This window comes from Cryptomeria japonica, chromosome 9 (assembly GCF_030272615.1).
Source record: "Cryptomeria japonica chromosome 9, Sugi_1.0, whole genome shotgun sequence".
In the NCBI taxonomy this organism is placed as follows: domain Eukaryota; kingdom Viridiplantae; phylum Streptophyta; class Pinopsida; order Cupressales; family Cupressaceae; genus Cryptomeria; species Cryptomeria japonica.
This window is the reverse complement of record NC_081413.1, coordinates 567,071,541-567,179,040: the sequence shown is the minus strand read 5'-3', so window position 1 is coordinate 567,179,040 and position 107,500 is coordinate 567,071,541. Positions and strand designations below refer to the sequence as shown.

At 37.4% G+C, this 107,500-nt stretch overlaps 2 protein-coding genes and 1 long non-coding RNA gene across 3 annotated transcripts; all 3 read left to right on the top strand.

Moving 5' to 3' along the window:
- Positions 1-6,186: 6,186 nt before the first annotated feature.
- Positions 6,187-88,414, top strand: LOC131051276 (uncharacterized). The gene is made up of 12 exons (XM_057985712.2): positions 6,187-6,652; positions 15,724-15,852; positions 29,318-29,410; positions 30,900-30,979; positions 43,904-44,017; positions 45,665-45,738; positions 45,849-45,925; positions 46,611-46,694; positions 46,888-46,980; positions 79,547-79,654; positions 79,741-79,815; positions 87,813-88,414. Exons 1-12 carry the CDS (start codon positions 6,374-6,376, stop codon positions 88,311-88,313), a joined length of 1,707 nt encoding a protein of 568 aa, XP_057841695.2. The 5' UTR covers positions 6,187-6,373; the 3' UTR covers positions 88,314-88,414.
- LOC131858068 (uncharacterized) lies at positions 39,879-41,064 on the top strand. The gene is made up of 2 exons (XM_059210992.1): positions 39,879-40,351; positions 40,451-41,064. The coding sequence occupies exons 1-2, from the start codon at positions 39,997-39,999 to the stop codon at positions 41,047-41,049; spliced, it is 954 nt and encodes a 317-aa protein (XP_059066975.1). The 5' UTR covers positions 39,879-39,996; the 3' UTR covers positions 41,050-41,064.
- Positions 88,415-103,610: 15,196 nt separating the features above from the next.
- Positions 103,611-104,146, top strand: LOC131858084 (uncharacterized). The gene is made up of 3 exons (XR_009358884.1): positions 103,611-103,681; positions 103,774-103,887; positions 104,003-104,146. It is a non-coding gene; the product is annotated as an uncharacterized LOC131858084 (long non-coding RNA).
- Positions 104,147-107,500: the final 3,354 nt, after the last annotated feature.

Sequence of the window (107,500 nt, the reverse complement as noted above, 5' to 3'; positions counted from 1 at the left end):
GGAGAAATTTTGTGGGTAGAGGCTCATTTGAATCATGTTAATGAAAGCTTTTAGCTGTCCAAAAGTTTTGCTCTCTCCTAGTGTGGATGGTTTACACTTTTTTTTGGAGGATTTGATCAAGTTGGAGGCAAGAATTCAATTTACTCTCCTGTTTTTTTAATTTAATCTCTTCTAGTTTATTGCAAATGGTATACTGAATGAATTTAAGCATTATTTTAATTTAAATATTTCTATTTGGGTGATTAAACAATTTGTATGATTTCGATTTTGAAACATGATTTCAAGAAATATTATGCTGCCCAAATTGTCTTGGATGTGTGAAAATGATAGTTTATTGTGGACTTGAGATGTTGTTCACATTAGTTTTGATGGGTATTCATTATAATTTGGATTCTTGTATTTTGAAAATTTGAACTTTTAAGGCCCATCAATGGTGGATGACCTATTGGATTGGTTTTTGCTCCAAAATGTGATTTATTGAAAAATGAATTTTGAGTGTTTTGAAATGTTATTATGTTGTGGAATGGTAGATTTATATATGTAAATTTTAATATGGGATTATTTGAGATCCGTTCTCTTGGTGTTTTGGCCATTTGGGCAATTGTTGGTATTTGAATATTTTAGGCTCATCTTATGAAAGTGTTTGGCTTGCAAATTGGTCTCTTGTCATTTACTTTAATGTTTTGGATTTAATTAAGTATAGGGTAGGTAATAGGGTCAATGATGGGAGTGGTGTCCAATGGAGGCTAGGGCACAAAGAGGGCGTCAGGAAAACTCATTGGGCATTTTAGTGATAAAGTGAAAACTAATGACACATTAATAAAATGAAACAAGATAAAGTGGATCGCTATCTCATTTCTTGAGTGCTCCTATAGGATAAGGATGAGTTGGAAAGGCTTGTTCATCTATGGGGCATTGATCTAACATGATTGGGTCTACACGTTTGTATGAGAGTACTACTCGACTCCATCTGAGGCATAGCATTGAGATACATGATGAAACTCCCTACTCTTGTTCTCTATGTACCTAGCCTCGTAAATATGAGTAGCACCCAAAATATGATATGTCTTCCATGTTGATAGTGCTTCTTTATGGGATAATGTGATTGCCCTATATGTTGTCTATTTGGCCTTACTATCTCTTTGGTGATTGGGTGATGAGATTGGGTATTACTTGATGATTTGAGGTGTTCCTTCTTGTTGAGTGCATCCTTATTTTGCACATGAGATTGATTGCTTTGAGATAATGGCTCTACCTTCTTTTATCTTGATGTGGAATTATGATCTTTATTTGGTTAATATGTTCATGTTGAGTGTATGCTCCACGTTTGCTCTTGTGTGACTATCTCCATGAGAATGGTGGGGTGGACCTAAGGGTACCGCATGGTTGGGTAGCATTTCCAAACATTGTTGGGGACCGAGGGACTTGGATCAAATTGACAAGTTAGAGAGTTCTTCCTCCTTCCTCAACACTTGTTCCTTTTTTGCTCTTTTATTCATTGCAAGTTGTAATTATTATAAATTGCATCAAGTATTGTAATGATGGATGAATTGTAAATTGAACATTCCAAGCGGAGAGTGATGTTGTTATAACCTATTGATATGGATTAGTTTAATCTTACATGTTTTGGTGTTGGGATCGAACATGATCTATGACCTTATATGTTTTTACTTATTGATGAATGGTGATGGTTATCATCTAGGAACACTTGCATTGGTGCTTAAAATGAACATGGATGTGTTTTTTTTAGTCTCATAGGTTGATTTATTCATCGCTCGTTGTTATCATGAGTCCTTGAGTGGTTTAGTGTGATTTAGACCGTTTTAAATCCATTCTAGGCTCAACTGGGACTACCTGTGGAGTGTCCCAATATGTATCAACCTTTTTATGGGTGCTCCAAACATCCTTGAGTATTATGATTTTTTTTTTGAGAAGTTATGGGTCCAATGAGTATATTTTAAGTTCACTCGATTCCTAACTACTCTCGTAGGTGTCACTCGGTGACACCGTTCTTGTCTCATTTTCTCACTTATATGCCCAAATATCTCAATTTGAGGATTGTATGGGTATTTTGACTCCACTAAGGGGTTTTGGGTGTCCAAGACATCAAACTATCCAACTGAGAAGCTTTTTGGTTTGGAGAAATGTGCATCTTAGAGGATGATAGTGCGAGTTCACAAGTTCGAAGGGTGTCATCACGTCCCAGGTATGCCAACTCATCCTAGGGACACTTGCATGGGTCAAGGACACTATCACACCATTCTAGTTTCCTCAAAATATGGTAGTATCATCTTAGGACACTTGTTCAAATTCCCCAAAATTATCCTTCGACACTTGTGTAGGTTTCTGAAAATTGACCTATGTCGTTTAGTCTAGAGAGGATGCATTGAAAAGGTAGTGATGTTAGGGAACCCTTATAGGTAGGTTGGGTAGTTTTTTTTGTGTTTATATGGTGTCAAATGCATTCATTTGCGACTAGGGTTTTGTCGAAGCTCATCTATGACACATAGGACCTAGTAGTTCACCCTATTTGTCGATTCAAGTCTTATCACTTTAGGGGTGGTCTTGTGTGGTCCTAATCACCTCTTGTACATTTTCCTAAGGTTAGGGAAACCTATCCTCTTGTTCATTTGGAGTTCAGGTGTTCAATCTTCCGCATGTGCATTTTCTATTATTGACAATTTGATCTTATTGTGAGGTTTGAGATTTATAATTGTATATGTTATGCATGACGACACTTTATCACTTCAAAAAAATACTTCCATGCATTTTATATATTTTTCTCTTATCTTCTAGGGTTCTTTGGTGGGACATTACACGTTATATGAATGGTTTAAACTTCTGTGTGGATTGCTTATTTTTTGTGGCAGTGTATTGATGGTGTCTTCATGGTGCCTTGATATTTTTATCACATGTAAGGTGATTTTTCATTTTCTTGGTGTATCTTATCCATTTTTTATTTCCTATCAATTATTTGACATGTCTTGCTTTAAAGTGGTTGAACCTTATTTAAATAAAGTTTGAAATATATACCTACCTCATCATGCACTATCCACTCTCACCTATCTCAACCTTATATTGTGAAATCATGGGTTAGTTTCAAATTCATAGCCCATATAATTGTCTTTTTTAGTGGTTGGTGGTCTCTTTACCGTTTAATAGTTTGTCTCTACTCCCTCAATAAGCATTGACATGCTACAAGAAGATATTGATTATATTTTTATCTTGAGATTTGTGTGTGGTTATGTTAGGTTCAATCGTTTATAATTTATCCTTCTTCAATATGGAGATGATTTCAATGTCACCTTTAGTGGTGGGTGAACCTAAAGTGCTTTCTTGTACGGTTTTAAGGTTCCTCTTATTGTTAGGGATCCTTATGTCATATTTATGGGATTATAGCCTAATATCTTTGTTGGTCTGATGTTGTATTGTCCTACACAATCTTATAGGATTATTTATGTTGATTTTCATATTCAATGTGTGATTTTACATGAAAATTTTGAATTTTCCCTCCAAAATCCATACCATCAAATGCTATATATTCATAGTTAAAGAAAGAGAAATTGTTGGATGTTGGTTAGCATGATTATATAATAGATCAAAGAAGAGAATGTTATAGATTTTTCCTTTTATTTTGTATGACATCGAGCATACTATTGAATATAAAAATTTGGTCTTTGTCATATGATTATTTCATTTCTGAAGTGCAATATTTGATCACTTGAATGTATCAATCAATCTTTTTTATATTTTTTATAGTTTGATAGTTAGACATCTTAATCACATTAGTTGATTTGAGTATTTTCTTTGAGTAGTTTCATTACATGGATGGTTAAAAAACACTTGCATATTTTTTTGAAGGGTGTCCTTTCAAAGTTATATAAGAGGTGTGTGAGTTTATTCATGAATAATTAATATACATTCATGTGATAAGTAAAGTAGAGTAAGTCGATCTAGTACATTATATTTGATTTCACTACCCTATTACTATAAAGTTTTTGCAAGCCTAATAAAGATCATCCATAATGAAATTTATATTGTTGTTACCAACACATCCATGTGTGACGTGAGTTGATGTAATGATTGATATTAAGGGGCTAATAAGAATATATCATAGTCCCCACAAGGTTGTCACATTTTCTCGTAGAGGTTTTATATGCCTAGTCCAAGGTAAACCAACATATTGGTGCTTAGCAAAAATCCAATAGGAGTTTCATGTGTTTTGGATATATGATTCTCTCAAGGTTAATTTCACCATTGCTTATTCCTAGTTTTTGCAAGAGACACCTTAGTAAATACACCTTCAATATAAAAAAACCTAAGGAATTATCCATCCTTATCAATTGGTCCTTTCATACCACTATTTGACAATGAGTCTTTCCCTTCACCGTTGTTGACACACCCTAGTCTTAGGTTTTAGTGCAAGTCTCTAGGATAAGTGGAGTCACATGTCTAGTTACCATCCTATCACATATGAAATAGAACATAGTGTTAGTATGGTTGAAAAATTAGGTTGGGGGATACATTTTCTAATAATAATATATATTTAAAATTTGCCCTATTTTTATGAGAAAAAAAGGGAACAAGTATTGTCTACTATCTATTTCAAATCTTAGTTAAATTATAAGAACTTTTTAAATTGATACAAGAACACATTTGGTTAGATTATAGTTAGAAGACATGCAAATTATTTTTATGATATAAACAAGATCCTTTATGTTTTTTCCATTTGTTTAAGGATTATTATTTGTGGCATATGTTTTTTTTGCTAGATTTATCTTGGTCTACTACTTTATTTTTAATGAATAGTGTGTTAATAGCTTATATACCACACAAAAGAGGAGTGTTTGCATCCATCCATTTTTAAGACCACTTTCACACATTCTCATATATTCAACTATATATCTTTGATATCTAAGGGAAAGGACCCAGTAGTTCTGCACCCTAACTTTGCGCTTCTCAAAATCCTATGTGGAAATTTCAAATCACTCCGATTTTTTTACAACAACTTACTTATAACTAAGGTTTCAGGGCCACATCATCAAATATGATGCCACATCAGCATGCTTTTTGCCAAGGTGTCCAAAACAACCCAAAAAAAAAGTGAGACCAATAGGTGTGCAAAAGGGCCTCAATACTTGTGCAACTGATGTGGCATCACAAGATTGGTTACCTTTCACAACAAATGGTATATTTCATTCAATTATTGGTAATTATCATACAACTATTGGTGCAATGTTATACAAAGGTTGGACATTAAATCAACAAGTATTGGGGTATTAAATCAACAACTTCTATCACAAGAATTGGAACGGGCTCAACTACTGGGTCCTTTCCCCTACACAAGTTTCCACACATTCAACTCTTTTATTAGTCCATAGTTTTACATATCCATTCCCAATCTTGAGACACTACTTTTCTCATCTTAGGTCTTTGTTTTGCCATGTAGGGTTGATCCCACACGACACATATTTGATTTGGATTTTAAAATTTTCAAATGCAAATTATTGACTTATACACTTTCCTCATAACTATTGGAGATGATTTGATACATGTTTGTGTGACAATTTATTATGGCTTGGTATTCAATTACATTCATTATTTAAAATCACCGAAAAATCATATACATTGAAGATAAAAACCAATCTAAGAAAACCTCATCTAGAGTAGTAAAAAGAACATAATTTGCATCAGAGTCATCTAGAATACTTGCATGCTTGATTATTGTCTACCAACATTCATCAAAGGTCATAAATATAGTAAAACAAGAGGTTGATTAAAGAGAATGTGAAGCCTTGCAATTCAACATTTTTCTTGAGGTATTTCTAGATACCATCATTATTTAAAATAGAAATAGATAACAGATATTAGAGTGAGCTAGATAGTATGATTATAGATTTTGCTAGACAAATTTGTGTGACACAAAATTGAACCAAAGTTATAAAACTAATTTGAACAAAATTCCAGATCTACTTAAGATTTTAAATAATGAACACATCAAAAACTTCTATTTTTTCCATACATATAGTTAAATTTCACATATTATTAAATTTACTTGTCATCATAAACAATAAAAATAAAATAAAAAATACAGCCTTCCTTCACATTTAAACTTCTAAATTTTTATTTATTATTCTGAAATTCTAGTTGGGAAATTAAATAACCTAAATAGCACCATATGCAAAAACCTACATTCTCCTTTGCAAAAGAGGTTTAAGGCCTGGGAAAGAACAGAATTTGTTCGAATCGCTCTCCTAGACTAAGTGTTTTGGAAACTCACACCTGCTCTGGAGTAATTCCTTTCGAGCTGTGAACTAGCATACTCGAAACCTTCTCTCGTAAACGCTCCAAAAGAGTGGAAGATAGGAGAAACATGGCAGATTCAGGAATAGGGGAAACACTGGTATGGAGCGGGGAGGAGGGCGTGGAGGAGGAGGAAACAGAGGATGAGGAGGATGAGGATGAGGTGGTGAATGCATTGGAGTGGGCAGAATTGCGAGAGGCAAGAGGGAACAACGGAGGCTCCTACACTGCTACGGCCAGGCGCCCCAATGCCCACGGAGGCATACATGGTAATGTTGCTACTTCATTGCAGCCGCGTACCAATCAGCAGCAGAAGCTCTTTACTCATATCCATGCCGGACCTCTTGAGGTAACTTTGATTTTGGGTTTTTTCGCTGTCCTTTTTTCTTTGTTCTAAACTCAATGAATAGCCATCTTACATAACAGTTAAATTCAACATATATCAATCAATATTGGTTCTCGTTGATTAGCCTCTGTTAGGATTCGTTGTAATTTATGCTGAAAAGTAAACTTTTTTAATACTTTTACTGGACGGTGTATTCAAATATGCGGGAGGATGATATTTATATATGATGATAATTATGTAAGAGCTATGAAGAATCTTGTCATCCAGGTCAGGAGTCTTGTTATAGGAGTTAGAAAGCATTTTTAGTGTTATAGGTAGTTACAAACTTACAAAGATAATGGAGTTACAAGATGTTCAATCACACATAAAATTTTGCTCTATAAGGTTTGTCCCATCTTATAGCTTCTATACATACCAACTTTGGATATCCCTTGGGTTTGACTATTTACCTTATAAAAAAAGTACTGTGTTACATTTGCCAAATCATCTTCAGAACGGTAACGATTTACTTAAGTGTTTTCCTATATACTTAAATATTGTTTTGGACCTTGATTTTAAAAGAGTAACTTTATCGAATTTTTAGCTTTTGGTCTTCAAAAGAAAATAGAGCAAAAAAACCCATCAGATTTCTGTTTCAGAATTTCAATCTTACTTTTTTCTGGTTTATTGTTAGTTTTCAGAATTGGTCCATAACAATTTCTCGAAGTTCAGCCTGCACCTGCATTTTGCTGCTATTCATCTCAGTGCTGACATCCCAGCCATTGATATTATGTTAAGCCATATCCCACTTAGGGTGAATCTCCAAGCACACCCTTTAAGGTAGCTTATTTAGCATTTGTCGCAAATATTAAAGAAATTGATGTACCAAACATAGACACTACAGATTCAGGGGATCTCAAGACATTTTATTTTCCATAGTAGAAACTAAGAAGAATACCGGTCTACAAGGAAAACCGTTGTCTGTGGGAGAATTTCCCTAGTTAAGTTCAGCTGCCTATACCCTGTTGTGTTTCCTATGCGTCAATAACTTTTATGTCAACAAAACATTCTTGAATCGAATGTTATATTAAGAAACTATTTATGCACCCAATAATTACGTAATCCCTATCTTTGTGTTGACGAAACATTACAATATTATTATTTGTAACATCCCTTTCATTCAATTGTTATATATGATCGTGACTTGCTCTATTAATACGGATAAATTGGAAGAGGATACTGTAGTTTTCAGTATGGTATGCATGGCTTCACTGCACCCTCTAAAGACCTCACAATTGTGCACTTTAATAGATGAGGTCTTTCTTATAGCTATAATCAGGTGCATACAATCACTTATCTCTTCCGAGTCATCCTTTGTTTCCTCTGTTTTTGCTTACCACTTCAAAGTATATTGACTTGCTCAATTAATACTGAAACATTGTAAGAGGATACTGTAGTTTTGGGGATGGTATGTATGGCTTCGCTTCACCCTCTAAAAACCACATCATTGTGCTCTTGAATAGACGAGGCCTTTCTGATGGCTATCATCAGATGCATCGGTTATCACTTCTATGTCCTCCTTTGTTTCCTCTGTTTTTGCTTTCGAATATTGAAAATGCGTAAAATAATATATGTCAAATGTCTTGGACTGTACACCATTCAAGTTGTAAAAGAAATATTATACCACAAAGTTCTTGTATAAGCACCTATGGTAAACTTTTTTTTTACTTGCTAGTGTCAATTTATTTCATCTAGTATCATTACAAGCTTTTGTTAGTATTTTATCAGGCTTACCTGCACCAATGAGTATTAAAAAACACCATCTCTCAAATAGACCTCAAAAAGTTCGATACAATTTTTGAAGCTTAGGAAAATACTTATCTAAAGTAATGACATTAGATACTTACACCCAAAGTTCAACAGGCATGAAAAACAAGAGCATTCCCATATTCAAAGGTCAATGAGAATAGAATTCTTATCTATCAGATTGCCATTTTGGCTATCAGAAGCAGTGTTTAGTGACTGCATGTCAGAACAACAGACAATTAATATTTTTTTTCTATTTTGACATGTAAGGACCTTATTCTTGTCTTTGTTATTGTTTTTAAGGAGGAAAAAATAGAGGGTCCAGAGCTATGTGATTTTCCAAGCGATGGTAGGCTAACTGTGTTAAACTTTTACTATAATTGAATCGATAATGGTGATATCGACAGTTTTAAAATGTCTTAAAATATTTTACAGGGAAATTAATTTAGAATCAGCATTATGAATTAGCTTCTCTGCCCTAACCTCTTCTCTCATTGGAGCTAGTAGGGCCATAGTTTCTTCATGTTATTTTTAGTACTTTCAAATTAGATAACACTTAGAAAATTAGAATTGTTGATAACTAGGTTTAATTAGATTTATTGTTTTCAGATTTAAGCATAGAAACAGAAAATGAATGCATAAAGACAAGACAAAGATACCCTGGGAAAACCTCCTAGGAGGAAAAACCCAGCCTGAAAAGATCCACAGATCTGATTATGGTTTTGAATTCAACTGATAATTACACACTTATCTGGAGTATAGATGTTGCAGTCACAAGGGAGATGACATAGAGGCCTTCACAATTAGTTTGCTAATGGAGGTCATGAATTGCAGTTCTTCTAATCTGACTTGCTGTATGTAACAATGGTAGCAGCAACCCTTCTATGGAGTTCTTTATCTCTTGAAGATGATCTGCTGCCTTGCTTAAGTTCGCTGTCTTCTGTTACTGATCTGCACACCTCTTAGTATAGTTCGCTGTAAATTAATTGACTTGAATATCAATTTCGCTTCCTTAGTATATTTCGCACCTTGTTGCAAAAGACTAATTTGAATTGATGTTGTGTGAAGTGCATGCTTTATTTATAGGAGTAGCAATACTTCTTAATCATGTCGGCCTTCTTGCAATTAAACATATTAATTCATTTAATTCCTTTTAACCGAAATGGATAGGGTCGGCCCTATCAAGGAGGCGGGTGAGTTTGGATGTGGCGTGAAGACTTTTAGGTGGAGCCGAGAGGTATAGGGCCTGGCCCTATATATAGGAGAAGGAGCTGGCCCCCTTTGGCGGATTCCAATGTTGCCCAAGGCAATAGGAATCCGCCAGGCCCTAATTATAACCAACACTCCCTCTTAATTAGGGTAGAGAATCATAACCATAATCTTTCGTCTTGCACACAAGCATAGACTGGATCCACCTTGCATTGCCCGTAGAGAGTGGAGAGGATCTTTTTATACCATCTTACATTGCCTGCAGAGGATGGTTGACCATCTTACATTGCCCACAGAGGATGGTTTAACAATAACACTTCTCCCTGAGAAGTTTACAATACCACCTTGCATTGCCCGTAGAGGGTGTTTAACATTTACATTACCATCTTACATTGCCTGCAGAGGATGATTAATAATTATACTTCTCCCTGAGAAGTTTACAATACCACCTTACATTCCCCGTAGAGGGTGGTTAACATTTACAATACCATCTTACATTGCCCGCAGAGGATGGTTAATAATTATACTTCTCCCTGAGAAGTTTACAATACTACCTTACATTGCCCGCAGAGGGTGGTTTTATACAATACAAAGTATCACTGAAATTGAGACTCCTTCTCAATTGGAGTTTCATTTTCCACAATACCAAGTCTATCCCTGAAGTACACAAACTTCACTTTGGATAGAGGCTTGGTAAGAATATCTGCAACCTGCTCATCAGTGCTGACATACTTCAGCTGAATAGCACCTCTTTGCACCATATCCCGAATAAAATGATAATGGGTTTCCACATGTTTTGACCTGTCATGAAACATTGGATTGATAAGACATTTTAATACAACTCTGGTTATCACAGTGAATAACTGTAGGATCCCATGGCTGACCAAACAGCCCAGCAAGAAGCTTACGAAGCCACACTGCTTCTCTGGAAGCTACACTTGCTGCAATATACTCAGCTTCAGCAGTACTCAATGCCATTGAGGATTGTTTTCTGCAAGCCCAAGAGATCACTGCAGAACCCAAGCTAAAACAAATACTGGAGGTGCTTTTCCTGTCTTTGACGCTTCCAGCCCAGTCTGCATCAGAATAACCTTCCAAGGTTATTGGAGTGTTAAGTGGATACTTCAGCCCAAAACCAACTGTGCCTCGCAAGTATCTTAGGATATGCTTGGCTGCAACAAGGTGAACATGCTTGGGCAAGCTCATGAACTGGCTGAGAGCATTCACAGCAAAACATATGTCTGGTCTAGTGTTAACTAGATACATCAGTGATCCAATCAACTGTCGGTACTTGGATGGATCTGCAAATTTAGAGTTAGCTGCAGAAACACTTAACTTCTTTAAGTTAGATTCCATAGGAGTAGACATTGGTTTACAATCCATCATTCTAAATCTTTTCAAAATGTCAATAGTATACTTTCCTTGACTTAGAAAAATTTCGTTAGATCTTTGCCATACTTCTAGACCTAAGAAATAATGCATTAGACCTAAATCTTTCATTTCAAATTCTGAAGCTAGTTCTTTCTTGCATCTAATAATAAGTTCATCTTTACTAGTAAGACCAGTAAGAAATAAGTCATCCACATAAAGAACTAGAATTAGCATTTCATCATTGGCTACTTTAAAGTAAATGTTAGAGTCAACATCATTTTTACAAAAGCCTAGACTTAGCAAATATTTATCAATTCTTTCATACCAAGCACGAGGAGCTTGTTTAAGACCATACAGAGCTTTCTTTAACCTGCACACATGGGTTAATCTATCCTGAATCTCATATCCCTCAGGTTGCTCAATATAGACTTCTTCCTCAATGACACCATTGAGGAAGGCAGTCTTAACATCCATCTGATGTAGTTTCCAACCCTTAGCAGCAGCAATAGCAATTATCGTTCTAATGGAAGTATATCTAGCAACAGGAGCAAATGTTTCTTCATAGTCTATGCCTTCCTTTTGGGAAAAACCACGCACTACAAATCTAGCCTTATATTTTTCAATACTACCATCGACATTATGTTTACTTTTAAATAACCATTTAGAGGAAAGAACAGATTTACCTTTGGGTCTGGGCACAATGTCCCATACATCGTTCTTGATGATTGATTGATATTCTTCATCCATAGCAAGCTTCCAAGCATGATGACTTAAGGCTTCTTCGACATTGCAAGGTTCAGTTTCAATGAGATTACACATTAAAGAAATGTAGTTGGAAAATACCTGAGGTCTCTTAGTTTCACGAAAGGTGCCACTTGGAGCAGCAAATCTTTCAGCTTCTTGAATGGTGTTTCTTACCCAAAGTGGCCTCTTTTTGGTAACGACAATGTCACTAGGAATATCAGTGGGATTCATGGGTTCTGGAGGATCATCATGATCATCTTGAGGCGAAGGTTCAACTTGCTCCCTCTGAATCTCAGGGTTAGTATCAACATTTATATTTTGATTATCATTAGATTCATCAATAACACAAGAACCTTTCTATTTCTTAAAAGCAATTTCTTCTTCAAATGTAAAATCCCTACTTACCTCAACATACCTTTGACTTGGGATGTAAATCCTGAATGCCTTGGAGGATTCACTGTATTCGACTAGCATGCCTTTCTTTCCGGAGGGTTCCAACTTTGATCGCTTTTCCTTGGGCACATGAACATAGACGGGACTTCCAAAGATTCTGAGGTGACTAATGTTTGGTTTGGATCCCATGAAGGCTTCTTCCGGGGTCATGTTCTTTAGAGCACGATGAGGACATCTATTCTGGATATACACTGCTGTTCTAGAAGCCTCAGCCCATAGAAAGGTCTGCAAGTCTTGATTGTGGATCATAGCCTTTGTAGCCTCTACAATGGTCCTATTCTTCCTTTCAGCAACACCATTTTGTTGAGGATTGTATGGAACACAAAACTCTCTCTTAATTCCTGACTCAACACAAAAATCATAAAAGCTACCAGAGGTGTACTCACCTCCATTGTCAGATCTTAAACATTTAATTATTTTACCAGAGGAGTTTTCAGTTAATGCTTTAAACTCCTTAAATTTACTTAAGACTTCATCAGATTCTTTAGATTTCAAGAAGTAGATCCAAGTTTTCCTAGAGAAATCATCTATGAAGATTACATAATAAAGAAATCCACTAGGAGATGCTATAGACATAGGACCACATAAATTAGAGTGAACAAGTTCTAGTTTGTCTTTAGCTCTATTTTCACTTTTATGAAATGGACTTTTAACATTCTTGCCAATAGCACAACCTTTACAAGTGTTATCATGAACTTGACTGAGTTTAGGCATACCTTTGACTAACCTTTCAAGGGAAGGAAGATCTTGATAATGTAGATGTCCAAGTCTTCTATGCCATAACTCACAGGATTCCGGAGCCTCATTAATGAGGGCTTGAATAGGATTAGTAGAGAGCTTATAAAGACTATTATATCTATGATCAGTTATACGAGCAGATTTAAAACTAGCTTTCTTAGACTAAGCAAGAACTTTTCCCTCAGAAAATGCAATTTGATAACCTTTATCTTTTAGAGCAGAAATGGAAATTAGGTTTCTTTTAATTCCAGAAACAAACAATATATCACTGAGATGCAAGGAAATACCAGAATCTAAATTTAGAGAAGTAGAGCCAGAACCTCTTACTGAATAACGAGCGTCATCACCAATTACCACGTGAAGGCTGGTATCCTTTTCTACTAGGCCTGAAAGGTGATCACAGTAACCTGTGATGTGTCTGGAGGCACCAGTCAATCAACCATGTATTGCTATCTGAGGGAACACTGCTAGATAGAGCGGAGATGAATAAGAAGTCATCATTTTGTTCTGAGACTTCATTTAGGTTTGCTTCACTTTTATTAGGGTTATTTTGACATTCCTTAGCATAGTGACCGAATTTGTCACATTTAAAACATCACACACGCGAAGTATCTCTTGGTTTCTTCCAAGGGCGTTGGGAACTAAATGGTCTGAATTCCCTATTTCTTTTATGATAAGGTTGCTTCCAATTTCCCCCTTTCTTGCATTGAGCTGCAAGCATGTAATGATCATCTACATGGGGGCTCTTGGTTTGTCCTCTTGTGTTGAGGCAAGACTCTTCTTGGATGCAATCATTCTTAAGGTGATCAAGGTTAGGTAACTCAGACCTACCACTTATGGTTTGGATAAATGACTCCCATGAGTGAGGTAGACCATTAAGGGCAATCATGACAAGGTCTTTGTCTTCCATGTTATGGCCAATTAAACCTAGCTGATTCTTTAGTTCTGAAATTCTCATAAAGTAGGAAATAATATAATCTTCTTTAGCCATTTTGATATTAAGTAGTTGTTGTCTTAAAGTAATTGCCCTACTGAGATTGTTAACTTCATATGTACCTTGTAGATGACTGAACATTTCCCTTGCAGTGGTAAATGAGGCAATAGAGGTGACAAGGTGGTCTTTGACTGAATCAATGAGAATCTTCTTGGCCTTGACAGCATCCTTTTTAAATTGTTTTAACTCAGCTGCATCCGTAGGCTCTGTTAGCTCTTTCGCTTCTATGAATTGGAGAAGATCTTCTTCCTCAAGAGCCAACTTGATTCGAACTTTCCATGCAGTAAAATTTAGATTCCCATCAAGCCTATCTTCAACTTTCAGCCCCATTGACCTGACCTGCAAATGCGACAACAATCTGGAAATAAAGGAGTACTGAATTCTAAATCTGAAGTTTGATCTAACCTAAAGCTTTGATACCATGTTATTTTTAGTACTTTCAGATTAGATAACGCTTAGAAAATTAGAATTGTTGATAACTAGGTTTAATTAGATTTATTGTTTTCAGATTTAAGCATAGAAACAGAAAATGAATGCATAAAGACAAGACAAAGATACCTTGGGAAAAACTCCTAGGAGGAAAAACCCAGCTTGAAAAGATCCACAGATCTGATTATGGTTTTGAATTCAACTGATAATTACACACTTATCTGGAGTATAGATGTTGCAGTCACAAGGGAGATGACATAGAGGCCTTCACAATTAGTTTGCTAATGGAGGTCATGAATTGCAGTTCTTCTAATTTGACTTGCTGTATGTAACAATGGTAGCAGCAACCCTTCTATGGAGTTCTTTATCTCTTGAAGATGATCTGCTGCCTTGCTTAAGTTTGCTGTCTTCTGTTACTGATCTGCACACCTCTTAGTATAGTTCGCTGTAAATTAATTGACTTGAATATCAATTTCGCTTCCTTAGTATATTTTGCACCTTGTTGCAAAAGACTGAATTGAATTGATGTTGTGGGAAGTGCATGCTTTATTTATAGGAGTAGCAATACTTCTTAATCATGTCGGCCTTCTTGCAGTTAAACATATTAATTCATTTAATTCCTTTTAACCAAAATGGATAGGGTCGGCCCTATCAAGGAGGCGTGGTGAGTTTGGATGTGGTGTGAAGACTTTTAGGTGGAGCCGAGAGGTATAGGGCCTGGCCCTATATATAGGAGAAGGAGCTGGCCCCCTTTGGCGGATTCCAATGTTGCCCAAGACAATAGGAATCTGCGAGGCCCTAATTATAACCAACACTTCATGTATCCTTTGCGTTTCAGTTCTTGAATTGCTTCCAAAAGTTTCACAGGAAAATTCAATATGTTCATACTATTAAAATGAGGATAATTTATAAGAAAATTTCCAATTTCAAAATTCTTGCGTTGGTTTAACAAATTCTTTTAAAGATATCTTTCAATTCATGATATATATTAGATCACAGATGTTGGAAATTTGGATAGACCATTAAATACATAGTTTGTATATAGCATCATTTTGATATTGCATTCATGGTGATATTTTGAGTTCATACGATTGCTAACATCATTATTTGTTTGAACTTTGAAATATTCATCATCTTGATAGACCATTAAATACATAGTTTGTATATAGCATCATTTTGATATGAGCATTCTAGGTGATGGCTTCTCTTTGTAGATGTACTTAATAAGGGTACATAGTGATATATTCTGATGAATTGAGGTAATCCTTTTTGCTTCTATTTTCTACACTTGATAACTGTTCTCGGTCTTGTTTTTCTTGTCACTTAAAAATATCATTATGTTGAGCTGTAGGAATGGGAAGGCAGGACAAGTTATGGTATGTCAAACTCTGTTACAAAGGAAATTCGTGAAAGTGTTCTCAAGCTTTCAGTGGGTCGTGTTCGAAACAATGAGAGAGCAGATAGGGCTACTGTTGAACAGGTTAGCATACTATTATTTAATGTAAAATCGTCTATTTAAAATTGATGAGATTATTTATATTGCTGCATTGGTGTAAATGTTGATTCAGCTTAGAGCATTTCTTTATTTTTATCAATGAGTTACTACTGTTAATTTTTTTGGTCCATCATTTTATTTATTTTTGGACTGCAAGTTACATAGACCATATATTTATTCTACTTCTCCTTTATCTAAATCTTTTCTGCGACTTACACATATCTCACATGAGTAGTCATATAATTGAACTCCCATTGATAAGGTTACATTAGTATAATGAAATTGCCATAACAAATAGTGATTTTACAATCTAGGTCATTTATTGTCAGGTTTTCAAACTAATTAGAGTGACTACTGGATAGGTTCCTCGTGTTTGTAGTTCAGGGATAGATTCCTCATCTGGGCTGATATTTGTTTGTCCCCAAAACTCAAATTGATAGAGTCAACTAGAACATGATTGTATGAACTAGTCCTGAACTGGGGCCTCAAATCTCCGATCTAGATAGAGAAGCAGACTTAATGATTTTGTTGAAAAGGCACTTTTTATAAAGGGATTTTCTAGATATGCCTTTGAAATATTTCCACTATAATAAAAAAGGGAGGGATACACATTTTAAAATAGTGATTGATTCACTAACTCTTGGATCAGTCCTTCATTCCCTCATCGATCGGAAAGTTTTCAGACAAACATTCAGATATAGTTGGGTGGTAGCATGAAAATGAAGTTTTGTTGGAGGGTCAATAAATACATAAGGGATAATCTAAAGTGTGATGCTTCAACATATTTTGGTTGCTCTTGAAAAGTTATGCAATTTCAAAACAAAAAGTTGCCTCATTTTGAGTCCGTATGCACGAATTATGATCTCCAGAAATTGCAGGACCATGTATCAGTGACAGGTTCTGCTGTGGCTGAATTCATCTTATAGGTTCAGCTTGTGTCGAATTTGTATCTGATGGAACTCATCTTTGATGGAACAGGTTCAAACACTGTCAAACTCGTGTCATACAAGACAAAATAATAAAGCCGAAGAGTCATTGGAGAGGTTAAATGACTTTTGCTGTCTCTTCACATGGGAGACGTTACTTTACCGCTTGGTCAATTCATCTATCCTTCCTGTCCTATAAATACATCCATTGGGGTATGTTTTGGAGGATATGTGTATATAAGTGGAGATAAAGATATTTTTGGAGGATGAGACACCTTAGATTTGCTCAAAGTTCTTTGCCATGGATTCCCAGGATAGCTAGGTTATGTTTAGTCAACATCTTACTAGGTGAGAGCAATAGGATGACAAGGTGGTGTACTAGAGCCCCTCATGAAGGGAGCAAGCTTGTACAACTGATTTTGCTAGTGGGTTCTTGTTGGACTTTTCTTCTCACATTGAGCTTCTCTAGGCTAGATCACTTGTATTGATCCTCTCCAATTTGATATTTGTTTCACTTGTTTGTGCCATTTTCTTTCAAGTTTTCTAACAATGCATAGTACAAATAGATGAAAAGAAGCTGTATTGAAGGACAATAAATTAGAATCCTTTAACAAACATAGTTCTTATTTCTCTTAATACCTATTTGCCTGAACTAACCCCACATTAGCATACTCTTATTGGCACTAAGGTTTTGTGGATTGTTTAGGCATTCACATATGTTGGGTGACAAGCTTTGGAGTATGACTAGCGATCAACACTTGTGGCTCATATTCGGGATGCTGCAATCTGTATTTGTGGCAGGGGCATGACATCTTTGACCTCATCTCAGAGACCCATTGGTGTGGGCTGATAAATTGTTGGATTTAAGCATATACTAAAATAGTAGAAGAGACATGATTTTGAGACAGTTTTAGTGATTTAGGAATGGTATATTTATGCATGCCTTCATATAAGGCATGTAACTGATTGGTGGATATACTTATTTACCTTTCACCTAACTACTAATGTCCTTTCTAAACAGTGTCATTCCTAGTCCATTTACCTCATTTCTGGTAAACTAAATAACTATTTTAATTCTAATATCTTCCGTAGTACGAAATGGACCTTAAATATTCTAGCAATGCAAAGGTTTAATTAATTGTTTGGTCTCCAAAGTATATCTTGGTTGATGTGAATTGGACAGTTCATGCAAATGTTGCACTTATTGCAGAAGTCATGCGAAATTATCAATCATATTGGCCTTTTCTCAAGCCCATCATTTGTTACAGCAGGGCATCTTCTATCATTGTAAAATTTTAAATGTTATCTTGGAATAACATCTTTGTGTTGATTTGTCCTCCATCTTTCAGGTTGCAAGAAAGGACAATTACGGCAAGACAAATGACAACATGCTAGAAGACCAAACATTCTATAACCTAGACTTGTTGGGTGTTTGATTTGTCAGGGTAGATAATCTCAATGTAGTCATCTTCATGAAGCTGCTTGTCAAGGCTAAGCGTGTTGGAGATATTGGTAGCTGTCATTAGGTGGGCAGCGAGTAAATTGCTGCCTGTGGAGATATGTTGTCAAGTACTTAGTGAATGTCACTTTCATTGGGCCCTCAATTATGCTTTTATGTGAGATATGATAGGGTAAATGAAACTCCCTTATTGAGCAGAGTTACCAGTGTTGTGGCATACCTTCACACTACAGGTTGGCAGTGTAGGTTATAAAACCTTCTCCCTATTTCATCTTAGGAATAGATTTATAAGTTAGAGTTTATGCCTCTACGTATATCCATTCTTACATATTTATCTTATTTTATCTTTGACACAGAATATATTCTGTTTGCGTGACCCAAAAGGCACTCTTCATATGATTGTGTTGTATTTTTTTTTTATTGAAATAGGGTTGGTGGGTTCCTCTCCCATTTCATTTTACTGAAAGAGAAAATTGTATCTAGGTGCTAGGTTCAAAATCAGTTCAACTAGTATGTGACACTATCAACCCAAGTACAAAATGGGCCATTTAGAAATGAGTTTGAATTCAATTAACTGGTACATTAGTATATAAAAGTCCTTGAGATGGATAGCACATCTAACAAGAGAGGACCAGAACATTGTTGCAAAAAATCAAATATATTTAGAACTAAAGATGATGACAGTTCACAAAGAAGCTACAAACATACTATATGATCAGCATTTGATAAAGAAGAAAAGTGAAGTAGGCATGGTCTAGATGTGGATTATGTTTTCCTGCAGAAGCCTTTGCTTGTAAAAGAACCACTCTTTTGACAATCCAACATGATTTGTTTGGGACAGAGTGTTGCCACCAACAAGAATCACTTGAGACGCACAACAAATCTAACCAGAGAGGATGAGAACATTGTTGCAAAAATCAAATATAGTTAGAACTAAAAGTGATGATAGTTCATGAAGAAGCTACAAACATACTATATGATTAACATTTGATAAAGAAGAAAATTGAAGCAGGCATGTTCTAGATGTGGATCATGTTTTCCTGCAGAAACCTTTGCTTGTAAAAGAACCAGTCTTTTGACAAATCAACATGTTTTGTTTGGGATTGGGTGTTGCCACCAACAACAAGCACATGAGTACATCCACAATTAGGTCTGCCAAGTTTTCAAAGCTCCAAATTGAGGATTATTATCTCTCTTGAAATACACATCTAAGTTTCTTGAGCTGAGAGCTAGCTACATTGTGTAGGAGGAAGCTTTGCTAAGAGTTTCATATTAGCGTTTAAGTTCAACAAGGAAAACTTTGTGATAATTATACATATACTTATAGTACTTGAAAAACTAGTTGTGAAAAGAAGTATAACAGTATAAGAATTACATTTCAAATGAACTATAGGAAATTAGTAAAATTATAAAATAGCAAAATTTGAAATATTAAATCTAAATACAAAGATTTCTTGAATGCTAATTGCTAAATAAAATTTGACAAATGAAATTATCAAACTAGAGATTTCTATTATTAAAATATCAATATCTAATATCACAAAGTCTATAATGATGATTACATGATACATCATTACAATGAGTAGCAAATAGCAATAGCATTACAAAAGACAAAATGGTAAAATGCTCAAATCGCTCAAAATAAAAAAAAAGGATTTCAATTGCTTTTTGAGTCTGACGTGTTCGAACAGGAGACTTCTGCAACCCTCCTTGCCCCTCAAGAGACATCTGGGAGTTTCCCAAGGAGACTTGGAGATGTCGGATGGGAGATTCCTACAAGTCTCCTTGCTCCTCAAGAGACGCTTGGGAGTCTCCCAAGGAGACTTGGAGATGTCTCCCATCTCCCAAGGAAACTTGGAGACGTTTCCCGGTCTCCATCAGAGCTCTGGTGGTGGGACGGCGGGAGATGTCGCATCCTCGTCCCCTCTTCTCGGAAACGTTCCCGTCTTCGAGACGTGGCCCAAAAGGGGGGGAAACGGGTCCCCGTGGAAAAGTGATTTTTGGAGGTCAAGGAAAGCTTAAGACACTTGTCCTCACAGGCTTGCTCCTTGCGAATTAGGGCTTTAAAGATCACATGCTCATCCTTCTTCATAACGATAATCTCTTTTGAAAGAAGATCTCAAAGGAAGATTTAACGTACAATGCAACCCAACACCTTACTTTTGATGGTTGATGAAAAGCCTAAAGTTGTCTTGCAAATTTTGGGGGGTTGATGATTTCTCATACTCCCCTATTTTTGAGGATGGATAGAGTGCAAGGGAACAACATCAAATATATTGAATGTTAGTTCAACTCTTTAGTTGTGACTATTAGAATATTTAATTATATTTTAGTCACCTATATTTAGTTCCTTGTTTAATGGTCATTTAACTTTTTAGTTAATTAGCTTTTAAGCTTTATTTAGCATTTAGCTTTTTCTTTATAGTTAATTAGCTTTTAAGCTCTATTTAGCATTTAGCTTTTTAGTAGTTCACTTTAAACGACTTGTTCTTAATTTAGAACGTCGTCCTTGTAATCTCTTTATATACGCTTGTATATTGTTGAATAGATTATCCGATTATTGAATCATTCATTTAATTTTTTTTTCATGGTATTAGAGCGGGTCGATGGGATTCTTTAAAGTTTGGCGAATTTTTCAATAAAAATTCATGGCCTTCTTTCTGGAATATTTTCCAGATTTTTTTTATTGTTTTTTTATAAAAAAACGATTTTGCTTTTTTGAAGGCTTTTTGAGGGTTTCGAGTTTGTGGGCGAATTCCTTTGTGCTAGGCAGTATTTCATGTTTTTTTTAGGGTTTTGGAGATTTTCGAGCCTGCAACTTGGAGGTTTTTTTTTGAAGATTGAAAATTTTCCCAGGGTTTCTGCAATTTTCGACTAGGGTTTTGACTCTTCAGTTCAAGTCAAAATTTATTTTTGGTTGCAGATTCTTGGTGGGTTTTTCGAGACCTCAACTGGGTCGTCATCAGATTTTTCTGGGTGCATCGTTTTCCGTGCTTCAATTTTTGAGCCTTTGGATCTGCATTTTGTTTGTAGATTCTTGGTGGGTTTTTCGAGAGCTTTTCTAGGTTGGTCTCAGATTTTTTTGGGTGCCTCGTTTTCGGCACCTCGAATTTTGTGCTAGCAAATTTGCATTGGAATTTAAAAACAGTTCGCAATTTCTGCTATTTCTGTGGATGTTGGGATTTTTGCTGTTTTTTGGGCACCGTTTATGCTATTTTAAGTTTGTAGAAATTTTTTAATTTTTGGGTTTCTTCCAGACCTCGAAATTCGTGCCAGAATTATCCTCCAGGGTTTCAGATTTTTTGTGCAGCTGCTTCTATTTTGATTTTTTAATCAAATTCTTTTGTCTCATGCTTTCACTAGGTTGACCTCGTTCAACCTCCATTTTTGTGATGGCATCTTTGACCAACATCATGTTGGAACAGAGTTAAAAGTTCAACAATTGCCACAACACCTGAAAACAGTGCATGTTCACGATATCTAAATATCGTTGTCTTGATCAGATTGATTTTGGCTAGACCTCGTCCTACAGGTCCTAGGGTTTTCACATTTTTTTTTCCTCAAAAATTGTTCGAAGGGTTTAGAATTTTTTCCTTAAAAATTATTATCTGTCATCTGCAAAGTTTGCATGGGTTTTCTGATTTTTTGCCACAAAAAAATCATGGGAGGGTTTTGCTTGATTTTTCCTAAAAAATCAGGGAGTGTTATTTTACCCCATGATGTCTGCTATTTTGCCGCGTGAGGTTTGCTGTTTTACCACGTGATGTCTGGTATTTTACCACGTGATGTTGTTTGGTGTTTTCCCGCATGATGTTTGATGTTTTACCGCGTGATGTTTGGTGTCTTAACATGTGATGTTTTGGGTCTTGCCATGCGAAGTTTCAAGGTTTTGTTCGTTTTTTTCCTCAAAAATCGATTTAGGGGTTTTTACCATTTTTTCCACAAAAATGATGATTTGTATCTTCAGTTTTGGAGGGTTTGCCGATTTTCCTCAAAATCATGGTTTCAGGTTTCAGTTTGGTTACCCAACATCAGGTTGGATGGATTCTGGTATTCTTGGTCATTAACACTTTTCAGATCAGGGAGGGTCTCCACTGTAGCAGAGTGTAATTTTCATTTGTGATCAAAAGATCTGCAGTGTCTTCTATAGGGTAGTTAGTAGATAGAATGACCATTAAGGGAGGGTATTAGAATATTTAATTATATTTTAGTCACCTATATTTAGTTCCTTGTTTAATGGTCATTTAGCTTTTTAGTTAATTAGCTTTTAAGCTTTATTTAGCATTTAGCTTTTTCTTTATAGTTAATTAGCTTTTAAGCTCTATTTAGCGTTTAGCTTTTTAGTAGTTCACTTTAAACGACTTGTTCTTAATTTAATACGTCGTCCTTGTAATCTCTTTATATACGTTTGTATATTGTTGAATAGATTATCCGATTTATTCTTAATTTAGAATGTCGTCCTTTTAATCTCTTTATATACGCTTGTATATTGTCGAATAGATTGTCCGATTATTGAATCATTCATTCAATTTATTTTTCAGTGACCACATGTTGCAAGGAGCCACGACAAGAGAACATTGCTAAACAAGAGAACATTGCTAAACAATATTTGCTAAGAGATGAGAGCAAAAGAGAGAAGACAAAGCGATAGATTGAATAGAACATACACAAGAAAATAATAATGTATTTTAAGCCCATAGCCCATGCGTGTGAAACACTTTGTTAGTGAGAGGATTGGCAATGTCATAATTGATAATCTTAGAGGGATGGCAATTAATTTCATGAGATCCAAAGTCTTTTAAAATGTTTTCTTGAAGGATTAGAAAGAAAGTTGGAATGTAGTTGGAGGTGCAGCCCAAACAAAGATTGTTGTGATTGACTTAAGACATCTACAACAATAAATATTAATCTTGGTGATTTTAGAAAATCACTCTTGTAATGTCTTGACGTAAATATGTAGCAGCTATTGATTAAAATCCTCAGCAAATATTTAATATTTGGGATGAATGAATACTTGGCTTAAATATTTTAATTAACTTACCGAACCAAGAAATTTTTACTTCACATTTACACGATTACATTAAACCCTAATATTGCACATTAGGTCCACAAATAGAGATAATCTGCAGATTTTAACATTTACCCAAATCTAACAAGCCCAAGTTACAAACACTATTTGCATTCCCTGATATCCTAGATTCAAATCAAGTTACAAATATAAAATAGATTGTAGAGTCTTTCTTGCATTCAACAACTTGTATCATATTACAAAAAATTGCTACATTAGCCGGACATATTGTGTATATGAGTATGACACATACATCAACAACCACTTGCAAAATGGTTGAGTTCAATTCAGTTGATAGCCGCCATCATGAAAGCTCCAATACGATCTTTGTGTGAGATCATCCTTCAGCCAAAAGGGTTTCATCCTTTCACGCGTCCGAGCAAGGGTTTTTTATCATGTCCCCGTTAATAAGGGAAATCTCAGCCATATAAATAAGGTCACAGCCATAAACTCAGGTGAGCACGGCCGACCAAGAAAGAAGACAATAAAATAAAAATAAAATAATTGCATTTCAATAAAGGAGGCTGACCTGGATTAATTTAGTTAAGGAGCCGAGCTAGGGTTTTTAACTTTTTATAAGTCAAAAGCAACAATACAAAAGAAAGGGCGATATATAATTAAGGCTGGCCATGATAAGGAGAGTTAAAAATAAATTTATATAATAAGGCCGACTTTGGTGAAGGATCACCTCCCTTGAAAGAGGTATATATAGAAGATGAGGAGTTGAAAATGGAGGAAGAAAAGGGGAATAAAATATTCTAGGGTCTAGTAGCAGATATAAGCAGAGATAAATCCTAAAAGCAGTAAGCAATGAGAAGCAGCAATAATATATTAAAAGCAGTGATCATCCTAAATAGGTGACAGCGAATTAAATAATGCAACAATCAGTTACTACACAGCGATAGTATATAGGCATTGAACCATGAAGGAAGGCAGTCAAATCCAACTGGTGATCAGTGCTCATAAAGAGCAGATTAGTCCAGAAGATATCAAGCATCAAGGAATCACTTCAAAAAGGAACATCGATCCTCATAAGAAAGAAAACAATATCCAGTGATCCAATAAATAGATCGAACCATTCAGCATCCAAGGAGGGAATCAGCATCAAGTCAGATCTGTCTAAATTGTATCAGAAGACTGGAAGTATATAACCTGCAATAATCTTATGTTCTACAATTATAGTAGTATGAAGTAGTGGAATCAATAATTGTTATGTGATAATGTGAAATACCCCAGCAAGCAATCATGTGGAGAAGAGGAGGAAACGCAAGAAAGGGGAGCAGATACGAGATCACCATCTAAGCAGATCACCCCATGATGGATGTCCAATGTGCTTGCCACTTGGGGCCAAGAGGGTAAGTGTCCACTCTTGGGCTTAGATAGGAGGACTTCCGGGCACCCTATTGCAATTTCCTTCCCAACCTCTATGATGGTTGATTGCTGGAGGAATCACAAGTCATAAGAGGATGAATAAGGAAACATGAATAGGGAGGGCAGATACAAGCACCCCACTAGGTAGGCCACCCCATGCTGGATGTCCAATGTGCCTGCCACTTGGGGCCAAGAGGGTGAGTGTCATCTCTTGGGCTTAGTGTGAGGATTGCTTCAAGCCAACCTATCATGCTCCCTCATTCAAACCCTATTGTGATTGAATACTAAAATGAATATAGATGTGGTAACATTGATAGGGAGGTCAGAGACAAGCATCCCACTAGGTAGACCACTCCATTATGGATGTCCAATGTGCCTGCCACTTGGGGCAAGGGGGATGATATATCCGCTCTTGGGCTTATTGTGAGGAGTGCTTTGGGTCAACCTATTGTGCTCCCACATTCAAACCTATTGTGATAAATATAGATGTGACATGACTTATCTAATGAATTATGATGACTATTGTGATAAATATAGATGTGACATAACTTATCTAATGAATTATGATGATTATACATATTGGTACTCATATGTGTGATTACTAACTCTAATAGAATTAACTGGTTTTATGAATTATATATACGTATACAATATTGTTTGATATGATTGCAAGACCTAAATCAGGAGTTATCTTGTTAAAAGGCATTTTAATTGGTAAAGCTATAGCTCTATCTATCTTACAATTCTTATTTTAATGGAATTTGTAATTCTAGGGCAAATTTAGGGCAATTTTAAAAAGGGGACATTACATTTTTGTCACTGAATCTGGGCTTTCAAACACATGCTTAGAATGATGTTTCCAATTAGGGTTTATGTTTATTTTTCAATATTCCTTTCAATGAAGATTCTGATCCTAAATATCCTTAGAAAGAATGTCAAGACTTGAATTCATTGTTTTCTCTTGGATCACACAAGAAATCACACTCATGTGTGTAGGGTTGTACTTGAAAGACATGGAGTTGCCTTTTGTATGTGCAAATATCCTCTATAATAATGTTAAGAGGTTTCATTGGGTTCAAAACCCTAACCACAGCATGAATGGCGGCAAGAGCCATTGTCTCTATTTCACAGCTGGAGGTATAGGTAGATTCATGCCATAAATATTATATAATGTTTTTGGGTGGAAGGGATCACCTTTCCAGAAATTACAGCATCAAAATTGTGATTTAATGGCACTTTGTGATGTGTTGAGAGGTAGGTGAGATGAACAATGAGGAAATGCAAATGTAGTTTGGGATTGACAAGGAACTTGTACTAATAAGGTAGACAAGAGGGGAAGTCTGAACAGGTAGTTTTGAAATGAGGATAAAATGTTTGTGATTAGGGATGACTCATGCCTGGTAATGGTACCACATTTAAGGTATGCTTGAGCATTGAAGATCAGAGATGCATGGGAAGTACTCAAGTAAATGGATGAGCTAAAGTTTGATGCTAATGATATGGATGTAGTTATTGACAGTGTTCAGAAGTTGGACATGATAAGAAATAGGTGCGTGGGTAAGGGTAAGTCTGCAAGTTCATTTTCAACAAAATAACTTAGTAAACATTTTGAGTTGAGAGTCGGAAGATAGGGATGACATGGGAAGGGTACTTGGAGATAGGAACTTCAACACTCTAATGGTGAATGAAAGAAAGACACAATGAGATAGACAGGTTCAAAAGTCTAGTGCTAAAGGGGCTTAGGGAAAACTGTGTTGGATTATTTGTCATTGATGTCAAAGGCTGAATTGAGTTTGTTTGTGAACTTTGGTTGAGCTCCCTCTGTGTCTGGTTGGTTGAGCTCCCTGTGTGCTTGGTTGCTTGCTGGAGCTACTTGGTTGCTTGTGTACTTGAGCTATGTGTATGCCTGCTTCAGCAGCTTGCTTGTGTGCTTATTTGTCTCATGTCAGCAGCCTTGTCAGCTCATTCGCCATATCATCACTTGAATTCTTAAAAGGAGGTTAACGTCGAATTCAACTTTTGGTGTTCTATTTTAAATTTTATTCCCTCACTCTATTTTGAGTATGACGGCTTCAGGCATTATGTGTTATTTTTGTCTCCTTGGCATATTGTGGGCATTTATTGTGCAGAGGTTGGTTCTTTTTAAAAATTTGAGGCTTGTTTTGGGGCATTAATGAGCCGTTGATAAATTTGAAGAAGTCGTGGATACTGGATGTTTTTGTTGTGAGGTGGAATTTCGTTTTTTGTAGAGTTCGTGGTGTTATAAAAATCTTTTCCGATACAGTTAAAAAATATATGTACGAACTCAGAAATTTTATTTGTATGGCTGGACATGTTTTTTAGTTGAGCTGTTTTCCGTCAGAAATCTGGAAGCACTGGATGTTTTGTTTCTTCCATATGTGTGAGTGGGAGATAAATTCGAAAATGGGAGAGAGTCTCTGTCAGAGCATGGTTGATTAGAACCTTATCGAAAAATGATGGTATGATTTGTCTTCGAAAAAGCACGATGGAGTAGTGCGTTTTTTCCGGACGATTTGAATCATTGTATCGGTTTTTTAAAATTAGGCAGAGCTTACCTGAAGATATTTGGGATGCTGATATTTGATTGGTGAGATAGGTTTTTTTTCAGGAAGAGGCGATATATAAAAAATGAAAACGTTTTTCTTTGTGTAGGATGGTTCGAACAAAAGAAAGTATGTCTGAACGATTTTATTGGCAAGTTTAAAAATCTCTGTCGGAAAATTTTTGAGGTTACGTTTTTAATGGCGGAAAAAATGAACTTAAAGTGTGATAAGCTTTTTGTATTATGCGGGTCGTGCTTTTTGTAGCAGTGGGTTTTCTTTTGGGATTCAATTTGGTGTTTGGCCGTTTTTAAAATATAAAGATCGTGTTCCTAAAGCAGTGAGTGAGGTGTATAAAGAAGAAATGTTATTTTAGTAAGGAGTGTTTTCTTTTGTATTTGTCCATGTTGGTGTAAATAATTATTCATCATGGATATTATTACACTTAAGTTTACTTAGGAAATGCATTTCATAGTAGTTTGGGTATGAGACACTGATACGATGATCATCATACATGTTTTCCCATGGCATGACTGTCCAGTCTACCCCTGAGGGCTACTCTCTCTTCCTTTAAAACAGAACTCTTTAATCCTTTAATTGACAGCTAACACCCTTTTTCACTATGCAAAGCACTTTTCTGTTCAAAACACCTAGAAGCATATAAATATTGCTGAAGTTTTCAAATAGGCTTTCTTTTGTTTTATTATTACACTTCATATCACCTAGACCAAACTTTGAGAATATTACTCTACTCATTTATGTGCCTCATATTGGGTCACCAGGGCAATATCATTCATCACATACAATTTTCTTTTAGCAGAGTTCAATATGACCATGGTTAAGATAAGTACAGTAATAAAGCACTTTAATGAATTAGCCCTGCCTTCTTTTATCTAACTTTAAGCCTCATTCACCAGAGTAGCAGGTAATTTGGTGGTTGTAAAAGTGTCATCACTTTTTCTGAATGTTTAAAAGAATTGGATTTTTTTCGTATCATTATAATACTACAACTTAAAACAAAATCACTTTTCTCGTGGTGCATGAATTTTCTCAGATGATATGAATATGAAACATAGAGTTTGAAGCTGCTGGACAGCAAGGTTAAAAATGGTCATGGTTTGATGTGGAGGTTAAGAGTTTGGTATTGGTAAATGAAGACTGTGTCAAGTTAAGTGTTGAGTTTAAAAATAGAAGTATACAGCTTATTGAATTTATTACCAACAATGGTACTTTTGAAATTCTTTTATTGACATAAGATGAGAGATTGTTTTAGTATGAATGATATTGGATATGCAGATTGACAGTAAGCTGCACCACATCGAATCTCTATAAATTTTAGAGGGAAGTATAATATGGCCTGGCAGGTTAAGCTCATTAAAACATTGTTTGTAGTAACTAAAGACATTAAATGGCAACAGAGTATTAGAAGTGGGTGTTCTGTGGAGTAACCAAAGGGATCATCAATTGAGTTTTACTTTTTGACAAATAATTGAAGAACTTGGGGATCTCTATTTGAGCGTCCTCTTAGGTCAATAGGAAGTTCAATTCCTAGCAGTTGATATGTTTTGAGGGATTTTTTTTAATTTAGTAAACTAATAAAATGTGTAATTACTATGAGGGCATTCTAGCAAAGGGACTGTTAAGCTATATCTTTAAACTCTGAGTGAGTGAAAGGGCTATTTGGTTGTATTTAATGGACAAGTGGTTAACGATCAATCATATGTATCCAGTGAAGTGTCGAATATATGTAATTCATGATGAATGTGATAGGACTGTTGGAGACAAATTTGAGAGGAATACAAATTTAGAACTAGGCATTTTCTTCTCTATGTAAACTTGGTATGTGAAGATTATATGTTTATATGCTTAGGCTTAGACAAGATACGTTACTAGAAATTGTTTGCTTCTACCCATTCCAAGGCATCTTGTTGAATTGTTTTCATGCATGCTTTTGCTATTGGTGGTTGCTGCTGCTTGTAAAAACTGATAGCTCACATATTGTTATGACCTGTTCTATGTTGGTGAAAAGGTGGAATTTGTTGATTGGTACTGAAATATTTTGCAGGTGCTGGATCCCAGGACACGTATGGTTCTGTTCAAAATGCTTAATCGGGGTGTTTTTCAAGATATAAATGGCTGCATTTCTACGGGTAAAGAGGTATGCTTCTAAACTTGAGTTTCTTGACCTGGACTAATCTATTAATAAAATGTAATTTCAGAAAAAACAATGTGATTATTTTTCGTCATTAGAAAAAGAGACCTATTTATTTGGCATTTTCTATTAAAAAGATATACCTAATCATTTGAAAAGTGAATCTAAACATCTGTGCAAAGTTTAAATAATCTCAAAAGAGTTTCCATACAGTTGACTCATTTTGACAATTTTTTTTTGTGAATTTTTGTATATTAGAATATTTAATTATATTTTAGTCACCTATATTTAGTTCCTTGTTTAATGGTCATTTAGCTTTTTAGTTAATTAGCTTTTAAGCTTTATTTAGCATTTAGCTTTTTCTTTTTAGTTAATTAGCTTTTAAGCTTAATTTAGCTTTCACTCTTAATTTAGCATTTACCTCTTTATTCTTTTACTTTAACGTTATGTTCTAATTATAGAACATCGTCTTGTAACCTCTATATATACGTGTGTATATCGTTCAATGTAATTATCTGATTATTGAATCATTCATTCAATTTATTTTTCAACTATGTGCAACATTTTTGTGGCTTTATGTATTCAAACAAAGATCTTGTTAAAATATAATACGAGAATCTCCTGAAAAATTGTTGGAGCTTATAATAATTTTTATTTCTCTTCGGGTTTTTAGAAGATCACATCAAAATTCAACATACCCAAAAATTTTTGTTTCCACCATTAGTAGAAGATATATAACATTTCAGAATCACAAGAATTTTGTTACGGTCTGAGTACACAGGCTTGTGTAGCTTCCCAATTGCCGAACAGTGTACAGTATACTGTACCCGGATCCATGAATTAGCTAAAAATAACCAAAATAATAAGGCACCAGCCAAGACTTCAAAATTATTTCTTTACACAATAAGTGTTTGAGAAACAACTTTTAAGAGCTTAATTGAAATTCTGAAGAACTCTTTTTACAAACTTTGATTTGATTTAACACTGTATGAATTCCTGGACTTCCTTTCAAGGACTAGGATTGATTATATTTCAAAAGGGCTTGGGAGACAACATGACTAGAGAAGTTTAATCATTTATTTGACTTTGATACAAGTTTTTGTCTTTCACATTACCTTTCTTCTACATTTTATGCTTGCATCTGATGTTCTTCATTTTTATACGTTGATTGCCTTGCTTTACTTCAAACTTTAACCCTCTGCTTTATAATACCTGGTATTTTTCATTGTTTTCTCACCAACTCCTATTCTCTTTTTTTATTACTAGTAGAGGAGAGGTTGTATCTGACCAATGTTCAAGTTGCCTGTGCGGCACCCTGAAAATATTCACAGAAGAAGCTTCCTGGGTTTGGATTCTTAGCTAGAGGTCACACCCAATCTACATATCATCCAGAATGATTCCTTTATAAAATATTATGAAAAAGTAATATCTATTTTTTATGTTAATTGCAATATTTTACAACGTAATACTGTGAAGTTTCCATTGTTTGTTACAGGCAAATGTGTACCATGCAACAAAAGACGATGGAGAGGAGCTGGCTATCAAGGTTTACAAAACTTCTATTCTTGTTTTTAAGTAAGTGTCTCTATTATCAACGGCTTAAAGAGTTAACTGATGGGATCTCCCCTTTTTGTATTTTGATTACTTAATTAATTAATTAATTTTTTCTATTTCCTGAATTTTGACGACCAAAATAAACTGGAGCAGCAGATTGAAATGGAATAGAAATAGGTGGAAATGCTTGATCAAACCCTCAAATACTGAAATCTATTTCAGATGATGAATCTGAATCAAATTTTAACAATTATAATTGCTGGTGTGTCTGGTATAATCTCTAGGTTGCAATATAATCTCAGATCTGAATTGTTTCAATGGTCAAGAACACCAATATAAATTCAATTTCACCAACCCAGCTTGTGAGTATTGAGAATTGCAAGTGGCTACAGTATATATAACAATTTGGAATCTCCTCACATCATGGTATCCATATTTGAGGTCTTCAACATATTGATAATCGATGTTATTATTTATGTGATAGCAACTGAGGTGACAACCCTCTATTTCCTATAGTGCATGATCTGGAAAATTACATTTTATTTTATGAGCTACTAAGAATCACAGCTGATATGCTTGGAATCCAAGGCAGCACAATTGCTACAGCAGCTGCCAACCTGTGATCTAGGTAGAAAATGAAGCAGCCACACTCCAATATTTGCTGATATTCTTGCAATTTGGATGCAATATGATACAATCAATCCCCTATATGCTCATATCCCTGCGACCTGGGCAGATTATGTTGCAACCAGCATGATATGGATGCTGTAGGCAGTATACAAGCTCTCAGCTTATCCTTCAGCAGCTGGGATCAACCTTGACACATTAAATGATGACTGAGATAATGAATGAAGTTGCTTGTTTGACTGGTAAGATGCCCTAAATGTCTGAATTTTACTTCCTCAATGTGGCAACAGGTAACTCAGATCCAGTACCAAAAAACTGAAACTCAATATATAAATCTTCAAATATGCTTTGGTGATGAAATGATGATATTTTCTTGCAAATCCAATTCACTCATCATTGGAATCTTGCCTGAAACCTCCAAAAAACAGCAACAGTGTAGCAGCATTGCAGCAAACTGAAAATATATTCGAAACTTGAATAAATTGGCACAATTATGATCGTTGGATGGAATAACCCAAGATTGAAACAAGGGGTTTTGTCCTTGATCCCAAGATTTGAAATCCAAGAGAGTTTTCAACTTCTAGATTACAAACAAATGAAGGGTTTTTGTCCTTGGATGCCTCATATTGAACAAAATGCTCAAATTGATAACTTAAATGATGATCAAATGAAGATAGGCACCTCCTTGATATACTTTTTCGAATTGGACCCTTGGGTCCTAAATTTCCCTCCAAGTAGGAGTATTTTAAAGATTTTTATTTTGCTCTAGTGTTCACAAACACCTTTTGTTTTAATTATAATAATATTATTAAGTTGCATTTAAAATTAGAAATTATTGGCACAACTTAAATAATATTATTAAGTATTTTAATCCAAAAAATGGGACATGATGACTGACTACATTCTGCATTCTTGCGATACGATCCTCTTATAGCTCACTGATTAGTTTGAGTTCCGAACTTTCACTTTCTTAATTTGTACATAATTTGTTGCATGCTTTTTTGTTCCCGATTCACTTCTTTTTATTTGTGTGCTCTTATGGCTGTTCTAACTACTATCTTTTGGATTTTCATTTTATTTCTGTCCTTAAACTTATACTGTCAATATCCCACTATATCTGGGGCCTTCTTCAATTTTGACACAAGTGAAATGCATCCTGATTTCTATACTAGCAAAGTTGAAGCACTCAATAGTAAATAATAGTTACAGGGAAGTGCATTCTGTTTTGTTTCAGATTGGAATTATTCCTGCATGTATCAGGATTCCATAATTCAACTTGGGAAATTATTACTGAGTTGGTTAGCTCACTGGATTGGCCAAAAGATGAAATGCAATAATTTGACATCTGGAGCATTACAAGTTGTATAGTTGTTGAGGCTTTAGGATTTCCAAGGGATATCCTTCTGCATTTTATGCATATGCTGAATTCTATATTAGTGAAGCTTAAGCATGTGCCATTAAATATTAAATAATAATACAAGTAACCTACATTCTCTTCATTTTTTTTCCAGTTTGAATAGTTACTGCATTTAGAGGGAAATAAGCACAGGGACATGGTATCAGGGTTCCACTATTTCACCTTCAGCACCCTAGCCTCTGGCTGAAGTTGGTAATTGGTTTTAGCTTTGCCAAAAGATGAGATGCAAACATTATACATCTTGTGCATTACAAGGTGGTATGGCAATTAGGGCTTATGATTGCTATCACATAAATAATAACATCTCGTCAGGCTTCCATGCCAAAAAATGAGTTGTGACAAATTGACATCTCATGCATTGGGAGTGGTATGGCAGATTAGGTATATCATTGCTAAGGAGTCTCACAGTAATACCATTTTAAAACTATTTTTACCACCCTTATTGTCTGTCTGTGCACATTCTGATATTTGCATTCTGCCTCGATTATTCTTGTAGTGTTGCATATTCTTAATTGTGTAATTTAAATGACACTCCAGATGCATTTGCAAAGATGTTCATTCCATTTAAGAAAAAGAAAATATATTGGTATTTGATATTCTTGATGATCTAAATTTCAATGGAGTGATGGCAGATTTAGCTTAACTTAAAGAAATTAATCAACTGTATGATGGTTTCAATTGTTGCTATAACATTTAATTCACCCATCTATATTATTATGAAATTAGAGTTCACCAGTCCGAGTTTGATGGATCTCTTATTAATAAGTGGTGGCAGAATCTAAATAGTTGATTGGAGTGAATTCTAGTGGCGGGCAGGTTAACATTGTTGCATTATTCAGAAGAGAGATTGGAGGTTGTGGGGAAGGGGGATGAAAACAAATACGTCTTAAATACCATAGCTAGCGTGTTGTTCTTGTATCCTCCTTGCTTATGCAGCTTCAGGGCTGTACCATATTAATCCAAAGAGACAGGGAAGATTGTTCTTGCATTGTTGGTGTACAGATCGCTAAATATTGATCCTCAAATTGACTCTTTGCCTTACAGGATTAGGTTCCAAAGGAGGGAGTGAAGATGTGTGGACTGAATGCTGAATGGAGGCTTACCCTGGACACAAAAATGAGTTCGTCGATTCCAAATTAGAGTGAAAACTGTAATGGTAGAGCTTGTGGATATTAATGCATGTCTAAAAACATCTCAGAGAGGGCCTTTTGGCATCCAATGCCACCGGTAAAATTAGAGCACTTTCTTTGAGATGATGGCAAGGCAGAGGGTGCTCTAGCTATTTTTGATTTTCAAATTTTAGTTTTCTACCTCTCTGTATTCATTTGAAAGCGACTGAATTAATACATGCCAAGTGGCAGTAGTAAATGCAACAAATATCTAAACAAGATCTGGGCCTGCCTTATAGTTTATCTTTGCTTCTGCTTGAAAATGGGTGAGATGACTGAAGCCTGGTGTTGTCATGAGGATTTTATTATCTGCAATCAATCAGGCAAGAATACTTGCAAACTGCTAGTTCTGAATTGACAGGGTGCACCAAGGTACCATAGAGTCGATGAACTGTGTGGGTAATGGTTATATTGAAATTCTATCTATTTCTATAGTCAGTAGCCTGGACACTGCTCTGTGCTGATCATATTTGTATTACAATCAGTTCGTTTTGTGCTGAGAGAGTTTTAATTTTGCTGATCACATATTTGTTTACTCCATTATTCTGGGATATACTTGTCTGTGAGCAGAGTTTTGCAAGTGCATGCATCTGATAAACAGATTGACAATTTAAAGGACTGATTGAGAGGAGGTGAAGGCTGCACACTGAACTGTTTGCAATCCTCTAATATGTGTATTGAAAGGTGATTTTTGAATCTATCTATCAGGAGATGGCCTATTGATTTGCATGAGCCGCTTGAAGAGCTGCATGTAGTGGACAAAATATATGGCTTATGGCTGTCATTGATGGAGGAATGCCAAAATACAATTTCCTAGTATTGTTTTGATTGATTTGATCTATTAGGAAGATGTAGGTGAAATAAGTTAAACCGTTGGTTGATGAAGGGGAGTTGTGGTGAATGGTGCAAAGGGGAAAAAAGAGTAGTATGGGTTAGTAAGAACTTACAAGAAAATAATTTTTTTTTTTCTACCAATTGATGAAGATACATGTTGCTCATGTCACAAACAATCTAGTCAAACACATAATAGATGGGAAGGGAAAGACAAATAAGAAGTTTGAACTGGAAACCATACATGTAAAAGTTAAAATGCATCCTTATTTGTATTGAAGTGAAGGCAAGCATATTTCAGTTGGTAGTGGTACAACAATGTATACAAAATGTAGATGGTACGCAATCATGAATTGAGAATGATGTAGAGAGGTGAGAACATAGAGGTGGGATAATGAAAATGCAAGTGGGTGGGTTCCCACATTACCATGAATAGTGGGCTTCATTCAGGGGCTACAATTTGATCTATGTTATCGGGTTTGACATCAACATACTAGATGCAGGTCCAGGTTTGGTCTCGGTTTGCTGTGGGTTCCAGTTAGCAGTCAAACAAAATGGTCGCTCCTCTTACACCACTTTGGTTATTTTGTGATTGTGTATACACAGGTTCTGCTGCTATTATTAATTATTATACGCATTTTGCAAGAAGCAAGGGTTTATTAATTTTAAAGTATTTGGCAAGCATGACTCGGACTTGGGACTCAGTGAAAAAACTTGGTGAAGACAGAGTGAAAAATGTTGTTTGTAACTAGGGTTATGTATGGGTTCGGATTGCCTTAAGGCAACATCCGAACCCCCTTTAGGACCGGGCCCTATCCTAGGGTAACGTGACCCTATCATATGCACAACCCAATACCCACGCTATGCTAAATACACGCCATCTAATTTATTGGCGCCAAAAACCCAAGGAGGCCGACTTGCATTCAAGGAGTAAAAGATGTGTATAAATAAGTGACATTTTGCAAGTCAATATACATTCATCCATTTTTCTACAAGCAAATGAGAAAACAGCTCTGCTAATAAGGTGCGAATTAATAAGGAAGAAGGCGAATTCATTCAGACTTGTGCAAATTTGTGCAAGATGACATAGGTGGTGTTGTACAACTTGAAGGACATAGAAAGAGCAGATCTGCTACACAAATAGATCAGATCTGACAGAGAAGCTAAGTATTGTAATTGTGCATTTAAGAGGAGAATATATAATCTGACCTGTGGGTCTTTCATGCTGGGTTTTTCCTCCTTGGATGTTTTCCCAAGGTATGCTTGTTTGTCTACTGTTTTATTTCTGATTTATGTTGGCTTATTAAATACTGCAAATCTGATTACAAGCTAGGGCATATTTAATTTATGTTGACCTAATAAAATACTGCAAATCTGATTACAACCTGGGGCATAATCAATTATATAAATCTGATTAACATACCTAGGGTTTAAAATTACAAAAAATCCAATAAATTTTGAGATTTTAAGGATTTAAAACTTGTTTTGTGCATCCTTTATTAAATAAACCTTAAAGACACAATAACATTATCAAATAGAAGCTAATTTGATCACATACACAAGTATACATTGATCACATAAGTATAAACACAAATTGTAGCTTAAGGAAATAGCACGCTTAGATATATAAATATTGTCAAATGTATACAAACTCATGGAATATAGAATCCATGACTTTCAAAAGTTCCAATCAAATATCAAAACGTTTAACTAGAAGTCTATGGCTTAGAGGAGCTGGCATCCTTCCTATAGAGGCGTCTAAGGTAGGTCTTGGATGATGTAGCAACTATAATATTTTTTTAATTATGAATATGCAGAGATTTGCAACAAGGGATATGTATTATGTAGAATTTTATGATCATGATTCATCATTTTGCTTGCTTAGACTTATAGTTTGATGGGTGTTTGGGGGCAACACCAAAACGAGAGCGAGAGAGAGAGAGAGAGAGAGAGAGAGAGAGAGAGAGAGGTCTTATCTTGGGGGAGAGAGGAGAGAGTGAAATAGAGAGAGGGGATAGAGGAAGAGTGATAGGGAGAAAGATAGGTCTAGAGTTCAGGGCAGATAAAGTGAGTGAGCTAGAGAGAGAGAGAGAGAATGCTGATAGGATCCTGTTGATTACTGAATCTTGACTAAGTCTGAAAATTTATAAGATCTTCTAAAACCTAGAATTTGCATTATAACTCCTAGAGATCTGAAACCACTCTCAAACATCTTGTCAATATATACATGAAATATAACTTAAATTTAAGAAATATATATATATTTAGATGAAGAGAATGAGACTGACTTGTAGACAAAGATGGGGAATTAAATGTTATATTTCATGCAGAGAAACGAAAATCGCCTAAACTCGCCTGGACTCTGCGAGTCCGAGTGCGAGTCACCCTCGCCGAGTCCTGGGGACTCGGACTCGGACTCGGCCGAGTCCAGGCGCCAGACTCGTCGAGTTTGGCGAGTTTGGCGAGTTTGGCCGAGTCCCGTGCCTGGGACTCAGCCGGCGGCGATGTGAAAGATAAGTTAAAAAAAAAACAATTTTAAATGGTTTTTTTGACTCTTTTTTTTTGTGTTATTTTTGTTTTATACCTAAAAGTGACTTTCATTTCATTCATTTGCAAAAATAGGAGGAGTAAAGTGAGATAAAAAGAATAACAAGGGTGCATTGAAGAAAAACCAGCAAGGAAGATTTCTTCAATTTCTTCAATTTTCTTCAAGAGTTCTAAGAGGTAAGTTGGTAACATTGTTTTTTTGAGATTTTTTTGTTTCTTATATGCAAAAATTCATTTTTCTATTCTTTTTTTTTTGAAAGTTTTACATTTTATTCCAAAATCTTTTCTATGTTACTATGTAGGCCCAGGGTTTGTAATTTTATTTTTTTAAAGTAGGGTTTGACAAACCCTACAATTTAAAAAAAATAAAATTGCAAACCCTAGTTACCCTACTTTAGCTTTTTTGAAAAAAATGTTCAATGAGAATGAAATTATGAATGCACAACATAGAATGAATGTCTTAATTTATTTTTGCATTTGTAATGTTTTATTGCAGCAACCTTCACATTCTTATTTGCCTCAAGTTTCACAAAACAATCATACAATGTCCTCTTCTAGACCTCCCATTAGAAAGGACCCTGCTTGGAAATATCATGAGGATTTTCCAGGGCAAAGAAAAGGGCAAACAAAGTGTATATTTTGCAAAACAATATTCCATGGAGGCATATATAGATTGAAATACCATATTGCTGGTGTGCGTGGGCATGATGCCGACCCATGCACAAAAGCAGTCACTGAGGCCGTACGTGATTGCTATGTAATGGTTGAAGAAATTGAAAGGAAAAGGAAAGAAAAAGAGGATCTCACAGTCATTGGGAGACATGCACCTTTAGGAACAGGGACACAATTAGGTTGTGTTGGAGGGCCTTCTTCCTTACCTTCATATCGTCCCACTCATTTTGCTACTACTCATGCTTCCGGTTCTGCTTCTATAAGTGCCAGTGCTAGTGCCAGTGCCTCTGCCCCGTCTCATGTTCCTAGCACTGGCAGTGGTAGTGGGAATGTTAGCATTGGACTTAGGATTCGTAAATCTAGGTTGGATACCTTTTTTGCACCTCGCACTACTCCTGGGTCCCAACAGTCACTTGAGAGCATGGGTTGGAACAAGGAGGTCCATGATGCTGCTAAAATGGCAGTTGGCAGATTTTGGATCTATGGCAGTATTCCATTCTTCACAGCCAGGTAAATGTTTTATGTTTGATTGTTTTAATTTTTATAATTTGATTGTTCATATTAATTTTTGTTGTATATAGTTCATTATACATAGTACATACTTATCTCATTAAAATTATTTGTGACAGGTCACCTTATTGGCAAGAAATGGTTGATGCCCTTACCATTTGTGGGGCGGGGTTCAAAGCCCCTTCTGAGTTTGATTTGAGCGGACCCATTTTGACTGAATTGGTGAATGATGTGAAGAAAGAATTGGGTGATCAACGCCAAATATGGAGCACTAAAGGTTGCACCATCATGACTGATGGTTGGACAGACAGGAGAAATAGAACTCTCCTTAATTTTCTTGTTTCTTCCGCAGGTGATTGATTAATTTTAGTTTCATTTAGGCATTAATTTTTTATTTTTCATTTAATGATTTATTGAATGATCATTGATCTTGCTTTATTTTTTTATTTCAGGGGGCACCGTTTTCATCAAGTCTATTGATGCCTCCGCCCATTGCAAGAATGCCACCTACCTATGTGAGCAGATAGAGGAGGTGATTAATGAGGTGGGTGAAGAGAACGTGGTACAGGTGGTGACTGACAATGCACCAAATTATGTTGCTGCAGGTAAACTTTTGATTACAAACTAATTTTGTTTGCAAATTAATTTCTATTTTGTAACCTCATTAATTACAATGCAACAAATTATGTTGTTGCAGGCAGACTATTGATGGAGAGGCACCCATCTATAGTTTGGACTCCATGTGCCGCCCATTGCATTGACCTCATGTTAGAGGATATTGGAAAACTTCCATGGGTCAAGACATGTGTAGAAAAGGCAAGAAATGTGTGCAAATTTGTATATAATCATTCATGGGTGTTGGCTCTTATGAGACAATACACAGAGCATAAGGAGTTAGCTCGTCCAGGAATCACAAGATTTGCCACAAACTTCATCACATTGCAGTCCATGCTTCGTTGTAAGATGGCCTTGAGACGTATGATTGTTGGTGAGGAGTGGTCTTCCTCATCCTATGCTGCCACCCCAGCAGGAAAAGATATGGCAGACTGCATTTTTGATGAGCGAGGCTTTTGGAGCCCTTGTGATGAGATAGTGAAAGTAATTTTTTTATAAATTCTACAATTTTTATTTAACTTTTTGTTTTATAACTTATTCATCATATTCTCTTATTTGCTCATGTTTTAAATTACACAATATTTTCAATTTTACAGTTTGTTAAGCCCTTGGTGGTTTTGTTGCGAGTTGCGGATGGAGAAAAGCCCGCAATGGGCTACATATATGAGGGCATGGATAGGGCGAAAGAGGGCATCAAATCTATCTATGCAGGAGATGAGAGCAAGTATGGTCCCATTTGGCAGATCATTGATAAGAGATGGCATCATCAGCTTCATAGGCCCATCCATGCAGCAGCCTATTATTTGAATCCGGCATTCCATTTTAGCCCTACTTTCAGGGCTGATGCGGAGGTCCTTGATGGGCTATACTCAGTCATGGAGAAGATGGCACCTGTTGGTTGTACTCAGACAGATCTTATGCGAGAGCTACAGTTGTTCTCAAATGCACAAGGGGAGACCTTTTCTCGTCCTATCGCCAAAGAAAGTAGGACAACTATGATGCCAGGTAAAAATAAATTGTAAGGCTTAATTTTAGTTTTATTGTATATTGTTAAATGAGTTTATGAGAGACTGATTTTATTTATTTTTCTCATTTCAAACTCAGATAATTGGTGGAACTTTTTTGGCCCAACGACACCAAATCTTCAGAAGTTGGCCATTCGCATCTTGAGCCAACCATGCAGTGCATTTGGTTGTGGGCGCAATTGGAGTATGTTTGAGCACATACACTCCAAGAGGCGCAATAGATTATCCGTGGAGAAGATGAATGATCTTATCTTTGTTCACTATAACCTCCGCCTGAGAATGAGAAAGAATGCATTAGCTTACATCTCTCCTATCATTCTAGATGAGGTTGATCCTGAGGCAGAGTGGGCCATTGAGACAGATCCTGTGGCTGTCTTTAGTGATGATGACACTGATTGGATCGACCAGGTAGATATAGAGGCTGAGGCTGTAGCCATGGCAGAGGAGGAGCAGAGAGCACGAGCAGAGAGAGGAGATTCAGAGGCAGATGGTGATAGTGACAGAGATGGTGACAGTGACACAGATGTTCCTGATGTTGGTGAGCATGGCGTGGTGTCACGAGGAGCGGCTATGGCTGCCCAATCATCTATGACCTACCTTAGACGCCTTCGTAGGGGGGCGGGGCCTTCATCGGAGCCGACGTCGGGGCCGGAGGGTGCAGACTCCTCTGTGCCATAGGCTTGTAGATGTATTTACCTTTGTTATTTGTATAGAACATTTGATGATGATCATATGATGACATGGATTTTTTATTCCATGAGTTTTGTAATATTGTATACATTTGACAATATTTATATATCTATGTTTGTTATTTCCTTCAGCTACAATTTGCGTTTATGCTTATGTGATAGATCATAGATGTATACTTGTGTATGTATTATGTAATGAAATGAGCCAAGTTTGATGATGTTATTGTGTCTTATTCAATAAAGGGTGCATGAAACAAGTTTTAAATCTTAAAAAATCTCTAAATTTTTTGAGTTTTTCACTTTCCCGAGTCCAGCCGAGTCTGGAGCCGAGTCTGACGCCGAGTTCTGAGTCCGAGTCCGATTTGGCCTTGCCGAGTCCGAGCCGAGTCCGAGTTTCGTTTCTTTGATTTCATGTATATTTTGGGGGCATGTCATAAACCCAAAAAGCATTGAAATTTTGAGACTTAATTTTTTTTTTTTTTTTTTGAGTTTGGCTGAGTCCAAGTGATGGGACTTGCTCAGGCTCAGTGAGTTTAGCGAGTTCGTCAGACTTAGCTGAGTCCGAGTTTGAGTCTGAGCCCCTAGGACTCGCTAGGCTTGACTCAATTCGTGACTCATCAAGTATATATATATGAATTTTACATGTTTTTTGGACCAACAAACCCAAACCCCAAATATAAATTTAGCCAAACTGGTGAAGCAGATCCCCAAACCCAGACCTGAACTGGCAACTTAGAATTTGACAATAATCCCATCTCCCAGTTATAATTTTATGATTATTATCTATTAAACATTGCCCTTCAAATGTTAGGATGGCTGAGGATAAAAGCAGGAAAAAGCAGAGACTAAATATCAATAACCCATGATAGTTAGATAATTATAGACCTTTTGCCCAATTTTTGCTTTGTGCCTGACACTATCCTCTGAATGATTGCTTCTCCAATGTTCATCTTATTGCATTGGTGTTGCAGCCTCAGGGAACATCCTGCAGCCACCCCCAGAATGTGTCTGTTGTGGTTGTGGTTTCGAGGGAGGTTGTGGGGCAGTGATGAAGTGTAAAAACCCATCAGCAAAGGCTGTTTCTCTGTGCAAGCTGGTTGTGGTCCTGAATAACATGAAGTGGGTCCTTCCTTTTGCATTTTCTGAAACACAGATTCAGGACCATGAATGGCTATTGCTAGGTGATAAGCCTGAAATACTAGAACAAAATGTATCAAACAGCAGTTTTAATGTTCAAAAACTAGCTAAAAAGAGTGATTTATAAATGTTTATTAAATTCGAACAGTAGGTCAAAATCATTCAGTGAGAGGTTATCAAGTTCAGCAAATTGAATAGAAGCTCACTGATTTACAAGAATATTCTTGGCCAGCTTAGCAGATTTGCATTTGTTTAGAAATTATTTGTTTTGTTCACAAACTTGAAAACCATATTTTGGAAGGAGAAGAACCCTTATGAGTTTGTTACTTTCAGGCATTTTCTGAGAACATTTTTATGATCAAATGTTAGTTTTTTTATGCAATTTAGTGAGGGATTTTGTTATTTGTAGTGATTTTCTAAAAGATGGAAATAGCTAGTTAGGGTTTTTAGACAGTGAGAAGTTAGATGAGAGAAACAAGGAAATGCATCCTGGTCCAGATGACTTTTTGGGTTGCTCTAATGGTGTAGATGCTGGACTTATTTCAAGTGCTTGAGTTGTAGAGATGGATATCACGAACTTGATATGTTTTGTATCAGTTGATGTTCTTGTGGTGATTCTCTTAATTAACATTTTGTGTTCTGGTTGGGCGTTATATCCCTCCAGTATTGAGGTTTTTAGAAAGGGAGGCAGTGCATATAGTGGGAACTAGAGTATAATATGATACTATTTTTGATATCAATATTAAATTTCAAGTTAATGAATTTTATAGAATTTCTTGACTATGTTAGGTATCATGTCTAGCCCTTAAAAGAAAAATGCTTTTACTTGCCTAGGGAGAGTGTTTATCCTGGTAACATTTAGATTCATACATTGCATAGTAATACTCCTTTTGATTTGCAATAATGAGTGGCAAATTAAATGTTTTGGAATCTTTAAGTCAGGAGTGTATACAAGCAAGTCGATTTCCTTTGCATGTGGCAGACCAGATTAAAGTAGAAGGGAAAATAAAAACTTAATGGTTTGCATGTAAGCTTCTATGGAGGGATTTGACCAGTCATATTATAAAGGCAGGATATACTGTTTAGAATAGTGCCCATCCTTTATGTGACAGGTCATTATCAGATTAATCAAGTTGTGAATGCAGTTCAAGATTGACAGGCCTGAGGGTCGATTGCGTTCTATTTAATCAGTTATCACCCTAGTACCTCTATGAAAATCCAGAGATACTCATTTGGGATATGATACATTGTTACCTTTGCAGGGATTGCACAAGATTTGCAAACTACTAGATTCACTAGAAATTAGCCATGGATTTTTATGCATTAAAAATTTAAAATACATGTAACAAAAAGATGGTTATCATTGCAAGACATGATTGTAGTTTGAATGGGTGATTGACTTGGCCAAGATAATCGACAATTTGTGCAGTCTCATTGACTAAATTCTGTTAACCTGTATTTCTTCGATCACTGCTCTTACATATGCTTAATTTAATATGTTATCCATTGGAACCTCACTCATTTCCTAACTGCGCATGGATCTAGTAATGTCTCAGATGTTGAAGAGAGATCTACCAACATTACTGTTTGTGCTTTGTGAAGTTATGAATTATGCTGAAACTGTAGAAATGAAGTCATTGTAATGTTGTAAGTTCTTGATTACAAGCATGTTGTAATTATTGCTGAGTTCTGTTTTGGTATTTTAGGGACAGAGAAAGATATGTTCAAGGAGACTTTCGTTTCAGGCATGGGTATTGCAAGCATAATCCAAGGAAAATGGTGAAGACATGGGCAGAAAAAGAAATGAGGAATCTATCAAGGTATTGTAATTTTGTATTCAACAAATGTACTTGTATGGGCTTTCTATTGTTGATTTTACGATTATCTGTACACCTATATAAAGGAAACATTCATATCCTATTCTATATCCAATTGATCTCTTCTATTTTCTTAGATCAAAAGATTTTGGGATAATTGGCTGTTTTGTATGATCTTATTGCCATAGGGCACGATTTTTGTTTCCTGCTTACTAGCTTATTATACATTCCATTTTGTTTCTTATGTCAACTTGTAAAGGTAATAGTGCATACTTAAGTGAAAAACATGTATTCTAAGTGCTGTATAGAATAAAAGGGAAATAGTCAGAGGTGCATAGTACATAAACATAAGACGGCATTGTACTTGAAAAATTAGTACCATATTAACTCACCTGAGGTTGAATGGTGGGAGTTAGGGTGAATGATTGAAATGTGGTTCTGCTTAAGGGCTGTCAGTTGCATACAATGGCTGCCCATTTTATGGAAATTTTGTTATAGTATATTATCAAGTGGCATTTGTCATGAGGATTTTAAAAGGCTTGTATTTGGTAATAGTGCTGAAAACAATTTCATATAATTGTTGAGTTACACATGTGCCACTTGGTAACTCCCAATATGCTTTTCATACTTAAGGAAAATCTTCAATTCGAAGTCTGAATTCATGTATAAAATGTTTATTTAACAAAGGCATAACATCATAGAATATGCACGATTTTGTACATAAAAAATGTGTCAAAAAATTCCAAGTTGGTTAAAATTCCCAGAAACAAACTAACTTTTTCTTATATGCTTGTTAGCTATATAATTATTAAGTTGCACAGGGAACAGATATGCAAAATTTGTGTTATAAAAAAGTTCATAAAAATGGTTTACTTTGGCATGAAAAGTTTCAAAATTCCTTCCAATAGTTGTCCTACACAACGTTCAAACTTCAAGAAGATTAATCAGGGTCATCAACCCCTTTGTTTTACTTGAATGAAGTAACTACTTATTTACAGTCAGCAAACAATGTGTTGTGTTTATCCTCTCTCCAAGATGTCTTTATATCAAATTTGTCTATGTTCCTATGGGATTCGAGTGTTCCGAGTGCCTTATTTTCATGTGTTTTGCCTATGGTTTGGCATGCTCATAAGTTCCATCTAGCATTCTCATGTATTGGTTGAGATTTTAGATTTATAAGCAATAGCTGATCTCCATATCAATATTTGATTAGAGCCTCTTGTTAAAACAAGCTTTTGGTAATTGCATTGGCCCTAGCTTGTTAAGCTCTAAAAATCACTTGCCACACAGGTTTTATAACTTATCAATTCATGCACCTGCATTCTAACCTTTAATAGTTGTGGAGGCATATTGATCTAATCATGGATTGAGGCCTTTTGAATCCTCTATAATTGAGAGGAAACAAAATGCTGGAGTAAAGGTTTTTATGCTTTTATTTCTTATGGACACCATTGTTTTCAAATATTGTATTGTTACCTGTGAAAGGTAAGTTGTATGCTCTATGTTCTTTTTAAGACTTGATGCCAGGTACTCGAGTATCGGCCTCTTTACAATGAGCAGTCTTGTTTCATATCATGTATTGTTTTTTGCGTACACTAATAATATTGATGCGTATAATCTCATAGTAATATTCATATCATATGTAAACAGGATAAAGGCAGCTGGGATCCGGTGCCCAACACCTATCCTCCTACGACTTCATATTCTTGTCATGGAGTTCATAGGTTTTTCCTTTTTCCTTTTTCCTTATGTGATGTTCTATTTAAATAAGCTTACTATTCCTTAATTTAATATAAAAAGCTACCTATTTTGATTATGGGTTTACACTATGCAGGACAAAATGGTTGGGCTGCGCCTCGTCTCAAAGATGCTGCTTTGTCAGAAGACACGCTGCGTGAAGGTTATGTGGAGGTAGAAATTTGCTTATGTTGTTTACAAGTTTAATGTGTTTTTTCATAATTCTTTGGTGAACTATTTGACCTGATAGGAGGTAATGTTTATGGATAATAATGCATTTAAATGAAACCTAACAGTTTGATGGGGTTATTTAATTTCTTTTACTGATATCCTTGTGTATATTGATTAGTATTGAGCTTTGAAATATCACTTTAAATACCTTATTTCAAAATACTTTTTCACAAATCTATGAACCTCCCCATGCAATCCTCAGTTATGGCCTATTTTGTTATTGATATATTATGTGAGCTAAAACGCTATTTGAGGATGCTATTACTTGTTATTTTTGTCTAGGATATTATTCAACAGATATGTTTTGGATCTTATTGCATTTCTAACTGCAGCTAAACTGATTGATGACATTTAAATCATCCAAATCATCCAGCTAGGATAAAAGGAGACAGATCAGCTGAAAATAATATTTTAACATTTAATAATGGCATCAAGTTTTCACAGTCCATGAGATTATGAGACACACTTTTAGAAAATTTTCAATTATTAAAATGATCTTTTAGGTCTTCCTGCTTTATCAGGTTGTCATTGTTATGTAATTTATTCAAATGTTTGCAAGGTAGGCTTTTATATACTGTGGTTGATGCTATTTTGTTTTGATTTTACTTTTTAAAATCTTGTGTGACAGATCATTATCATGATGCGTACCTTGTATCAGAAATGCAAGCTTGTGCATGGAGATCTAAGTGAATACAATGTTCTTTATCATGAGGTATACAATACCATGTTTCTTCATTAGATTCAAAATGCAAACGTTAACTTTATTATGTAAATTGCTTTTCTTGTTTAGTTCAAAAGCTAGTAAATGCTAACAAATCATTCAACTTTATTCCAATAGTTTTGAAGAGGTGCTTATCTTGGCAGTGTATACTAATTTCAGTGTCAATCTTACCTTTGTGCATCAGGGCCATCTTTACTGTATTGATGTTTCGCAGTCTGTAGATCTTGATCATCCACGGGCCTTAGATTTCTTACGAGAGGATTGCCTTCATATCTCGGTAGGTTTGGAGTGATTCATTTAAAAATTAATCTATTGCTTTAAGGTTTGGGTATGTTTTTTGGAAAAGTAAAAGGAACTCTTTTTTTAATGATGCAAAAGAGTTCCAAACCTCCCATGCTTAAAGGACCTCTGTTTCATGTCTCCCTTGTTAACACTTAATATTTCTTAAAATAATTTGACATGACAAATGTGGAAACCTTATGGCAGGCAAATAAGAACACCTAGAGGTAACAGAATCTAAGCAGGAAATAAATATAAGATTTGTCCAAGGGCATAAGTTGATGACAAGAATATCAAGTAGGAGCACAACTTATCTGAGCTTGATGTCATGTCTTCACTTCCTGAATAACTGTGCCCCTAGTATCATTTTAACAATTTCTTAAATTATCTTTTGATGCACAAGAGGTATCGATTAGAATCTTGAATCACCATGTGAGCTCTGAAATTATATTGTTGTCAGGTTTTATAATTACATATTGTAAATACTAAAGAGGGTTTGTTTATACTAGGAATCAAAGGTGAATGCCTGAGCATATAACTTGTCAGTGATCTTGGTAGCATGTAGATAGATGCATTGTGTGTTGAAAAAGAAAATGCCTGGAGTAATGTAATGCTTTGCAAGCTGTCAAAAGAGTTGTTTCTAGGGTACCCTGTGACTCATGAGTTCTCAACTTGAAAAATGTCTTGCTCAGCAAAAATATGTCAAAGAATGTACATCACTTAAGATTGGCCATTGCTCATGCCAAAGGACAGAAGATATTAGTTGTTATGGAATATATAAGTGCTGTCAAAATTCTGATGTGAGAGCACATTTTAAAAGTAGCCCAAAAAGTATGTATTGTACTCTTTTTAACTTCTGTATAACATTTACAAATGATGTGGACATTCAGCTCAACCAACATTGCACCTAGAGCTGTCCATGTCTAAAATCTCAAATAGACTTATTATTCCACCATAATTTTTTTTTGTCGGATTTTTTGAGTCCAATTTTGGAAACGATTATGTTGGATTTCAGATTGTAGCCTGCCTCTTGAATGCTAACTGTAGGTAGGAGAAGAGAGTGCAATATGAACATGATAAAAAGGGTTACCATTACCATGCATCCTTGACCAGCATGTGCACTGTTTCTACATAACGCTTTCAGCATATAATCAATTTTTCTTTTAAGAGCTACACCATCTATGAAAGAAAATAGAGCAGTGTTAGTAAAGGCTCCAAATCTGAAGTGTGATGTAAATTGTAAAATAATACAAGGTACTTGAACAGGGATTCTTGAACCCTTGTGTTGCAGCTAGATGCAAATATTTATATAAGATTTTACCAGAGTGAAGATCATAAAATTTAGATATATCATTAATGGAATTTCATGTTCATGTCGTAGATGGTAAATTCCTGAACTTTTTTATCCTTTTGTTTTCTTAATATGAAGAGTGTACATGCACTTAGCTAAGCCGACATCCTAAAAGGTGGCATCCCCTTCCCTCCCTGGAAGAATGAATATTGGTACTAGCCCTTGCATACCCTGTAAATTATAGAAAGAGGGTAGTTGATGTCAATTTGAGAAACTAGTTCTTGTTGACGAGTCTACATAAGATTTTGAACCCTGGAATATCTTTGCTGTATTAATTTAGCTACAGTGATCATAACTGCCAGATTAGTTATCCTTTTAAATCAATACAACAACCTAAGAAGAAATATAAAGAACACAAGAAATGCAAAACAAAAAATGGCATGCGAGTCGGGACTGATTTAAAGGTTTTTACTAGGAAATTTATTTCATACTCTGTAATGTCCCCATTTTAGCAGACTTGGATTTTGTGAGATTAGCCTATTATCCTGACCCTCGTAGGCTAATGTGTTGGATAGAGGGTCCTCTGAGGGTTGTATCATCTCAAGTGTTCAGAGTGCTTCAGTTTGGTCTTCATTTGGCATCATTCGGACATCATTTGCTCTACTTACTATTTTTGGTAAGTTTTGGGATGTTAGAGATGGACCCCTGCTATTTTTAGTAAAGGGGGTATGATCATATGCAGTATCCTCATGTTAGCTCCTAGTTCAGACAACATTCGAATATACAGAGTGTTCATGGAGATATTAATGTTTAATTGGTTCAATTAAACATTAATTATTTGGAGATTATATTATTAAGTTATAAAATGACTTTATATTATAAAGCACTTAAATGAGGGTCTATTTATCATGAGAAGGGGACCAAGTTTATTAATAATTTATGAGCACATAACCCAAGGTTTAATTACGTTATTGATGCCAATGAAATATTATTAACATTTTAATCTTAATTAAGATCTTTTTGAAGAAGTTCAAACTTGTGAGGGAAATATATATATCGTCTTGAAGAACTTGAACCTCATTATGTGATTGATTAGCATTTTGACATTGTTTATTCCTTGGGATTGGTGATCTGCTACAAGGGTTTCTGCAACTTGAGGAACGGAAACTCTTCAAGGTGATCAGCATTTGAGGTGTTGAAATAAACACTGAAATCTTTTAATTGGATGGCTCATGTCTGAGTCATCATTGGTGCATAATTGGTGAGAGCTTCATGAATTTGTGTGCCATTCAAGGGCAATTACAGTCATTTATTATCTGCAGACCTGGATGTGTGAATTTGCAGCTATTGACAACAGATTCAAGTTTTATAATCTGCTGCTACAGTGCCTGTGTCTACAGTGGCGTGAACAGTAAACGCTACAGTATATTGCATCTTAGTTGAGTCTACTCAAGGGTTCTTCAAGGGTTTTAATTGCTGCTCACTTCCAGATTAGTTGCTGCTGTCATGACATTGAAATCTGGGCAGAATTTATGACTGTTGGAGGCTACATTTATTGCTGTTAGTACCACTCATTGACACGTGGGAATTACACGTATGTATGACAAATGTTTGTGTTAATGACAATCTGCTGTAAGTGCATGTTGGTCTCTTAGAATGCATGCCAAATGTTTGTAGAAATGTCTAACAGCTGTAGATGCATATTTCATATGATTTCAGTCACACATTGTCATTGAAAGGTTAGTAGTAGGTGTTACATTGCATTCTCATTTAGTTTCAGACTTTGATATATGTCCTTTTGAGTTCAATGAATGCATATTATCATCTCATAAATCAGAATATCAAAAAGAAACCACAATCAGCAAATACAAAAGTTTCATGACAAGTGTTTGACAATATTCCTTGAGCATTTAAATCAGAAATTTTCAATCATAGTTGGCAAGGGATACTTCATACTCTGTTATAAGACTTGGACTCAACTTGGATTTGTTTGTCTGATTTTTGTCTTCGACTTGGACTCAGACTCAGCAAATTGGAAAATAAAAAACCGTGGAATATAAGGATTTAAAGCTCTTATTTGTTTCTTTCCAGTTTGTGTCTGAAACGTGAGCAAACCGTTATTAGCATAATTTGTCTTCTGCACTCAGCTTTGTAATACTATGGCTGACCCAATCTACAATATTTATTCACAACATACACTTATGCAGAGTAGATAGTAGGTTCAATACCAAATGGTAAATGTGAGCAAACCAAAGTAGGAAAAACAGTTAAAATAGGGGACACACAATTTGTACTTGTATACAGTCAAAATAGGGCATGAAATTTGCAGTGGTATAGTCACAATAGGGCACAGGAGAAAGGGCATGTGAAAAACAGTTGTGTTCGGCACATCTGCATTTTAAGGACTCATTTCCAGCTGTGGGCAGAAGGAATGTCATTTTGCAGCCAATGTTTTAGGGTTTTCTGTAGTCGTGATTAGAAGACCAGTCATTGCTGTGTTCAGGTCTCTGGGATTTGGCCATGCTTGCTTGCCTTGAGACTCCATGGGTTTGGGAAAGTTAAAGTGAGCTCTGTAGGCTGTAACTATGACCACTACATGTCCAATAAAATAAAAAACACAAGAAGTTCAATAAGAATTTTATAAACATAAATTTCAATATTGTGCCATAATTTTGGATCAGTAGTCTAGTTATGATTTCACATAAACAGATATAAAATTCAATACTGTATTAAATAAAAAAATGATCATCATACCTGTTTCATCCATTAAAATTCAAGTTCAGCATCTCTAATTGGTGATAGAGGTCCCAAAATAGCACAAAAATGAAAATGTCTGTTAGGTGGCAATTAGGCTAATACTTATAGTTTTGCTAAGTTATGTTTTTGTGTAATAAGACAGCCATTGGTTTCCATAGGGGTTAGTCGGCAGTTGTGATGGTTGGCATCTCCGCCAACCGCTGGGTGTCTTATATAGTGCAATGTAAGGGAACCATGGCGTTGTTGTTGTTGTTGATGTACTAGTTTGGGATGCAATAAAGGAAATATCTTTCTGCCATATTGTTGTGACTGTTAATGCTAATTTATGTTCTGAATATAATTGAAGTTGCTGGTTATATGTTCTTTGTATTCTGTTTATTTCGTGAACTTGAACAACTCACAGTAGGTGGGTAAACATTTTGGCACCGTTGCCGATTCGAATTCCGGAGATCAATATGGCGACACGCGGTAGGCACTAATGGGCCAACCATTCGATCAATAGTTGTTCGTTACTGATAGTGATACACGCGAAGAAGCGTCTTAGGCGGAAGTGCGAGAGAATCGATTGACAGAGGACTTGGTAGACCTGTGGGAGGTTTCTGTCATGCAGTACATGCAAAGGGAGGCTTGGGAGAGAGCCATTCTTGAAGGCACGGTATGTGGTGAACTCACGGTCAACACACCTATCTTTGATCTTCTCGGGAGCCTTCCGAGGTTGTTGGCACAAAATTTAATTGAACTTCAGGACCGATGGGAAGAAACCAACTGTGAACGTTGTCGGCAACAAATCCTGCAGTAGTACGAAGAACAGAGCCGCAGGGAAGATGAAGAGAGGGATAAGAGCAGACATCGTACCCTTGACAATTAATGGCCCTACGTCCCAATAACGACCTACGGTGTACTGGTACCAACAGAGAGATAGGCGAGGGTCAATACGGAGATCCCTACGTATCAGAGAACAAAACGAATGGAGACGTCGGTTGAGGGAGATTGATGAAGGTTCGGAGAGTTCGGAAAGGCAGAGCAAGAGTTGGAGCCGTAGTCGGGAGAGGCAAAAACCGCGTACGTGGAACTAGTTGGTAGAGCTACCACTGCCGGATATAGCGGAGGAAGAGCTCGTCGACCAGGCTGCTCACTCAACATCGAGTGAAGAAACCGGAACTCAATTTGAGAGCAATCCATCAAAGCAATCCGACCGTGACGAAGAGGTTGCACGAGACCTGCAGGGTGAGGTCGTCGAACTCTTTGAAAGTAATTTGTATAGAATTGGGAGTTTGTCTCTCGGGAAACAATCAAGAATAGGAAGGCCAGAGCCAAAAACCCTAGGAAGGAGGGAGTATAGGAGTGAGGGTGACCAAGGCACGGAGGACGCGAGTGGATGCATAGAAAGCTCGTGGATGGAGTAGAAAGTCCAATCCGGTTGAACGCATATGATACCTTCCAGGCGACACATAAAACCCTCTAGGCAGAGCAGAGTACCTTCCATGCGAAAATAATGGCACACAATCGGAATACCCTAGAGAGATAGAAGCTTCCAAGATTCATGGAAGACGGGTCAGAGGGCCTTGGACGACACTGCAAGACATGCATAACCATCTAGAAGGCGAACGGCCAAGAGGACCAAGATTACTGGTTGAAGGTGTTTTTGGCCACCCTTCGAGGGATTGCAATTGATAGGTATACGGACCTTGATGCCTAGCATAAAACATCATGGAACAATTTGAAGAAGGCCTTCCGGGAGGAATTCAAACTCTGGCGTGACGACAATGAAATTGTGGTTGAGATTTACAATACCAAATAGGGAAAAAGTGAAAGTGTTCGGGCTTATAACCAAAGGTTGAAGGAACCATTTAACAAAATGGAAAACCAGCCAGCGGATGGTGTGAAGAAAAGATGGTTTGTCGAGGGGTTGGTACCGTCCCTTATGTGGAAGATGAAGGTGGTCCCTCCGTTGTCATATGATGAGGCTCATAACAAAGCAATGGACATTGAAAGCGAGAGTAAAACATCGAAGGGGAAATGAAGGGCAAGTGATGAGGACAATACGGATGGAAGTAGCGATGACGAGTCCAAAACTGTACAATCTCTCCGGAAGGACATGCTACAGATGATGAAGGAGTTGAAGGCTGACAAGGAGAATTGCAAAGAGGGTAAAGAGCTTTGGTGTACCGAGTGCAAGGCAGAAGGTCACACTAAGGGAACATGACCACAAAAATCCTTTTGCGACATCTGTCAAGTATTGGGGCATTCCTTGGAATGCCCGTACAATCTAAAAACGCGGAGCACACAAGTGCTCCTAACCCAACTGGAGAAAATCACCCCACTAGCCACACCACCCAAACCAGCAAACTTTGATGCTTCACCAGGGGGATATTGCAACAATTGGAGAGGAAATAATTGGTCCAATACCAACACACCAAGGTGTAAAATCCAGTACGACGCCAGAGGGCGACCCATGATTCAATGCCGAAATTGTAATGAATGGGGCCACTTTGCTTGAGAGTGCTAGAATGGAAACAACAATCGAAGTTTGCTGTGTAAATGGTGTGGTCTAGGAAACCATGAGGACATTGATTGCTCGAAACAAAAGGGAGTGAATATGCTGGATGTGAAGGAACCGGAGGAGGTACTGGCAATCACAAGATTGTAGAGCAAGAAGGTTGTGTATCCCGATCCCCGTAGGGAGAAAACTCCGAGAAGCAAAAGCAGACATTGAATGGGCAATGGCGGAGGAATGAAGAGCCTCGCACAACGATGCCAACACCCCACTTTGGTCAGGGCCTGAAAAGACTATAATCAAGCAGATGTTGCAAACCACCATACTCGTACGAGTATCCGATCTTCTACAAACAATGCCACAATTGAGGATGGCTCTCACAAATGCAGTTGGTGACAACACTGTCGACTAGGAACATGGTGCAGGAGCACCCTTCTAAGGTCTTCCTCCATTTGATTTTGTTGGAATTTTGCTTCTTTAAGAAGCCATGTAAATGTAATAAGAGCCAAGAGCTCATTGGTCTTGATTAGGTCCTAGTTTAGGTCCTAGGTTCACAAGTCTAGGTTGAGTTTTCTTGTGGAGCAGAGGGTATGTGTGCCATTGATGAGTTTGGGCTCCTTTTAGCATGGTTGTGTCCATAGGATAGCCCAATGTAGGCCTAAAAGTCAAGAAAAGCAACATTGCAATAGTTGCTCAAAAGTTGCATAACAACTTTTCAAAGTTGTCATGCAACTTTTCCACCAAATAGGTCATAACCTTAGCTTGGCGTGGAGAACCCTAACCTTGGCACACAAACCGAAGCAAAGACATTATATATTGTTGCAAACCCTAAAATGAGGGGTTGGATGTCAGATTGTACGGCCAAAGGGAAAAGACCTTGACTGTGACTGTGTTTTTGTTACCAGTCGGCACAAATGGAGCATTGAAAGATTGACAATGGATTGTTTTGCAAACTAAACTGTGTTGAGAGTCTTGTATTGTGTTTATACTTTCATTTTGAGCATTTAGGTTAGGTTTATTGTGCAAGTTTTGGTGTGTTTGTAAATACTTTGCAAATTTCTTCTTTACTGTCCAGTTTTGGACTGTTTTGTGTAAATGGGTTGACAACTCCTATCCCCATTGTGGAAACACCATGAAACCATGGGGAATAGGAGTGCAAACCCTGTACAGTATCTCAGAGGAAGCAGGGCCCTTGAAGATGCAGGAAAGCCTTTCAAAGACCCACTCCTAGGCGAGACTGGATTGTGCCCGGCTAGGAAGGGTTGAGGTTGCAGAGGTCCGTGAGAGCAAGGAAGGACAAGGAAGGAGGCACCCTTTGGAGGAGTTGTAGAGGGATGTGTGGAGCACCATTGGTGAGAAGGAGGAGCTTCCACCAATCCAGACAAGGTGGTGAAGATAGCAAACCATCACTGTGACCCTGGTAGGCCTAAAAACCCTCATAAAAACCCTCAAAAGCCCCTAAATTCACCTAGGGCAGTGTACGAACACTTGGAGGCCCAAAACCAGGAAAATCTTTGAGCCTTTGCCAAATGAATAACAGTCCCTTTGGGGAGTTTCACAAGTTTGGGCATCGTTTGCAAGAGGGAGCCCTAAAAGTCCGGAATGGAGGCCTAATTGGGCACATTCCTTGTAGCCCTATTTTGTAGGAAAGAAGCAAAATAGTGAGATCGGTAACAAATAGGAAGGTGAAAACCTCTTGGGGGCACATGAATGGGTGGAGAACTATGTCAAAGACCTGTCCTATCCTTGCTAGGACCTAAGGAGGTGTAGGAGGAGCTAAACCCTTATTAGCCTATGTGAGGGTTTTTGAAGCTTGTGAGTAGGTGAGACCTTAGGAGAAGTATCACAAGTTGTTGGTGGGTGGATTGGGCAAGGTCAGGGGATTCCACAAGCAAGGGAAGTCCTAGAGACCCTAGGGTGTGGTTGGAACACCTAGTGATCCAAGGAGAGGATCAAAGAGCATAGACTAGGCTAGTCTATCCCATACCCATTCCCATCAGATTGGTATCAGAGCAAAGTTAAAGATTTGGTAGACCGTGCATGTCTCTATATTCTGGTGAATCAGTAGGTGAGAACATAATTGTCACTAATGCAGAGTTGGCTAGGGAGGTACAAGAACAAAAGGAGAAAAATAGACTCCTTGAAGATGCTATGAGTGAGATAAGGAACAAGCTGTAAGAAGTGGTTGATCAGAGAGCACAAGAACTCTGGGGTGCGGACACTAGTGACAGAGGCAAGAAAGCTATTGATCTAGATGATATCATACCTGAACCAGACCCCTTAATCAATGAAGAACCTTTTGTAAAGGCCATCAAGGATTTGAATACAAAAGCTTTTGAAGGATTGCCACATTTCAGTGGAAGGATGGATATTGACACTGTCATGGAATGGATTGAGGGTATGGAGAACCACTTTGAGTGTGAAGGTGTAACAGAAGCTCAAAAGGTTAAGGTTGCCAAATCAAGACTAAGGGGAGCAGCCTTGACATGGTGGAAGTACTTGCAAGAGGAGAGAATCAGCATGGGGAAGCTACCTATTGCAAACTGGAAGGCCATGGTGAGTAAGATCAAGGAGAACTACTTGCCAGAGTATTATGAAGTCCAACTTCATAAGAAGAGACAGGGATTGAAGCAGAAAGATCTTGATGTGGCCTCCTACACAGAGGAGTTTCAAAAGCTTTGTCTTAGATCCAAAGTCCAAGAAGTGGAATCTATCAAGGTGGCTAGGTATCTAAGTGGCCTAAAGTGGAACATCCAAGAGGAGATAAGCCTATGGACTCCTACCACTGTCCAAAAGTGTCATCGGCTTGCTGCTAAGGTGGAAGAGAGGAACAAAAGGAAGGGAGACTCCAACAACAGGGGTAGAGGTAGAGGTAGAGATCAAATGAATCACCGAGGTGGTTACCAAAGCAAGGCAAGTGAGCAAAGGAATCAAGGAGAGTCCAAGTTGACTGAGCATAACAGTGAAACCACTCTTAGAGGAGGCCATTCTCGAGGAAGAGGTGCACAAGGGGGCCCAAATAGGGGCAGAGGTACCAGCAGGGGTAATTCCTACTTTGCAACCATGAAATGCTACAATTGTGGTCAATTGGGACACCTGGCCTATAGATGCCCTGACAAGCCTACCTCATCAAACAGTGGAAAGAGGGTTGCTTATGCCCATGAAGACACATCAAGCAGCAAAACACCTGAGGTGGACCATATTGAATCAGAGATTGGAGAAAATCTGATGTTCAATAGAGTCTTGATAAGACAGCCGGTTAAGGATGAATCTAAGCATAGGAGAGCATTGTTTAGGGTGAGATGCAAAATCCTTGGTAAGGTTTGCAAGGTGATAGTTGAGTCAGGGTCAATTGATAACATCATATCAGATGAGGCAGCCAAGAAGTTGAAACTCACAAAGATACCCCACACTAGCCCTTACAAGGTGACATGGTTGAACCAAGGATAGAGTGTGCTTGTCAATGAACAGACTTGGGTAGAGTTCTCTATTGGAGGATACAAGGATAAGATCCTTTGTGATGTGTTAACCCATGGATGCTTGTCATCTGCTGCTAGGTAGACCTTGGCAATTTGATAGGAAGATGATCTATGATGGAGAGGAGAACTCCGTTTCCTTCAAGAAGGACAGCAGAACCGTTGGAGAGGAAGGCCTATGACGTCCTCCTCGGGAGAGGATGGCTTATTATGGCTAGGGCAAACCATAATTGGAAGAGGAATACACTCCATTGAGAGTGAAGGTCGGAAGTATGTAATTGACCTACGGAACCAAGCGGTAAGCGAGGAATTGGCATCATCTGATTCAAACTCGAATGATTCGCACAATTGGGAATGGGGTTCCCAAGAAGGCAAAGGGAGGACAAAACCCAATGACGAAGGGGTATTGGAATTAGAGGGATGCTCCAAGGATGAAACCAGTTCTCTGGCTTGACTTTTCCACTGGCAAATGGAAGACTATGAAGTGTTCCCTCCGGAGTGCCACATGTTGCAGATATGTGAGATCGAAGAGTTAGGTGATGGTATGGATACACCATTTCCTCCAAAATACGAGGAGTACTACGAGGGTGTCGCACGGGTGGATGATACACCCGCGCACTGATTTGAACGGGATATCAAGTACGAAGAGTCCAATGTGAAGAAAGTCAATTTAGGGAACGATGATAGTCCAAAGGTGATCATGGTCGGGGACGATTGGAACCCTGTGCTGAAAGCGGCCGGGTTTAAAATCTTTTTGCAGTACAAGGATGTGTTTGCGTGGACATATAAACACTTGAAGGGGATACCTCCCAAATTGTGCGCACATCTAACACCCCTCGTACCGGGTGCCCAACCCATACGGAGGAGATTGTACAGAATGAATAAGAATCATGCCACCAAAGTTAATGAGGAAATTGAGAAGATGCTGGAGGCCAAAATTCTCTTCAAAGTAGAAACCAGTGACTGAGTATCCCCAATTGTCATCTCTCTAAAAAAGGAAGCAAACCAAATCAAGATATGTGTGGACTTTCGTTGCCTGAATGATGTGACTATCAAGGACCCATTCCCAATTCTGTTCACTGACAACATTTTGGAGGAGGTAGTGGGCCACGAGATTTACTCGTTCTTGGATGGATTTTCTGGATATAACTAGATCAACATCGGGGAAGAAGATAAGCTGAAAATGACATTCATAGTGGAGGATGGAGTATATGCATACAATTGGATGCCCTTCGAACTGTGTAATGCTTCGGCAACCTTCCAGCGGATCATATTGCACATCTTTGATGGGATGTCAGTTGGCAGTTTCAAGGCATTTCTCGATGATTGGTCTATCTACAGTAAGCAAGAAACCCATTTGAATGCACTCAGGGAGTGCATGGAGAGATGTCGACGGGCCCGACTGGCCCTGAACTTTAAGAAGTGCCGATTCATGGTACCACAAGGGAAGCTGTTGGGGCACATTGTGTGCAGGGAAGGGTTGAAGACGAACCCTGACAAGGTAAGGGTGATTGTGAACATGGAGAATCCTGTAGATGTCATGGGGTTGAAATCCTTCCTTAGACATGTCGGCTACTATAGGAGGTTTATCAAGAGCTTTGTGCAAATATCCTGTCCATTGGACAAGCTGACAAGGAAGGGAGAACCGTTCAAGTGGGGGATGGAACATGAAGAAGCTTTCAAGGAGTTAAAATCGCGACTGGTGAGTGCACCAATTCTTGTGTATCCCGATTGGGACAAGGAGTTCCACGTTCATGTGGACGCCTCCAATTATGCCAGTGGTGCCACTCTGGCACAAGTGGGCGTATATGGATTGGATCATCCCATCTTTTTGCCAGTCGGCTGTTGTCCAAGGCTGAGCGAAACTACAACACGACGGAGAGGAAGTCACTGGGAATGGTGTACATTGTACAAAAGTTTCACCACTACCTCCTTGCAACACCATTCTCTTTTTTATGTAGACCATCAAACTTTTATGTATTTGGTAAATAAACCAATAATCCAGGGACGGGCAAGCCAATGGTTGTTATTACTTCAAGAGTTCACCTTCACCATCATAGTACGGTTTGGAAAGAGTCATGTAATTGATGATCAACTATCAAGGATCATATTTGGAGAACTCGCGGAAGGAGTAAACGAGGACTTTCCAAACGCTCACTTGTTCCAAATTGCCGCACTACCTCCCTGGTATGAGAGCATTGGCGAGTACCTGTCCACCTCAACATTCCCTCCGGACATGTTACTGGGGGAATGGCGTAAGCTGGTATTGAAAAGTAAAACCTTCCAACTGATCAATGACCTACTATTCAAGATGGGACCAGACCAGATCTTGCGAAGATGTGTGATGTAGGAAGAAATTGCAAGTGTACTAAAGGAAGCTCATGACGGGCTTGCAGGAGGCCACTTGGAACTTGATGCTACCGCACGAAAGGTGCTATTGGCAAGGCTATGGTGGCCAACCTTGCATAATGATGCACGAAAATGGGTTGTGGGGTGTGATACATGCTAGCGTACGAGAAAACCACTAAAGTGGGATTTCATGCCCCTATTTCCCTCCCAGCGGCAAGAACTATTTGAAAGATGGGGATTGGATTTTTGTAGGGCCTATGAAGGTGAGCAGTATGCACAGATGCTGGTACATTGTAGTTGCTACCGAATATCTCACCAAGTGGGCCAAAGCGAGAGCTCTCCCAGACAACACTGCCGTCAATACAATAAGGTTCTTGTACGAGCAAACTGTGACTAGGTTTGTGATTCCAATTTAGATTACAAGTGATCTGTTAGTTGAAAATTTTGTACACTTAGGGAAATATACAAAATTGTGGTTTCAACCACAACGTGTGAGTAAAACTCTCCTAATTAAGGGAAGGCTCTCCCTATCTAACTACAACTTTGAAAATAAAATAGAACAACAATCTTTCTTCTTCTGTCAAGAAAGACAATATCCTTTTCTCTTCACAAAAAAGTGATAGCGATTTGATATAAAATAGCAGTAACAACTTTTGAAATTAAATGAGGGAAAGAAAATGAAGTTTCCTGAAAGCTCAAAGACTTCTGTCACTTCTTTCGGGACGGGACATCAATATCAAGCTCAAAGACTTGATTATGTGAAGTCCTATCTACCCTTTTCTATACTAATGCTATCAAGAACAAATTATAACAGCTCAAAGACTTGAATATCTTATTCTTTCCTATATAAAACAGTGGAAAGTAGTACAAGTTCAAAGACTCAGCGATTTCTCACAAAATCTGCTCCTAAATTCTCTTAAGAATAAGTGCAAGCACAAAGACTTACAGCTCCTCTCAAAACAACATTTATTCTAATTTATATTAACCTCAAATACTTGCAGCACAAAGACTGCAAATCAAATGCAATTAAGCTCTTTAAGAAACATTTGCAAGAAAAATAATATAGAACACAAACTCAAGAATGTAGCACAAAGACTCAAAGCTTGAACAATTTCCTTATATTTCTTTCAATTCTTGAATTTACACATGAAAGCTCAAAGACTTCTTTGCTGTAAATTTGGCAGAGTTTTTGCTTGTTTTCCAAAAGATAAAAATTACAATAGACCCCTCAAGTATTTATAGAAGAGGAGCCTTGAGAAAAAGGTGGGAGGATCCTAACTAACTTGAGAGATTCTCTCAACCACCAAGACTTATTCAATAACTAACTATGACTTATTCTAACTACAGTCCTAATTGAACACAACTTGTAGTTGCCTTACATGTAAGTACAAAAGTGCAAGGAATGACTTATCTTGCAATTTACAAAAAATCTTTTACATATAACAAGTCAAAAGAAAAACTACAACTAAAAGATTACAAATTTGGAAAACATACAACTAAGTGTTAAAACAACACTTCAGCTGCAGTATGTGAAGACATGAATCCTTCAAACTTTGGATGATCATTTGCAGCTCATCAAGATACGGTTCATGGGTGTTCTTGGCCACGATCATGGTTTTCATAACAACATCGATGCAACGAAGGATTGTGGTACTATTTCTCTCAAAGGAAGACTGAATCTCTCGTAAGTAACCTTGATAAGTCACTAAGGTGTGAATGGATGCTGCTGAAAATGGTTCGCTTTTCCACTCTTGACGGATCTTCAACTGTAGATCTGAAAGAACCTTTCCTTCTATCAACAATTCTCCATCACGACCTATGATGGTGCAAGAAGCTTTCTGACAATGAGAGACCATATCCCGAAAAACTTCCATTTTCAGCCTCATAGCATCATCAATGTCTTCAATAAGTGACTTAAGAACAAGGGCTTTGTTCTCCAAGAGCTCCTGATATTCCAAGTATACAACTCTTGAAGGAATTACCTGACGTTCTATAGAAGAATGCTTAACTTTTGCTGAGGAATTTTAAGCCAAATAGTCAAGTTGTCTTCTACCTTTTCCAAGTTCCGTTTGAAAGTATCAGAAACTTGGTTCAATTGTTCTTCAACGGTTTTCAACTTGGCTATCATTTGGAAAACCTTCTTCAAGACTTGTGCAGATAGATTATGAAGTTGATCGACCCAAGATTCTAGTGCTTGTACCTTTTGAGCAGCTCTCTCAACTCCCTGGATTGATTCTCGTGCCTCAAAAGGACTTGTAGAATTACTCACTTCACCAGTTGGTTTTGTGATTCTATGAACAGCTGCAACAAGTTGCCGGTTGTCTTCTTTTAGCTTATCTTTTTTAGCTAGAAGTTCATCGTATCGCTGCACTAGTGAAGCTACAGAATACTAGGCATCATGTTTAATCACCTCATGCGTTTGCTTACCCAATTCTATCCTTGTAACTTTGTAATCAGCAACTGACATCTCTTCAAGTGGCTTATCTGCAATGGGTTCAACAATTTCAGCTACCTTCATCTTGTTGCTGTCAACGGTTACTCTGGAGATAGTCTTGGCCTTTTTAGCAACTTTGGGTCTAGACTGTTTAAGTTGCTGATAATCAAAGGCATCAGGTGAGATTTATTGCTTCTTCCTTTTTGGAGTAAAAGAACTAAGCCATGGAGGTAAAGCCATCAACTCTCCTTTAGTAGCAGCTATAAGCAAAGGAGAAGCAGTTTCTGTTTGAACAACCATGGTCATCCTGGGAGGAGTATCTGTTTGGATGGCGACTACAGTTTGCTTAGTAACCAATGGGCATGAAGATTGCCTCATAAATTCTTCAAAGCTAGAAGTGGAGGTATCAATTTCTGATAGCTGGATACATGCAGGAGTATCTTCAGGAACTTCGAACACATTCTCTTGTTGATGATCAAGAGGCGGCTCGTATGCTGAAATAGGAACGACATTCTGAGAAGACTCTTCCACCATTAAGTCGGGAGGAGAAAGGGGCGTCTCAATGGAAACTGAGGAAGGAATCTCATGAGACGAGTCTGAAGCTGGAGACTTGGGAGCATCATTAGATTGTTGCCCTTCTTCTGGATTATCAAGATCAATCACTTGAACATGGAACCGTGACTTTTCTTTTCCATGAACTGTCGCCTTCTCAGGAGGAAGCACCACTGCCCGACTAACTTGCAATTTGATCCTGGTGCTAGAAGATGATGCGCCTTCCTTGTTGTCAACTTGAATCTCAAACTTACGTCCAAGAGGCCCGGTAGAATCATCTTCTTTTCCAATCCTAATTTTAATGAGTCTAAAAGCATTACTTTTCAGCCAAGCGTTGGTGTTAACCAAGATAGGCTGAAATCTCTCAAGAATGGATATGCACTCCTTGTGTGACCATTGGATTAAAGGAAGTGGAGCTTCCTCAACCCTTCGTGAAATATATTTAGGATCAAGTACATGCCCATCGTCAATCATCCCTTGTGGAATATCCACCAAGTTCAAATCAACAACTTGCTCAACAATGAGCCTGCAGTAATCCATCTTCAGAATTTCCACCTCTGTACGAAGATCTACCCTGATATCCTCAATACGATGCACGTGCATGAAGGATTTTTTAATCTTTTCCTTCATACCCCGGTAATCAAAATCAGTGCTGGACTTGAACCTTTTGAGCTTAATTTCCTGCATTTCAGTCTCCATAGCCTTGGCTTTGACAGACGTGACAAGAGAATACCAGCCAATTTTTAATGGGTTTGTTTTAGAAATCCCCATTCCAACCTTATGTTTGACGGACTGATGAGCGTGGACAACCATGATCTGCCTTCCCAACTCCATAAGAATGATCTTATCAGTTGGGTATCTAGGAAGCATGTATGATTGCCCACTATAGCATCCGACTCTCATATAGGTAAAGGTCGGGAATTGAAGAAACAAGCATCCATACTCATTCACTCTTTCACATGCCTCATCTGATACCCTTTTGTTCTTCAGAGTTCTGTCAAACTGACACATGAAGTAACCGAAGAATGCATCTTGAACTCTTTTGAAATGCAATCTGCTGGGTCTCAAAGGCAGCTGATCATAGTATTCCTATACCGATATAAGCGAGCGGTCACCCTTGGTAGAAAGACTAGGGAAATGTCTGAGTGATGCTGCCAAATACTCTAAGTATGAATTCATATAAAAAGTCATGGTGGAAGGGACTGCTGCAAGTTGTTCGCACAAGGCATCCTTGATGACTTCTCCCCATGATATATGATGGGATTGCCTTATGAACATGACGAATTGGTACATCCAGGGCTCAAAAACATTAGAATGTTCAAGACCCATTATCCTGCTGAGGAGGGTAATGATGTCCCCAATCTCCCATTTGAAGTCACAGTGGTACAACTTAGCCCACCTTGAGAAGGCGGCTCGTGAGTTATGAATCCACCTGTTAATATGATGTTTGCAGTCTTTCTCCCTTTTCACATAGTACTCAGCTGCACTATCTTTGGAGATTTCCATATAAACAGGTGCAGGAGGTATTCTGAAGACTTTCTCAATTGTGTTTGCGTCAAGGTGGATTATTGCTTCACCATCATCATTTTTAATGGTTCTTGTTTCCTTGTCAAAGTGATGGGCGCAAGCGAGAACAAATTCAGGTTCTAGCGCAGCCATTGGAAAAGAAGATGTGTGATGGATATAGCTGTCCAACAATTGTTGCATATTGCTATCCTGCGGATCCTCTACCCTTTTGACAAATTTTGACATGTCGAGATGCCCTATCTCTGTATCTTTTATACGATCCAAAGGAGAGGAAACTTGAGAAGGTGAAACCTCATTTTGGTACTTATCATATTTATACTTCATCTTCTTTGGAATTGGAGATGACGACAAATATGACATTGAAGGACAACCTGGTATACTGTGATGAAGACTTAAAAGTGTTAAGGCAACATCATAATTAGTTGCAACTATCATTTTTTCTTCTTCAAATGGGAAGAACTCCACCCCTTGCACTTCACGATTTTGTGAGAGAAAAAGGGGAAATAAATGGGAAATGCTAGAAATCTTGACTTTGACCAATTTCGGATCTTGGGGAAAATTTTACAAGTATACAAGTTTGGAAGAGCACACATGCAATCGGATTTTTAAAACCCGAATGCAAGTATACTTGTAAAATGGTGAATGGAGAAATGGGTGAAAAATGGGAATTAGACTTGTGGGAAATGACGTGAATGGAAAGTATGGATATAGATGTTATGGGTGGATAAAAATTGAAAGATTTTGGGAATGACATTTTCATGAAAATGGGAAGAAATTTGAACATGCAATCCGGTTCTAAAAACCCGATTTTGGAAAGATGGGGCATTTTTCATCTTTGCAACTTGGAATTTCAACAAAAGATGGTTAAAAATTTTTAACCGTAAGGGAAGAACAATGATTTTCATCCAACTTGTAAAGAGGGAAAATAGGGAAGATCAATGCAATTCAAAAATTGCTTATCAAGGGGGAAAATCTCTCTCACAGAACCGATTTTTGGGGCAAGAACAACATATTTATAAATTTACAACTAGAAAGGAAAATAAGAAAACAAGAAAACAAGAAAATGAAACATGAAAATGAAAGAAATCATACCTTGCTCCGATCTGAAAATGCTTCTTCAACAAGATGATTAATCTTTGAATGAAGAAAACAATCCCTTAAATAAGCAATGAACAAACTCCCAAAACCCTTGCCATGTTTTTACCAAAATGCCTAGGGCAGAAAAACGTGGTATCAAATGCAAGCAAAATAGCACAAGAAGTGGCCAAATCTCCCTCTAACTTCAACGCCTAGGCAAGAGAGGCAAAAACAATTTAGGAGATTGCAGATTTGTGTAGTAAAAATCCCCCAAAATGTGGATTCAAGGAACCATGTGGAAGGCGATTTTAGCAGAAAATCAGCAAACAAGAACCCTAAATGGCGTGAAAGATGTTTGCAATTGCATGAGAATAGGAAGGAAATCCTAAACGCCTTTCATCTCCAACAAATCTCCACAAAAATTGCTTTGAAATCTTCAACAAATCCGTTTTTCTTGGCTGGTCGGGCTTTTTAGAAAGATGAACAAGTTCGATTTTGCATGTATGGGTGAAAATCGGGTTTTTTAGATGAAATAGCAAGTTTAAAATTGCACTTTTTCTTCAACAAGGCAAAATCGGGTTTTAAAAATGCAATTACAAGTTTAAAATTTTTCAAATTGCACTTTATAGAGAAAATTGGGTTTTTTGGGCAATATAACAAGTTTTAAATGTTACTTTATTTCATCTCTAGGCAAAATCGGGTTTTGGAGAGAGATGTGCAAGTTACAAATTACTTGTCAAGGGAAAATAAAATCCCTACAACAAGTTTTAATAACTTGCATTTATGTAATAGGGGTTAAAAATCCCTATTACAAGCAAAAGACATTAAAATAGGGGGTTTTCAAAAGAATTACAAGTTAATTTGTAATTTATCCAAAAAATCCCTATTATAACTTAAATAACCAAAAAGCAACAAAGGGGAAATAAAAAGCAAATTACAAGTTTTTATTTTTCAATAAAGTGCACTTGTAATTAGCCAAAAATTTCCCTACAAAGACCAAAACAAAGAAAATCATTAAAACTTGCAATTCAAGGAAAATTTCCCACCTGCAGTCAGGGAGAAAAAACCCGAAATTGGAGGAAAGACATAGCAAACGAACCCAGAATGCGACAAAATTCGAAATGCAGTTCGAGGATGAACTGAGGATTAAGCCGGTGCAAAGATTAGGTGAAATTCTGCTTCAAGAAGCGTGCCATAGAGTAAAATTTTCATTTTCTGACAAAAAATTCATGTAATGGTCCTTCATTTTTGAAAACAAAAATGAGGACAACATGATCGAGGAGTTCACTTTGTTAACCAGTCATCCGGATGATGACGACAGAGTTCAAAATCTTCCACAACTTATCTAGTTTGTACTATCTATGGGCAAATGGGCAGGCGGAAGCCACAAATAAGATACTCGTCTCCATCATTTACAAGTCGTGCGGAATAGAACAGGAGGACTAGGAAGAGCATCTGCCTGCAGTACTCTGGGTGTACCGTACAACATACAAGGTGACGACGGGTCACACCCCGTTCCAACTTATGTACGGTCAGGAAGTTGTGGTGTCGGTAGAGTACACCGTACCAAGCCTACGAATTGCTGTTGACAACCGGTTCAGAGACGAGGAGAGTTTGAATGGCCGTCTTATGAACCTCACCAAGTTAGACGAACGTCGGATGATGGCATAGTGGGCGATGAAAGTGGCTCAATGCCGATGGAAGTACGACACAACAAACATCTCCAACGGACAAACTTCCATCTCGATCAATTGGTTCTGAAGTATAACGACTGCAATGAACTTCGACCTGGGGTGAACTCACAATACTGGTTCCCACTTTTTGACCAACTTTGACACTTAGATGAACATTTTGCAAAAAACCTTCACTTTCCGACACCTATAACTTTTAAATCGTTAAGAATTTGAAGATGATGTAAAGTAGTGATTTGTAACATCCTTTTTGTAGATTCTAAATATATTTTTTTCAAATTTTTTTGAATAAAATTTTATTGATTTTTCTATCTCCCTCAAAAGTAGTTTTTTACAGGAAACAACATTTTTTAAGAGTGATGTGCATCCCGAAACGTATAAATTTTTTTCTATAAATGATAAAAACTTATCTCTTTTAAATTTTGGTTTGTAACATCAATACCCAGGGCATGCAGTTGGTTTGATAGTGATATGTTGAATATTTTTTATTTTATTAAGTTTTGAAGTCCGACTAATTATAATTTATATATAGGTGTACGTTTGAACACATAACTTGCTCTATATATATCAAAATTAAGTTTTATTTTTTTTGTTAGAAAGAAGACATCAATACCTAGGGCATAGATATTTTTTAGAATTTTTTTGAATTAGTTTGCTATTTTTCCCAATGCATTGAACAAAGAAGTTCATGTTCGGTGAAAAACCTACATTCATAAAAAGTAAAATAAAAATATATTAATAAACTTAAATATATTAAAAATTATACTATTTGGAAAGCTTATAATAAGGACTAAATCCTCAAGAAAACAAAACTTCTAAATGAATTCATTTGACCCCTCAAAATCTAATGTAAAATTGGTTTTTTATCAGCATTTGATAGATGCAAAGGAGACTCCATTGCAAGTATGATTTAGAAGTAGAGAGGTTCTATCAAAGAAATTTTGATCTAAGAGCCCTTGATCTAACTCTCTTCAATTAATTACTTCAAATGGGACCTCTTAAAGCTTAAATAATTATATTTTCCAAAAAATGTATGATTTCAGCAAAAATCAGGATGTACCAAAAAGTGGGAACTAGCTTTGTGAGTTCACCCCTTGGCAAGTTCAAAGTTTGTTGGTTGGGGCCCTATAAGATCAGGGAAGTGGGGAAGAATGGAGCAGTAAAACTTTCCACCTTGGATGATAATCCAATACGCGACCCTTGTTAATGCATGATAGCCTCGGTAAGATAAATGATTGAATGAGAGATAAATGAAGTCTCTCATTCAATCATCTATCTTATTGATAGACTATGATAAAGACTTCAAGTTATTGTTCCTTCATTTGATGATTATTCTTCGACTTATATATATACAACCTTACTTGCATATTCCGATCAATATCGGATTCTTAAACCAATGCTTAACTATCGATATATATTGGTTGTAAATCTTATAGCACAAAATACCGATTGGTATCAGTTTACATTGTAAATCGTATGCACACCGATTAGTATTGGTCAAACATGTTAACTGTGTGAACACCGATTGTTATCGGGTTTTAGTTTATAACTGCATACACACCGATTAGTATCAGTTGACTTGTTTATGATATACACGCCGATTAGTATCGGGTGATTTGTTAAGTTTTATATACATACCGATTGGTAAATGCGATGATTATTGAAAAGGTGCGATCAAGTAATATCTTGATCGGTCATGTCCAATAGACATGACCGGTCAAGGTATTGCTTGATCCTCCTTGCAGACATATATATATCAATCGGTATTTGTGAGAAGGACATCGAAATTGATAAATGCTCTTTCTCCATCTGCAACATACCAGGCAATAATCAGATTTATTATATTAAGATTTAACACATACTTGAAAGAAAAGATAACCTTGAATATAACTTGTATCTTGAATTGAAAATTGAATAACATTTACATGGTATTAGAGCCAAGTTAAATCGAAGCCGAGGCTATTCAATTTTGTGGAAAATTCAAAACAAACATATTCAACATCACATTTCTTCTAATGGCTAGCGCTATCAGATTCGAAGATAGACTCAGAGGAGGTGATGACTTCTCAGCATGGAAGTTCAGAATTAAGATGATTCTAAAAGAAAATAAAGACGAATCATTTGTAAAAATTGAAACTGCAAAACTTGAGACTGAACCTGACAAAACAACTTGGAGAGAGGGAAATGAAAAAGCCATCAAAATCATAGTTGATGGGGTAAGAAATAATATTATGCCCATCATAAGGAAACATGAAACGACCTACAACATGTTCAAAGCACTTGAAGATGCATTTGAGATATCCAATGCTAGTAGAACCTTGGCTTTAAAAAGAGAAATAAATCATATAGCTATGATCAAAGGAGAGTCAGTCAATGCCTACTTCATGCGGATATCAGCCCTAAGGGATGAACTAGCAACCCTTGGATATGAGATCCAAAGCAAAGAATTAACACTCATTGCTCTAGACAGGTTGCCTAGTGTATGAGAAACATTCGTCCAAGGCATCAGTGCAAGGGACGAATTTCCAAAGTTTGATAGGCTAAAGGCAGATTGTCTCCAAGAAGAATCAAGGTTAAATAAGAAAGGGATCAAACAAAAGAATATAGATGAAGATCTTCAAGTCCTAAATACAAACTCAAACAAGAAAAGCAAGGCAGAAACAATTTAGGAAGATAAAAGGTCGTCATGGCAAGAACACCTTCAAGAAGGACCTTTCACAGATTTAATGTTACAGATGTGACAAATTTGGGCACTATGTTGCCAAATGTCCAGAAAGAGCCAAACAACAAGCCACATTTGCCAAAGCAAGAAAATCTAAAAGGGAAGATGACTCCTTGAAGTAAGTACTCTATTCAGCACTTACAAACCAAGCATCAGACAAGGTTACCTCCTAGGTGATCGACAGTGGCTCATCCAAACATATTACAGGGTTTAGAGAAGTGCTAGAGTCCATGATAGAGGAGAATGATGAGGAAGTAACTATCGGAGATGACTCCACACATCCAGTCAGAGGAATTGGAACCTGCACCATCAAACTAAAGTCAGGCATATCATTACAACTTAAAGGAGTACTATATGTCGCAGGCATCAAGAGAAACCTAGTCTCCATATCAACACTAGAGGATAATGGATACAGAGTGACCTTCATGGACAACAGAGTGTTGGCTTGGCCAAACAATTCATCTATCAAGAAAGATAAAACCATTGGTCAAAGACAAGGCTACTTGTATGAGCTGTGCACAGAGCCCAACCTAGCCCTAATCCATGAAACTACATATGCTAATGAAGTTTGGCATAGAAGACTAGGTCACTTGAATTTTAGAGCTTTATCATCAATGAGAAACCTTGTCACAGGCCTACCTAAGTTAAAGCAATATCATTCAGGGGCATTCAAAGGATGTGCCCTAGGTAAAACTGCTAAGGGTGCTTTTCAAAATAGTACTAGGAAAACAAGCAAAATTTTAGAGTTAGTTCATTCTGATGTATGTGGACCAATGTCTGTACCTTCTTTAGGGGGATTTTTGTATTATGTAATATTTGTTGATGACTACTCTAGGAAAACTTGTATCTACTTTCTGAAATGTAAAGAATCAGAAGAGATCCTTAATAGGTTTAAAGAATTTAAATCACTAACAGAAAACTACTCAGGAAATAAAATTAAAACCTTAAGAACTGACAATGGGGGGGAATACACCTCAGATTTGTTTAAAGACTTTTGTAAAAATGCTGGGATTAAGAGGGAGCTTACTATACCTTATAATCCTCAACAAAATGAGGTAGCTGAGAGGAAAAATAGGACAATTGTAGAAGTTGCCAAAGCCATGATTCTTGATCAGAATCTAAATACCAATCTTTGGGTAGAAGTAACCAGCATTGCCGTATATGTACAAAATAGATGTCCTCACTTTCATCTTGAAGATAAAACCCTTGAAGAAGTCTTTACTAAAACAAAACAAGAGATCAGCCACCTTAGGATATTTGGGTGCCCTGTCTATATTCATGTACCTAAGGAGAAAAGATTAAAATTAGAGCCTTTTGGAAAAAGGGGAATACTTGTAGGATATAGTGAAACCTCCAAGGCCTACAAAATCTATATACCTGGTCAGAGGAATATTGAACTGAGTAGGGATGTAATCTTTGAAGAAGACTTAGCCTTCAAAAGAGCCCAAAGCTCAATAGAACCTGAAGTCTATATCCCCTCCCCTAGAATAGAGGAAGACTCTGCTCTTGAGCTTCAGAGGGAGAGTCTTGAGGAAAATGTAGGTGAAACTCAAAACCCACCTAGAGAGAATCTCAAGAAAAGACCACTATGGGCCACCAAAACTGTAGAAGAAGCTCAGTAAAAGGCCTAACAAATTCACCAACTATGCCGCTCTCATGAATGATCTCTCAAAAGCAAAACCTACTAATGTATCGGATGCACTTAAACATCAAGTATGGAAGAATGCCATGTCTGAGGAATACCAATCCATTATGAAAAATGATGTTTGGGAGATTGTCCCTAGGCCAGCTGGGAAATCTGTTGTCATCTCCAAATGGCTCTTCAAAATCAAACATGTTGTAGATGGCAGCATTGAGAAACACAAGGCTAGATTTGTAGCCAGAGGATTCTCTCAAAAGGAAGGAATTGATTATGAGGAAACATTTGCACCTGTAGCCAGATATACCTCAGTAAGAGCGGTCTTAGCCATTGTAGCATCAAAAAGATGGAAAGTTCATTAGATGGATGTTAAGACAACATTCCTTAATTGTGAGATCTCAGAAGAAGTATACCTAGAGCAACCTGAAGGGTTGGAGATTCATGAGACAGAGTCTCATGTGTGTAGACTCAAGAAAGCTCTCTATGGGCTTAAACAGGCTCCTAGGGCCTGGAATGAAAGAATTGATACTTATCTCTCAAAACTAGGCTTCTCCAAGAATGATGCAGATCCTAATCTCTACTATAAACAAAACAAAGGTGATATGCTAATATTGATTTTATATGTTGATGATTTGTTAATCACAGGAAAAGATCACCTCATAGATCAGTGTAAGAGTGACCTTGCTAAAAAATTTGATATGAAGGACTTGGGACTCCTTCATTACTTCCTAGGTTTGGAAGTATTGCAGAATTCTGATGGCATTATACTAAACTAGGGTAAATATACCTTGGATATTTTGAAGAGATTTGGAATGCTAAACTGCAAACCCATGACCTCTGCAATGGAAACAAACCTTCTTAAACTTAAGGAAGCAACAGTAGAATCACAACCCTCAGATCCTACTCTATATAGGCAAATGATTGGGTCCCTGATGTATCTTGTAAGTACGAGACTAGATATCTGTTATGTAGTTAATGCCTTGAGTTAGTTTATGTGTGAACCAAAGGAAATACACCTGGTAGCAGTAAAACATATCATGAGATATCTGCAAGGTACCCTAAAACTTGGTCTCAAATATGAGAGAGTTGAACTAGATCTACACGGATTCACAGATTTAGATTGGGCTGGAAGTGTAACTGACAGGGAAAGCACCTCAGGGTGCTATTTCAGTTTAGGTTTAGCCATGATATCCTGGATCAGCAGAAAACAGTCATCAGTAGCACAGAGTTCCACTGAGGCCGAATACATTGCAACCTCCATGGCTGCTCGAGAGGCAGTATGGCTTAGAAAGTTGCTTGTGGGGTTATTCGGTGAACCAATGAAGCCTACAGTTATTCATTGCAACAACCAAAGTGGTATAAAACTTTCAGTGAATCCGGTATTTCATGACAGATCCAAACATATTGAGATTCCATATCATTATGTACAAGACATGGTAGATAGGAATGTGATCCAGTTGGAATACATTTGTACAAGAGATCAGACAATAGATATTCTTACCAAACCACTTTCAAGGGTGAAAGTTGAGCACTTCAGAAAAGGTCTTGGTATGATTGAAATGTAATTTGCTTTGTACTCCTATGCTTATTAAGATGGTTTATGTGTAAACTTCTTTGTCATGTTAGGATTTTTATGGGTTTAAACCCCCTGTGTTCATGTCTAAGAGGTGGCGATCTCTTAGATAATGAACACTTGTATGTAGACATTACATTATAAGGTGACGATCTTATGATGTTCAAACCAGTTATCATGTTGGATCTCTGGTATGCCATGGATGTGCCATGATTGTGTTGTGGTAAAACATTTTGAATAAAATGTTAGTGCACATACCGCAACTTGAACAAGTAGAGAATTTAACTATTTTCCTATACTTATTTCTAAAGTATTGCATGTTTAGGCAATACTGATATCACATGCTTAGGTGATATCCTGTCACCACAAGTTGATGTGATGAACATTTATATCACGTGTTTAGGTGATACTTCTTGTCATGTGATTAGGTGATATGATTTTCTAGAGAGTCAGATTACGTAAGGAATACTGACCATCATTAGAATTGTGATGCTTGATATGTTGTCTTTCATTTATCTTACCTAGCTAAGAGGGAGTGTTAATGCATGATAGCCTCAGTAAGATAAATGGTTGAATGAGAGATAAATGAAATCTCTCATTCAATCATCTATCTTATCGATAGACTATGATAAAGACTTCAAGTTATCATTCCTTCATTTGATGATTATTCTTCGACTTATATATATACAACTTTACTTGCATATTCCGATCAATATCTGATTCTTAAACCAATGCTTAACTATCGATAATTATGGGCTATAAATCTTATAGCACAGAATACCAATTGGTATCGGTTTACATTGTAAATCGTATGCACACAGATTAGTATCGGTCAAACATGTTAACTGTGTGAACACCGATGTTATTGGGTTTTAGTTTATAACTGCATACACACCGATTAGTATCGATTGACTTGTTTATGATATACATGCCGATTAGTATCGGGTGATTTGTTAAGTTTTATATATATACTGATTGGTAAATGCAATGATAATTGAAAAGGTGCAATCAAGTAATATCTTGATCGGTCATGTGGACATGACCGGTCAAGGTATTGCTTGATCCTCCTTGCGGACATATATATATCAATCGGTATTTGTGAGAAGGACATCGAAATTGATAAATGCTCTTTCTCCATCTGCAACATACTAGACAATAATCAGATTTATTATATTAAGATACAACACATACTTGAAAGAAAAGATAACCTTGAATATAACTTGCATCTTGAATTGAAAATTGAATAACATTTACAACCCTGTAAACGGATCGAAGTTGAAACTGTATCGGGAACGTGATAAACCAGTCCTATTAATCAACATGTTGGGATATGCCACAAAGGGAGACTGGACCATTGGAAGAAGTAAGGAAGTAGAGGAATATCCTGTGGTTGCTATAGAACGTTACAGACATGACGAAGATTGGGCTAAGCCACTCACATTCATAGAAAAAAGATCCGTGCCCAAACAAGTCGAAGGCATCGCGGTACCCAAAATTCAAAAGCACCTTACAAATGCCTACTTCGGTGATCCGACCGTATGGATAAGGATCACGGGGCATTGGAGGAAGAGAGCTCCATACGAAGGATTCCGTGAAGGCTGTATTGCGTACAACATTGATGAAGAAGCAGAGGCTAAAAGGAAGGCTAAACTTGTTGAGAAGGAAGAGGAGCCAGTCAACTTGGAAGAGGAGGTAGATTTGGAGTATGGTGCAACCTTGGGACCATGTTTGAAAATGGTACTAAAAGCTGAAGACTTGTTTGTGATAGCATTACGACCTGGCGAGTAGGAAGCGAGCCCCAGTGCACTCTACCGAGTGATCCCTAACCCCGTGGGCCCACCGCAGGTGGATGGCGAGAAAGTGACATGGTACCAGCAGTATGGAGGTCGGTACATAGATGGAAGTTATAAAGGGGTGGGACCGGCACCACTGGTGGACAAAATATGGGACCTGGAATATGTGGGCACGTGTTGCCCCGAGGAGTGTTACAGGAGACTACCGCAAGTATGTGCATGGCTGCATGACTCGGAGATCAAAGTAAGACCTCAAGAAGATCCCATTGGGGTAAAGAGGAAAATGGAGGATCCGGAGAAGGAGGGTGATGATCAAGTGGGACCAAGCAAAAAGCGGAAGGAAGAAGACATTGGCAATAACATAAGATTGAGGAAAGAAGTGAAACATCGAAAAGACAAGTCGTTTAAACAGAAGAAGACAACACAAGCTTTGAAGGAAGAGGTGGTATAATTTCGGGCATAGGGAAGCGACAGAAGAAGCCTTTAGAGGAAGCAAGTTGGCAAATGCCATGGTAAATTGAAGGTACGCATACTCAAATATAAAAAGTCTTGCCATGTTAGAGTATTGAAAGAATATTTGGGAAGGAAGATATTAGAAATAGAGAAAGGAAGGCAAATATTAAAAATTAAAAGGCAAGGGTTTAAAATTAGGGAAAAATTAAAAGAAAGGGGAGAAATATTAAAGTTGAAAAAAGAAAAATTGACCAAGGCAAAACAAAAGTTATTTTATAAAAAATTAATAAAATATGTTTTAGTAACCCTAATTTTGAAGGAGAAGAAACTTTATAAATCAGCCCCGTCGTCTAGTCCAAACCAACTGAGCAGCGAAGGGGAGAAGGAGGAAGTGAGAATTCTAGAAAGTTGAAGGCAGTCGTACGATACCGTACCATCATCACAAGGATTGGTGTATGAAATCGTACGGACGGTGTAGGCCGAACAACATTGTCAGCAAAGGTGGTCATACGACCTAGTACGAGGTACATTGAAGTGCATGCAATTGTCATACGAGGCCGTACAAAGGCGGTCACTGAAGGAGGAAATACCCGTGCGGACATCTTCCTCGGCAGAGTACGAGCCTGTACATACAACAAACAATTTGTACGACCAAGTACGGTTGGAGGAGGGTGACAGAGGAACGCCGTACGAACTACCCCGATAATGTGTGGACTCAGCATCGTACGGTTCCGTACAAGGTGACCAACTTGGCAAGGTTGTGTATTAGTTGTACGAATCCGTACACAACATCTAGCTTGAGGGGTGACCAAAAGAATTCCGTACGGTAGTGACATGATTTCGTACGAGGCATAAAGACATCAGGATATTTTTTCGAGTATTCGTGCGGAGTTGGAAGAAGTTCGTACTACATTATTTGAGAGAATCAAAGAAGAATTGGTGAGGGACCTATGACATTGTACGGGAGCAAGGACTTAGTAGCGGTCAAAGGTATGGTAATGACAAGTTGGGGTGACCCCAGCCGGGCATAAAATTCAGACCATTATAATAACGGTCAAGGGTAGGGAAAAGTACAGAACCCTAGGCAGACAACAGTGATGGTGACAAGTACAGGAGAGCCCAGTAGTAGTAAGAAGGCCAAAGTAAGGCCCAAAATCCAACGGAGAAAGTGATAGTGGACACTTTGACATTTGAAAGTGTCACGAGAATTGAATGCCGCACCTGGTGGGAGGAAACCCCTCCCGACTATGCATTGAAGAAGTCTCTCAGGAAGGCCAAAGTAGACCACACCATTCAAATGCCAACCTTAAACATAAAGGAGTTCAAACCGGTTCTCCGCACCATGGTGGCTGGCTACGAGCCTTGCAGACAGAAATCCATTATAGAGTACCAGGGCTACACTATCACGGTTTCCTTCAAGCCGCATGACGTCCAGAGGGTATTTGGAATTCCAGACAGAGGAGAGTCAGTGTCGAAACCAACCACCAAAATGACGAAGGAGAGAAAGATTTTTGGTTGAGATTGGTGTGTCGCAACAATTTGACTCCTGCAGAATGGAAGAGCTTGTGGACAAGTAGCAACAACAGAGGGCTAAAACGCTCCATTGCCAATGATGATTGGAGGTGTCTGATGGCCCTGGTGAAGAGTAGGCTGACAGGGGCCAGTAGGGCTTCAGATATTGCTATTTGGATGATAAGCCTAATGAATGGGCTCAGCTTGGGTAGGGTGTATAATTGGTCGCAACTGCTCTCGGATAGAATCCATGAATTTCTTTCCCTGGAACATAAAACATTCTACATGTGCCACCATGCCTTTTGCCTGTTCTTGGAAGCTATTCGGATGTAGGTACCCTCAGAGAAGTGGGGGAAATTTCAGCCGTAGGGAAGAGTAGAGCCAAATAAACCTGCCATGTACCATTGGATTCACTGGGACACTCTTGGTGGTGACACCATCCAGTCGGCCAGGAAGAAGAGGAAGCAAGACGTAGAGGAGGAGGAAAGCTCGGACGAGGATACGGAAGTGGAAGAGGAAGAGGAAGAGATCGAAGATTTGGAGAGCTGGAGTGGTGAGGAAGGGTTCCGAATGGCATCGCACAGTGTGGACTCGGATGAAGTCAAAGAAGTGGAAGGGGTGGAAGTGCAACCAGGAGGGGAAAAGGTAGAACGACCCATGACTGAAGGAGTACAAGAAAAAACTATAGCGCAGGTAAAGTTTGCAGCCCTGAAGCTATCCCCTTTGGCTCACTTGGTACCCTCGTAGGCATTGATAGTGGCCACGCCGCTGGGAGACGCCATCCCAGTCGGTGTGTTATTTCAGAAAGTTCTCGAAGGATCCCCATGGGCACCAATCCGAGTGTCCTTACCCCAGGTTGCGCTGACCATCAGAGGGGTAGTACAGTCGAGGGACAAAGCCGCACAAGCATCTACAGGGGCAATACAGTCAGTTAAGGGAGTCGTACGCACACCTCCGACAGTTCACTGTACGGATGACACAACCGTACAAATGGCAACACCTTCAAGAGATGTATAGATGACAGTGGTAGCACCTTTGGGTGGAGGGGTACCGACGCCGGTACCTTTGGGTGGAGATGTACGGGTGACTGTGGCTGACGACGTCAGACAAAGTGCAGACGACATAGTGCATACAGACGAAGGGCCAATACAAGAATAGTTGGCTATACTAGATGCTCTCATGGCATGGGAGATAGACCAAGCACAAGACATGGATGCATCCCTGGACAGTTGGTTGGGGAAGTTTGCCCTTGCACCCTACACACCACCTCCCCCTTCACCACACATGATGGCAGTTGGCCAGGAGCAAATTCAGGATGAGGGGATCAAAAACATAGGGCAGACCCTGAGGAAGTGGGGAGAGCGAACAGGAGAATACGCATAGCATCATCAATTTGGAGGATGAGAGCTTCCAATTCGGAAACAACAGGATGATGGACAAGGAGTCGCCACCAGGGAAGGATCCCTCCGAGGGTCTTTGCATTTCACAACCCGATTCACAGGACCCAGTGGGATCCATTCGGCGATTCATGATGGAGTTGCAAGGCTTTACAGAGGTAGCACGAGGCATCGCCAACCTGGCCTTACTCGTAGATGCAGGAGCCCTACCAGAAGCGCAAAAGCTTCTGGAATTTATGACCTCCGGATGTCAGGAGGAGTTCACACAGCAGTTCGTCCAACATGGCTGGCCAACAGCCAAGACTCCTGAGATGGTGGCAACCTGGTGGGGCACACACATCATGCACGGCCAGGGGGCACTTGGCCCCACCTTGCAGGGTATGGAGAGATCCTATAGGGAGCTATATTTTCAGATGTAGTGGGCCCAGGCTGAACAACGAGCTGCTAAGGAAGAGACTGCTGGACTTCAAAAGGAGTTGGATAAACGTATAGAACTTGCTGTTGTGGAAAAGTAGATTAGAATTGAGCTGGAGGAGGCGGTTGCACTACAAAAGACCTGTATGGCCAAACAGAGTATTCAGATGAAGACATTAGAGGAGAGTGTCTCGGTCCTGACACGTGGGGTGGAGTAGAAGGATAAGGATCTGATGGAGGCAACTCTCATGGTGAAGAAAGCTTCTGAACGCCAGTTGGTTGCTGAGAGGAACCTATGGCTCCGCATGGAGCAACTTCAGCAGTCCCGACAGCAGGCTCCAACTTCTACCACCCCAGGGACGTCTTCTCATCCATCTCATTCTTAGTTTCAGTTTTGACGAGCTACCATTTTGTCTTCGTCTTCTGGAAGACGACTACTTTCTTGGGGGGGGGGCTGATTTTAGGCGGCAATTAGGCTAATACTTATAGTTTTGCTAAGTTATGTTTTTGTGTAATAAGACAGCCGTTGGTTCCCGTAGGGGTTAGTCGGCAGTTGTGACGGTTGGCATCTCCGCTAACCGCTGGGTGTCTTATATAATGCAATGTAAGGGAACCATGGCGTTGTTGTTGTTGTTGTTGATGATGATGTACTAGTTTGGGATGCAGTAAAGGAAATATCTTTCTGCCATATTGTTGCGACTGTTAATGTTAATTTATGTTCTGCATATAATTGAAGTTGCTGGTTATATGTTCTGTGTATTCTGTTTATTTTGTGAACTTGAACAACTCACAGTAGGGGGGTAAACAATGTCATGAAGCATATGAATGATGCTAAAATCCTATGCTCTTGTTTATATGACACTAAAAGAGGAGCTAGCATGGCTCCTAAAAATAGCCTCTTCAAACCATCTGGTTACCTCCTCTGCTCCTGATATGTGGTGCCTTCTCAAGAGGTCCTCAACATCATCCCTGAGGACCTAGTAAGCTCATTGTTATCATCATCAATGGAGCCTCTGTAAATTCACAGCTTCTTTGTACATGATCTTTAGTTGGGATCTAATCAATGTAAAAAGTGAACAATGTGCTAGAAACATGAAACACAAGAAACAAGAATCACTTTGGAATTCAGGGTTCAGTTTCTATTATTGCAACATGGCTGACACCTTTAAAGAAATATAAGCACCAGGAGTAGCTGTCTTTAGACTAGGGATGATTTCACATGGAGGTGTAGCTTTTCTCTTGTTCATTTTTATCCTACATGGACATCCACAGAAAAACTATTAGTTCTTGAAACAAAGCTAATATCTTGTCACAGGTGTTTTCAGAAGCTTAATTCGTAATGTAATGGATCATTAATATCTTGTCTATTATTAAAGGATTGGATTGTTAATTTTTTTTGTGTGCATGCAGGATTTTTTCAAGAAAAATGGAGTGGCAGTTATGACTGTTCGGGAGCTTTTTGACTTTGTAGTTGATCCATCCATTGCAGATGAAGATGTTGATGAATACCTGGAAAAGGTTTTACCTGCTTTTATTTGTTGATTTTCATCTAGTTTCATTATTCTTTTTAGGGTTTGACAATTTGATGTTAAATATGGTTTTAGATGCAACAAAAAATCCAAACCCGAGGCACACAATCATCTACAGAGGACGAAATTGCTGAAGCTGTTTTTGTGCAGGTAAAAGCTTTTGTTTTGAGTTTGTAGGAGGCAAGATTATGTTGTAAGGATCCAATTTCTTATGTAGATTTCTCTCTCTCTCTCTCTCTCTCTCTCTCTCTCTCTCTCTCTCTCTCTCTCTCTAATATTGTAATGGTTTTAGAATCATCTGAAACTGAAGAATACTTTGGTGAGGTACTAGCGGTGCACAATGCTGGCTGGTCATCTATATAAATAATAAAAGCTGTTGTGCAGATACTTGTAGTTAAATTCAGTAGTCGTCTTGTATATGTTTTCATATATTTCGCTTGGCATTATACATTTCTTTTTAAGTAAACCTTTCTATATACTTTGAAATTGAGATTCCTTTGAAAGATGGATGCAACTTTTATCTAGGTTACCGGTCTGGCCCCCTAGAGGATTCGAGTCTCGGTCCGGTCTGGATTCAGTCCTTCCTGAGTGCATCCAGAGCTTGGCATTTCACCCGTGGGTTTGTCTCAGATGAACCTGGGAGAACCTGCGATGTGTTTTTCAGATTTTTTTCATTGTCCCATATCTTTCTCTCAAATCTTCCACATCGTTTGGTTATCTTGTCTCCTCCTCTTCTCCACATTACAAATCTGCATTTCAAATTGCGTATATAGCCTATGCATTTCAAATGGTATAGGCTGATTTACTAAATAATATATCTTGTATATCGCCCATGCTTGTACTACTCGCCATTCCTGTACTTTTGTCCTACTGGCGCTACTTCTGCTTCCAGTTTTCATATCTTATATTTATATATAATAATTATTAATATAAATAAATAATAAAAATCAAATATATTAATATATATTATATTTATATATTTCATATTTTATATTTATATATAATAATTTTAAATTAATTAATAATAAATATATTACTATATATATTAATACATATATACACATAATTTTCATATGTTTTTGTATGGATGAACCCAAAACAAACCCAACCTTAAAAAAATATTTTGACCAAACCTGTGAACCGAACCTGAACTCGAACTGGTAACTTAGACTTTTATTGATTCTTGTGCAAGCCTCACTGCTTGTATGGTTTAATGCATGGATCTGATGCATTTCAGTAAAAGGCAGTATGCAAAATAATATTCAAGGTCAAGGAGAATGTTGAAACTTCTAGATTGGAAACAGTTCAAACAATTGTGATTTGCCAAGACTCGACGAACTTAATTTTGATTTGGACTTAGGTGATTCAACATCTAAAATAATACTTAAATTCCCTAAAAAAATTTCATGCAAAAAACAGCTACACAATATATCAAATGAGTCTAAAAAATGTTGGGAAATGTTTTTATTACATTGAAACACAAAAGGAGTACACATTGTATCAACATGCAAATACAGCTGCCAATAAATACGATGTGTTATGAATCATGATGATTGAAAACCATCATAAAAAAATACATAGCAAGTTATAACAATTTATAATAATCTCTTACCCATATACATCCTATGTAATGTCCCTTTTTTGAAATGAGATATAATAATAAATAATAAAAATAAATAAAAACATACAAAATTATTTGAAATCTAATTAAGTTGAATAAATGGCCAAAAGGCATGAAATGAAGAGTTGTGACCTCAAACATGAGATATAAAGGGGAGATCATTTGAGAAAGGACATCCATAAATATTAAATGGGTAATGAAGGTAATCATTTTGGAAATGAATTATTATTCTCAGAGGCAGCAACGAAGGGTGCTGACTCATTGCTTGTGAAGGGTGTTGGGAAAAGGTTATCATTGATATCAAATGTGTTGGTCAAATCTGTCATTGATGTCAAGGTATCTGGAAGAGTGAAATAATTGTCATGTCTATGTCTGTGCATTTGAGTTTTGGAAAGATCTGGAAATACTATGACAAGTTATGTTGATGTTTTTTGTTGCAGAATGTTTGTTATATCATCTTGCATCTACTACTATTGTTTGAGGTGATCCAAAAAGGGTCTGCGGAATGTTTAGAGGTTTGCTCCTCAGATATTGTATTTACACTGGGTTATGCTTTTCATTCTGCTGCAATTGAGAGTTATGGTCTGCGGTTTGGAACCAAAGTAAAGTTGCTCTTGATGTATTAGATACTAGAGTTTCTTGAGTTGAGCTTGAACAAACATAAAGTTAGTAATGATAGAGTGCTCACTGTGTATGTTGACAGATTGAGTTGATGTTTCGGTTTGTTGCACTAAAGGATTGTAACATGTGCTCACCAGAGATAGCATCTGATGGGCTTTGCGACCAGATAAGTCTACATTGGGTAACACACAGTGTGTCCTTTCTTCTGGAGTAACGTGTGGCCTTTTGGACTTGGCCTATTACACATTTGGTGAAGGTTTATGTTTGTGGCTGACGTGCAGATGCATTAATCTTTTCTTAGGCCGGCATGTGAATGCAATAATCATTGTAACACACATATATATAGTTGATCTAGGTTCATTCCTAGCATGTCTGTTATTGTAATATTCGATAATTGATTGATTGATGTGTATAATGAGGGTGATGCTATGTGAGTTGCATGCCAATCATTGTGCGGTTTCATTAAAAGATCATATGTAGTGTGGGCGAGTGTTTTGAAGGTTGATTGGATCAAATGCAAGCCGTGTATTCAGTTTGAAGGTCCGCTATTCATATCTTGTATTTTGGTGGGATTGGTTTCTCACTTGCTGAGTTGGTACTCAAAAAATTGGAGTTAGGGGCTTAGTGTCTCTTGTAGGTTGGTGCTTGCAAATGTAATTGGTGATTGGTGTCTTCGGTAGGTTGGTGCCTACTTCATATGAGTGATCTATTATTTTGTTAGGTTGGATTTGGACAGTAGATCCAAGCAACTATTCTCACTATTGTTCTTTCCATTTTGGGATTCCACATAAATCTTATGTTCTTTGTGTGGATGTGTGCTTGTGTGTTGATTAAATACTTTATCGTTAAGGAAAAAATAGTGAATGCTGCTTTGATGATTTGGGGTTCATATTTGGAGAAGTTAATGACAATCAATGTTTAATTAAGTTGAAATTGGTATATACTAATTCAATCCACGCCCATGCCTCTCCCCCCTCTACACACTTTCAGTATATTGTGTGCCCTTCAATTGGTATCAGAGTTAGGTTCCTTGGAAATGCTTAACTACTTGAGGTAGACTTGGGATGGCACACCCAGGAAGATCCGAGATGGCACATCCATTTGCTCAAGAAGGTATTTCTTCAAACAAAGCACCTCCTTTGTTTGATGTATCCAATTATTTGTTTTGGAGAGTAAGGATGGAAGCCTATTTGATGGCATTTGGATTTGATGTTTGGTAATCTATTGTGGGTGGTTATGAGATTTCAGATTGTCCTCCAATGGATCAAGTTGGGAAGAGAGCATGTGAAACTAATGTAAAGGCAAGAAATGCTATCTTATGGAAGGTCCTTGGTTTCACCACTGTTGAGTTAGGGACGAGTTCTTTTAACTTAGCTGATTTGCAAGGAATTTATAGGGAATTCACTATTTGATCAATTGAGTATTGTACTATGATTTATTGATCCGAGTCTTGTTGATCTTTGGCAAGACAGTTGAAGGAGACTTATTGCAAAAATCAAGAGAAGTTCTATTTTCAGAATTTTTCATAAATAGAATAATAAATTGAATATCATAATCAAATTTCATCATTTTTGATAAAGTTATATTTATAAATATAATACAATTCTCATCTTGAGTTGGAATTATTGTTTTAGGGCAAAACTCAGGAATATCCCAAAGGGACATTACATCCTAGTGATGGTTTGGATCCTATTTCTTGTAGTTGGCTATAACTTCACCCTCAATCTAGAATGCATTGATTTATTATTTGGCTCAATATGGTAATTTGCCATGATGTGAATCAATCCAATGCTCGATGCTTTTGCTGCACCCTCCATTGCTTGTCCTTTTCCATAATCAATAATCTTGTTTTCCATAAGCCTAGTTGTTGGGTCCTCATCCAATCCAATCTAGTCACTATGTAGATTAATCTCATACAAGTTAATCGACTCTTGAGAATTTGTGTCTATCTTTTTTGTGTGAAGCCAAATATTTAATTGCACAAAGATGAGCTCATTCAGGAGCTTTTGTGTCAAGTTGTCATGCATCTTTGTGTGAATGGCCTTAAACAAGTTTAGTTGCACTTATATGCAAAAGTGCTACAAGGTTTGATACAAAACTTGAAAGGCTAGCTTTTGAAGATTTGATGTTTTTTTGCCCCAATCTCCCCACTAAACAGCTGCAAGGAAGACATTCAAAAGCTTGTAAGCAATAATTGTAAGTTTTAAGTGAAAATTGATGTTTTATGTTATCTAGTGCGTGGGTGATTCTCTATTGAATAAATAGTGCTAGTGGCAAATAATAGAGCCTTCCTATAACTTGTTTGAACATATGCGACTCAATAGTCAGGTCCATTGCATCAATCTTAGTGTCATTTGCATAATGCATGCTGAGACAGTCTTCGTAACCTCTCCGTCAACATCATTGAAGTTCTTTGAGAAGAAAAACTTGGGGTTGAAGTATTACCTTGTTGTATGAATGGGTTGGTGGAGTTGATTGTTTTCACTAAGTGCAAAATCTTGACTAAAGGCTTTGACACCTACAAACAAATTAAAGTGTAATTAGAAGTTACAAAAACTGAAATTAAGTGGTACAATTTAAAATTTAAATCAAAGTTTAAAATTACCTTGATGATCTTTGTATCTCTTTTCACAAGGAAATCATCAAAAAATGTTTTTGTGACCAAATTCCTTGGAAATTTATAAAATTTAGTGTTCAATGTAATAGAACTTGAAATTTATGAAATTTAGTGCTCAATGTTATGGAACTTGTCAACAATGAAGAGCTTTTACAAGACAAATCGTCAATCTTTAAGTATCTTGGACGAAGAGTGGAGGAATGATAACTTTTCCCACAATTACTATTGTAAATGCTAGAAGGATACATTTGTTGATCCTTACACAATTGCAATGAATTTTGAAGTTTCTGTTGCTAACGATCAACAAGATGTTGGAAAACTTGCTTTGATTGCATCCTTATGTGTTTTGAAGGTAAAGCTTGGACTTTTCCATGTATATGGGGTGTGCCCTTGATTTTTGTTATAATTTGTAGTTCACTTTGTCATTGAAGTGACTTTCTCTCTCTTGCTGCAACTTTTATTGTGTTTTCCTTTCATTTTTGTTATCCAATTGCTCTAACTTCTAGATTTCATCAGACTTTTGACATTCAAACCCTCTAGGGCATACATGGGCACAGTAATGCATTTTTTCCTTTTGTTTTTATGTTGAAATTTTCTCTGATCCATGGTGGCACACTTTCTCCACTTAAAAACACTTTTGCATCTAATTCAACTTGACATTTTAAGATTTAACTATTTAAGTGACTAGAGTTGCACATGGGAGTTGGAATTACTCTTTTCTTATGATTTTCCATTGACATCATGTCACTCAACCCTCTAGGGATGCCCTGGGGCACTAGGGTGCACTCTTTGATCTATTTTGAACTTGATATAATGCCACTGAAGAGACTTTAGGCTCCTGACGGGGCTTCCATGCACTTTTTCATGTTTTCATTTTGAGTTTTTAGATTTTCATGTTTTCACTTTGATTCCTTATGTTTTTCAATTGACATTATGTCACTGAAGTGAGTTTGGGTGCTCCAAAGGAAGTATATTGTGGTTTTGTTCTGTTTTCACTTTGACATTATGCCACTTAACTGACTTTGGGCACCCTAAGGATGTTTACACTATATTGCAAAATTTGGTCTATATTGATGTTGTACTACCACTCAAGTTAAAAAGTGCATTTTTAAGTCACTTAAGTGATTTCACATTTACATTCATCATTAATATTCTGCTGTTCCCACTTGAGTGGTTTTTTGACTTGAAGTTAACCAATACATGACATTTCCCCTTGGTATGGCACTATTGGTACTTGAGAGACATTTTTGAGTCTTTTTTACTCCAAATATGACATCCTCTCTCTTTGGCACACCATTGCGCACCCTTTCCCTACTTGATATCCTCAAACAATACCTCTACTTTGTTAAGATGTTTCCTAAACACGGTAATGACCTTTCCTTTGCCTTAGAATGACTTTATCGTTTCCTTATTGCCCAAGCTTCTGTGTTCACCCTACTTGATGTGTTGGATAACTTCTTTCATTAGGCCTTGCAATGGTGTTAGCTAAAAATGATGACAATTACATTGAAACCCACTGGGAACAAGAATTGAAGCTCGACTTACAAATGAGAAATGATAAGATCTTGGCTTACAACTTGACATAGTACGGAAATTTTTGTAAGGATACAACAGATTGGCAAAAGGCCATTTTAGATTGTGCATGGGACATCACTGATATGAGTCAGACTGGAGGTGGAAGTAGGCAAGTACATTAGTTTACTAGAGGAATTTTTAAGTTGAAATCCAAGAAAATTGGCTTGTGCAAAGTTTTGCACTAATTCATTGAGTTGATAGAAGGATTGGATTTCTCACTGAGATTCAATGTCTATAATCTCTATCCTTTCCCTAGCAAAATGATACCTTTGAAGTATAAAATGCCACCACCTAATAGCATTGATTGGAAGAATTAGATCCTTGAAAAGCAACAAGATGAAATAGCACATATCATTGTTAAGTAGATTGGCAAGAAGGTTAGGTAGAGCAAGTAGATTGAGAATTTTATTCATTGGAATGGCAGACTCGTAGAGTGTTAGAAGAGATTTGATAGATCAGTAAAGCTAAAGTAAGCTGACTTGAATTGCCAAACTAGTCGTCTTTGAAAGCTTTTTTGTGAGAAGCAAGGTTACAAATATCTTAATGTAGGTGCACCCTAAGGGTTGAGCAATCTTGAATCAATAGAAAAGATTTACTTTCCTTTTTGTCCTTGTGTTGGGATTTTATGGTTTGCAGTTTTGTGTTTGTGTTTGGGAGCTCGAAGAATCTACCATAGTTATACCAGGACCAGCAGTGGGATATTGGCACTGCACAGGCATACAAGGTGAAGCAAACTCTTGCCACTTGTTGCCCCACAAGCTTGGTGAAGCCAGCTAGGATCTAGTCTAGGCCTTGGAACGAGGATACTCGAAGAAGCCATTTGGAGGTCAATAGGTTGCAAAGAACACATCTTGTCGGTTATGTCAGAATGTTTAGGCTAACAGTTATGCATGATGACATACAAAGGTTTTCCAAAAATGGCCGACGAAATCAATAGACGTGGATGTAGGTTGAAAAATCATAAGATCTTAAAGTATTGATGACAAACAAGAGGCTTGGAAAAGATCTTTCATTTCCTACACCTTTGGGGAGATCTGGCATCATTGTGTCAACATTAAATGGATAATTCTCGTTTTAGAAAGGGCCGCTACAGTCATTGCTGAAGTTGTAGTTGGAGTTGTGGGTGAAGTCAAGGTTGAGTAGTCATAGGTATAGCTTGGCTTAAACAAAGGGATATATATTAGATTGTAACATTGAGTCTCTGCAAGTAGGCCAATTGTTGGTTGCGTAGCATAGGTTGGTTGGGTTCCATATATATGTTGGATTGTTTTATAGGGTGTTTAATTCTTCTGCATATAATAAAAACTGTGTGTTTTTGAAGTTCTCATTGTTCTTCCTTGTTCTTGTACTTCATTGTGTATTCTAGGCAATCGTTGGTGGTTCATTTGATCCACTACAGGTTTACATAATTTCTTATCGTGACTTAATTTTGCAGAGAGAGCATGTTGGGAAAAGTTTATACTGAAGAGAATTTTGAACGATGCATTTAGGAATTAGTTTTTGCAATGTTCTTGAGAGTAATCATGTTCATTACATATGAGCAGTGTCCATATTTTTAATAGTATGTTATTTTTCCCCAAATATATGTTATTTGAATGAACAAGGTTTTACTAAAATTTTAGATGCACTTTATACATTTTCATGATGGTATAATGCAAGATGAAATTGAAGTGACCATGAGCTTAATGTCAATGCATGGTGTTTGTTTTGTAGTCATTTATCCCAAGGACATTGGGTCAGGTAAAAGATTTTGAGAAGGACATAGATCAGATTACCAGTGGCAAAAATACTGAAGGTATATACTATCAAACAATCACTGGTCTGAAAGAGGACCTATCTGGCGTGCGCGTTGTTCCTGCCATCTTAGAAAACATGAATGATCAGCTTGCAGAAGGAATTGAGGAATGTCATGCAGATTCAAACTCTGATAATGAGGAGTTTGGAGGAGCTTCAAGAAAGGTTTCAAAAAGTGTCACAATAGATGAAGGAGGTAATGATAGTCAGCTTAGCTCTGTTGATTCTGAGGATGAGGAATCTGATGAAACCGAGGGCAATCAGTTATCATGTGAAAAGAAACATGTTGATAAAAAAGCAATTCGCAAGGAGCATAAAAAGGCAGTAAAGGCAGAAAAGAGGGAAGCTCGAAAAACTAAAATTCCCAAGGCTGTGAAGAAAAGAAAAAAGAAGACATCTAAGGAGAAGATGCGGCACTGAACTATAATCCATTGTTCATTTCTGTGTGGTGTACCATATAGATAAAATCATTAATTGTGATCTATTAGTTTGATTTATAATTGATTCTCTTTGCAGTTTTATTCTTGTGCACTTCTGTTGTTCCAATTGTTCCAATCATCAAAATGTTTAATTTGCTTCGCTTATCTTGATGAAATGAGATTTCCAGAGTCCATAGATAATCTGTAAGCAAGCTTCTGGAAACGATTGTGTGTGACACACAATTGTTTCCAGAAGCTTGCTTACAGATTCGCTTATCTTGTTTGGAATATGGAGATGGCAGCGATTTTCAGGATTACATGGATGATCATTTAACATAACCTCTTTTTGATTTATCTAGAGAATATTGTTGTGGACTTCACATAGTTTACTTATCTGTTGTGTTGCTTGGTTGCACGAGTTAGTGTAATTATTGTGAAGTTCAATTGGAATGGATAATCATGACATTCCAGGAAATCAGATTCCAGTGGTAGCTACATTAATTTTGCCTACTGCCAGCCAACAACATTGCAAAAAATTTGCTGAGAATGTACACATCTGTAGGTTATTCAAGATAGGACAATCATCGTACACATACTGGTGAATTATATAGAGAACTGTCGAAAATTCATGGCTGGTATGAAACTAAAAGTGGCATCTTTGATATTTTTTTAGCTATTTTGTTAGATTATGTATTTCCATGCTCTGCTCTAGTGGGATTGAATTCCATTTGATGTATCCTGTTCACAATGTTATTAGTAATGTTTCATGAAACACAATGAATGTTACAAAGCTGAGGCTGTAGTTTGGTTAGACAGCCTTTTTGCAAAGTCATCAAACTTGACAGTAACTGCTTAAATGATAGGCTTGTTCCTTTTCTGCTTCTTTTAATGGATCAATAGTGGTGTCATAGTCGGAGGATCAATGAAAGATTATCCAACCTTGTAGTTAGAACAAACAAACTCACAACTCAATGGGATGAGCAATAGATCTTTATTTCATTAGAGTCTGTAATATTGCTGCAATTTCATTACAGTCACAACAATATTACAATCTGCTGCAATTTCATTACAGTCACAACAATATTACAATCTGCTGCAATGGGCTTCCAACCTGCTAGGTCTTGGCCATTTGATTACAATGTACAAATTACATAATTCAAAAGATATTGCAATATGATGCCATGCCAACTTCGTTATGCTTCTTATATTTCGTATAATGATCTTCAAAAGTGTATATATATCAGTGCCTGGTCATAGGAATGATCTTAGATGCCACGAAGGGGCACAAAGCTCAATGCCTCATGAAATAAGTTTCAGCCAGCTGTATAGTTGAACCCCCTAAATTAAACATGGTGATGCAAGATCTTCATGTGATGCATGACATAAGGACTCCTAGGTCCAATGTGCCTTGCTATGCATGTAATGGAAATCCATTTAAATAATCAAGTTTAATTGTCAACACATAATAATTCTAAAGACAACTTAATTTAATTATTTATTAATGCAGATTAAAAGTGACTCTTTATGTCAACATCAAATTATAAAGTCAAGTCACTTAATAAATAGAAGGGAATTCCAAGAGACAAGCAGTGGGCGAACGAAGAGTCACAGGTTGAGTTATTTAATAACTTGGATAGGCTCATTTTTTGCATGCTTGGTTATATGTTTGGAGATTGTTTTTTTGGAGAGTTTCTGGGAAGCTCTAGTTTTTCGGCAGGTTGGAGGATGCAAACCCTCAAGCTTGGAGGCAGTGGACGGAAACCCATTGTCAGAGTTATCATTCAGGTGGCTCACTTTGTGCTTTAGGTTTTATTTGCTGGTTGTCCAATCCGACTGTGAATGTTGTGGCTGGGACTGGTAATTTCTGCTGTTGTTCTCTTGAAGATTTTAATGCATTGTTGATTTCTAATATCAGAACTATTATTTCAGTCTGAAAATTAATGAATTTCAGTTTAATTTGATGGTGTATTGAAAACAATTGCATGCAAATTGTTGTTTGATTTTTCTGGATCATTTGGTAAAAATTTGGAACAAATATCTTAGGGGGATATTTCAGTGGTATCAGAGCTCATTCTCCTGCCAGCCTGTGAAGAAGACAAATTTGCGGTAATAATATTAATTGCAGTTCTGAGTTCGATATTTTGGACATCACCGTATAGCATCTTGGCAGAAAGAATTATTAAAGAATGTTGCCTCAATAAATTGTGGTTCTCTTAATTCAATGGAGACTATTACTAAGGGATATGAAATCTGAAGTCAGGAGTGAAATAAATGAATTTTTAATATATCTGCGCGATCGAGCTTGAAGATTAATATTTCCTCTGCATATCTTTAATATCCACGGTGAAGCATTAAAGGCTTTGGTTGCTAAGTAAATCATTTACGAGCCAATACATTTATCACAGGTCAATGCGATATTTCATTGCCGTGAACCTCTGTTGAGCGACTATATTATAAGGTTTTAGTCGGATTGGGGGAAGATTGCGGAGGAAAGATTTCAAGCGATTTAAAACTTTTTGGGGATCGATCTTTATTTGACTAAATCCAAAGTTTGGGCAAAGAGAATATGGAGTGGGTAAAGATTGTGGCGGTTCTTATTCCTTGAAGATGTTTGAAGACATGATTTCCTTCTTAAAATTATCGGGTGTTTTTATCTCCTGTATCAAACTATCGGGTGTTTTTATCTCCTGTATCAAACTATTGTGCCCAAACATTTGTGGGTCCGAATCACATTTGGCCATTCCATTCTATATTGTAACCATTATAAGAAGACGATCATTTGAGGAACTATCGAGCATAGTAAATTTTTGTGCGGGCATTCTTCATTCACGAATATTGTTTTTTTCTGTCGCATAGTTATGGACGGAACCGAGCTCGTTTTGGATGGAAATTCGCATCAAATCTTTGTTGAGTTCACTCGGAATTCATAGCAGCGTATCAGTTGTAATATTCTCGATTGGTGACGACAATCATACTGTGGATGCTCTGAGTTGTGCCGTGGAAGCCAAACTCCTCACCGCGATTATTCATTTTGGTCTGCCGCCTCATCAATGCATATTCCCTATAGGAACCGTTACAAGTGATTGCGGAGGGAATTGTGACTAATCTATCGAGTGTCAAGCAAGCTTGTTCATACTGGCAGAGGGAAAAAACAAAGTAACGGGATAAAAAGAGTCGCAGTTTCGTTACCGCTTCAATTGGTAACATTAATTAGACCATTCACTTTAATTCTAATGAAGGAAGTATATACCCAACAAAACTAACACCAAGAGCCATTATATAACCATGACATATTATAACTTATGTATGCATCATTCCATTAAAAAAATTCAATTCAATGCCCATGTATAAATCAAAAGGCAATGAACATTGGAAATACAACTTAAAAATTGGAACATTGATTCATGTCATTATGTGCCTATTTTATAATGTAGAAAGAGATGATCCACATCTTCCTAATTACTTGTGTATAAATAACATCTTAAAGTGCCTTGAAGCCCTTTGTGACATCTAATGTCAATACATTACATGGAATTGCTAACTAAAAGGAGTTTGAATTTTGCAGTCAATGCTTGAGACACACATTCTTGGTTGGCAATTGCTCATTTTATTGTCCATCTTTCCAAAAATAGTGTTAATGATTGAGAGGAGAGAAGAGTTGATACACCTAGGGAAAAATAACTCAAAGTGTTTTTTGGAAACTTTAATAAAGAAAAGAACAGATGGAGAATAGCATTATGACCCCTCAATAGTTTGAGTATGCAAAACATTTGTTTGAGCAAGTCTCAAGGATTGAAGTGCCTTCATGGATAAATACAACATATAAACTTTTCATGTTACAAGAAGTTGATGAAGGAATCAAGAGGCTGGGTGCAAGAAAAGCTACGAACATAGTTGAGCTTTATGCCAAGTATCTAAAATGAGAGCTGAGAATCTTCGCTCTGCACATTGTGAAAATATTCAATAGTGTTATTTAGAACGGGTTCCCAAAAGATTAGACCACAAAATTACCCATCCCTTGGATGCTAAAAATCTCTCCAATTATTGGACCACAATTCATCAATTCTCTCTTTGCAAAGATGTATGGCAACATGGTGGAACATAGACTCAATAAGTGTGCAAAAGAAAAAAAAAGAGAGCAAGAGGGCAAATAAGTTTCAAACCATAACACTCAACAATTTATCATGATATCACTTTGAGGCATATCATTGAAAACTTTTGGGATGAGAAAAAAGACCCTTATTGTTATTGTTGTTTTGCTAATTTTAGGAAAGGCTTTCAACATGGTTCCTAGACACAAGTAATGGTGTAGAATGAAGGGTCATGGTATTTGAGAGTAATTTAGAGTAGTTGTCCATAGCTTTATGAGGAGGTTCAAGTAAAAAATAAAACTTGTGTATGTACTTCAAAGAGTTTTAGGAGGGGCATTGGGGTTAAGCAAGTTTGCCCTTTATCCTCTACCCTCTTTGGCCTTTATATCGAGAAACTTGATGAAAGGTTGAATATGAAAGGTGCGGACAAATCTTAGGAGAGTATGTTGTTAGGTTTCTCTTGTATGCCAATGATCTTATTTTGATTGCTAAATCTGCTTAAGGGTTGGAAGCACATTTTGTAGGAGAGTATGTTGTTAGGTTTCTCCTGGATGCTGATGATCTTATTTTGATTGCTAAATCTACCAAAGGGTTGGAGGCACATTTTGTTGGAGAGTATGTTGTTAGGTTTCTCTTGTATGTTGATGATCTTATCTTGATTGCTATAAGGGTTGGAAGCACATTTTGTAGCTCATGAGCACTTTTGCAAAGATCTAGGTATGTGAGTTAATATTACGAAGGCCAAGATGATGATCTTCTCCAATAAATGGTAAAATAATTAGTTTGAACTTTATTTTGAAGCTAGTATCCTAGAGGAAGTAATGGAGTATACATACTTGGGGATTGACCTAAATAACAAGTTTAGTAATGGTGCGTCTTTTAAGATATTTGAATAAAAAGTTGAGTAGATGGATACATATTGTTGGCCTAATGTTTTTAAAGATATCTTGGGTGAAAGAAAGAATATTTGGATGAGGCAAAATTTTAGGTGGATGAACACATGGCACATTTACTTGAATGCTTGTCCTAATAAATTTAAGGCCTTTGTTGATAAGTTTTGCAAGGTTATGTGGGCTAAAGACAATTGGGAGAAAGAAGAAATATTATCGTGGAGAATTTAACCCCAACATGGATCATTAGCAAAATGCTTATATAGAGGGCAATATTTTGTGGAGGTCAAAGATTCTCGTTATGCATTTGAGAACTGTAGTGTCGAAAATTGCAACCCTTTTGTAATTTGACCTACATCTTTTGTAACCACTTTGGTGTCCATTCCCCTAGCACTTGAGTAGGCTCACTTCAACCCTTGAATCAACCTTTTCCCTCTCAGGATGCTCAAGACACCTTTCAACAACTATACTTTAGCTTCAGTTTCATGTTACCTGCTTGTTTCCCTTGCCACTTGTCATTTCTGAGCGTGATTTGCCTGGACACTAGCGTGCTGCGCCGATGTCTGTGCTCTGCACAATTGTCCCACGACATCTTAACATTAGAATGTCGGTTTTGAGGGCGCCTTTCCACTTGTCACCTACATATGTTGGTGGAAACAACTCCAAACCTTTCAAACGACTCGCTAGCCCTCTTTTCCCTCATCTTTTCTCTTTTTAAATCTATCTTTTCTCTCCATTCAAGTTCTCTAGTTCCTCCATGCATCCTCTCTGGTTCTCTTAGCTCTCACAACTTTCTCTTGCTCTATCTCTTGTTTGCTACAACACTCTCAAGCTCTCACAATATTCTTTTGCAACTCTCTGGGCTTTCTCAAGCCTCTTTGGTAATATCTATCTATTTATCCTGTCTTTGGGCATCTTGGGATTTATCACACCCCTCTTCTATCATTTATCTTATCTTGCATTTATCTTTTATTCTATCAATCTATCTGGTTGTCTGTGGAGGTGGAAACACCAAAACAGGGATTTGACTGAGGCAAGTCCCCAAGCAGCCCCAAACATATTTTTCTTTCTGGCTTGTGTGCAGGTTGCATTAGGGAATATTCATTTGGCTGGAGGCTTCATATCATGGATTGGTTGTCAAATTATCTTCTTCCTTTCCTCTGTGCCTTTCATTTCATTTCATTTATATGATTGTTTTTGATTAAGGGAAAATAGGTTTTGAAGGGCCCTTGAAACCCTTTACATCAATCTTTTACATCAGAATATAAAATAGATATATCATTGAAAGCCCAACAAGATAGAACGACCAAAAAAAAAACTGGGACTGTTCCAAAAGACAGGGGGTAACCCATACAAATCAAACTAGGGATAGAACTTGACTTCTCAACAAAGAGGAGAGAGCCACAACAAAAAAACAAAGACTACCCTGAAAGACAATAGGTAACCCATCCTAAGACAGGGCTAGAAAAACTAGCCCAAGCAGCCCACTACGAGGGCCCTCAAGATTTACAACTAGCCTTGTGGGAGCAAAGAGTCATATCGAAAGAAGGCTTGGACATCTTTGAATGCTTCCCCTTTACAGTAATCCAACCCTCTTCAACTCTAGCAGGCGCCTCAGACCAATCCAAAGAGCCCAACACCGATCTATCCAGATTGGAAGAAGGAGCGAAAGGAGAGGGAGCAACAATCGTCACAGGTACATGGCCACCATTAGCAGATGGGGCAGGAGAAGTAACAACACCTTGTGAAGCTGTCGGTGGGGTAAGAGACAACAAACCTTTTTCAGCAGAAGAGACAACAACATCCTGTAATCCAACATTTTTAATATATTTGTTTTATATAATTGTTTTACCTTCTTTTATATACATTTATCGCATTTAAATTAATCTAAAACACATATCTATTATATTGTGCCCTTCTGTGCAAACTCTGTATTCTGTCCGTACAGGATGCTAGCGGGTCGCACTGTTGTCCATAATCTACGCACACGTCCTTGTGCAGAGAGCTATCAGTGGATGTACATAGACACTACATCTTGAGTGGAGAGGTTGGTTAGTGAATCTTTGAGAGGTTGTTATCTGCCTATTGAATAGGTTCATTTTCCCCCTCTACAAGAACAAACTCACATAATCTTTGGTGTGAAATAGGGACGTTAAAGGCCAAAAGAAGCTTGAGGAGAGAGGGTTTGTATCTTGTGCACAACAAGGGCTGTTGAAATGGAAAAGCATTTTATTTTAGATTACAAAGCAAGACCAACTACAAAAATATTTTAGTAGAAAACTTGTTTTCAAAATTTATTCAATGAAGATTGGGTGGAGAGAATGAGAGAGCTCATTATTAAACTAAATTGCAAAAGGTTGACACTTCACAAAGCTAAAACAATGAGGTTTGGTGTTCCATAGGCTTCCTTGATCTCGTGGATTTTAAAAGTTTTCTATTTTATTCTAAAAGAAATCTTCATATACCTTCCTTAATTGAAATGCAACATTAATTTGACACTTGCCTAATTTAAGACCAGTCTCACATTTCAAGGGAAGTTATTCTCTGAACGTTATCCAAAAATGTAATTTTACTTTCATTAAAATGATGAGCCACTCTAAATGCATTCATTTAACAATTTATTCTTAATATAGAAATAAATATTTAATTGTAACAAGTCTCTTTTTTTTGCCTTTTAGGGTAACAAATTCTTCATTTTGAGCCAAATTGTTGACCATTCCCAAATATCATATCAAAACAAACTCTTGTCACCATCTCTTACTTTCCAACAGTTACATTTGGAAAAATTTCATTACCTAGAACCATAGGCAAGATGCATAAGTGACTTTTCAACTTCTTAGCTGTCTATATGTGCACTTCAACCACTCCAACCTAAAGCTTTAGATTTTTTTACAAATCTTCCAAATCTCTACTACTCCAAAAGCTAAATTTACGACCTTCATTGTTCTCAAACCCTAGTGCTCAATTTGTTTAGTTGTACACATTTTATCTTCCTTGTAAGTTAAGTATTCCTTGTTTTGTATCCCCTCCAAAAAAAAATACTTCATTCCTATAGGTTACAAATACATTCCAATGATTCAAATATTTTGGTTAGTGGGATTCAATTAAAATGAAGGTTTAATAAATTTTGAGTAAAATGTTTTAGGTTTTGATTTAAAATGAACATTGGTAGCCTATCCAAACAAAGAAATAACAAATTTTGAGAAAGTTGTCAAATGTGTTAGTTTATGATTAAAAAATCTTAATATTAATTTTTTGTGGCAAGAGCCCCTCCTATTCTTCTCCCTTTTTTATGAGTCATTCTTCAAAATCATAGAAAACACAATAAAATAAACATACCAACAATACACCAAGCTACAAGGAACAATAGAACAAAGCAACTCAAGATTGCGACTTTTATAATCTCAAAGCCTTTTTCCATAACACTCACACTTCCATTCATTAATTAAAAAAACTTAGAAAATAACAACACAACATGGTCTTTTACACGAGGGAAATTAAAACTACATTAACATCCAATGCATCTATGGAAGATACACCATAACATAAATGCCTCCCATTGCCTTTGGATATGAAAAAATGAAAATGATAAGATAACAAATTAAATTGATTTCTTAACCCCTTAACACATATGTACTACATTGTTTAAGGAGGCTCGAAGCTTAGATATTGATCCATACCTTATCAAACTGATGGAGGATGACTTTACTCTAATTATAAGAAATTGATCAATTCCATGATTTGTCAAAACATATCATTTAGCTTTAGTCTAGTGTTGAAAAATCATCTTGGAGAATGTAAAGCTTGATATCAAAGCTTTCTCTATGTATTTTCAAAGTTTTTTTGTTGGGACACAATCTTTTGCATAATGTGTTAATCAAAATATACAAATCACCTTCCACAATTATATTTTAAATAATCTTTTGAAGCACTAAAATCATTACCTACCATGAGTGCTTCCCCTTTAGCTTCATAGTTTGTTTTGATGTTCAAGAATAAAGAATTACCACACTTTAGCTCCCTTTATATTTCAAATTAAAAATGTCACTTCTACAATCCTTGGTTTGCCTCTTTAGGCCTCATCAAAGTTCAATTTGACAACCTTTGGTAGACTCCAAAGGGACTCTACAAACCTACTTATTCTTTAATTAGTGGAGTCCAACGAGCCTCCACACTAAAAACTTATTCTTTTCATTATTTTTCTTTCAATTGCATTGTCTCTTTAACGAGAATGAGGGTATTAAAAATAGCATTATTATGCTATAGTATTAATATATATGATATGAATATTTAGTATTATACTATAATTATATACTTTTTCTTGTATTACACACAATTATATAATATTATTAATATGCATTATAGCTATATATTAAATACAATATATATTAATATGCATATAATTCCATTATCACTACACCACAACTCATTGGTCACATACAATATATAATTAAAAAAATATAATTATAGTTGAAATTGTTTGATTCATTGTGAATTAATCCACAAAAATAATAATCTACAACCTAAAAATAATTTTTTTTTTATAATTTTATGATAACACAATGCCTTAACTAATTGATCCTAAATAAGACATCTATAGTATTTATTATATTCATTACAAATTTTTGTAAGTGTTTGTGAGTTTTGTAAAGTGTCATTTGAGGACCACACATCCATTCGATGACAACCTCTTAGTCCTTGTTGTGGTATCCTCTATAACTTTATGATAGCACAATGCTTTAACTAATCCACACATCTTATTTCAATTGGGTGTTGAAAATAAGCTTATGATCCACATTCAATGAATAATAAGTTTGATTATAGAATTTACTTCCAATATTTACTTATATTAGTGATTTTCTTGATAAGCAACAAAACTAGCTTAGAAACTCATTAAATTGTATGAATTTACAATTATTAGGTCAGACATTAGAGTTGAATATACATATAATTTAGGGTTTTGATTAGAAAGAGATGTCGTCGCTGAGGAAGGTCGAGCGCCTGTGTAGGCCGCGACCCGCATGAGGGCATAGGGCTTCTACATGTAGGTCTCTTTGGTCGATTTCTTGTTGTATGTTAGTGGGCTTGGGTGTGGGTTTAGTGGAAAGTATAGGGACGGGTTGTTGAAGGAGTAAGGGGGCAGGTTCGGGCCTGTTGGCTGAGGTTGGGGCTGGCTTTTCTCTTTTATGTGTGTGGTTTCTAGTGTAATATTGTGTTGCAAGTCTTTTTCTGATCGGTTGGTGTGTGTGGGTACTGTCGTGGTGTCTTTGGATATCAGGGGGCATGGTGGCTTCCGCAGAAGAGATCGATGCTATTGGTGGGGAGGATTGCAGGGTGGTGTTGGTTTGGGAGCTGGAGCGGGGGGTGTAGGGAGTCTGGTGTTTGGCAACAGTGGTTGGTGCAGCTCGTGAGGTGTGGAGGGCTATGGCCACTCTCTGTTTGGCAACAATGGTGAGTGCAACTCGTGGGGTGTGGTGGGCTGTGGCCACTCTCTCCTCGTAACAAAGGTTGGGAGGAGTGTTTTGTAGGTTGGGTTTTTGGGTGTGGGTTTTTATTTTTGTCTTTCCCTTCTCCTTAGGGATGGCCACTGCTGGGGGTGAGGCCTCAGGAGACTCTCCTTGTTTGGATTTTTGAGGTGCGTTGGGCGCGAAATCCCCATCCCATGGTACCAAGACCTTCGCTAATGATCTCTTTGTTCTAGATTCAGGGTTTAGTAGGGTAGGTTTGTCCAATGATGCTTGGATTTCGAAGATTAATGGCTGCCTTGAGAGATGCAAAGAGCGACCGAAATTGGTAATTCCGTGTGAGATGATTGCTGAAGATGTTGAATATTTCTCAAAGCACTTGTTATACTGCAAATTTTTGGGGATGATGGTTTCTTTACAGTTTTTGGAGAATTGGGCTCAGAGGACTTGGGCGCCGGAAGGGGAAATGGATGTTATGTTGTTAGCAAACAATTACTTCATGGTCACTTTTAATTACATGAATGATCACAATCGAGTCTTTGAGGGGGGCCCTTATTTTTATAACTAGGTGGGGTTGTTCATCAAACATTGGCATGTATTATTTAACCCTTCAGAGGAGATCCCGAATCGGGTCCCAGTGTGGGTTCAATTACCTCATTTTCCGGTAGAATGTTGTCAGGAGGATGTGTTGCGAATGCTAGCTTCACTGCTTGGGAAGCCTATTGGATCTTCAATGCAAACCTTGGGGAGAAAGGTAATGACTTTTGCTTGCGTTTGTGTTGAAATTGATCTTAGTAAGCCTTTGCCAGATGCTATAGATATGTGTGCAGGATCTTACTCTTGGGTCCAACAACTTGATTATGAGACTTTACCTTTCTGGTGTCGTCTATGTCATGAGTATGGTCATTTGCAGCGCAAGTGCCCTAGGTCTAAATCGGCTGAGCATCAGCCTCAACAACTGTCCTGTAACCTTGATGGGGCTGATAAAGGAAAAGATTCCATGTTTGGTGTGGCTGTGGGTGCCGATGATTTTGTTCCAGTTAAGACAAAGAATAGGAATCGAGGTCAAAAAAGGTATTTGCAGGAGAGTTAGGAAGATGATACCTTTAACAGATTTGAAGCTTTGGATGACCTTAGCCAACAGGAGGTGAATCCGGGGATGATTCCTTTGGATCATAGTGCAGTAGGGTTGATGCCTGATAGTATGAACTTGGATCCTACCTAGGGTCTGCAGGAGGTTGGAAGTCAACAGATGGAGATGGATCAACATGTATTGGCTCAAAAGGGACCCATCTCTAGTGCTGAAGTGAAGATGGATGGTGGGGATGTTTCTCCTGCAACACAGAAATTGGACTCTGCTGGGGTTAAAAGTAATAAGATATCTTTACATCTGGGTCTTCTTCAAAAAGTCTTTAAGAAAGGATCAACGAAGAAGAGTTCGAAGGTTGGCAGAAAGAAGAACTTGGATACAATCAAATTGATGGGGGAGAACTTGGTTGAGTCAGGGTTAGTTAAGACTCTGGATTCTCATTTTTCTAATCTCCTGAAATGATTGTGCTTTCATGGAATGTGAGGGGATTGAACAGTGGCCCTAGACAAAAAGAGTTCGGGAATTGATTAGGAGTCATTCTTCTGATGTCCTATTCTTGTAGGAAACTAAATTATCTGTGAAAAGTATGTTGGGTCTGGTGCCTAAGCTATGGGGGAGAGGCGAATGTTAGTGTATTGGGGCATTTGGCTCCCCTAGAGGTGTGGCTTGTCTTTGGAACCCCTTGAGGATTCGTCCTGTATGGTGGGTTTCATCCAGATCATCTTTATCTGGGGTTGCCTCTAGTCTTGAGATTGGGGAATATATCTTGCTTACTAACATTTATGCCCCACTAATCTTCAGGGTAAGAAAAATTTGTGGTCTCATATTACTTTTATGTGTGGGTTTTTTCCTTTTCATTCGTGGATTATGGTAGGTGATTTCAATGCCATCTTAGAGTTGAGTGAGAAGAAGGGTGGTGTTATGCGGTTGGAGCCTTCTTCCTTCCTTCTTCGGGATAGCATATCAACCTTGAATCTTGTTGACATTAAGCTTGGTAATGGTCTATTCACTTGGAACAATAGGAGACTAGGGGAGTATTGGATTGCGGAGAGGCTGGATCGCTTTCTGGTTTCTAGTTTTTGGGTTGGTGTGGGATGGTCCACAGGCTTCGAGATTTTAGATTGGAAAGGTTCAGACCACTGGCCCATCAAATTGGTGTCCTCTTCTGCTCGGGTCGCTCACATTCCTTCATTCAAATTCCAGCTTATGGGCGTGTGCACAAAGATGGTGGTCAGAAAAGTGGACACCACCCAAAAAAAACTTGGAAAAACAAGCAGCGCGTACGCGGTTTTAAAATTTCAAATTCCCGCGTACGCGCTTAGGTTTGTTCTTCCTGAGCCTAGAAAAGGTAGTGCATACGCGCTAAGCTTAGGAAACTGAGTGCGTACGCGCTACGCCTAAGAAAATTAGTGCGTACGTGCTGCTTATAGGAAAATGAGCGCGTACACGCTAATAATCCTAGTAAAACCGCATACGCGGTGCTTGATGAAAAAAGTTAAAAAAAAAAACTGAGTCCTCATTTACTCGAAAAACGCATTTTTTACTTTCTTTTTTTCCCATTTTTTAAGCTAAACCGCGAACGGGGTGCGAAATTTGTCCTTAGGCTATGGATCAAGGTTAGTTTTTGTTTTTTTTGTCTTTCTTTCTGGTTTATGCAATTTTTTTTACATTTTGAATTTAATTTCATTAATTTTGATTAGGTTTTTTCATTTTTTGTTTCAAAAACTAGATTCTTCTAATCCAGAACAAGAACAACCAAATGCACCTCTTGAAAACCCACAAGAACAACCAAATGCACCTCTTGAAAACACACAAAAACAATCCCCAATTCCTCCTTTTGACCGCACAGCCGAAACATAGGAAGAATTAATTAATTAGTTAGGGCAAAATACATCCAAAATCAATAGACTGATTGCAAAATTGAAAACTTCTGAACTTGACCATCATCAATCCCTCGCCACTAGCCTAGAAACATTAGCTAGTGGTGCCATAGCTGTTTCCACTGAAATTACCAAATGGGGAAGCTTTAGGGATAGGTGTTGTCAATTCTATGCCAATGGGCTATCATACGATGGAGTTAAAAACAAAAATATTTCTAAACAACAAATATGTGCCCTTTTTGTTGACCCCAAAACTAGTCAGTCATTACCTCCTAATGCAAAGAGGTTTCCCATACATTGGTGTACCAATGTGCAGATGAAGAATCTTTTTTGGCAAAGGTGGTGGATGGTCTTTGACGATCCACCTTGTAATAATTATGAGGTGCCATTATATTTTTTGAGAAAAATATATTGTGATTTTGTACTCAATGTGCACCCAAATTATTTTGACATGAGAGAGTTTCATGGTAGAGGTGGTGGCTCTGCCCAAGATAGACCTGGAGCCCGTAGGCGATTAGCCGCGGAGAGTCGCCGCCCCCTAGCACCCAAACCCAAGGTGCATCAGGTTGTCCCATTAGAGCTGAAAGAGTCGATAGAGCTACAGACTCTTCAGGCGGCCACAACATTGACTGGTGCCATCATCCAACATGGGACATCATTAGCACACCCTATTGTATTGGATGATGAGCCGTTAGAGGGTGACAGAGAGCCCATCGAGCATATGTGTGTTAGTTGCTCGGGGATAGATGATGCAGTCGATGTAGATGGATACTCATATCATCTATGAACGATTTGCGGTTGTAGATGTCAAGCTCACACGGTTGAGGATGTCGCGCTGACAGATGAGTTGATGGACATGGTGTTTGCCCTTGAGCCACAGACACAGGTGTGTTGATTTGAATTCATAACATTTTATTTATTAGTCACTTTAATTTTGTAATTACATAAATGAATTTCATTTATACATCGATTTAAATTGAGACAAATAATATGCATTTCAGGATGTAGCAGCGGTATCCCATACACCACCCCCAGTTACCACAACTGCAACTTCGACGCCTGAGGTATAAATTTTGTAACATGTTAAAATAGAATAGTGCACTTTGAATTCAAAAAAATACAAGATATACTAACTATCTTTAATGCTTGGTCCAATTTCTGGTTTGTAGGTGTTGACAGGGGATGAAATGTCCCAGATTGATGACATCACGCTGTCGGCGATCAATTTTGGCCTACAAGGCTATATGGTATCATATTTTGTACAACTCTTTTTATGTATTATTTTGATGGAATATGCAAGTCATTTCATTTTAGATTTTTAAAATTATGTTTAATTTATTATTTGTACTAATATCTCATGTTAGTTTTCTATTTTTAGGGCACCCCCTTCGCATCTAGGGCTCATCCGAAGAAAAAGAATATCTCGAAGACGCCAAAACGTGTGAAGAAGGTAATTGAACACATTTTTAGTTGTACAATTGTTTGAAAATGTTGAAATCAAGTATTAGTTGGGGTTTGTAGATTGATTAGTGTTTTTTGTCTATTTTACATGTACAACGACCATTGAGCTTTGTGGATATGTTGAATGCACCTGATTCACCCGCGAATCAAGAGAGGGCAGAGGTATGTATCTCTACTTTATTTTCTTGATTTCATGATTATATGCACGCGTACATGTGAACTTGTGATATATTATTATCTTATATTTTTTTCATACAACAAATATCCATACCTATTTCGTCAATGGAGAACCCTCCTCCTTGCGCTGGAGAAGCATATCAGGATCCGATACACTTTTGTTTGATATGTAAAATTAATTTTTTTCAACTTTCAATACTTATCATTATATTAATTGTATTTAATCTTTGTACTTTTTTTGTATAGGTAATAGCGACCGTTTCTACATCGATGGTGAGCCATCCTCAGTCCATTGGAGAAGCATTTGAGGCACAGGTACATCATTGTTCTCTATATTATAACTTTTAAGTGTTTTTGATATATTTATGTTAGTACATTGTATTAATTGTACATTTAATCTACAATAGACTCCTTTGCGGTACGGCCATAACGTGGATCCATTTAAGTATGTCTTCAAGAAAACTCCTAAGAGTGACAAGGAGAGGAGAGTGAAGACATTAGCTCTTGGATCAGCCGATGAGGTAATCAACATTTCAATTGCAAAGGAATTAAAGTTAAATGCATAGTTATGATGTCAATTGTGAACTATTTTCTACAAAAGAATTCTAACTTGGCTTTTGAATTGTGGTTTTGTAGCCATCTACAGAGCCGCATACTGTGCCGAAGAGGCTTGATTTTGATGATCCACCAGAAGTTTAGGATCATATAGTGTTAGTTTTGGTCATAGAATGACCAATACATGTAGATATATTCTACATTTTTATTGTATATTGATTTGGACATGGCATATGCCACATTTTTGTAATACTTGTATTGACTTGGCAGACATGCCTTTTTTTATATAAATAAATATCGATATTCGATCCAATAAATGTGTAATGAGTTCATTATTTTGTATTCGTTGTATTTTGTGGTTGTTCTTTTATAAATTTAAATGAATATTTGTATATGTAATCAACAATATGAATATAAACAACAAAAATATATGATATAAAGCATTGCAATCGTGGAATATGATTTGATAAAATTTCTAAAATGTTGAATTAACCATACAAAACTCCTTGTATTCAGTTCATTATTGTGTATTCGTTGTATTTGGTGGCTGCCCTTTTATAAATTTAAATGAATATTTGCATATGTAATTAACAATATGAATATAAACAACAAAAATCGACAATATGAATTTAAACAACAATGTGTTTGGTGTGAGAGCACCCTCACACTCGCAATGGTCAAATTTTATTCCTCGTGTGCACAAACTGACATCGCGAGCGCGTCCGGGTGGGCATGTTTATGCTAGGCATGCCCCTGTCATGCATCCCAAAGCACCAGAACGTCGAGAGTCATACCCTACTGGTGAGATCTCTCAAGTGCCCTGAGTCCAAAAAATTGTCAAAATTTGACGGACTGTTTCTTCCAATCCACGACACATACGGTCGATCTGTTTGATCCCGTGGGGTCGCGTGAGGCTCATCTACAATGTCCTATCTTGGTTTTCAACGAATCAAAGCCATTTTCAATTAGTAGCATTTTTTCGCCTGCTCAAAAAACCGTCAGTTGCTTGCAAGGAAAAGTTGCAAGATTGGCTAGAATTGATTCTGTTCCTCGTGTGCACAAACCGACATCGCGAGCGCGTCTGGGTGGGCATGTTTATGTTAGGCATTCCCCTATCGTGCATCCCAAAGCACCAAAACGTCGAGAGTCATACCCTACAGGTGAGATCTCTCAAGTGCCCCGAGTCCAAAAAATTATCAAAATTTGACGGACTGTTTCTTCCAATCCACGACACATACGGTCAATCTGTTTGATCCCGTGGGGTCGCATGAGGCTCGTCTACAATTTTCTATCTCAGTTTTCGACGAATCAAAGCCATTTTCAATTAGTAGCATTTTTTTGCGTGCTCAAAAAACCATCAGTTGCTTGCAAGGAAAAGTTGCAAGATTGGCTAGAATTGATTTTGTTCCTCGTGTGCACAAAACGACGTCATGAGCGTGTCCAGGTGGGCATGTTTACTCTAGGCATTCCCCTATTGTGCATCCCAAAGCACCAGAACATCGAGAGTCATACCCTACCGATGAGATCTCTCAAGTGCCTTGAGTCCAAAAAATTGTCAAAATTTGACGGACTGTTTCTTCCAATCCATGACACATACGGTCGATCTGTTTGATCTCGTGGGGTCGCGTGAGGCTCATCTACAATGGCCTATCTCGGTTTTCAACGACTCAAAGCCATTTTCAATTAGTAGCATTTTTTCACCTGCTCAAAAAACCGTCAGTTGCTTGCAAGGAAAAGTTGCAAGATTGGCTAGAATTGATTCTGTTCCTCGTGTGCACAAACCGACATCGTGAGTGTGTCCGGGTGGGCATGTTTATGCTAGGCATGCCCCTGTTGTGCATCCCAAAGCACCAGAACGTCGAGAGTCATACCCTACAGGTGAGATCTCTCGAGTGCCCTGAGTCCAAAAAATTGTCAAAATTTGACGGACTGTTTCTTCCAATCCACGACTCATACGGTCGATCTATTTGATCCCGTGGGGTCGCGTGAGGATCCTCTACAATGGCCTATCTCGGTTTTTCACGACTCAAAGCCATTTTCAATTAGTAGCATTTTTTCGCGTGCTCAAAAAACCATCAGTTGCTTGCAAGGAAAAGTTGCAAGATTGGCTAGAATTGATTTTGTTCCTGGTGTGCACAAACTGACGTTGCGAGCGCATCCGGGTGGGCATGTTTACGCTAGGCATGCCCCTGTCATGCATCCCAAAGCACCAGAACGTCGAGAGTCATACCCTACCGATGCAATGTAGAAGTTGCTTGACAACTTTTTTGACAATTTTTGCTCAAATTGTATTGAGTCTCAATCTATCACCCATATGACCCGGTAATGACTCAAATAATTATCCATGATTATACAAGAGTCAAGAATGCTCATGATTGACCAGGGACACATCACATATACTCAAAACATAGTCACAAAACATTGACACACAAAATAGTCACAAAACATTGTCACATATTATTCAAATCAGCTCTTGGCTATTTGATTATACAAAAAATTGTCTTACAAATAATCTCATGGGCTTTTATACAAAATTTGGCATTACAATATATGCGATTAAGCTCATCGCCATTTTAATATACAAATCATCTCATGGGCTTTTATACAAAATTTGGCATTACAATATATGCGATTCAGCTCATCGCCATTTTAATATACAAATCATCTCATGGGCTTTTATACAAAATTTGGCATTACAATATGTGCGATTCAACTCATTGCCATTTTAATATACAAAATTTGGCATGTACATATGTACAAATCAGCTCATTGCCACTTAAATATACAAAATTATGCCCCTAAACATGTACAAATCAGCTCATGGGCATTTATATATGCAAAAAATGAATATAGAACAATTCGTCGACGATTTATACAAAATTCTCAAAATCATTCTACTCTGAACCGTAGAATCAATCAAGTGAGCCTTCAAGATCGGCTCTAACCCATATTGTGTCAAGTATTGCCTCATGGTCAGATTCATGAACTTTCCATAAAATCTTGTTATGAGGTCTACCACGATACTTCATCGAATGAATATTTGTTGCAACAACAAGGTTAGAGAAATGAAGAATATGTCTGTGTGTTTCAAAGTCCTCGAACAACCAAACATCAGAATTCTTGATAGGGTATCTCCGAAGCCATGTTCCTGTCACGACAACAGACCCTACTGGGTACTCAATACCCTCTCTGTCAATGATTGTGGTTGTCAATTTTCTTTTAGGCTCAACACAATGACACAAATAATAATCTGTTCCTTCTTCATTGTTCTCTTCTGCAACAATTGCATACACATGACCTGCATTTTATAAAGTGTTAATTAATACCAAAAATAAAGTATGATGTACAACAAAATGAACCAAAAAGAATACTTCCAAAAAAATTAACTCAAAAAATCACTTGAATCCACTAGGTTGGATACATGGTCAAAATCCACTGATGTCTCCATCTGGCTCAATTGTAGTGCTTTGGGAATTTGATATGAATCAATGGGAACCAATGGTCTACAAGACCATTTGTCAACCCACTCTTCTGATTCACATTCTTCCCACAAACAATACATGCATGAAGAGCAAAAAC

Excerpts from the sequence above, each read along its gene's own strand:
- LOC131858068 (XM_059210992.1), top strand. The coding sequence starts at position 39,997 with ATGGGCTACATATATGAGGGCATGGATAGGGCGAAAGAGGGCATCAAA. Across the intron at positions 40,352-40,450 it reads TAGGACAACTATGATGCCAG|ATAATTGGTGGAACTTTTTT; the intron begins GTAAAAATAAAT and ends TTTCAAACTCAG.
- LOC131051276 (XM_057985712.2), top strand. The coding sequence starts at position 6,374 with ATGGCAGATTCAGGAATAGGGGAAACACTGGTATGGAGCGGGGAGGAG. Across the intron at positions 30,980-43,903 it reads ACTTCTATTCTTGTTTTTAA|GGACAGAGAAAGATATGTTC; the intron begins GTAAGTGTCTCT and ends TTGGTATTTTAG. Across the intron at positions 79,655-79,740 it reads TTGATGAATACCTGGAAAAG|ATGCAACAAAAAATCCAAAC; the intron begins GTTTTACCTGCT and ends ATATGGTTTTAG.